The sequence below is a fragment of the Pongo abelii genome, chromosome 5 (assembly GCF_028885655.2).
Source record: "Pongo abelii isolate AG06213 chromosome 5, NHGRI_mPonAbe1-v2.0_pri, whole genome shotgun sequence".
NCBI lineage: Eukaryota > Metazoa > Chordata > Mammalia > Primates > Hominidae > Pongo > Pongo abelii.
In genome coordinates, this window is record NC_071990.2 from 11,078,220 (window position 1) to 11,222,398 (window position 144,179).

The 144,179-nt window shown below is 42.4% G+C and overlaps 1 protein-coding gene and 1 long non-coding RNA gene across 4 annotated transcripts; one reads left to right on the plus strand and one right to left on the minus strand.

Moving 5' to 3' along the window:
• Positions 1-32,237: 32,237 nt before the first annotated feature.
• On the minus strand, positions 32,238-81,645 carry NEDD9 (neural precursor cell expressed, developmentally down-regulated 9). The gene is made up of 7 exons (XM_002816424.6): positions 81,442-81,645; positions 62,204-62,650; positions 42,548-42,649; positions 41,305-41,406; positions 38,921-40,162; positions 37,159-37,248; positions 32,238-34,636 (listed from the first exon to the last, which is right to left on the minus strand). Exons 1-7 carry the CDS (start codon positions 81,451-81,453, stop codon positions 34,127-34,129), a joined length of 2,505 nt encoding a protein of 834 aa, XP_002816470.4. The 5' UTR covers positions 81,454-81,645; the 3' UTR covers positions 32,238-34,126.
• Positions 41,815-43,750, plus strand: LOC129059877 (uncharacterized). Of its 3 annotated transcripts, none has more exons than XR_010140574.1 (5): positions 41,815-42,119; positions 42,487-42,539; positions 42,757-42,807; positions 43,002-43,117; positions 43,637-43,750. It is a non-coding gene; the product is annotated as an uncharacterized LOC129059877 (long non-coding RNA). The 3 variants fall into 3 exon arrangements; XR_010140573.1 differs by having other exon boundaries at positions 42,722-42,807; positions 43,637-43,741; XR_008525989.2 differs by having other exon boundaries at positions 42,487-42,807; positions 43,637-43,741.
• Positions 81,646-144,179: the final 62,534 nt, after the last annotated feature.

Sequence of the window (144,179 nt, forward strand, 5' to 3'; positions counted from 1 at the left end):
AAGGTAGTTTAGACACATCTGGAAATCTTTCAAATATTAAAAAATATGATTTTAAAAAGTCTATTTGCTTTCTTTTTTCTCTTTATTGGTTTTAAAAGTTGTTGTCTCCATATAGGAGTTTAATTTTTGGCAATGGAGGACTAGGTAATTTGGATCAGATCTCTTGTTCATGATAACTAATAAAAGCTAGATGCAACAGATAATTAAGTTTTAAAATCATGAAGAGCTAAAGGGTCATAAGGATTTATTGGCCAAGATCTGGGAGAAGACACAAATCAGGAGAGTGAGCCTCATATTTAAGGCTCCTTTTGTCCTGGGGAACATTTGCAGATCTTCAAAGGGCAACTGAAAGACAGAGTTGCAGTTTAAAAAACCCCTTGAGCCAGAGAGAAAAAGCTGTGGTCTGGAGCCTGCCAGGGGCAGAAGTCTTGGGAGGTACCCTATACCTTGGGAGTAGAGCCCTGAAGAGCTGGCCCAAGAAGGAAGGGTGAAGATAACTAAATGAGTCTTTATAAGGCTCATAGCCTCTCTTCAGGTGATACTGCAGGCCTAGAAAATCTCAAACTCTAAAATTAGAATAGGGCAAATCCAGATTGCTAATAGTGCCCCCGGGATTACGGAATAAGCAACAAGAATCCTCTCTGGGGCAAGATATATCATTCTAGGCCTCAAATTATTTCTGCAAATACTTTTTCAAAACCAAATGTCTAGCACACAATTTAAAAAATAGCACAGCCCTACTTCTTTAACATAATAAAATGTGTGTGTGTATGTGCGTGCGCATAGCAATCCAAAAGCCAGCCTCATACTTAATCTTCAAATGTCAAACACTTTAGGGAAGATTCTCCTAAAGTCAGGAATAAGACAAGGATGTCCACTATCTCTACAATTGTTGAACATTGCACTGACATGTTAGCTAATGCAATTAAACAGGAGAAAACAATTAGAAGCATAGAATTGGAAAGGAAGAGACAAACTGTCTTTGTTCACAGAATGTAACTGTATAGTTGGAAAACCCAAAAGAATCAATGGAAAAGTACTAAAACCATAACATAATAAAGTAGCAGCATATAAAATAAGCATACAGAAATCAATAGCTTTCATATATATAAACTAAGCAGTTTGACAAGAATACCCTATGTATAATAACAAAAATTTAAATACCTTGACATAAACTTAATAAGATAGGCAAAACAATAGGAAAACTGTAATACATTCTTGAAGGACTTAAAAATTTTGGACAAATTGAAAAACATACTATATTTTTGAAGGAAAAATTCAACGTGATAAAGACAATACTTCTTCCTAAAAGAGTTATAAATTTAGTGCAACCTTAATAAAAATCTCCTCAGATACTTTTTTCCTGGAACTAGACAAGTTGATTAAAAAGTTTATATGAAAGAATAAACAAGTGAGAATAACCAAGAAATACTTGGAAAGAACTGTAATGTAGTGCGTGGCTAATCTGGCTAATCCTATTAGAATGTAGTAAAACATTTTAAATCCTCTAAATTAAAGAAGTGGGATACTGGCTCAGGAAAAGACTTATAGACCAGTGGATCAGAATAGAATATACGAAATACATGTATAAGGATAATTTAGCATATGACAAAGCAAGCATTGAAGTCAGAGGGAAACATTAACTTTAAACAATGTTTGGGCAGCTGGATAGCTATAAAGAAAAAGATAAAATTGTATCTTTTTCTTAAAATATACTACAGGATAACTTACAAATGTGTTAGAGGTCTAAGTGAAAAACAACAACAACAACAACAGAATCCATATAAGAACTAGAAGAAAACATGTATTTTATTTTTATAATCCAAGAGTGGAGATTTCTAACTATGACTAAAATAAATCTAGAGATAAGAGAAGAGATTGATAAATTTGGCAACACTGAAAAAAAACAACATAAGGAAAGTCATAAGATAATTACAAATTGGGAAAAATTTGGCAACCTTTATCACCAAATATTAACATGCTTTAATATAGTAAGGATTTCCTAAAAATTGAGACGAAAAGGACTCCCTTCTACACACACACAAAGGGCAAAAGTATGAATAGAGGGTTCACAGAAAAACATGCTAATCACCCTCATGCACAGTAAACAATATGCATGTCAAAACTACTGAGATACTGTCTCATCTGTCAAATTGACAAACTTCCCTGTCTGACAATGTAAAATTTTTGGTGAAGCTGTGGTAAAACGGGCCTTTCATACACTGCAGGCGAGGACATAAAATGGTACAAATTTTGTGATGGGAAACTGGCAGATCAGTATATGCAAATTACATATGCACGTGCCCTTTGATCCACCAATCACGCTTCCAGGATTCGATCTCAAATATCCAATGGCGATATACGCAGACATGTGCCACTATACTCTATGGCCTTATCTGTTATAGCAAAAGGCTGCAAAACAACCCAAAGGTTTTTCAGCAGAGAATGGGTTGAATAAAAGCTACAGTATATCTAGAAAGTGAAACAAGGAGACACTTTCCATTTTCAGATATGATGGAGTGGTTAGTAGAAAACTGATGCTTCCAGTGAGAACAACAGAAAAAGAGAGATACAATCGAAAGGGATCTGTTTGAAGTCTTCAGAGAGTCACAGAGACACCCCAGAGATGAAGGGTCAAAATACTAGAGAGAAGGGAATCCCACTGAAGTGAGCCCAACATTCTGAATGTTGATTTTCCCCCTTGGCATTTGCTAATTCTTGGCATGAAGAGAGAGGTTGAGAGGCTTGGTAGAGACTTGGAAGGGGAGGAAAAGCAGCAGAGTTCTCACAGTCTTACAGGTCTGAGGTGATAAAACTTGGAGTGTGGAGTTTCCAAGCCGGCTGGGTTCAAGAAGTCTTGGCTCCAGAGAGAAGGGAGTTGCAGAGGAGTGAGCCTGACATCTGATGGTTTCTCTCTGACGTGCGTAGTGTTAGTCATGTAGGGTGACAGTCAAGCCGGGAAAAGCAACTGGGAAGGAAGGTGGAATTTTAGCAGTCGTGTGTTGTAACGGAGATAAAAATTAGAGTTTGGGAACTGACAAGGAAGTAGCATTTTATTTTATTTTTTTGAGACTGAGTCTCGCACTGTCGCCCGGGCTGGAGTGCAGTGGTGCGATCTCGGCTCACTGCAACCTCCGCCTCCCGGCTTCACGCGATTCAAGGAAGTAGCATTTAGCAAATGCGCCAGGCTTTCAGTTGAGACCACTGGAAAGGGAGTGCATGAGGGCTGATCACGCCTTACTGCAACGCAGCCTTCGTCATCTTAGTCCCTGATTGGATTGAGATAAACTGACCTTACTCCAGCAGCCTGTCAGACCACGGGGTAACCAACCCTTCTCCAGAGGAAAGTAACTCCATCCAGAGCCTATAGACCCTGTGATCAGCATTCAATTCAAAGTTAGTAGGATTCAAGAAAGACGGTCAAGAGAAAAAACATACTCACATGTGTCCTAGATTGTTGTAGCTATCAGATGCAGATTTTAATTGTAATTATTGTGATCGAGAAAATAAATTACAAAATGAAGAATTTTACTAGAAAACTGGAATGTATATTTTTCTAGAGAGAAGTGTAAAGCTTTTTTGAGAGAATTTAATAAGTCAAAATTTCAATATAACAACAGCATTTGTGGCCTCAGCTTGTCTTCTTTTTAACTTACAGCTGCCCATCCACCACCACCTTCTGGAATTCTAGCGCACTGTAGGTTAGGCAGAATCTTCCTTTTCACATTGAGGCCATCTCCATACTCACTCCCACTCTTTCCCAGACCCATTTCCTGGCAGTCACCTTCCAGTTCAGTTTCCTCCTCACCTTCAGCTACAGGTGCTCCTTCTTCTCTCTCTTGTCCAGCTTCAACATCCTGACTCTCAGCTGGTGGTTCCTCTTGTTGAGATTGCTAATCATGGCCTCTGGGCAGCCACAGATCCATCTGGCCTGGAAGAATCTTGACCACCTCCATTTCTGGCTCCTGATTTTACCCATGCACTCATATTTTACGCTGCAGCTAGAAAATCATGAACTAGGGGCTGGGCGCAGTGGCTCATGCCTGTAATCCCAGCACTTTGGGAGGCCAAGGCTGGCGGATCACTTGAGGTCAGGAGCTCAAGACCAGCCTGGCCTACATGGCGAAACCTCATCTCTACTAAAAATACAAAAATTAGCTGGGCATGGTGGCAGGGGCCGGTAATCCCAGCTACTCAAGAGGCTGAGGCGGGAGAATCACTTGAACCCGGGAGGCGGAGGTTGTAGTGAGCCAAGATCACACCATTGCATTCCAGCCTGGGCGACAAGAGTGAAACTCTGTCTCAAAAGAAAAAGAAAAGAAAAGAAAATTATGAACTAAAAACCCGCCTTGCTACCTAAACATGACCTCTGCAGTATCAACTGCACCAGCTAATCTGGAATCTATATTTTTTAAAAAGCAAGTAGAAATTCTGGCACTGAAGAAAAAAAATACAGTAATAAAAAGGAGAACTCCATAGATGTGGTTTAACAGCAAGTTGGTCACAGCCAAAGAAAGGACTGGTGAGCTGGAGATAGGTCAGTAGAAAATATCTTGTCAGAAGTACAGAAAGAAAAAAGGATGGAAAACACAAAAGTGTATAGGAGACATATGAGACATGGTCTATCATATGAAACTTTCTAACCTGGGTAATTGGAGTTCAAGGAGGGAGGAAGAAAAGAATGTGGCGCAGTAGCAATATTAGTAGAGATAATAAACAAGAATTTTCCAAAAGGGGTAAAAAATACTGAGTCTTAGAATCAAAAATTACTAAGAACCTAAAGCAAAATAAAGGCAACAAAAATAACACCTTGGCATACTATAATCAAATTAATAAAAATTAAAGACAAGAAAATCATAAAAGCAAGTAGAGAAAAAAGATGCATTACTTCAAGGAAGCAATGATAAGATTAATAGCTAACTTCTCCACGGAAGTGATGAAAACTAGATAATGGAATGACACCTTTAAAATGCTGAAGAGAGACAACAGCCAATCTAGAATTCTATATCTGGTGAAAATATCCTTCCAAAATAAAAGCAAAAGAAAGGTATTTCCAGAAAAACAAAAACTAATAGTAATATGAATCTATGTCACCAATAAACTTCTATTAGAAGAAATGTTAAATGGAGTTATTTGTGTTTTGCATCACAATTGTTGTAGGGCTTATACAAATTTACACATGCATTAAAATTCATAGAACTGTATGCCAAAAAGTCAGTACTTCTTTTTTTAAAGAGATGCTTTAGGCACAAGGAATGTGGTCCCAGGTGGAAATCCAGAGATGTAGGAAGGAATAAAGAGCAATAGAAAAAGTAAATACATCAGTAAATATAAGTGACTATTGACTATCCAACAATAATAATGTCTTTTGTGGTTTAAAATTAATGTTGAATTGAAATATACGACATCCATGAAACGAAAGACAGCATGGGGCAAATAAAGTGTGCTGAGGAAAGAACATTATCCAACAATAATGTTGGATATTGTGGTTTAAAATTAATGTTGAATTGAAATATATGACAGCCACAAAACAAAAGACAGCATGAGGCAAATAGAGAAAGGTATCCTAAGAAATGAACATATTTTGGGGAAGTGTAAGTACTAATTTGTATTTAACAGTAGTAAGTCAAGGATTCATATTATAATCTCTAATATAAACACTAAAATATAGTAAAATACTATAATTGAAAAGCTAATAGAGGGAGAGACTATTAATACTTAATTCAAAAGAAGGCAAGAAGGGAAGGAAAAACATAAAATGAGCTAAATATACAACAAATAACAAGTATAAATGAACCCAAATATATCAGTCATTACTTGATATTTTACTTGAGGTATTTATATATTTATATTACTGAGATAAATACATGAAATACCCCCATATAAATATATAAAATACACCAAGTAAAATATCAAGATTGTCAAACTAGTTTGAAGAACAAAACATAACTATATGCCATATTTTTGGATTTATTCCAAGAATAAAGCTTGATTAATACTTTAAAAACTAATCAGTTTAGCTCACCACATTAATGGAATGGGCAAGGAGGAAACACTTCTAAACTCTTTTTATGAAGCTAGCATAATATGTCAAGGAAATTACAAAAAAGGGCATTCCTGAGTTAGTCTCTCTCATGGACATGGATGCAAAAATTCTAGACAAAATATTGGCAAATTGAACCCAGTGGTATATAAAAAGGATAATATGATACAGCCAACTTGGGTTTAAATCAGAATGCAAGGTTGGCTTAATATTTGAAAATCAATCAATGTAATTCCCCACATTAAGGAAAAAAAGGGAAAAAAATCATACGATCATCTCAGATACAGAAGATATATTTGCTAAAAATTGACACCTATTTTTTATTTAAAAACTTTAAGCAAAAAAAAGAAACTTTCAGCAAACCAGGAATAAAATAGATTTTTCAAAATCTGATAAAGCACTACAAAAATTATTCAGAAAACATTATACATAATGCTGAAATACTGAAAGGTTTACCTTGAATATGGAAACAACTAAAGACTGTCAACTCTTGCCATTTCTATTATAGGTTGTCCTGGAGTACTTTTCAAAAAGAAAAAAGTTGACGGTTAAATAAAAACTAATAAATGGTTACTTATGGGGAGGGTAGAAGGGACATGAATGGGAGTGAACCTCTATGAAAATAGCTTCTTATAAAACCCTATAAATATTTAGTATAATTAAAATACAAAAATTAAGTTTTAAAGAAGTGAAAATAATCAATAAAAATGGTAAATGAATGGAAACAAATGAACCTGTCTATCAAGTTGGTGCAAGAGTCATAAAGAGGAAAATATTCCAAGTGAATTTAGGATATGGTAATTTGACTGTACATCTCAGATAATATATTCTAATGATGAGAATAACTACTAAAAAATCTCAAATGGCATTCAGTATCTAATTGTTAGCAGTAATATTGTCATTGTTGCTTGGAAACTGTTATATGAATATTCAAACTGTTACTTTGAGACTGTTATATGACAAATAAATAATTATATTACTCCTAAAAGGAATCAAGGTTTTCAGTGTACAAGAAATGAGATCAAAGGATAAAATAAAAGAAAATAAGTAAAACTTTATTTTTTTATTTAAGTTAAAAATATAACTATGAATTTGTGGCTTTTCCCTTTTATTAAATAACAACACCACCATCTTATTTCCTAGCCTTGTCAAATATAGGATCTAGATGCAATAATTACTCATAGCACTGGTCACTTCTAATATCCAGATTGTGGTCTCTCAGTACTGTTTCCAATGTAAAGGAAATGAGTTTCTGGGAAACTGAATGATCCTAGGTCTGGGGCAGGAAAACACTAGTTGGATCTGGGGCACACTATTGCACCAGAAGGTGAGGAAGCAATCAAATACTCGTGTGATTACATTAAAAGACCATAGGAATTAAGTAGAAGAAGCTCCCACTGGCTAAAAAATGGGAGAATTTGAGTTCACAAAGAGAATAATGACTGCGATTGATAGAAATATATCAAATATCTAAAAATCAGTAAGTTCAGAACAGGACAAGGATGTCACTCTTTCCATTTCCACATGGTACCATAGAACATTCCAGCTAGGGCAACTAGGCAAAAAAAAAAAAAAAAAAAAAAAAAAAGAAAGAAAGAAAAGAAAGGAAGATTCACATTGGTAAGTAAGAAGTAAAATTATTTATATTCACAAATGACATGATCTTGTATATTAAAAAGATCAAAGACTCTACTAAAAAACCATGAGAACTAACACACAAGTTCAACAGATCAATATAAAAAAGTCAATTATATTTCTATACAGTAGTAATAAATAGTCTGAAAATGAAATTAAGAAAACAAGTCTCTTTACATGAGTGTCAAAATGAATAAAATGCTTAGGAATAAATTTAACAAAGGAAGTACAAAACTCAAAACTTGTACACTGAAAACTACAAAATAGTATTGAAAAACATCAAAGAAGATTTAAATAAATGGAAAGGCATTCCATATTAACAGATTGAAAGACTTAATATTGTTGGGATGGCAGTATTCCAGTTCATCTACAGATTCAACACAACTTCTATCAAAATTCATATGGGCATGGAAGGAAACCAGAATGGTCCAAATAATCTTTAAAAAGAACAAAACTGGTTACTCATATTTCCTGATTTCAAAACTTATTACAAAGCTATAGAAATCAAGACTGTTTTTACTGTCATGAGGATAGACATATTGACCAATGAAATATAATTGAGAATCCAAAAATAAATTCATACGCTTATGGTCAATTGATTTTTGACAAAGCAGCCGAGACGATTTCATGGGAAAAGAATAGTCTTTTCAACAAATGCTGGAAGGACTGAATAACTGAATATCCACATGCAAAAAAATCAGTTTGTACCCTGAAATCCTACCATACACAATAAAGTGAATCATATATCTACATATAAAAGCTAAAATCATTAAATTCAGAAGAAAACACAGTAGTTTATGATCTTGAATTAGGCAATGATTTCTTAGTTATGGCAACAAAAGCACAAGGGATAAAAGAAAAGATTGATAAGTTGGACTTCATCAACATTAAAAAAATTTTGTGCTTCAAAGAATGCCATCAAGAAAGTGAAAAACAACACACAGAGAATATTCTCAAATCATGTATCTTTCGGGGCTCATATCCAGACTATCTAAAGAATTCTCACAATAATAAAAGACACATAAGCCAATTAAAAAATGGGCAAAGGATTTGAATAGAGATTTTTCCAAAGGAGATAATGAATGAATAATGAGCACATGAAAAGATGCTCAGCATCATTGGTCATTAGAGAACTACAGCTAAAAACCCCAAGGAAATACTACTGCACACCCACTGGAATAGCTGTAATAAAAAAAGACAGCCAGTAACAAGTGTTAGTGAGGATGTGGAGAAAACTGGAACTTCATACGTTGCCAGTGTGAATGTAAAAGGTGCAGTCCCTTTGGAAACGAGTTTGGCAGTTCCTCAAAACCTTAAACATAAAATTATCGTATAACCTAGCAATTCCACTCCTAGGAATCTACTCAAGAGAAATGAAAACATGTCCATGCAAAAATTTGTACATGAAGGTTCGTAACAGCATTACTCACAATAGCCAAAAAGTGGATACAATCCAATGTCTATCAACTGATGAACAAACAAAATGTAGCATATCCATGCAATAGGATATTACTCAGCAATAAAAGAACTGAAGTACTTATATATGCTACAATATGGGTGAGTCCCAAAAACATGAATAGTGTCCCAAAAGTCCACATATTGTGATACCATTTATATGAAATATCAGAAAAGGTAAATCTTTTTAATCTTTTTTTGCTAGACTTTTAAAAGCAAAAATCTTGGTTTTACTTATCAATTCTACTTTTTGTTTGTTTTTAAATCCCTTACTTTTGTTTTTATCTCTACTAGTATTTCTACTTCGTTTTGGTTAATTTTGTTGTTTTTTCTTACTTTTGAGTGAAAATGAATTAATTGGGTTTAGTTTCAAGTTTCTAAATTTCCAGTTGCTTTTTGGAGGGTGCTGTCTTAATTTAAAACATGAATATGAAGACAGATACCTTCTTGAGAGACCTGAAAATGTTATTTCCAAATTCCAAATATGACACTGTATTAATTATGTTGTTCTATTGAAAGAATCAATCTGAGATAATTCACATTAAAAAATGAAGCTGGATCTGCAGGAGAGAAGATTGTAGTTAGTCTTGTAAATTTAAAAGTTGTCTTTCCGTGAAAACATTAAGAAAAGCAGATGGCCATGTTTTCTTTCTATTATTCCTGCTTGAGCCTAGGATTATCCAAATTCCAATTTCCCAAAACTGCTAATACAAAAAAGGTATGCGCCTTCAAGGAACGTCTTTCCTTTAAAAACCTCATGCCACTCATCCAAAATCTTATTAAAGTCATTTGACAGCCTTCATTCTTTTTTGACCAATCAGTTCCCCAAGCTCAACCAACTTTGTTCAGAAACCTTTTACATTTCTTATTATGTGGGAAAATGATTCATTTCAATTGAAGAGAGCTTGTTCGGAATTTTCAAAATGAAATTTGAGCTCAGACAAAGAAAGCCTCAGACAGAAAGGGTAATTTTTCATCAACTACTGAAACCAGGGGACATAAAACGAATGTCTGTCTATGCCCTTAGCATTCATGGTTTCTGCCATGGAACTGAATGCCCATTCTTCATTGTTGATCTGTGACTCAGCCCTTGTGCATGAATACTTGCATAGAACAGAGACACACAGCAGGGCAATTCTTCACTAGTTTAAATTGTTTATGGTGCCTTTTGTACCTATAATTCACAACTTAAACATTCCTCTTAAGTGCATTTGTTTATATGCTACTCAGGCTTAACAATGGGCTTTTGAGAAGCTCTTATGTACTATTATACTACGAAATGTCTCCTTACCATAGAAAGAAGGTGGTGGGGGAGTGGGGATGGGAATATGACCTTCTGCCTTGAGGACTTGTGCAAAGAACGCAGATTGACTGCGGGAATCTGGGGAAAGAAATGATTCCTCCAACAACTGAAGGAGGAGTGTGAAACAGGTGCTCCAGTATTGAGGCTGTATAGGAGGAAAGAGCCTGGGCTCAGGAATGATACAGAGCATGAGGTGCTTCATGAATGACGTGGAAGAATTAGGCTGGTGAAGCACACGTAAATGTGTGCCAGGCAAGAGAAACAGCAGGAACGATTTAGGAAGGTATGGCAGGTCTTGTGTGTGTAGAGGGGTTTCATGCAAGACTGAAGCAGGTGTGGACAGGACGAGATGCAGGAGATGAGGTCCACTCAAGGAGGGTCTTGTAGGCCACGCCAAGAGAGGGCATTGGGGTGCCCTTAGGGGGTGGCAGGATCATATCAGAATCGGGGGATGGTCTCCCTGAAGCAGGGTGGAGATCAGATGGGAAAGAGCAGGGTGTGTGGAATCAGGGAGGTCAGTTAGGAGGCCTTTGCAGTTGCCCAGCTTGCAATGATGGCACCTGGCAGTAAGGAAACAGCCATGGGAATAGTGAAAGTGAGCAGATCCTGTGATGTTAGAGGCTCACTTCTATTACTCTTGGCCATTGGTTGGATATGGGGCCTGAAGGAATGGAATGATTTTCATTTCTGCCTTCACAAGCTGGGTGGATGGAAGTGCCTTTTGCTAGGCCAGACCACACAAGCAGAGGTTGTCTGCAAAATGCAGGCAGAGTGGTTATGCATGCTGGAAGGTATGGGAAAAGTGGACAAGGCTTGAGACAGATACGTAAAACAAGGCAAGCTGACTGAAAGCATGCTCAGCAGTCTTTGGCTCTCACTGAGTATGGAGACCATGACTGGCACGGCCTGCGTGGCTGTAGGATTTTTTTCCCAGCCCATGAGAGAGGTGGGTGCTGACTGATGCCCTGGCTTCGGCAGATGTCCCTCAGATCAGAGCGGGACATACTTAGATGCCAAAGTGTCTCATCCAACAATAGTCAAGAGATGTCCACCAATGTAGGAATAGATAAACAAAACATGGTATAAACATATAATGGAATATTATTCAGTCTTAAAAAGGAAGGAAATTCTGATCCATGCTACAACATGAAGGGACCTTGAGGACATTATGCTGCAATAGATAAGCTAGTCACAAAAAGACAAATACTGTTTGACTTCAAAATTCATAAAGACAAAAGGTGGAATGATGGTTGCCAAGGGCTGGGGCAGGGGAGATTGGGGAGCTGTCGGGCAGGGGAGATTGGGGAGCTGTCTAACAGGTTCAGAGTTTCAGCTTTGCAAGATGAAAGTGTTCTGGAGGTCTGTGGCATAACAATGTGAATACAGTTAACGCTACTGAACTGAACACTTTAAAATTTTTACCACAATTAAAAATAAAAAAAATTTTGGCTGGGCATGGTGGCTCATGCCTATATTCCCGGCACTTTGGGAGGCCAAGGCAGGTGGATCACTTGGGGTCAGGAGTTCAAGACTAGCCTAGCCAAGATGGTGAAACCCCGTCTCTACTAAAAATACAAAAATTAGCCGGGCATAGTGGCAGGTGCCTGTAATCCCAGCTACTCGGGAGGCTGAGGCAGAAGAATCACTTGAACCTGGGCGGCAGAGGTTGCAGTGAGCCGAGATTGTGCCACTGCACTCCAGCCTGAGCAAACAAGAGCGAAACGCCTTCTCAAAAAAAAATTTTTTTTTAAGAAAGACATGCTATAAGCAATAAAGAAGTTTAGCTTGACTTACAACTACCCAGGAAGCTGAGGCAAGAGGATCTTTTGAACCTGGGAGTCTGAGGCTGCAGTGAGCTATGATTGTGCCACTGCACTCCAGTCTGGTGACAGAAGGAGACTCATCTTTAAAATGAATGAATGGGTCAGGTGTGGTGGCTCACACCTGTAATCCCAGCACTTTGGGAGGCTGAGGCAGGTGGATCAACTGAGGTCAGGAGTTCGAGACCAGCCTGGCCAACAGGGCGAAACCCTGTCTCTACTAAAAATACAAAAATTAGCTGGGCGTGGTGGCATTCACCTGTAGTCCCAGCTACTCAGGAGGCTGAGGCAGGAGAATCGCTTGAACCCGGGAGGCGGAGGTTGCAGTGAGCAGAGATTACACCACTGCACTCTAGCCTGGGAGACAGAGTAAGAATCCATCTCAGAAAAAGTAAATAAATAAATAAATAAATACATAAATAAAATGAATAAATAAATAAGTAAAATTTAAAAAAATTTAAAAGAGTCCTACGGATGCCTCTGAGTGGATAGCCTGCTTCCCTCTCACCTTGTTTGCCTTCGCTGTGGTCCTGAGGCTGGCTCAGCCTGGTGTCTGCTCTCCTGTCACCTGTTGACCGACTTTACCTGTGACCTGGGAATTCACACCTGCCTCCTGCAGAGGACGGGATGTTTTCTGTGGCCACTGCAGCACTGATTCAAATAGGGAGAGCATCTGGGTTTGCTCTCCCCACTTGTGGTTGGTAAATGACACAGAGGACTGATTCCTCTTGTTCCCTGCAGAAATCTATCTTGTGCTATTTAGCAAAAGCCACCTGCCAATGTATTTACACACCACCACATTTTATTAAGGGCTGAGAAAAGCTCAATGATGCATTCGGCCTTTTATAAATATTTCTTAAGATGAGCAAATCGGTGCAAGAGGAACATAGGAGGGAAACATCAGGCCAGAGCTGCGATGGGTCCCTCCAATGCGCATCATAAGGTCTTGTGTAAGTAGGAGAAGTGAGCCTTGCCTTTGACCCTGAGTGTCCTAGGGATCATAGCAATGAGAAAATCACACATGGAAATTAAATCTACCATGCTCATAAGACTCATTCAATAAATGCTTGTTAACAGATATCCTATTCCAGGCACTTTTTGGCTGTGACAACACAGCAGTGGATAAGACAGGCAAGGTTTCTTCTCTCGTGAGATCACATTTTAGGTGGAAGAAGAAAGAGAGAAAAGGGCAAGCGATGAGCATTCAGAGAGACTCTGGAGACCACAGTGTGCTGGGAGGTGGCTGGAAGGGATTTTGGACTGGGAGGTGTAGGTGGCTGGGCTCTGGGTGACGATAAGGGGGTTCCTGAGTGTCCGGGAGGGGAGCTGCAGGGTGGCAGGGTGGCTGGTGCAAAGGTCTTGAGGGGAATGCCTTTGGCTTATCTGAGAGACCAAGAAGATGCTCCTGTGGCTGGAATGAGGGAGGCGAGGTTGAGCTGAGGTCAGAGGTCAGCGAGGCAAAGGGCAAAGAGGAGGATTGGCCGGCATTGAGCAGGTGAGGCGTGGGATGTGGTTCGTGTTTGTAAAGGCTGTCCTGGCTGCTGTGTGGGACTTGCAATGTGTCCGGCAAGTGGGGAAATAAGGAGGCCAGGTGAAAGGCCTTGGCTACTGTCGAGGACAGAGACGCCGGCAGTTTGGAGCAGGCTGGTGGACTAGGTAAGCTCCCTTAGGGAGAACCGAAGGGGCCACAGAAGCAAGCCTTGGGCCCTGCAGCAACCAACACAGCCAGCCATTCAGGAGAGCTTGGCTTTAATTTCTCAAGGGGGTCCTTAGAAAGAGACACTGGTGTGTAGTTAAATACTTAAAAGCATCACTCCCTCCTCCCTTCTTCCTACTGCACCTTCCTTGGCTTCTCCCATGCTTGTGGGGTGCAGACCTGGCATATCTTTTGTGGCGTGGCAACCAATGAGTCCTCAGCCCTCGCCACGGCAGATGCAAAACCCAAAGAGGGTCAAAACAGGAAATGACATCAAATTCATTTGAAGGAGGTAGGACAGGATCATTCTGTTGAAGAGGAGACACAGAGCACTAGTGACTAAATACAAACCTAGTGTGAAGGCCAGGATTTGTCACAGAGGCTGATCACATTCTAATTTGATGGGTGGATAATCAATGAAACAGACGCACCTGCACAGTTGGAAATGAAGGATGAAAATGCACATGATAGGCCAGGAGCGGTAGCTCATGCCTGTAATCCCAGCACTTTGGGACACTGAGGCAGGTGGATCATTTGCGGTCAGGAGTTCAAGACCAGCATGGCCAACATGGTGAAACCCCGTCTTTACTAAAAATACAAAAATTAGCCAGGTGTAGTGGAGTGCACCTGTTATCCCAGCTACTTGGGAGGCTGAGACAGGAGGATCGCTTGAGCCTGGTAGGCGGAGGTTGTGATGAGCCAATATTGTACCACTGCACTCCAGCCTGGGCGACAGAGTGAGACTCCGTCTCAAAAAAAGAAAGAAAAAAAAAGAAAATGCACATGAGGCACTCCCTTACACTAGAACCCACAGACACGAAAACACTCTCAGTTAGCAAATTACAGTTGGAGCCCAGCCCGTCCTGACTTGTACACATAATTCTCTCTATCCCGTCATTTGTTCTCTTCCTTCACTGTACATCAAGTAACTGACATATGTGACCAGATCTATTGTATAACATTATTATTATTTTTTAACTAAATGGCTAGTGATATAGTTGGATGACAATAAAAGGAAATGAGGTAGAGAAAAACCTTCTTATAAAAGAACCCGTTAGACCGGGCATGGTGGCTCATGCCAGTAATCCCAGCACTTTGGGAGGCCGAGGCGGGCAGATCACCTGAGGTCAGGAGTTTGAGACCAGCCCGGCCACCATGCTGAAACCCTGTCTCTACTAAAAATCCAAAAATTAGCCAGGCATGGTGGTATGCTCTTGTAATCCCAGCTTCTCAGGAGGCTGAGGCAGCAGAATCACTCGAACCCAGGACACAGAGGTTTCAGTGAGCTGAGATTGCACCACTGCACTCCAGCCTGGGCGACAGAGCAAGACTCTGTCTTGGAAAAAAAAAAAAAAAGAACGCGTTAGTGCTGTGCTTGTTCCACTTTTATTTTTGTTTCCCATTAAGTTTTTTACTTTCATCGTTTGACAAACAATAGCAATGACAACAACAGACTCCTCTGCATACTTATTTGATTATTTGATTACAGAATTCCAATATTTTTCAATTATCATTGTGAAATCAAGGAGAATCTTATGACTTTTTGTACATGGCTGTTACATATAGGGCAATCAGTTTTTAAGATGGGATAAATTTCTCTAAAACAAATGAATCCTAGGCAGCTTTCCTTTCAAGTCAAGTGTCTTGCTGTTTAAATCCATTTCTTGTTTAAAATAATAATATAAAAAAGTTCATCACTTCATCAACAGAACAGTGAAGCTATTTCTTATAACAGGAGCAGGGCTGTCATATCATGTCAGAGAGTAAGAGGAATTCTATGAGATTTAAGAGGCCAAGACAGTGTGGTCCAGGTGCAAACTCATGGGTGGATTGGCTTGATCAGGATAAAGCTTAGCATAGCTAGAGGGATGGATGAGTTGTAAATCTTTGCAGAAACCTCTGTGAACGTTCATCACACTTCTTCAATGCAGTCACCTTGACCTGTCATCCACCTGGATGCTTTAGGTAGTCATCTTCCTGGAACCTGGGGGATTAATCATGTGGCTTCCCAAAGATGCCTGAAGCTACCTGACCCTGGGAGGTTGGAAGACAGTGCTCACTCAGGCCCTGCCAACATGAAGACTTTCCCGGCCAAATGGCCAGAGACTTTAGGAGCTTTCAAAAGAGACTCTTAGTTGCCCCAACTCTGCTCTCCTCCAGGAAAAAATTATTGTAGAGGCCAAAGATAGGCAGTTTTTGCCTTTCCTTTTCCATGTGTTTGGTATGTAATAAGTCATTCTCCTGTGAAGTTTAATTACTTTGCATCCTATAACAAGGCTAGGCCATATAGGATATTATCATATTTTCCCCCTTGATTTCCTGAAAGCTCAGTATTATACTAAAGATGTGTTTGGAAGATTACTGAGTAGTTATTTTATCTGTGCTTATTTTAACTCAATATCTACTTAATATATCTCACGGCTTTTGCAAAAGTGAAATGCGTGAGTAGCTTAAGCTCGCCCACGTTTCCAACCCTGCTTGATCAACTGTACTTGATTCTGCTTGGTCACCCAAGAATTAACACACGCTTCATACTCGATCTATGAAAACATTGACTTAACATTATTTTAGTCAGTCAGCAGATCCCAAGAGGAAATTCTTAGATTTGGAAAATTTTTGTGTGCTTCGTTTTCAATTTCAGAATGAAATTTACTTATCAGAACGGAATATATTTGTTAAACATTTGTATGAAGCTGACTGTGTGCCAGACCCTGTTCTCAATGCTTTGTAAAGTTTAATTTGTAATTTTCAGTCTTCTAACAAGTCTATGATACAGTGACTATAATTATGCCCATTTTATTGGTGAGGAGATCAAGACCTGCAGAAAGTGAAGTAGCTCATTGAAGAGCCAGAGATGAGATTTAAACCCAGGTTCTATTACTGAGGCCAAACTCTTCTAGATGAGATTGAACTGTTGTTGTTGTTTTGACTTTTCATTTGGAAATAATTCCAAATTTTCAGAAAAGCTTTGAGAGTAAGAATAGCACGCACCCTTTACTGAGATCCACTTACTGTTAACACAGATAAAATTGCTTTTCTGAAATGCACATGCCTATATAGTCACCTTTACCCTAGAATACTTGAGTGCATCTTTGCTAAGAATAGGAATATTCTCTTACAGAACCACCGAGTATTTATCCACTTGAGTAAATTTAACATTGATTTAATTTATTCAACGGTAGTCTGTATTTCCATGATGACAGTTGACCCAATAATGCCCTTTCTTATTTCCTCTGGGATGGGATCCAGTTTAGTGCCCGACATTTGGATCTAGTTGTCATGTCTCTCTGGCCTCCTTTAATCAGAAACATTCCCACAGCCTTCCTTTATCTTTCATAACAATGACAGGCAGCAGAATAAGTTTCCCTGTGCCTTTTAAAGAGAGAACAAATGTTCTTCATTGTGTGTTTGTCTGACGTTTCCTCACGATAAGGCGAGAAAATGAAATACTGTGCAAGTGATCCTGCGTCCATCTCAAATGGTCTCATTTCTGGAGACACTGATGTCTTTCTCACCTCATTGGCGGTGTTGATTTTGATCATTCCTCCCCTCCAGGGCGTTGACTGATTTCTGCATGGTGTAAATTACTACCTTTCCCTTGCATCTAATAAGCAGTCTGTGGGGAGCCTGAAATATGTTTCTTGCCAGGTGGAGGCACCGTCATAAGGAGCAGTGTGTGTGTGTGTGAGGATGGAGAGAAGCCCTTCCCTTCTAGGGGAACGTGGGGAGAGTGGAGGGTGCACTTCCTCCACCTACAGCTGGAAAGTCTGTGCGCCTTTCAGTGATGAAGCTTACAGATGGACATCGCAGGGCTTTGGGTAGGGCCTAGACCAGGCACCAGGTAGAGTATTTGGGGCTTGGATGTTTTCAGGCACCAATAAGTCAAGCTTGCATTGATGATATTACAAAGTGGCAGAGGTGCCTTCTGAATGAAAAAGAAATGGAATCCTAACCCTGACTGCTGTCTTTGAGGGTCAAACATATAAAAACATGTCTGACGCCGGATTTCTGGGAAGGGCATTGGTTTCTGGAGGGGAGATTGATAATGGCAGAGATGGAAGTCTGGGCCGGTTTCACACCAGAGGCAGAGGGAAGTTGCAAGGAAAGATTGATTTAGGGTGTGAAATTGCCAACAGACGAAGTTGTTCCACCTGGCACCCTGGTGGTGGATGTATATGGAAGAAAACTTGCTATGAGCCCCTCCCTTTCTACTGTGGAACATCTTGGCTCAGCACACGGAGGAGCAGAGCCCATGCTTCTTTGTACATTCAGCGAGCATCAGAGCTCTCACATGTGGCTAATCACATGTGATCAAAGATAGCAGCTAAAGACTGGGTGCAGTGGCTCATGCCTGTAATCCCAGCCCTTTGGGAGGCTGAGGTGGGCAGATCACTTGAGGTCAGAAGTTTGAGACCAGCCTGGCCAACACAGTGAAACCCTGTCTCTACCAAAAATATTTTTTAAAAAATTAGCTGGGCGTGGTGGTGTGCACCTGTAGTCCCAGCTACTTGGGAAGCTGAGGCAAGAGAATCGCTTGAACCCTGGAGGCAGAGGTTGCAGTGAGGCAAGATCGTGCCACTGTACTCCAGTCTGGGCGACAGAGTGAGACTCCATCTCAGGAAAAAAAAAAAAAAAAAAAAGATAGTAGCTAAAAAAGAGAGGATGAGGAATAATTTTGAGGAATAATTTAGGTAGAAAAGATGGTATGGAGAGAAAATGTAAAACCCAGATGGACCCATAAGTTACTAGTTACTGATATTGGGCATCAAATTTGTCTCTGACCTTTACAGTAAAGGAAAACATGATCAGTTAATTGCAAAAATCTTGTTTCCATGAGAAAAAGCATATCAATTACTCAGGAGAAATGAAATATCCCCTGATGCTTAAATATGAATACGTTTGCCTATAATTTGCTCATTGATCATAAAACTTTTCTTTTGTTTCGCCTTCTGTCCATTTTCTCTGTAATTGTTTTGCTTGCTGGTGCAATGGTTGAAAGGCCTATAAATGCTGTAAGTGCTGAAGATCTGAGGATGAGGATGGGACATACTGAAAGTGTTGGGTCATGTTGACAGAGAGCATGGGGTGATTAACGTCACAGTCATCCCAAACCATGGATTCTAAATCTAGGGACAGGTTTTGGCCTGGTTACAGCAACTTTGCAAAGGAGTATATTGCAGCTGAGATCACCCGGGGAACTATGAAACAAGCAATAAAACAAAAGATCTTCAAGGAACACTGAGAAGGGGACTTGTAGGGATCTGTTGTGCAGCGCAAATCCAACCTCAGGAGCTTACAGCAGAGAAATCACATAGACATTCAACGAGAACAATCAAAGGCACTAAAGTAAATGATGGAAAACAGTTATATAAAGGGGAAACAATACAACAGTAACTCATGGGCACTACATCCTGCCTTTTGAAGGAATTTTATTTTTAGTTATTTTTAAGGATCCTGCAATGTTCTTTTTCCTTTAAAGGGCTCCTCCAAGCCAGGCGCGGTGGCTCATGCCTGTAATGCCAGCACTTTGGGAGGCCGAGGCGAGCGGATCACTTGAGGTCAGGAGTTCAAGACCAGCCTGGCCAACATGGTGAAACCCCGTCTCTACTAAAAATACAAAAATTAGGGGGACGTGGTGGCGGGAGCCTGTAATCGAAGCTACTTGGGAGGCTAAAGCAGTAAGGAGACGGAAGTTGCGGTGAGCCGAGATGGTGCTGAGAGGTGACAGCCTGCTGGCAGCCCTCACAGCCGTCGCTCACTCTCGGCACCTCCTCCGCCTTGGCGCCCACTTTGGTGGCACTTGAGGAGCCCTTCAGCCTGCCGCTGCACTGTGGGAGCCCCTTCCTGAGCTGGCCGAGGCGGGAGCCGGCTCTCTCAGCTTGCAGAGCGGTGTGGAGAGAGAGGCGCGGGCGGGAACCGGGGCTGCGCGCGGTGCTTGCGGGGCAGCGCGAGCTCCGGGTGGGTGTGGGCTCAGCGGGCCCCGCACTCGGAGCGGCCTGCCGGCCCTGCCGGCCTGGGGCAATGAGGGGCTTAACACCCGGGCCAGCGGCTGCGGAGAGTGTGCTGGGTCCCCCAGCGGTGCCGGCCCACCGGCGCTGCTCTGGATTTCTCGCCGGGCCTTAGCTGCCTCCCCGCAGGGCAGGGCTGGGAACCTGCAGCCCGCCATGCCTGAGCCTCTCCCCCAAGCCCGTGGGCTCCTGTGCGGCCCGAGCCTCCCCGACGAGCGCCGCCCCTGCTCCACGGCGCCCAGTCCCATGGACCACCCAAGGGCTGAGGAGTGCGCGCGCACCGCACGGGACTGGCAGGTAGCTCCACCTGCGTCCCCGTGCGGGATCCACTGGGTGACGCCAGCTAGGCTCCTGAGTCTGGGGGGGACTTGGAGAGCCTTTATGTCTAGCTAAGGGATTGTAAATACACCAATCGGCACTCTGTATCTAGCTACTCTTGTGGGGACTTGGAGAACCTTTGTGTCCACACTCTGTATCTAGCTAATCTAGTGGGGAGGTGGAGAACCTTTATGTCTAGCTCAGGGATTGTAAACGCACCAATCAGCTCCCTGTCAAAACAGACCACTCGGCTCTCTGTAAAATGGACCAATCAACAGGATGTGGGTGGGGCCAGATAAGAGAATAAAAGCAGGCTGCCCGAGCCAGCAGTAGTAACCCGCTCGGGTACTTTTCCATACGGGTGTGTTTCCACGCTGTGGAAGCTTTGTTGTTTCGCTCTTTGCAGTGAAGCTTGCTACTGCTCACTCTTTGGGTCCACACTGCTTTTATAAGCTATAACACTCACTGTGAAGGTCTGCAGCTTCACTCTTGAAACCAGCAAGACCACGAACTACTGGGAGGAATGAGCAACTCGAGACGGGCCGCCTTAAGAGCTGTAACACTCACTGCGAAGGTCTGCAGCTTCACTCCTGCACCAGTGAGACCACAAACCCCACCAGAAGGAAGAAGCTCCGAACACATCTGAACATCAGAAGGAACAAATTCCAGACACGCTGCCTTTAAGAACTGTAACACTCACCGCGAGGGTCCGCGGCTTCATTCTTGAAGTCAGTGAGACCAAGAACCCACCAATTCCGAACACAGCTCCACTGCAGTCCAGTCTGAGTGGACTGAGTGAGACTCCATCTCAAAGGAAAAAAAAAAAGAAAAGGGCTCCTCCAATGTGGGATGGGGGCAGAGGGGCCTGGAGGTGAATTCATTCCTTTGTTCAGTTAGTCAGTCAACAAACATGAATTGAACTCCTTGTGTGAGCCAGGCAGTGAGATGGGAAAGATGAACTCATGGTCTAAGATGCCGTATGTCTGAAATATACAACGGCTAGGGAGATGTGCAGCAAGGAAGTAATCGTACTGCTACGTGGTTGTGGAGTGCTTAAGAATTATTTTGAAAGCTTATTTTCACAACAGCGAATCAGGTCTGCACTAGCATTCCTATTTCCCAGGCACGTATCGAGATGAAATCGGTTGTAAAAACCAATTGTCCACCTTTTTATTGGCCAGCAGACCACAAGGGGGCGCTGTGCGAGGCGAACACAGCCTTAGATCTGCAAAATGCTGGGCGCTGAGTGAGGGGCTTCAAAACATCCTAGGTGGTGCCCAAAGACCTTGTTGCCTGAGCTGAATGGGTGCTAGCTATTTGCACTGTCAGCGCTCTAAAGGATTTCTGGGGGCCCCCTTTCAACGGGAAGCCACCTGGCACGTGTAAACACCCACAAGTTCACTCCCCTTTGCAAGCCGCAGAGGACCTAGTAACTTTTCTCTAGAACTCTTTCCTGCACACAGGTCCCTACACGTCCCGTTCTCAGTGCTTGCAGATCTTTTGTTTTCTTGCTTGTTGATTTTTCTTTTGCAAACAGGATTGGGGGACCCCTTCTTTTGTCAAATCGTAGGTCCTTTCCAGTGTAGATTGGATGTCTAGACAGAGAGGTAGAAATAATTGCCCAAGGGCAAGGACAACCTTCACTAAGTTGTCCATTTACATCTTTACATTCTTCTAAAAATACACCCACACCAGCTCTTTGTCTTGATATTTTAACATTGGGCAAGGCTGAAATAAGTTACTTCTCTGACCATTGTTTAAAATGTCTCATTCACAACCATTGTTCTTGGAGACTTCAACTTCTCTAATAGGAATTTAAGTCACAAAGGGCCCAGATGGTTCTGAAAAAAAAAAAAAACCCGTTAGGCTGCCTGGGTCATAAAGAAGGCTCATAAACTGCGCTTGGATGATGACTGGGTGAGGGGGTGTGTGGGGGATAGACAATGTCTGGTGTCTGGTGGTCTCCTGACTGCCAGGCAGGCCAGAGAAAATTAGGGGTATGTTTTCATTTAACATCATTCCCTGCTGACTCTTGTCTCTCTGGAAAATTGACAGTTAGGAGACAAAGTAAGGTGCCCTTTCTGTTAACTCAGTTTTCTTAATTATAGTTGTTGGGAGATGACTTAAATCATGCTGTGAGGTATGGTGGTGGTTCCTGCCCCTCAATGCCCCCTCCCAGGCTGCAGAGGAATTTGCTTTAGAGATTGGTAATAGTTGAGTCTGAGATGAAGGTCAGTCAGTGTGCTGAAGCTTTTCAGTTGCCCTTGTAGAGGTTTCTCCCCTTGCAGGCTGGCCTCTACTCATTAAAACCCTTTCTTTCTTTCTTTCTTCCTTTCTTTCCTTTTCTTTCTTTCTTTCTTTCTTTCTTTCTTTCTTTCTTTCTTTCTTTCTTTCTTTCTTTCTTTCTTTCTTTTTTCCTTCTTTCCTTCTTTCTTTCGTTCGTTCGTTTTTTTTTTGTTTTTGTTTTTTTCTGAGTCTCACTCTGTTGCCCAGGCTGGAGTGCAGTGGTGTGATCTTGGCTCACTGCAACCTTCGTCTCCCAGGTTCAAGCGATCCTCCTGCCTCAGTCTCCTGAATAGCTGGGACTACATCTCCCACCACCATGCCTGGCTAATTTTTGTATTTTTAGTAGAGACAGATTTCACTGTGTTAGCCAGGCTGGTCTCGAACTCCTGACCTCATGATCCCCCCGCCTTGGCCTCCCAAAGTGCTGGGATTATAGGTGTGAGCCACCGTGCCTGGCCTAGAACTATTTCAAGGCTGTTTTTCTCTTTTCCTTCTTTTTTTCCAACCATAAAATAAGCATGTGCCTACACATCCACACCCTAGGAGGAAGTAAAGTGGGCTTAACTTAGTCTCCTCCAGATAAGAGTCTGGAGGTTCTTGCCCAGTGTTGCTCCTCCCTCATGCGCTTTGCTCAGTGCCAGGGAGGGGGAGTGCAGTAAGTGTGGATTGCACCCCAGGCTGGTTCCATGGAGATGGGAATAGCGTTGCCACATCCTAGCTCATGAATGGATCCACATCCATCCAGATGCCCAGCCAAGAAGCCCTTCCCCTGGCTCCTCATCATCATGCCCCAGGTGCTGTTCATCACTTTTCCTACTGACTTGCCCTCCCACATCCCTGGAACCTATCTTCATCTCTCCATCTCCGCTCCTCCATTCGAATCCAACCTATCTTCATTGCTTCTCCTAGAACTGATTCAATGGCCTCCTAACTGAGCTGCCAGGATCCACATGGCCCCTCTTCACCACTCTCTACACTGCAGCCAGGGAGCTATTTTCAGAGCAAAAATATGATGATGTCATATAGCTGTTTAAAATTCTTCAATTAGGCCAGGTGCAGTGGCTCACACTTATAAGTCCAACATTTTGGGAGGCTGAGGGTGGAGGATCTCTCAAAGCTAGAAGTTTGAGACGAGCCTGGGCAACACAGATACCTGTCTCTCCAAAAAAAAAAAAAAAATTAGCTGGGCATAGTGTCATACACCTGTAATCCTAGCTACTTGGGAGGCTGAGATGGGAGGATTGCTTGATCCCAGGAGTTCAGGCGGCTGTGAACTAGGGTCTTGCCATTGCACTTCAGCCTGGGCAATAGAGCAAGACTTGTCTCTTAAAGAATAAAAATAGGGCCAGGTGTGCTGGCTCACGCCTGTAATCCCAGCACTTTGGGAGGCTGAGATGGCGGATCACAAGGTCAGGAGTTCAAGACCAGCCCGGCCAACATGGTGAAACCCCATCTCTACTAAAAATAGAAAAATTAGCCGGGTGTGGTGGTGCAGGCCTGTGGTCGCAGCTACTTGGGAGGCTGAGGCAGGAGAATCACTTGAGCCTGGGAGGTGGAGGTTGCAGTGAGCCAAGATCGGGCCACTGCACTCCAGCCTGGGTGACAGAGCTTTTGTCTCTAAATAAATAAATAAGTAAATATATAAATAATCTTTCAATCATTTAGTGTGGCCTTGAAGGCCTTGCATGGCCAGGTACCTGCCACTTCTTCAGCCTCATTTCTCACCATTTTCCCACTTCTCTGCTGTGCTCCAGGCACACTGGACTCTTCCTGGTCCTAGAACATAGCAGGATCCTGGGGTTCTTGGGGCCTTTGCCCTTACTCCTACTTCTGCTTGGAATGTCCTTTCCCAGCTTTGCTTAGATAAAGTCCATTCACTCATCAGATCTCACATCAAACATCTTTTCCAGAAGAAAGCCATCCCTGCTCCCCACACTATGTTAGGATGCTCCAATATTCCCTCTTACGGAGCTATGTATCTTGACTTCATAGTGTTTCATAGAGTTGTGCTTTTCTTTTATTTTTTGACAAAACCAACATTTTTTTTTTCACTCACCAGATTGGAAGTTTCATAAAGCAAGGAATGTATTAAATTTTTATTGCTTCCCTTTGTACCCTCAGTGCCAGGTACATAATAGGTGTTCAATAAATATTTGCAGAACAAATGAATGATTGAAGTTGTATTGATAATAGTGCAAACTTAGAGGAAAGGCTAATAAAGCCTGTCCAAAATATACCACCCACCAGGTGTGTATAACTTACTCTCTGCCTTTCCTGACTTGTATTTTGAATGTCAGAGATTAAGGTGAATAACAGTGAGCAAATAGGATGAAAGAAGAGAAAAATCAAAGATACTCAGGAAAGACTGAGTGGCCCAGAGAGGCTGTTCAGGAGAATTCATGAAAGGATATAGTCGGAAATGAGAGTGAAAGAGTCATTTGGGGTTAGATCATGGTGGGCCTTAAAAGCCACATCATGTACTTTAAAGTGTTAGACTTTAGAGAAAGAATAATAGCACATAAGTGATGCTGTACTAGAAACAAGCTGTGGTCTCACTATATTTACCATAAAGATGATATGGCGTGATGCTTTATGATTCACTGTGTTATAGTAACCCGTTATGAAGACCCTGGTGAGAAATCTCTCTGAGGTGTCAGTATGGGAAACAGTGGGCTTGATTTCATTTTGTGGATACTTATAAATCATATAACAGATTTTGTTTATTTTCTTTCTTTCCTTCCTTCCTTCCTTCCTTCTTTCTTTTTCTTTCTTTCTTTCTTTCTTTTCTTTCTTTCTTTCTTTCTTTTTCTTTCCTTCTTTCTTTCTTTCTTTCTTCCTTCCTTCCTTCCTTCCTTCCTTCCTTCCTTCCTTCCTTCCTTCCTTCCTTTCTCTCTCTCTCTCTCTCTTTCTTTCTTTCTTTCTTTTCTTTCTTTTTTTTTTTTTTTTTTTCTTTTTTGAGATGGAGCCTTGCTTAGTCACCCAGGCTGGAGTGCAGTGGCGTGATCTCGGCTCACTACAACCTCCACCTCCCAGGTTCAAGCAATTCTCCTGCCTCAGCCTCCCGAGAGTAGCTGGGATTACAGGCTTCCACTACCACACCCAGCTAATTTTTGTATTTTTTAGTAGAGATGGGGTTTCACCATGTTGGCCAGGCTGGTTGTGAACTCCTGACCTCAGGTGATCTGCCCACCTTGGCCTCCCAAAGTGTTGGGATTACAGGCGTGAGCCACCGCACCTGGCTGGATCTCATTTTCTTTATCTCATGGGCTGTCCAGAAAACTCAAGGCCAAAGTTCACAGGCCTTTGCAACATGCATTTTGTGTATGAACTACATTAACAGCTACGTGTTATTTTTTTACCTTTATTTTCTTTTTATTCAGTTGTCTTCTAAAATGAAAATATTGTATGCACCTTAGTCTTTGTGGGGAGAAAGAGACTAGTTATATGAATTAATAAATAATGTGAATATTTTTCTATTAGGAAAATTAATTACAAAGAGGACCATATTCAAAATCACATACAAATGTCATAATATTTAAAATTGCATGCGAATATCTTTTGTCCATGCCTCTTACCTGATTTGGGGTAAAACTACCAGCTAAACTCTGCTCAGGTCATGACTGTAATGCAATTACCCAGAAAATATCCTTTGTACACATTCCTACCTGCAGCTTCCGGAGTGCTTGTGTGGTATAGGGAAAGGGCTACTTCCATTTTCCAGCCTTGAAATTTGGGCCAAGTTGTTTAATTCCCTTCTAGCTTCAGCCTCCTCCTCTATAAAGTGAAAATAAGAACTATCTTTAAGAGGTTTGCTATGAGGGCAAAGATAATGTGCTTGATGTAGTGTCTGCTGACTCAAACTAGACACCAATAAATTGTGGAGATTGATGTCATTTATACAGTATCACGTCTATTGGTCTTATGCCTTGACATCGCCAGGGTTTAACCACTTAAACCATATTTTTTCAAAGTGTGTATTTGTCCGTATCATTCTTGCCACCTTCAAAAGCCTTTCCATGCATCAAGCACCTCTTCTTAGATTAAATTTCTAGATGGGCCAGACAACGTGTCTCTGACTGTATTTATCTTCCCATTTATATGTATTTTATTTTTCTTTCACTTTTTCGGTTCTCTTCTGAGAGATATTTTTATTTTAAAACTCTTCATATAAAATTGGGCTTTCCAAAGCATTTCTACAAAAAAATCCTGGTCCCAAGGAGTTGATGATTTGGGAAAGCTAATCCAAATAAATTATTGGTTTGTTTCCTCCGTGTTTATTCTAAGACAAATATTCAGATAATCAGAAATGAATGGAGGAAATAATAAAATATCTTCACATACTTATTTAGAAGCTTTGTACAGATTCAGGGTGAGTATGGGTGCTAAAGGTCAGAACAGGTGCTGCCCCATAGCCTATTGGTTCTAAAAGACTGTTAAAGACAGAGGACTTGATCTTGATAAATGTAGTCGAGAACAACAATGATTCTGTGAGCTGAGTCACACTGGCAGGCCTCACCCTTTTGTTGGGGGAGGAAAACAAAAACTATCTGAATATCCTAGACCAGGTTTTTATAAATGTTAAGAGAGAAAACAGCTCTTAGGGTCAAAATAATTTTGTGAAGTAGTAGACAAGGCAAGTTTTTATATTGCAAGACTTCTTGGAGCCCTTTTCTTTTTTTTTTTTTTTTTTTGAGACACAGTCTCACTCTGTTGCCCAGGCTAGAATGCAGTGGTGTGATCTCAGCTCACTGCAACTTCAGCCTCCTGGGTTCAAGTGATTCTCCTGTCTCAGCCTTCCGAGTAGCTGGAACTACAGGTGCCTGCCACCAAGCCTGGCTAATTTTTGTATTTTTAGTAGATATGAGGTTTTGCCATGTTGGCCAGGCTGGTCTTGAACTCCTGACCTCAGGTGATCCACCCACCTCAGCCTCCCAAAGTGCTGGGATTACAGGCGTGAGCCACCACATCCGGCCTAGAGCCTTTTACATGCTCACTAGTATTAAGTCTCTCCGAGAGACTGATATACGATGTTGTATTTTTCAAAATGACAATGCAGCCCTGTTTTCAAGTAATATCTACTGACTGTTTGTTTCTGACTATATCTTGAGAACCTAGAGAACCTAAGAACATAGCATTTTGCTTTAGCATATACTGTGTATCTCTTGCAGTCTGTTACTTGTTTCACTGACTCTTTTCTAATCACCCTGTGTCAGGGTCTTTCTTGCTTCTTCTCTCTGTCTCTCTCCTCTGCTATTTCCTCTCCTCTGCTCTCCATCCCCTCCCTTTTATCCTTTCATAGTCTTCACTATCTTTATCATCTTTGTCTCATCCAGGCTCCCCACCCTGCTTTCTCTCCTTTCTCTTCTTTGAAAGGATATGATGCCATCTAATGCCCAGTTTCATTAGGCCAATGAATATTTGGTATGTCTATTCTGAATGAATTCTCTGAAGGTACAAAATGCAAAGCCAAAGTCACTGCGGTGTGATTCTAGAGAGCCCTTCATCACCGAGCCTCTCCACTGCATCTCTGCAGCATGGCTTCCTGGCCACCAGCCTTTGCCAGGCTTTCCTCTGCCATCCAGTTAGCCTTTCTGGTATGGTCTGAATGTATCCCCCAAAAAGCATGTGTTGGAAACGTAATCCCCATTGCAACAGCGTTTGGAGGTGGGGCCTAATGGGAGGTATGGAGAGCTCCACCCTCATGCATGGTTAATGGGGATTATAAAATTTTGGGCTTAAGGCTGCCAGTTCAATCCCTTGCTCTTTCATGCTCTCTTGCCTTTCTACCTTCCATCAGGGGATGATGGAGCAAGAAGGCCCTCACTGGATATGAGCCCTCGACCTTGAACTTCTCAGGTTCCAGAACTGTGAGAAATACATTTCTGTTCTTTATACATTACCCAATCTTTGGTATTCTGTGATAGCAGCACAGTACAGATGAAGACACCTTTCTTTATGATCAACCTCTTCAGCCCCACCCTTGGCAAGAGGCTGTTTCTCACCAGCTAGATCACTTTGATTTTTCTCATTCTCTCTACTTTAAAGCCTTTGCCTGTAAATTACTTAAACATTTGTCTATAATCTGCCTTAAATTGTTTAAAGGACATGTTTACTTTTTATTTCAAACAAAGACAGGCAGAATCCACGTGTCCCCTTCTTCTCCTGTCCCTTTGGTCCACAGCATGTTACTGAGCACACAGAGACACTGGCTGTGAGGTGGGGCCGGTTCCTCTGGCAGAGACAGGTGGGGTCCTATTGATATGCAGGGCAGATTTGCCTGCTCTGGCCGGCCAGGCAGGAAATGTTCAATGAATAAGTGAATCCTTGTTGTTTTTTATGTTCTTTGGTGAATGACAATATTTCTTTTGTCATAATCCCTCAAAAAATATAAAGAATGTAGATGTGGTTTATGGGGAAGCATCTAAAACCCAGACAGGCTTTTACTGACTCAGGGTTAGGAAACCACATTTGTCTTCCTGGTGGGACATGAATGAGCTCAGTATCATTGACTCTAAAGCAGTAGCCTGCTATGGATTTAGAAGCTTGGCTTTCCAGTTTGTTCTCTTTCTATGGAATTGCCAATGTTTCTGTGAACTGATGATAATATTGACTTGAGAAATTGGAGCATTAGAGTTAGTTGGGAAATGCTTTGCCTCTTTTTAAAATCAACTTTATTCAGGTAAGGCTTATACACAATAAAATGCACCTATTTTTAGTGTATTTTATAATAAGTTTTGACAAATTTATCCATGCACACAATTACTGCAACAATCAAGATATAGATACTGTGCTGTCCAGTAGAGCCACTAACCACATGTGGCTATTTCAAGTCTAATGAGCTAAAATTAAAATGAAAAACTTCCTCAGTTGTACTAGGTGTGTTTCAAATCCTCAATAGCCATATGTGACTATTATTCAGCATATTGGACAGTGCAAATGGAAGACATTTTCACCATTGCAGAAAGTTCTGCAGTGTTGGACAGTGATGATATAAAACATATCCATCCTACCAAAAGGCTCCTTCGTGCTCTTTCCCAAATAATCACAAACCCCTACCCCTGGCCTTAGGAAATCACAGGTCTAATTTTTGTCACTACAGATTAGATTCCTGCCTTCTGGAGCTTCATACAGAATTCCTCTTTATTTGCCTGGCTTTCATTCAGCATGTTTCTGAGGTTGATCTGCTTATGTTGTTACATGTCTAATTTTTCACTCCTTTTCATTACTCAATAGTATTCCATTGTATAAATAGACCATAATTCACTATCTACTCACCTGACATTTTGATTGTTTCTAGTTGGCACAATTATGAGTAAATAAATTAGCTTTTTATATGGATATATGTTTTCATTTTTTTTGGGTAAATACCTATGATTGGGATTGCTGGGTTATGTTGAAAGCATATGTTTAACTTTATTAGAGGTTACCAAACCATTTTCTAAAATGATTGTACCATTTTACACTCCTACCAACAATGGAGGAGCGTTCCATTCTTACCAATTATTACGGGTTTTGTTTTGTTTGCTTGTTCTATTAATTGCTGAGAGATGAGTGTTGAAATCTCTACCTATCTTTATGGATGTTTTATTTGTCTTTTCAGTTATATCAGTTTCTGTTTCATGTATTTTGAGATTTCGTGATTGGTACCTACACATTTAGGAATGTTTTGTCTTTTTTATGAATTGATCCCTTTATCATGAAATGCCTCTCTTTGCCCTTGTTTTGAATTCTACTTTGCCTGTTAATAATAGAGCTGCTCCGGCTTTTTAAGAAAAAAATTAGAATGTGCATAGTACATCTCTTTCTATCCCGTTGTTTTTAATTTATCTGTGTATTTTTATTTCAAGTGAGCATCTTTTAAATAGCATATAGTTGGTCTTGCATTTTAAAATCCAGGCTGAGAATCTCTAACTTTTAATGGGAGTGCCTAGACCATTTACTTTGAAAAAATTAACAAAGAATAAACTGTACATATTTAAAGTGTACAATCTGAAGAGGTTTGGCATGCATACACCTCTGAAACCATCACCACAATCAAGACAATGGACATTGCTTTCATTCCCAAGTTTCCATGGACTTCTTCGGAATCCATTCCTTCCACCATTTCTCTCTAGGCAACCATTTATGTGCTTTCTCTCCCTATAGGTTAGTTTGAATTTTCTAAAATTTTGTATAAATGGAAACAAAGCATATGTATTCTTTTTGTCTTGCTTCTTTTTTGTGTCATAATGATTTTGAAGTTCATTCATGTCGGCTATTTGTTGCAATATTTTTCCTTTTGATTTCTGTGTAGTATTCCATTGTGTGGCTATACCACAGTGATTTTATTCATTTATATAAATGAACAAACATTTGGGTTCTTTCTAGCTTTTTCTATTACAAATAGAGCTGCTATAAATATTTTTATGTAAGTCTTTGTATGGACATATGCTTTTATTTCTTTTGGGTAAATACCTAGAAGAGAAATTGCTAGGTCATAGGGTAGACATAGGTTTAACTTTTTAGGAAATCGCCAATCTGTTTTCCATAGTGTTTGTACTGTTTAACGTTCTTACCAGTGATATACAAGAGCTATGTTTGCTCCCCTTTCTTGCACCAACACGGGGTATCATTTGTCTTTTTAATTTAGTGATTCTATTTGGTGTGGTGTTTATTTACTTTTTCCATTTACCTACATAAGTCTTCTTTTATGAAGTTTCTTCTCCAAATTTTTGCCAAGTTAAAAAAATTTAGTTTTTTGGTCTCCTAATTCTGATGTAAGTCCTTGGCTGATAGATGTGATGTATTTTCTCCCATTTTCTGGCTTGGCTTTTGGATTTTTAATGGTATCCTCAGAAGAATAAAAGTTTTTAATTTTGACAAAATCCAATATATCATTTTTTTTCTGAGTTGTTTTTAAAGTGTTTAAAATATGGAAATTTTATCTACCTAAGATAACAAAGATTTTCTTCTATGTTTTTTTCTAGGAGTTATAAGTTTTACATTTAGGTCTATGATCCATTTGGGTTAATCTTTGGGTAGAATGTAAGGTACGCATTCATTTTATTTCGTAGATCTAGTTGTTCCAGCACCACTTTTTTTTTCAGAAGAGTTTTCATTCCCTCATTGAAGTGCCTTGACATTTTGTCAAAAATAAATTAATGCTTATATGTGTGGGCAAAATGGTACATGATACATTTAAATAATTTTTCTGTAAATCTCAGTGGGATACCTGAATGAAAGAGTGGGCCAACCATTAAAAATGATAATTACATGATTATGAATCTCTTATTTTCATTAAATATAGTTTGCTTTAAATTATTTCTTTATGACTATTCCAAAACAAATAGAAAAATTTTCTTTGATTCTAAAAACCACATGACTGGTAACATCCATATTATGAAAACAAATCATCCTATACGTTACTGAATGTATGGGTTTTTTGGTGAACACAAGCCTAGTTTCAGATATTTGAATTTGATAATGTTCACAGATTCTAGAATTTTCTTTGAATGCAAATACACTTGGAAGTGACACATATACAAAAAAAAACCAAACCCTCAATTTTCCTAAAAAAATCCAGACCTATAGCATTGCTAAAATAGTAATAATTTAACTTTTTATATTAGGAGTACCAAAGTAAGCCAATATTTAATTCTGTGACAGAGGAGTATGAAAAAGAAGACCCAGTGGCTATGAAAACAGAGATCTAAAAATTTAATGATTTAAAAATAGCCTCTACATACAAGATGGCAAAGAGTAATACAGATTGAACATTTGGTTTTAAAAATGTGAAATGTCTCCACTTAGCATAAATCAATCAAGTCAGTCATCTCCTAAGAAATACACATTATACAATGAAATCTATAAAGACATACTTTTTAACTTCAAGTGTTGTTGATTTTCAGCAACCCTCTTCCCACATAAACATTTCCTTGTCATGTAATGTATGACTTTTAATCTTCTTTTGGCAGAGTAGGACTTTGAGAATTATAATAGCAGTTGTTTTGAAAAGCACCTTCTATGATCATTTATTTCCACTGATTTTTTTTTAACCACGCTGAGATCGTGCATTCTTGTTTTTTAAATCCTTTTCTGTTCCAATAATTTGGTTGTTTAAAACAAGCAAGCTTAATTCAGTCAGGCATATATTGCAAATAAAAACATGTTTCCAAGTAGGCTGGAATAAAAATGCTAAATAAGAACTGCGCCAAAAGATCATAGATAATGTGCTTCTTCTCTTGGTAATATGTGAATACATTTACCCATGGGGTAGAAGTATTTCACTTGCCCCATGAAGAACCTGATGGCTTGTGGTGTCTGTGCTGTGTCAGTACTAACAGATGTGAGGAGACAGACTGTGGAATGGATGCTGTGACTACCTGTGAGATAGTGGTAGGGGTTATATACATTGGCCACAGAAGTTGTAAAAATTAGATGGACTCTGTGTAGCTAGCCACTCTTGAGTGTCAGGTCTGCATATATGAGTTATAAGAAGGTGCAAGACAGCAATAAATTCCCTTAGAGAGCAGGATATGTCCTCGTAGCTCTATAGTTCCATGATCAAGGACCTGGCCAGCTTCCCTCAGGTAATGGGGGTAGTAGCACCAAAGTGAATATTAAGAGTCAGAAAGGCCTCTACTTGCAACTGGCGGATCAAATCATTCCCCTATTTTGGTGAACAATCATAGTCTGATACGCCTTTGTAAATCCTTGCTGCAAATATGGTTTTTACAACTCTAAAAACATCTTTTGGAAAACCTCATGACTGAATCACTCACAAATGCAGAAGATCGAACAGCCCCAGGGAGGCAATTGCTCTCCTTTTATTGTAGCTGTCTCTCAGTATGGAGAGCTCCTTTTATTGTAGCTGTCTCTCAGTATGGAAACAACCCAATCCTAACTGTGGTCCTGGCCTCTAAACACACAGGTCTCTCTTCCCTCCAGCACCTGAACTATCAGAGCTTGGATTCACATATATATTCTGAAATTTGCTTTTGGGCTTTTGGGCACTTGGCCATCATGTGTTTAAGATGGTCAATTTTGAAAAGAGTTTTCAAAACAAGAATAAGTCATGCTATGCCTCATGATTTGGAAGGTGAACACTTGCAAATATACTATGCTTCCCAAATTTGGGAGTGCCAGGCTCAGAATCATCACAAGGACATGGAGAACAATATTATAACGGGCTGGTATGTTTTTAACAACAACAAAAAAATGCAGCATTAGAAGGTGCTTACTAAGGTGCTTCTTAATTCATTTTTTCTTTTTAATGAAATGCATCAGACAAACATCTACAAACAAACATGAATACATAGGCATACAAAAGCACGTGGACAAGTTTCTGTACAGTTTATGTCTCAGATACTTCTATGTATACATAAGAACCACTCAGGGGGAAAAAAAAAGATTTCCCTCTCCAGCTCCCTGAATTTCTGAAAGTTGTCTAACCCATAAAATGTTAAAATATTTCATTTTCATATAGAATATCTACAAAAATAGATAACATTTACAAAAACCAGATAGTATTTCCAGTTTTCCTTAGTAACCATTAACGCAGTCCCCTTCCTCTTTTTTTTCTTCTCAGAACGTTGCCATCTCCAGCAAAGAGCGCTTGAACAGCTGGGCATTTCTAGAAAGGTCTGTCACTTGGTGCACCATTTCCTGCAGGGCCGTGGTGCTGGGGTAATGGAGGGCGGCCATCTTGGTCGCCGTGACTATAGTCTTGAGCTGCTCGCAGAGCTGGTTGCTGGAGTTCATCACTTTGTTACGAATGTCCTGGGCAGTCACCTGCCGTGTCAGCGTGTCTCCAATGAACACCAGTTTGTGTGCACTGAGGATGACAAACTTGCTGTGTGCCACGAAGATTCGCGGGGGCTGGGCTGAGCTGACACAACTGAAGAGTGCGTCAATGGCGTTGAGAAGGGAAATGAAATGGGTCTCACATTGGTCATAGTAGAAGCAAAGCAACTGCCGATCCTGCGCACTCACGCCGCTGTTTGTGGTGGGTAGGCTCTGAGAGGGCTTCCACTTCGAGATGTCATTCTCCACTGGCTTTGTAATCTCTTGTTCCAACAGCTGGAACTGGCTCAGCTGCAAGGAAGATGAAAGTAGATCTCATTAGAGCAAGGGAGTGTGTTGCAATGGAAATTAACCAGGGCTTGGAGTTAAAAGACAGGGATTTTTGTCCCTAGTAACTGTCAGATGCATGTGAGCTGTGCAGCCTGGGTCAAGCTGCCTTGCTTTCCTAAATTGTAAAATGTAGACGATGATCCTCAAGCTCAGACCTTCTATGATTGGACCACTGGTCTCTTGTACCCTCTGGCTAGAAGGCAGCGTAGTGTTTAAACCTCAGCCCTGTTACCTACACCTTTATGGAGGTTAAATGAGTTAACGTTTACAAAGTGCTTAGAATGGTTTGGTATGCAGTAGGCTCTATGTAAATGTTTATTAGTGTTGAGTGGTGTCAAGGGAAAACCAAAGGTAGTGACCTCCTTGTCAAGTAAGTCACTGACAGTTTGCTCCTTCTCAGAGAAAGCCTCGACTATCTCGGGATGCTCAGATGAAATGACCATTCATGACCCGTTTCTGTTTATCCTGCTCTTTCTCTCAAGATTGATAGACATGTTATGATCCAGCACTACAGGAAGGTTCATGCATGTAAATATATGAGCACTTAAGGAAAAAAAATTTCTAAGGCAGTCTGAATGGGAATTGTGCATCATAATATTTAGTCCCCCAGAGCTGTTAAAAGAAGGGGGTTTCACCCAGAGTCAGATGCATCAGGTGCTGGCTTTCTTCCTTCTTTCCTCATTGCTCCCAAATGATGTATTATTTAAATTGCAATTATAATAATTTCTAGGGATTCCACTAAGACTCAAGAGAGACCTCTCTTCTGCAGATAAGGACTATCTGTGACCTGAGCTTAGGACTCAGTTAATCTCCCACCTGGAGGTAGGGATGAGCTGGAGCAGTGATCACCTCACCCAGCTTCTCCAGCTTCTCTGAGAGATGCACAGCCAGCTTTACTTTACTTTTCTTTTTTTTTGAGACAGAGTCTTGCTCTGTCGCCCAGGCTGGAGTGCAGTGGCACAATCTCGGCTCACTGCAAGCTCCGCCTCCCAGGTTCACGCCATTCTCCTGCCTCAGCCTCCCGAGTAGCTGGGACTACAGGTGCCCGCCACCATGCCCGGCTAATTCTTTGTATTTTTAGTGAGACGGGGTTTCACTGTGTTAGCCAGGATGGTCTCGATTTCCTGACCTCGTGATCCACCCGCCTCGGCCTCCCAAAGTGCTGGGATTACAGGCGTGAGCCACCGTGCCCAGCCTTCAACAGCTTTACTTTTCTAAAATCTGTTTTCTTCTTAGGGATTGCTATGGTTTCAACAAGTTCCCCAAAGCCCTGCAGTCTCACCTTGCCAGATGCCAGGGCAAACATAAACAGGTAGAAGGTGATATTCCAAGATATTTAATCATAATGGATTATATTTTATATATCTTAGGCTTTATGCAAATATGTTCATCCATGTATCATGTCATTAGATGGGGCGGTACTTTCCCATTTTATAGGGAAGTAACTGAAGCTCGGGGAGGTTACCTGACTTGACATAGTTGGTTGGCCAGAAAGGATTAGAACTCAGATTTCCTAAATACAGCATGCCATTTCACTTCATTTCATCTTAAAAGGCTTGTAAATAAATCCTCAATCAATCTCTGTTTATTTTTATGCCCTTGTTCTAGCAATACTCATCATTGTCTGCCCTACTCATACCCAGCTTTTGAATGAACATGCCCTGCCCAAAGTCCTCAGTAGATGGGCCTGGATATACGTTGAAAACATTGAATTCTGCTCTCCTACCCTTAGATTGGACCAAGGCCAGGCAAACCATAGGTTTGTGTTGCTGGCGAAAGAGAGACAAATAGAGAGGTAGAGACAGAGACAGAGAGAGAGAGAGAGAGAGTGAAAGAGAAATGGCCCAATCAAAATGGCCCAATCAGACTCTTTCTTGGGAATCTGATGAACAAGAGAAGGGAGCTAACCATTGGAAGAGGAAGCCGAGATGAGAAGCCATCTATAGAAGTTCTGAGTGGCCATTTATGGATTCTGCAAAGTTACAGGGGAGCCAAATGAGTAGATAATTAGAGAAAACCAGAAAATAGGGGAGAGTGAAGTAGATTGATAGAAAGAAGCAAAGGAAGTACAAGAAGGAGAGATAATTTACAGTTCTAGTTCTCACCAGATATGGCTATATCTTCATTTTCTGTTACTGAATTCCCCTACTATGGCTTTACTATAAACCTGCTTGCTTAGGCTAGCTTGAATGGGTCTTGTTTCTTGAGACCAAATGCCTTAACCCAAATAGTCCTCATATGTTAGATATGCAGGTTTAGCCTATAAAAAAATTGCCGTTTAGATGGAACCCAGGTACACCCAGATGAATTAACAAGGTCATAAACCTTCTCTTTGCTTTTAAACCCCATTCAGTGCTTTGGAGCTGATTCCTGCCAGTGAGCTGGAAGAATCAAAATCATAATCTCTTGAAGTGATACCTTTCCTTAGTACTAGGTGGGAAATCTTTCCAATGCCAAGCAGTTTTTGCTCTGATTGAACTTACCTGATGATGTTCCAGCTGCATCTTGTTCTGTTTCATGATATTCTCTTTTTCCAATAGCTCTTTCTGTTGCCTCTCAAACTCCTCCTTACCCTGTTAATTTTCAACATAAAGAACATGTTACATCATCACTGTGATTCACTTATGCTAACAATTTCATTGACAGATAAGTAAATACTCTTTATTTTCCACTGCCTTGGCAACATCTCAAATGCCCAGTGAGGCACTGTGAACCCTAGACGACAGGGGTGGCAGAAAAATAAAGCCCATTGCCATATAGGGTGCCAGCTTTCTGGGGCACCTTAAAATTTTTGGAGAGCTACTCATGATTCCCTTCAAATCTCCTATATAAATATTCTTTATATAGTCTCTGGGTTCTTTTCTCATAGATTATATGTGAACCTGTAAACCCCCAAATGCAGGTCTAAATGTGATCCACCTCTCACTTCCAGTTCCCTCAAATCATCTATAGATTTCTGCTCCAAGGCAGTATTTCCCACTGTGCAGAGTCAGACAACCAGTAAGGTGAATGTTCAGTGCCTCCATCCTCTCTCTCTCCACTCCCTTCCTCAGCACCAGGTGAGGCTCAGTTCTCCTTGCCACAGTTTCTTGCGCTTGAGGGAATTTGGCATAATAGTTACGTAGTTCTCAGTATAATCTGTGACTCTCAGTCAAATTAAAAGAATGGCAGAACAAGATAGTAAGCCTAGTCCTAAACAATGGATCTTGGTAGATTTTTTTTTTTTTTCTGAGACAGAGTCTCGCTCTGTCACCCAGGCTGGAGTCCAGTGGCACGATCTTAGCTCACTGCAACCTCCACCTCCCATGTTCAAGCGATTCTTCTGCCTCAGCCTCCCAAGTAGCTGGGACTACAGGCGTGCACCACCATGCCTGGCTAATTTTTGTATTTTTAGTAGAGATGGGGTTTCACCATATTGGCCAAGCTGGTCTTGAACTCCTGACCTTGTGATCCACCTGCCTCAGCCTCCCAAAGTGCTGGGATTACAGGCGTGAGCCACTGCGCCCGGCCAGTAGAATGTTTTAATCCCTCAAAGTGGAAGGGAAAGCTGTCGGAATCCCAGGTCAACTTGGAGCTTGGTAGAATTCCCAATTGTAGGAGGCCAACTGTGACTGTCCAATGTCCCATACACAGATTAAGCTCCTAGGACAACTAGCTAATGCCCAGTGGTCCTCTAGGTAAGTCTGAGATGGGACTAAGTTTTAAAGCAATTATACACACACACACACTCACACGCACACACATACAGAGTAGGGCTAGCAGGGGCCTTAGAAATTCTCTGGTGCAAAGGTCTTCTATTCTTTTTCTTAATGATGAAAACTTTTTTCAAATAAAATATTATATGGAACTATACCTAAAACACAAATAGAAGTGGAGCTGGTATTATTATTAGAGGGCCTATTATCCTGCTTGGTGAGTCTCCTCTTACCTGAGGTATATCAATGGGATCTAATCCAATCCTTTACCCCATTCACTTTGCAAATGAGGAAATTAAGGCCCAAGGAGGTTGAATAAGTTGGTCACACAGTAAATGTCAGAGAAAGGGCTATAGCTGAGTGAGTACTCAGGACTCTCAGCCCAGCATTCTTACTACTCTACAGCACTCCCTCCACTTTGTGAACCATGTAGATTAACATTAATTATGTTCTCTCCTTTGGCAGTCCAACCCGACATCCTTATAGGCATCTGTCTCAGGCTCCCTGCATGTAAGTGAGAGTAGGTGTTTTATGAGTTCAGCTGTTTTACCTGTAGATGGACATAATCGTAGTCATCCATCCAGCTCCTCTCAGAACCATCACTGCTGCTACAGTCAGGGGCGTGCTCCTTGCTCAGGCCTGGGGGCAGTGTCTTGTTGTGGGCCTGGGCCTTGTGGTCACCAGGATGTAGCAGCTGCCCCTGGGAGCCACCGTGTGGGTACTCTGTTGAGTTCATGATGCTCTCCGGCCCGTTCTTCAGATGCAAGCTGCCAGGGCCGGGTCTGAAGAGGGCCTCTGCGTTGGTGTTGATGGTTGTGGTGAGCTGCTTGGCGTCATCGGGCACAGTCTTTGCTACCATCACAAACCGGTCCAGATCGTCACACTTGTTCTGGGGCTTGTTGATGGCCAAGATATTCAGGGACCAGCTGCACTCATTTAAGTCGTGGCTGGTTTGACTCAGGATCTGGTGGGAGTCTTCGACTCGTTGCAGCTCCCGCTTCATCTTGTTGTGGAGGACGAGTTCCGGGAGGCAGGCAGCATTTGCAACAGCTCCCTTGACAAAGTGGAGGTACTCCTTCAGGAACAGCTCCACCTTGTCCACCGCCGTGCGTATCTCATTGATGTGTCTTTCCATATATCCATAACACCGCCAGTCTGTGGTGACCAGTGCCATTAGGCTGGAGACACCCATCTCAAGGGCCTGCTGGAGCCGCTGAAGTCTCTCAATAGCTGTGTCTGGATCCAGTAAGAGCCTTTTGTCCTGAGCTGGGGGGGCTGACAGTGAGGACTCCTTGGAGGAGGTGGAAGACGTAGACATGTTACTCCGGGTGCTGCCTGTACTAGAGAAAGACAATCGGTTGATCCCATCCACCAAGTCCCGAGAGCCTTTAGCATCCGGTGGGTTATGCAGAGGGACATCATAAACACCGTCCCTTTCTTGGGGGTTTGCTTTCTCACTGGTTTCTGCTGGTGGCTCAAGAAACTGAACGCCTCGGGGGACATCATATGCGTCATTCTGAGAGCCCACTGACTGTCCGAGTTGCGGGGGTGGGTGATTTGGGGACAGGCTCTGGTGCCTTCGAGCCACCGGTTCTGCAGCTCCTGGAATGTCACAGTTGTATTTTACATGAAGGTCCTTCCCTGCTGGCTTGGTGCTGGTTGGGGGAATGTCATAAACCCCCTCCGGTCTGAGGTCCAGCCTTCCAGCTTGTCTCATGGGAGGGGGGAAGTCATAGTCTTTTTCCCTAAGCCCTGCTTCATCCCGGCAAGCAGAGGGCGGAATGGCATATACCTGAAAAGCAAGTAGAAAGCGAAACGCTATTTATTGAGTTGGCTCATGGGAACGTGTGGTCCTATGTACTCAGTCTTATTTGCTGGCACTTTTTCGGTCGCCCTCCCCCGCCGCCAATGTTAGGCACTTCCAAGGTTCCCTGCTATTCTGCTGTCACTTCCCTTGTCCTTTGACAAGTGTGTCCAACCCCACGTTCTTGGTGCAGACTCGTATATGCAACCCTCCTGGCTAAATTGCTCACCCCTGTGTTCCAGTCCTGTGTTTCTGACCACCTCCTGGGTATCCTTTCTCTGCTGATCTGTGTTGAGAGGCAGAGTAAGACCAGAGGTCTCCCCCAGTCTTTTCGGTTATCACACCAGCTGTGTGATGCTGAATGAGCTGCATAGGCGTCTGAAACACAGTCCCCTTGTCTGTAAAGTAGGGATTACCATGCTTCCTGTGCAGGCATACCCCAGAGGGTAACAGAGTGAGTCAAACGAGTTCACTCAAACATACACACTGAGAAAACTGTCAAACCCTCTACAGGCCAGGCGCGGCTCATGCCTGTAATCCCAGCACTTTGGGATGCCGAGGTAGTAGGATCATTTAAGCCCATGTGTTCAAAACAAGCCTGGGCAACATAGGGAGACGCCGTCTCTACAAAAAATAAAATTTATCCAGTCATGGTGGCGTGCACCTGTGGTCCCAGCTACTTGGGAGCCTGAGGTGGGAGGATTGCTTGAGCCTGGGAAGTCAAGGCTGCAATGAGCTGTGATTGCGCCACTGCACTCCAGCCTGAGTGACAGAGCGAGACCCTGTCTCAAACAAAACGTAACAAAACAAACCCTCTATAAATATATATTAGTACTTGCCAAACTGAACTAATTATCTTCCCTGGTAAACGGTTATCCTTATTGGCCACCTAGTGTTTTTTAGTTGGGGCTCCTCAATATGAAATCCCTAGAACAACCTTTAATTAGTGCCTTTCCTTTTTTGCTTCCTTCCTTTACTCTCACGAAGACTACATTTTCCCCTTTTGGGTTTGCCTTTCTTGTTTTATTCCAGTAAACTACTTACCCACCCTCCCAACCCTGCACCCCCCGACACACAGACACACACACACACTCATACTCCTTTTTGCTGCTTTGTAGTCACTCACTTACCCCTTTTGTAGGTGGGATGTCATACACCCCTTGAGGTTTTATCTCTCCCACTGGAACTGAAAACACAGGGCCTTTCGCTGATGAGGGAGGGATGTCGTATACCTGAAGAGAAACCCGTGAGTTACCCAGAATGGAAATGGCTTATACTTATCATTTTTTATGCTCCTAAGCACTTAATTATGGATTTATTTACCAGGTTATGTACAAGCTTGATCTTTGGCAGTGCTCCATATTATAACAGATTTATTGCCTTTTTTTCTTTATACGTTTTATGGTTTTTAACTTACACTTAATATAAAAATGATTTTGGCCAGGCACGGTGGCTTGCTCCTGTAATCTCAGCACTTTGGGAGGCTGAGGTGGGCAGATCACGAGGTCAAGAAATCGAGACCATCCTGGCCAACACGGTAAAACCCCATCTATACTAAAAATACAAAAATTAGCTGGGTGTGGTGGTGCACACCTGTAGTACCAGCTACTTGGGAGGCTGAGACAGAAGAATCACCTGAACCCGGGAGGCAGAGGTTGCAGTGAGCTGAGATCGTGCCACTGCACTCCCAGCCTGGTGACAGAAAAAGACTCTGTCTCAAAAAAAAAAAAAAAAAAAAAAGATGATCTTATGTAAAATATCTACGCTGTCTGTACTTTAAAGTGTACTTTAAATTTTCTACTTTCCGGCTAGGTGCGGTGGCTCACACCTGTAATCCCAGCACTTTGGAAGGCCGAGGTGGGCAGACCACTTGCAGTCAGGAGTTCAAAACCAGCCTGGCCACCATGGCAAATTCTGTCTCTACAAAAATACAAAAATTAGTCAGGTATGGTGGTGTGTGTGCCTGTAGTCCCAGCTACTTGGGAAGCTGAGGCAGGGGCAGGAGAGTTGCTTGAGCCTGGGAGGTGGAGGTTGCAGTGAGCTGAGATAGAGCCACTGCACTCCAGCCTGGGCAACAAAGTGAGATTCTGTCTTTAAAAAAAAAAAAAGAAAAAAGAAAAATCTACTTTCTGAAGCAAAATTGTAGAAGAACATAAGCTCTCTTGGGTGAAATACTAGGATTTCCTGATAAAGCAAATCCAGAAAACATAATTTAAATAGCATTGGCTAAAGTGGCTACTGGGTAGACAACCTAAATAAAGCTTCATATGACATATATTAATACATAATTTGTGAACTCCCTTTTTCTACAGCCCTGAAGGAACGCTACCCTTAGAAGCACTTCTCCTCTTGTGACCATGTTCTGGTACGCACCCCTTGAGTAGTATGAGAAGGAGGGATATCGTAGACGTCCTTTTGGTATCTGGATGGGTACTCGTATACGTAGCCATGGCCTGTCCTCACGGGGGTTATCACCTGTGGGAGAGAAGGCACAGAGGTGTAAATTTCCAAGCCTGAGTCCTTGAATCTCCTTGCCTCCTAACTAAGCACTCATCCCTCAACTCTCCCTCATAAAAAGATAGAAAGAAACCGAAGAAAGAAGACACAACAGGAAGGAGACAAGTAGACACCAGGTTAGTAAACTTTTTTTTTTTTTTTTTTGTGATGGAGTTTTGCTCTTGCTCCCCAGGCTGGAGTGCAGTGGCACAATCTCAGCTCACAGCAACCTCCACCTCCTGGGTTCAAGTGATTTTCCTGCCTCAGCCTCCTGAGTAGTTGAGATTACAGATGCACGCCACCACGCCCAGCTAATTTTTTGTATTTTTAGTAGAGACAGGGTTTCATCATGTTGGCTGGTCTCGAACTCCTGACCTCAGGTGATCCACGAACCTCAGCCTCCCAAAGTGCAGGGATTACAGGTGTGAGCCACTGCATCCGGCCCAGGTTAGTAAACTTTTAAATCCCTCTTGAATCCCAATGAGAAAAAAACCCCTAAAATATCTCTATCACCCTTACTTGTGATCATCTCAAAGTTCATCAGATAGAGTTGATGCACTGTAAGCATATTTCTAAAATATACTTTAAGGGATACTTGTGTGTAACTTATGAAAGTCCTAGAGGAGCATTTTGCATCTAAAGTACCGCATACTGAAATTTGCTTTAAGGCTCTGAAACAATTTGTAAAATGAATAATGCCAATAGAGTTTAGCCACTTAAAATTCCTCTCATGCCTTCCTCAGTATGCCTCTTCATTGGGCATTATTATGATGATTATAACTGTAATTCTACGGGTCACCAGAGTACTTTTACAAAGCCAATGCTCAAACTGTGCTATCCTTAGAAACCTCTGGGAGCTTTCATTCTAACTTATCAAACAAACAAAATACTGAGTCAGGGAGGCACCAGGAACAGAGTTCAGGTCTCCTGACCTCTGGTCTCTAATCATTTTCCCATTTCCACCAGGAAAGAAAACATCCCCAACAGTACCTACGTCAAGGGATATCAGAAGTCAAATAGCGTTCATCACGATGCTGGCATCTGGAACCAGTGCCAATAAAATGAATCTTTCCTAACAGCCTCCTGTTTTCATATCTACATACTTCATTGGTATGCTAAGCACCAGCAAAAAATTATTTGAACTTAACTCATTTTGAAATATATGTAATCCTCCAAGGGCTTCTAAATGCCCAGGGTCTTGTTTCTGCCTAACCCCCACCCTTTGAGTCATTGAGTGCCCATCTCAAGCATTGCCCATGACATCTTTAAGGAGAACAGACATTGCAAATTAGGAAGAGTTGGTTGTTCCCTAAGAAACCGTCAACTTTTATCTTTTCTCTGAAGTGAAAACTCTGGCGTCAGGCTGCCTACAAAACTATGTGAAAAATGCTCCACGTCCGTCTTATGCTGAAGTGGGTGGAACTCAGCCAAATGCACCAATGCCCTTCTCCCCAGGGGCTCTCAAAATGCCTGAGTTCAATTTGGCTTTAAATCCCTAGTGCTTACAACTGATTATTTCTTGCAATGAAGTAAAAGAGATTAGTATGCACTCAAAATTTCCATCAAGTCTCTCCACTGTCTTGGGTTTAAAAAAGGAACCTATTGCTTTGAGGTCTGTTGGCATGGAGCATACGGAAACACTTTATAGAGTGGCCACTGTATTGTGCATAGCAAACCTTCCTTTTTAAAGCAGGATGCCCTTTGCTAAAGAAAAACAATGTTCCTAATGCCCTTATATGATTTGTTTTTTTTTTTTACTCACTATTGTCCAGGAGAGAAATGAAGATCTCCCCTTAGTCTATTTCATCAGCCCCTCTACTTAGAGAGCTGTCTTGGCTTTATCATAGCACCTGCTCATAGTGCAGCTTTTGTTCAGCTTTAAAGTTTCCAAGAGTGGATTTTATCCAAGGTTGCCAACTTAGCAATAATGCTAATGGAAAACCAAGGCTAAGTCCAGCTTAACTGTTCATCTTTCGTTTAAAAAACAGAAGGGGACATGTCAGGCGCAGTGGCTCATGCCTGTAATCCCAGCACTTTGGGAGGCAGAGGCGGGAGAATCACCTAAGGTCAGGAGTTCGAGACCAGCCTGGCCAACATGGTGAAACTCCGTCTTTACTAAAAATATAAAATTAGCCGGGCGTGGTGGCATGTGCCTGTAATCCCAGCTACTCGGGAGGCTGAGGCAGGAGAATCACTTGAATCCGAGAGGCAGAGGTTGCAGTGAGCTGAGATCTCGCCACTGCACTCCAGCCTGGGCAAAAAGAGTGAAACTCCGTCTCAAAAAACAAACAAACAGTCAAACAGGCGGGGTGCAGTGGCTCACGCCTGTAATCCCAGCACTTTGGGAGGCCAAGGCGCGTGGATCACGAGGTCAGGAGATCGAGACCATCGTGGCTAACATGGTGAAACCCCATCTCTACTAAAAATACACAAAACTAGCCGGGCGTGGTGACGGGCGCCTGTAGTCCCAGCTACTCGGGAGGCTGAGGCAGGAGAATGGCGTGAACCCGGGAGGCGGAGCTTGCAGTGAGCCGAGATCGAGCCACTGCACTCCAGCCTGGGCGACAGAGAGAGTCTGTCTCAAAACAAAACAAAACAAACATACAAACAAAAAACCCAGAAGGGGGCTGGGAGCTAGAGTGGGTGGCGTTGGTGTCTGAAAATAGCACTAGGTGACATATAAACACATAGCACGACCTCAGAAAAGGAAGGCAGGATCACCGCTAAAGCGCTTCCTTGCCTTTGTGGATCTTCCCTGGCAAAGAGCGCTAATGCTTCCCGGTATTTAACATTTCACTTCCTGACAAATGTCACAGAACCCCAACTTGCTCTCTCTTTCTCATTTAGAGGATGCCTGTGGTCATCTGGTTTTTTAAAACTCTGCATTCCAAACCAGTCATTTTCCTTGTTTATGCATTCAAAGAAACAGATGGTGAAAACCACAGGGGGAAAAAGCCAACCAAATACAGCACCCCCCGCCCCCCGCCACCGATTCCAGCCTTCCTGACGTTACCGTCTAATTCACGTTGGTCCATAAATGGCATTTAAATGGGACCAGGATGCAAAATGCTGGTCCCATTTAAATGCCAAGTCCAGTGCAGCAATCTGCATTGTGACGTATGGAAGATCAGGGAGCTGGAAGTCTTCTACTTTTGGACATTCTCTGCCTCGACCTGTTGCTTGGGTCACTTTCGTGCCAATTGTGTGTTCTCTCCTCGGAGGAAAAGTGCTGACTGAGCTGTACCTTACGAAGTCTCCAGTTTTGTGGTTCATTAAGGCTTTTTCTTGCTGCTTGACATAAGTACACAAAAACCTTCCTACAATTTCTCCTCATTCCACCTCCCAGAACTGCTGAACTTCAGCCGAAGACGCACACCAAGGTCTGGTTAAGGGGACCTCAAATTTGGAAGAATTCTCCTAGGCATTTGTTCGGTGAGGCATTAAAGGAATTGCTACACAAAGGACATTTTTAAAGTCATTTTCTCAATGAAATCAAGTCAGGTTTTTCATTTCCTTTCCCCCTCTGTTTGCTTTTTTTTTTTCCCCCTACATTCCTTTCATTCTATGTATTTATTTATAGTTACAAAGGCTTAGCCTTTGGAATTACCAAACTGACCTCTTAATTCATTAGTGTTGCCAGGAAGGGGGCTGAATTGTGAGGTCTCCTGGGGCTCTATGACCCAATGCTACTGCAACTGCTTTCATGATTACCCGGCACAGGATTTGCACTTCCCATATGTGGATTTTCTGTCCCTAGGAGGAATCCAACCTTTCTCAGATGTTAGTATACCATTCTCAGTAACTAACAGGAGGGTCCAAGACAGAGACTTTAAGAAGAGCTATGAAGCCGAGAAGGGCAGATTGCAGACATTTAGAAAAGGAGGAATCCATTTAATACATCTCCAACTCTGGGTCCCCGCAGGATAGGATCAAAAGCCCAAAGACTGGCGTTATGTTAGTTCTCTAATTAATCTGCTTACATAAAAGCAAGAAAACAAACTCGAATTGCCCCACCCCACACTTTGATGGTGTTTGATCCACACTGTTTTAAGTCTCAGATCCTGGCGGCATGAGTTTTTGGAGATGCTTTTGACACTTTCATGCCTCATAATTTTGAAAGCCATGTATGCTGAAATTTTAAAGAAGAGGGTCTGTGTTTGGGTAGCAGAGAGAGATAGGGAGGTCTGAGAACCAACGTGATGACAGTCAGCAAGTTGGATGAGAGGCCCTTGGGATTCTTTCTGATGTTTCTGCATCTGTGTTCCCTGAGCTGGTACCTATAGCAGAGCAAGGGTACTATACTCAGATGCTCGAGGACCGAGCAAGTAGGGTGTAGGGAAGAAACAAGCCAGGCTTTGGTGACGGGGAGACAGAACTCCTCCTACCGAAAGGGGGAAGACATTGCACCCTGTGTTGCCAGATCTTTCACGTTTTCAGAAGCCAGAAATTTGGAATTTTATGTGAAACCTGGTTTTCAAAATTGGCTTAAATTTTAAAAACAGTGTCTTGGCCAAACTAAACACGTCTTTGGCCTCCGGGCTGCCAGTCTTTGCCTTCATCTGCGTATTTTTGCCCTCCTTCCTCTTGGAAATCTTCTGAAGGCAGGGCCCCCAGGCTCTGCACCAACTCACTCCCTCAGTGAGAACTGAGCTGTCCATTTCCACAGATGCCCTGCACGCCCACACCTCTGTGCCTTCATCCATGCTGTGTCCTTGTCTGAGATGCTCTTCTTTCTTTCCTCATATTCAAACTTTAATTGATTTTCAAGGCCAGGCTGAATGCCTTTCCCCCACCAAGCCTTTCCCAAACAGATAATATGTCTGTGTCCTAGGAACTCCCTCAGCCGGTGATCCACACATCTCTAACGGCACTTATCACTTGTGGTTTGACGGTCTCGATGCATCTCATCTCTTCTTCCAGCATTTTAAAGTCAGAGCTCATTCCCTCTTCATTTAAATATAAACCACAGGGCCTAATACAGTGCCTAGCAGAGTAGGTCTTGCATAAATCTAGTGAGTGATACATTAATCAACTAAAGGAAAAATGAAGGCTATTAAGCAAGATGGCATGAGGTCTGCCAGTATAGAATAAGCTTGGTTTGCAGGTAAGCCAGCTCTGGGTTAAGTAGAACTCATGGGATATGGGACAGAATGGTGCCCTATCAGCCATGCATGGTAGTTGTTGGGCAAGAGAGGGAGCCAAGAAGGCAAGGAAATGTTAGGTGAAGTTGAGAAATCAGAAACTGTAGAAGAATGCACCCCAAGTTGGGTGAAGCCACTATTGGAGGGCAAGGAGGGCTGCTGGATGGTTTCCTTTTCCCCAGTTGAGCTCGTATGTGACATGAACACCTGGGTTCTTCTTAACCACAAGCCAGAAACATGTGGGGGAGTGTTTTGGAAAAGGGAAACCAAAACAAACCCTTCTTTTTACCTCAACATCAGAAGGAACATACGCTTGCTTTCGTTCTGGGGATGTGTGATAGGGTCGTTCATGAGAAGCTGTGTGCCAGAGGCCATGGCCCCACTGGGTCTTTTTCTGTTGCTTATTGGAAGAATTAGTTCTGAAGAGGGAAGTAATTGACAAACAGAAGCTGGACTCAGGCAGAGCTGGATCTAAATCCCTGTTCTACCACTCACAAGCTATGAGAACCAAGGTTCCATTCTAAGCCTGTTTTCTCATAAGTAAAATAGAAATTATACTTCCCTTATAGGCTATAGGAGTATTAAGTAAGATCAAGTGCGTAAAGTACCTGGCATAAAGCCATAATAAGCCTTAGCTATTGTTATTGTTATTGTAAGTGTCACCTAGGCTATATAGATTTTACCTTTTGACTTTGACTTCCAGAAATCATGGACTAGGTAATTGAGATTAACCATCTTGCTGAAGACAACTTAAAAAAATGAAGAAAAGCTAGAAAAGATTTTTTTTTTTTTTTTTTTTTGAGACAGAGTCTCGCTCTGTCGCCCAGGCTGGAGTGCAGTGGAGAGATCTCGGCTCACCACAAGCTCCGCCTCCCGGGTTCAGGCCATTCTCCTGCCTCAGCCTCCTGAGTAGCGGGGACTACAGGCGTCCGCCACCGCGCCCAGCTAATTTTTTGTATTTTTAGTAGAGACGGGGTTTTACCGTGTTAGCCAGGACGGTCTCGATCTTCTGACCTCATGATCTGCCTGCCTCGGCCTCCCAAAGTGCTGGGATTACAGGAGTGAGCCACTGCGCCGGGCCGAAAAGATCTTCTTAATAGTGTCAAGAGTTAAAGGATAATAAAGAATTACTAGGTCAAACTTTGGGAGAAGAGTTGATAGAGGTGAGATTGCTTTTCAAGCCTGGGGGCATTTGCTATTTTTTGCTGATCTGAAACAGGTGCCTGGGAGGCTGTGCTGGATTTTCTACAGCTTCTTTGGGTAAGGGGGAACATTGGACCATAGGGCTCACCAAGGTAGGGACCCCAAACCACCCCCGACTTTGGGTTGGAACCCTAAGGACTGTATCCAAAATAAGGATTAACTGGAAGTAAACCCACCCTTGCACAGGCTGAAGACATCAGGGTTGCCAGAACATCTCAAAGCATGGAATCAGATGTATATGCTTGCCTATGAGGCTGGCAGAGGGAAACAAAATTCTCTCTGGAGGCAGAGAACATCTTTATAGGCTTCACATTATTTCTACAAATGTACTGAAAATACAATGTCCCACATACAATCAAAGATAAACAGGAATTCAGGGGACAAGACAACAGGAACAAGACAAGCAACAGTCTATTCTTGCTTTCTAATGTGATAAGAATGTTATGTATGTCTTAGTAATCACAGATCTCAAGGCTGTTTCCTTTCAAAATGTTTTAGGATCAAATCATGGGAGAAATGAAGATTTAATCATTCCTAAATTTAAGTCAGATAGAAAGAAATTAATCTTTAGGAATGTATAGTGCTCAAAATGAGATCTAAGAGGCAGTGAGAATTTCAAACCAAAGCAGCAAATGGTAAGAGACAGTGGCCCTTGATGATCATCTGTAGAGTTCTTGGGGTTACTGTTTTCTGCTGTTCATATCAGTATTGGCATTATTATGGTTATCATCAGAGCAGCTCAAGACATGCCAATGGGAAACCCCAGGAGAAAATGTGTTTTTCCAAGTCTAGGAGATAAAGATATTTATCCAAGAGAAAGATGGCAAGGCTCCAAACTCAGGACACTTTATTAAAATGCTCATCAGATGAGATCTTTTCAGTGGAGGTTCACAAGCTGGGTTTGTTTAGAGGCTCTCACCAAGAAATAGGACACTTGCCCATCTCTCTGGAATGCCTAGAAACAAAGCATTTTCTGTCAAGACAAGTTCTGCTCATATTGTGTCACTTGTTCAAGGTCTCGGCAAGTCTCCTTGGGGGCACTTCTTTCCTTGGGCATCCACTTCACCTCCTTAATGCAGAGCTGGCTAGGTGCCTGTGATAGGGGCAGAGTAGTGGCAGCAGAGGTCATGTGATCAGAACTTCAACTTCTCAGCTGCATGCTGCTAGCTCAATGGAGCACTAAGGGAAGCGGGAAGGGAGCAGACGGCTGCCACTCACAAAGGCCAATCCCTCTCCCCACAGCAATCCTCATATCCACCATGTTTTGCTATGTTTCCTTCTGATGCCAGCCATGGGGGTCACCCACCCACCTACTTATCATGACTTCTCATCTCTCCCCTCACAACACTGTCTTGTTTTGACTACTTCCCTCCTTCCATGTGCTTCCAGCAACTCTAGGTAAGAAAAAAGCAGTAAAAAAACGAAGCAGAAAAATCCTGCTCTTTGAAAGGAAGAGTTGGGTAGAGTGGATGAGAGACAGAGAGATGGGATGGAGAGGAGACTGGGTAACTTCACTGGTTAGTCATGCTCTAGTGACATTATTATTTATACTTCTACATTATCTATCTGTGTCTATCTTTGTATGCATCAAAATTTTAAAAATTACAAATATATATATATTTTGTCATTTTAACAAGATTTTAAAAAATAATAAGAAATATTACTTGAAAAGTTTTCTTCTAAGAGAATGATGGGACACAGACCTGTTCTAGATTCTATGTCACATGATTCCTCTGAGTCTAAGTCTCCACAATCCAAAGCAACATTACAAATAGCCTGAACTGTGCAATCCTTTGCCTCCAATATAGAGATAATGCCTTGATTATTGACCAGTGGAGTTTATCCATGAATTTAGTAGAGTAGTAATGTGTGGAGTCAGCTTCTTGTGTCCTTCCCTAAGGCCTAGTCAGGAGCTAGGTAACCCAGGAGGTGCTCAGGAAATAACAATGGGTAATTGATGAGACGTTAAAAAGTGTCCCTGTGCTGTAATGATTACAGATTTATAATCTCACCATTCATAGTACCTACGATTTTCTGAATTTAAAAGTATGTTTTACTGATTAGCAGCCATGTATTTGCACTTTTCTTGGCGTATGTGGGAAGTAAAATTTGACTGCTTCCTGTCTATCTCTAATTCCTCCCCAGCCCCTGATTTATTTATATTATCTCTCTTTGTGTTTCATGAATTAACAAGAGTGTTTAGCTTTCCAAAACTGCCTGTTGGAAAGGACTTCTTTCACTTAAATGCCCTTGAAAAGCATTAACAGAGCTACCACAGTATTTATTAGACTTTATAATAACCTCTTTGTCTTAAATGAACTATTTGATCCCTTCCCTTTAAAGAAAACCCTAGGAAAAGAAACATTACCATTATCACTGCCTGCCCGTTAGAACTGGGATCCAATTTTCAGAAACTGTAAAGCTACAGAGGTTTGCCTGTTTAAAATCCAAGAGTACTAGTTGCTTTTCTATGACCAGAAGAAAAGCCACATGTTGCCTACCATGGATTTATTAATTCTCTGTAAATTCGCTCTGCCCAGCTTGGGTGTAGCAGTGAGCTCATTTATTTACTTGCATAGCAACAATATAATGAAAACTGAGTCTGGCCTAAAAAGTACACCCTCATAAGCCATGTCCAAGGTTAACTCTTCCAAATGCTTCTCTGGTGCTCACGAAGTTTTTTCCCATGTATTTTGGGGAGGTGATTTACTTTCTTTCAAAGTCGTTCTGATGCCTGATTTTACGCCAGAACTAAGCCTTTTGCTAGCCACATGTAAATCACAGCCAGCTTCTTTCCCCAGTGAGGAAAAAGTCACAACTGGAAGCTCAGAAGTGGAGCAGTGGTGCTCCTGGGTCACTTTCATTTGACACAGCACTGGGCAGCAAACCCGCTCAATGGAAACAGTGCCCCGATTGTTAAGCCCCTAGCATGTCTCCCCTGCTGCTTTCAGGAAGCTCTTTGTGTAGCAAGTGCTAAAGCAATATTTAGTTATAGAGTGACCAAGCACCAGTGAGCAGCTAGAAGCATTTAACATGAAAGAACACGACGGGAAATGACGTCTGGGTTTCACAAGTGGTTGAGGTCTTTCTCAGAACAATGCCAAATACAAGCCTGTGACAAGTTGGATACAGCAAAGCCATTTTTTTTCTGTCTCGTGGACTGAAATGTTCTTTGAATGAAAACTATAAAAAAGCACAAGTATTTTGGCTCTTTTGATGTCCAAATAAATTCAACAGGACTCTGAGCACTACATCTAGACTGGGAAATGGATTTTAGAGAGATGCCCACAGACTGCCCTAAGGGGAATGGGACTGTGAAGAGGAGGTGAGAGATGGGAATTTTGGGACCCAAATGCCGATTGGTATCATTTCTTCCTAAAGAGGAGAATGCTCAGGTTTAGTTGGAAGAAAGGATGCAGTGGCTGATGGGGCAAACCACTCACGACGCAGAACTCGGTGCCAGCTCTGCAGGTGGTTGTCGTGTCCACAGACAACAGGTCTAAAACATCTTCTGCAAAATCCAAGAGGATTACATAGGGGAAAATGGGCAGAAAACAATGAGTTCCAGGATGAAGTGCTTTCTTAGCTCTTGGTAACAAAACAGGGATGAGAGTGCTCCTTAATGGGGAACTCTGGAAGTTTTTTTGGGTACAGGACCCAGGTCTGTCAAACACTGATTCTCACTGGCTCAGCACACTCCAACCCCTGCCTCCTTGTGTCCCTGCCTGCTCCTTCTGTCTTTTGGCATAGCTCTGTCTTCCAAAGGGCACTGTGGTTCTGGATGGGATGGTGGGCTGGATCCTAAAGGAAGAGTAGGAAAGGTTTGCAAAAACTTAAGGGCCAAGTTGAAATTTATAATCAATGCTTGAGTATCTCTTCTTTAAAAAAAAAAAACTTGATGTCAGGCTGTTTTTATTAAACTGTTAAAGTGATTCTGAGAAAGAATCAGATAAGGATATCTGGATCATAAAATTTTAGCAAAGATCATTAGAGATAATCTAGCGTCACTTGCCATTTCACAGTTGAGGGAACTAAAGTGGAGTTAGTTACTCAGGCTATTAATGACAAAGAAGTGAAGGAGACCCTTGGTTAGCTGGGCCAGCAGTGCAGCAGTATACGTTTCTCAATGCCCTGTGGCCTACACTAGCAATACATGTTAGACATTTTCCAGAAATTTACTACTTTTCTAATTTCACAAGTAAATACTCTCAAAGGAAGTTACTTCCTTATATGAGAGCCACAACTTGAAGTCTGGGTAACTTGTGTTTTGGGAGGTGCCCCCACCTGGTTAAATGAAGTTACCCATTTGAAGGAATTTGAAGTCATTTGGAAAGACAGTCTTAGGCCAGGCGTGGTGGCTCACGCCTATAATCCCAGCACTTTGGGAGGCCGAGGTGGGCAGATCACGAGGTCAGGAGTTCGAGATCAGCCTCGCCAACGTAGTGAAACTTTGTCTCTACTAATCATACAAAAATTAGCCAGGCATGGTAGCGCGCACCCATAGTCCCAGTTACTCGGGAGGCTAAGGCAGGAGAATCACTTGAACCCAGGAGGCGGAGGCTGTGGTGAGCTGAGATCGCACCACTGCACTCCAGCCTGGGCAACAGAGGGAGGGTCTGTCTCAAAACAAACAAACGGAAAAAAAGAAAAGACAGTCTTTCCGTGTGGCAGAGAAAGCCAACATAGCAACGTTCTCAGTGGTACTGGAGTCTAGACATCACCCTAGTGACCTGGTCAGGACTCCTGGATCAGCCCATTCTGAAACTGCCCACTACAGCTGGGTGGGGGGAACTTCCACGTTCCTTAATTCAGATTCCCTCAGTATTGAGGCTACTCCCTGGACCTGAGGTGGGAGCCCTGGGCAGCAACTTTAATTCATCCTGGCCAACAGGGTATGACTTAGTGCCCAAATTGCTAATGAGGTGTCCAAATATGCCTTCTTCTTTAAGGGCTTGGCAACATCATCCTTCAGCCGGGATGTAAAAATCATTAGCATTGGAGTCAGACAGACGTGGGCTCAAATATCAATCCTGCCTCTCACTGGAGGCAGCAAGTTAACTTCAGCAAGTGAATTTCCTTCTCAGACCTCAGTTCCCTCCTCTGAACAGCAAATGCTGTGAGGTGCACCTCACGAGGCTATGGAGAGGATCAGGTGGTTTTACCTCTATGGGATCCCTAACATGGAGCCAAGGCTCAAGGCGCCTTGGGGTCACCCCCACTTTAGTTCTAACACTATCTTGCAAAATGAGACGGAAGCATGGGGTAATGACACCAGTGAAGGCTGCACATTCAATTGGTGGTGACTTTGAAAACAAAAACTATTCCAATAAATAACTGGTTTAAGTGTGCCATGCTTTAAGAAAACCAAGTATTACAAAAATTAATCAAATAATCAGAGGCGATTGTGGCCTTGCTAAAGGCTTCTTTGCTTCAAAAAACTGATATACTGTGGGATCCCTTTAAAGAGAGGACTCCTTGGTACTCTTCAAATGTTACTGGAGTTACATCCTACTTTTTTTTTTTTTGGAGACAGAGTTTTGCTCTTGTTGCCCAGGCTGGAGTGCAATAGTGTGATCTCAACTCACTGCAACCTCTGCCTCCCAGGTACAAGCGATTCTCCTGTCTCAGCCTCCCAAGTAACTCGGATTAACAGGCATGCACCACCATGCCCGCCTAATTTTTTTGTATTTAGTGGAGACGGGGTTTCATGGTATTGGTCAGGCTGGTTGCAAACTCCCGACCTCAGGTGATCCACCCACTTCAGCCTTCCAAAGTGCTGGAATTACAGGCATGCGCCACCGCGCTGGACCTACATCCGACTTTTGAGGAACACACACTGTCCTGTGTGGGTGGCACTGACACACTTTAAACAGGAGCAGCACATCTCTCTAGAAGTTATCTTGACAACGTTTAAGGCACAGCTAGTTAGAATGAAGTGCTTTTGATTGCTGACAGTTTCTAGTTCTGCATTTTGCACAATGTATTCAAGCAAGTCTTTTTTTAAAGATTTGTACAACCAGGCCAGGCGCGGTGGCTCATGTCTGTAATCCCAGCACTTTGGGAGGCCGAGGTGGGCAGATCACCTGAGATCAGGAGTTCGAGACCAGCCTGACCAACATGATGAAACCCCGTCTCTACTAAAAATACAAAAATTAGCCAGGCGAGGTGGCGGGCACCTGTAATCCCAGCTACTTGGGAGGCTGAGGCACGAGAATCTCTTGAACCTGGGAGGCGGAGGTTGCAGTGAGCCAAGATTGCACCATTGCATTCCAGCCTGGACAAGAGTAAAACTCCATCTCAAAAAAAAAAAAAAAAAAAAAGATGTGTTCAACGAATATTGTTTGTTTTATCATGAAATTAAATAAATTTATCCTGTTCTCTCTCTCTCACAAATACAGTGTTCTCCTACTTAGCCAGACATCATATTAAAGCAGTCTCTTACCTCTTCGCACTGATAAGCACAGTCATTTAGCATGAAATCATTGAAGAAGGAGGGTTAACCTCTGTTTGCTTTGGTGTGGGTTTATAAGAAGTTACTAATGCACTCTTAGGAATATGCATTATCTATAAACTTTAGAATAAGTGCAACTGAGTTTGAAGGCTTTGGCACTGGCCAAACAAAAAGGACTTTTGTTAATTTTTAAGGAGGGGTGTTACAGTTTGCTCATTGCTTTGGCTTGGGTGACTTGTCTGAGAAAAGATACTTCTCATTTTCAAAGTGAGCTCATAAAGTCCTGCCCTTCAAGTGCTGAATGACCTCCAGTTTTGTGTAATATTAAAATGTATCTTGAAACTTCAGGGGTGGCATTTTAGATGGCAAGTTCAGTTCTCTGCATAGCCCCAAAAATCATGTATCGAGGCAAACAATTCATTTAAATTAGGATTATCTTTATGTAGAAATGTACAATTCTGTAACATAGTTGCACTTTATTGATTTATAAATGAGGAAACCGAAGTACCCTCTGCCCTAGGAGTATTTTTTGGGTGTGTACGTATTTTGTGTGTGTATAGGCAAGGAACAGGAGAAAGTGAGGTGAAGTCAGAGTTTAACTTTTCTGGAAGCTTTCATTTCCTCTAAACCTATTTTTGGCTTGTTGTTAGACAAGTCATGCTGCTAATATATAGCATTTAGTTGGCTAGTATCTGAGTGTCGCTCTGGGCAACCAAGATTGCACAGTGCCTCAAATTCCAATAAGGGAAGTCCTTGTTCCTTAGCCAACAGCTTATGGGTGTCTGTGTGTGTGTATGTGTATGTGTATGTACGTGTATGTGTGTAGTTTGTGATGACTCAGTGTCTAGGAAGGTACAAACATTGTAGCTAATCTATTTCTGTTTCTTTCATTACCTTTCAGGAATGGGCCTGGAAGACCTGGCTAAAACCTTTGAATCATTTCCTGCCAACATTTGGCCGTGACCCATTTTGGAAGGTAGAAAATGGTCCTTAAAGATGATGTCATAGGATCTTGGTAAATCTGAATATTACTTGAGTTTTCCAAGTGCCACCTCAAAGCAATACTTACCCCAGTCTAGACCATCACACACATTGCAATGGCAGACCATTCCATTTTTAAGGAGCCCTTGAGATCAATGAAATATACAACATATTCTGGGACCATAGAAAAGGGAGAAACTGCTGGGTTGCAGAGAGGAAGCTTCATGAAGCGGATGAACCTTGGAGTGGGTTCTAAAGAATGGATAGGAGTTCACAGGGAAAACAGAAGGGAAAGGCATTCTAGGTAAATCATAACATATGCAAAGGAAGTTCTGCCCCTTAGTAGAAAAAGTTAGGCCAGGCGCAGTGGCTCATGCCTATTATCCCCGCACTTTGGGAACCTGAAGCAGGCATATCACCTGAGGCCAGGAGTTCAAGACCAGCCTGGCCAACATGGCAAAACCCCGTCTCTACTAAAAGCACAAAAAGTAGCCAGGCTTGGTAGTGCATGCCTGTAGTCCCAGCTACTGGGCAGGCTGAGGCATGAGAATCGCTTGAACCCGGGAGCCGGAAGTTGCAGTGAGCCGAGATGGCGCCACTGCACTTCAGCCTGGGTGACAGAGTGAGACCCTGACTCAAAAAAAAAAAAAGGCTAGTTTTCCTCCTTAGGTGACCACAGAGGAGTTAACTAATCTTGTCTAAATTGGGCAAAATGCACAGAAGTTAAACTCTCAGATAAGCCCTTCTTTACATCACTCATGCTTTGCATCAAGGTGCTCATTGATTGTGTATGAATAGTTACCCTTACAGGACACAGGCAGTGACATTCTCAAAGGTCTTTCAGCGAGGGAAGTGACTGTATATAATCTGACACCTCTCATACCAGATGGTAATGAGCTGGACCATGGGATTCGAGCAGCAGCGTGTGAGGGTGGATGTGTGATAAGATCAGAACCACCTTTCAGTTAATTAAAGGTTAACTCTAATTTAACACTTTGATTCTTGCTTCCACCTTGTTCATTGGTTCACTGGGCTGCTATCTGTGGGCTGATGCTCTACCAAGTGCTCAGCCTATAGCAGTCAGGAGGCAGCCATGGCCCCTGCGTTGATGGAGCTTGTAATTTAGCCCCAAACTGATCTTCAGAAAGAGGTACAACAAATAGTTCCAGCAGTTAGAATAAAAGCGACGCATCCAAAGAAAAATCAGAGAAGCACATATATTTTCCCATGCAGATCAACTGTGAAATGGATGAACTCAGGTAGCAATTTCACTGATCTTTGAAGCAGAGAAATGAGACTATTTTAGATCTTTTTAGGCTTTTGGTTTTGAACATTTGTAGATTTCATTTACCCCAAACCGTAATCCCATATTAAGTAGAATTTTTGCTGTTAAAAATTGAAAACTTTTTTTCTTCTTTTATAATTCAGCTTTTCAAATTATTCGACTATGAGTAACTTATTTAATTTAGGATTGCCTGTAGGTTCTTGGCAATCACGATGCATATTTAGAAATCTTTGCAAAGTGAGAAAAATATAACCTACATATTGTTTTCTAATATGATGAGATAGTTATGAGCCCTAAATAAAACAATTAATGGGGCCAACATGATATGGTTTCCTAGACATTGACCTAAATGTTTATTAATTTCTATTTTGCAGTTTTTGTGTTTCATATTTTGGAGCCAAAAGATCTTTTATTCAGCTCCCAAACATTCTTATAGGCACTGGGCATGTTGCCTACTACGCCTAATGGATAAAACGGCCCTGTGCACAAAACACAGAGTGAAAAAGACCAATGAAATTAAGTAAAGGTGTCAGCGTATATGGTTTTCAGATAACTTGGAGAGTTTTTTTCCACCCTTTGCAGAATTCTTGCAGAACCAAAGAGAAAGCCACACACTCAAAAAACACAGCATATGTGTTAGCAAGAAAGCACTTGTACTTTCGGTGTGTAGTAAGAAACACAACAGGGCTGATGTAGTAGAAAATAAACTCTGAGAAAGGAAACGCAAGGTGAGGGGGATGCATTCTTTTAAGCCCCTGCCATGCTAAGCACTGAGCCAGGGACTTTCTATGTATGCTTCCATTTAATTCTCATGACAGCCCTATGAAGTAGTTAGTATCGTTCCCATTAAATAGATGAAGAAACCAAGGCGTAGAGATGGTCAGTAACTTACCAAAGGATATACAGCTATGGAGAAACAATCCAGCACCAGCTGAACCCTGAAGGCCTTACTCTTTCCACAATTCTCACACTGTCTGCTTGTTTCCTAAAAGGGTGGGGATTTTATGACTATATTTCTTTCTCTAAATGCTGATTTAATATGTGATGAATGTCAGTTAGTGTGGAGCGGATGCAAGAGGGTGGGTAGAGACTGGAGTTTCCAAGAGAGCAAAGCTGAAGTGATAGAAGGCAGAATTCACTGTCTTTTTTTTTTTTCTTAAGTGATTCATTAGTAGAAAAAAGCAGTGCTGGGTAAAACTTCCGAAGCCCACAGTCTGTGGCAATATCAAGGGAATTTTGAACTATGGAAAGTCCCAAATCATAATCAGATTGGAACATGTCCCAGCCCCTTCATGTTCCCTTTACAATGTTTCTCAAAGTCTAGTCCTAGGCCACCACCCACAAAACTATGCAAGGAGCTCAATAAGATGCAGATTCCTGGGCCCCCAACCAGACCTACTGGATTAATTTCTCCAAGGGAAAGATCTGGGAATCTGCATTTAAACTCACTGTCCCTACCTTTATGGGTGATTCTATGCCCATTAACATTTTTAAACCCCACCCCAGTGGCTCAGAATAAGATTCCATTGCCTCCTCATTTTCTTATTCAAGAGCTTTTAAAGACCATAGCTTAAACTATCAGGCATATCTAGTTCTGGGCTCATATTATCTTACAGATGAAAAATTTAAAGAGAAAATGAGCAAATTGCTTTATTAAGGCAGTTAGTAAAACTACTAAAATGCAAACTCAGAAAAATGAAAAAGCCACGCCTGATCCCCAGTGCGCTGGGATTATCTCTTAGGGCCTAGGCTTAAGTCATTAGAATGATTCCCACCCACTGAGAATATCCTATACCCAGGAGGATGTTGACAGATTTTTTTTAAAGCAGTTGCAATTGCCTGGAAGGCTAAAATCACCTCCTAGCAGCTAAGCCATCTCCACTGTGAAAGAAAGGAAGGAAGGGAGGAAGGGAGGGAGAGGGAAGGAGGGAGGGACAGGGAGAGAGAGAGAGACAGAGAGAGAGAGAGAAAGAGATAGAAAAGAGAAGTGAGGAAGGGAGTGAAAAGAAAGGAAGAGGCAACCACACTCCCATGGGTGTGAACCAGGGTACATGGAGAGAGGCAGCCTAGAGACCCAGGATCAGGATACTGTGGAGAAGCCCTTGGTATTTGGCAGGGAAGGTGCCAGGGCCACCCTCTTGCCCTTCCCATCCTGGCCATGTCACTACCCCAGACCCTGACTGTGCGATGCTTTAGGCATGACCTACTCTTCAGCCCTGGCTGCAACTCCTGGAAGGGCTGGCACAGATCATTTTCAGAAGTTGATTTCCTCCTGCAGGACTCATCTACCTTTGCTAAACAGAAAATGTTCTACTGAGTGTAGACTTAAAAAAAAGCAAAACAAAACATGGAATGTGAGTGCCCGAGGGTCACCCCAGCACCTCAGCCCTTTGACATCAATCCAAGGGAAGATGAGTCAATATCTCTGCCCTCTGGAAGGATGGGGAGCCATGGGGAAAGCCTGCAGGGCAGTCCCAGCAGATACAAGGGGAAGAAGTCTGAAGGCTTAGGCTTCTCCGACTTGGAGCTGAAAAGGTTGGGTCTAAAAAGGAAAACACGCTACCTTCCTGCCAAAGTCAACTGTGATGAAAGTTTAGAGCCCACCACCTCCCAGCCAAGCATTTCCTGTTCTGCCCTCCCCTTCTGCCTCACACTGGCTCAGATGTGGGAGAGCTATTTTTAAGGTGCAAACAACCAGGACTAAGAATGAGAGAAGTTACTTATTTATAGTTACACCTTTCAACTGTTATTTTTCCCCTCTGGAGATGGAGGCCAGGTTTCGTTTTCCCTTTGAATGTACAATTCCTAGGACAAGGAAGACTGAAAAGCCACAAGTCAGTTTATCACCTCTAGGCAGGCATCGTTGTCGTGGGCAGTACAAGTCTAAAAGCTGTGCATCACCCTTGAGGAATCCCTCTTAAGGAACATACGCTCAGTTCATGCCACACACGTGCTCTTGAGAAGTATTTTATAAAACACACTTTTTATATCAAAGGTGATTTTAAAATGCATTAGTGCTTTTGTTGTTTAAAGGAATCTACCCGCACAGGGTCAGGGTCTGGGGTGGTGACATGGCCAGGGTGGGGAGGGCAGGAGGGTGGCCCTGGCACCTCCTCTGCCAAACACTAAGGGCTCTCTGCAGTATCCTGATCTTGGATCTCTAGGCTGCCTCTTTCCATGTACCCAAAAATGCATTAGTGCTTTCATTGTTTAAAGAAATCCTTTGTTTTTTCAACAGAGGATTCTAATAGCATCAAATAGATATTCCCTAATTTACAGATGTTTGTAAAATCAGACTTCGTATTAGATTTACTTGGGGCAGGACACATCTATAGTTAGTGTTCTAAGGGTCAACAAGCTCTTTCTGGTATGTAATTGCATCTTTCCTCTTGTAATTCAGGGATATCTTCTTATCCAGTTAAATTTGTTCATTCCTAATACCAAACCTTGTAGGACCCATTGGAATTTGCCAGCAAATGAAAGAGAAAATCCCTCCCTTGTGATGTTCACATAAGCATCACCTTGGTTGTGAGTATTACCCCCGATCAGTCCACTGACATTATTTTCCTGATAACACGTGTCCCTACCTAGCATTCTCTTGGTTGCTTCTGTCTCCCCTACGGCAATGTAAGCATCACCAGGGCTTTGTTTATCTTTAATTAATCACTGTATCACAAGCATCAAAAATATATTAGATGCTCAACATTCATTGTTCCATTAGTGAATTTCTATTGACCTCAAATTGCTAAAGTATTTGGGATTATACAGGGTGTTGCAGAGCTCCCCACACTGTATTTTTAAATTAATTCCTTCCTAAATATCCAAGCTCCACTGTTTTCACCCACTGCCTCAGGCATTATTATAAGAATGACTTGAAGGACAGAAGGATGGCTTCATCCCAATTCCACTAGTATCTATGCGTTTTTAAATGAGTCAAACTAAGCTGACAACTCTATAGAACAAGTTGGTCGGCATGACCTACTCCCAGCTTCCTTACTCTCGCTACTTTGGGTGGGTTCCTTGTCCAGCCAGGCCACTGAGGTCATGATTCAGCTTTTGGCCAAGGGAGGATCCTTGTTGCATCATCAGGCTTGTACGAGATTTGGTGTCTGTTCCACTCAATGAAGAAACAGAAAAGACAGGAAACGATTTGAGCACAGAATGAAGGCTTAGAAGCTGATGTATGAGAAAGATGGAGAGAAACAGTTTAATAACCCATGTAACCCAGGGTGACACAGGAACTTAGGAGGGCTGGAAATCAACTGTACTCAGCACGTGGTAGTTCAAAGAAGTTTTGCTGAATGATGGATGAATGGCAAAATCATGTAAACATGATGCCTGAGCTAAGGTATTGGTTATATCTACTTATTGGCAGCTTCAAGTTATTAATTTGGGAACATTTCCAAATGCTCCAAGTGCAATGGGGGAAAAAAAATAAGTAGGAACAAAAATTTAGTTAGTCATTTACTCACCTTTTTACCCACGTGGGGCCCACTAGTTCCCCCAATGCTTCTCTGCACTGATGGTGGCACCTGATATACCTCTTGTTCTTGGGTGCCGTGGCCAGTGGGGACTTGGTAAATTCCCTGATTTTGGTAGGAAGGTGGCACTTGGTAGATGGTGTCTCGGGGAGCAGCCTGTGGGTTTGGCACTTGATAGAGCTTCTGTTGGCCAAAGGTCTGCTGCATCAGTCCAGAGGCAGGCTGGTCGTGACTGGAGGCAGTCTCCTGCATTGGACCAATCAGAAGCTTCACCCGGTTGCCTGGGACAATGCCTTGCCGACCGTGTAAGGAGCACAGCCACCATCCTTCCAGTCCCCCTGTGTTCTGCTCTATGACGGTCAGGATGTCTCCCTTGCGAAAGGCCAGTTCCTCAGCACACTCTGGGACATTGTCATATAAGGCCCTTGCCATAAGATTCTAGGAAGGAAGGAAGAGAAGGAAACAGTGTTAGAATATTGGGTCGGTCCCTTTAGCATCTAAGGCCCGTGCTCTTATGGAAAGGCACACTTCCTGGAAAGAGAGAAGCATAAATCTGAACAATAGACTGTAAGAAGAAAAACAGATGGTGCAGACAAAAGACAGATACATATACACTGCGTCTGCCACCAGTGACATCAGACTGCCTCCTTGGAAAAGCTCAAAACACCAGAAGAGTTCTTTCCTCTAGCAGGATATGCCGTGCCAAGGAATTATGAGTAGCAGTGTTACAGAGTTAGAGCATGGTTCACTATACAAAACATTTTTCTTCCTTTTTCAAAGTGAGCTTAAGGAAAAAAAAATCCCGAGATATTCAGATGTTCGACAATGAACACCTCAGTATATTGTTCTATACTGGAGGTGAAAAGAGTAAAAGAAAATCCCAAATAACACACAGTACAAATAGCATTTCTATTTGGAGTTGAAAAGCTAATAGAAGTACACATATATATACCTTAGCAGGGCTTAGAAATTCTTGTTCTCAGATGACAGGAGCCTTGGATCCAGAGAGAATCCACAAGCAAGGCATGTAGACATGCCATCGAGCATGGAGCATAGGCTGGCAGCCATCTACATCTCCAGCTTTGACAACGAATTTATTAACACATAGGTGGATGCCAACTCTTCTCTTTCAGTCTTTTATGCATACCTTTCCTTAGGGCCCCTCCTCGACCTCCCCTTTCATCACTACTTTTTGCATCTCGCCATTCACATCGGAAAAGCTGTGTCTTCCCCTTTCATGGGCCCAACGCACTCTCCGTCTTTGTATGAAGGCCTGTCTGGCACATTCAGTACTAAGCAGACAGCCAAAGTAGGCATTCAGCAGAGAGTGGGCAGGCAGTACGTGCTGACTTTCTTGGAGGCCTTTCAAAGGCTCGGAAGATTTCATTTCTTGGCGTTAGTAAAGTTTCCCAGCACGCGGGCAGCCATTCCCGCATGCCTGCCCCCTTCCCAGAGCACAGCGAAGTCGGGGACGTTGTTGATTCAGCACAAGCCCTCGGAACACTAAAAGTGAACTCTAATGCTTTGTTAAGATGTTTGGATGCACTTAATGCCATTGAGGTGGGGCTCATTTATGGAAGAAAGGATTGCGGATTGGATGGGGCAGGTTCATGACTTTATTTTATACCATGACATATTCGTGGGATTTTCGGCTGTCATTGTCTGAACTTTTGCTATTTTCTTCCCTAGCAACGCGGACTTGATCATTCAGCCTCGTGCTTTCCATTTCTTTGCAGCTGACTTGCACTACTCGCGTCCCTTTGTGCTAGCCCCATTGCCACGGGTCCTGCACGTTTTCCACTCTGGAGGGCTGTGCAATGGAAGGGATCTGCCCTCTTTTCAGTAGTTGGGAAGGGTCCAGTTCTGCTGCTGTGAGCCAGGTTCCTCTTAGCCAGGGCAATTAAAGGAGATAAAGCCATAGAGGACAGTCCTCAGGAAGCTTTGTGATACTCTTCAAGAATAAGGTTGAAGTCCTTTTTCTTGACAGTTATGAGATCCAGGAAGTGTGGGACACAGAGAGGTGAGCGGCCAGGGAAGCTAAAGGGAAACTGAGGAGTGCATATTTCAGGGGAAGGTTTCACTGGGTAGTTAATATTCCAGGAGGCGCTGGGTTTCATCTAACAATTAAAAGTTCACATGCATAAGGATAAAATCAGGCAGCAGTTTACCCTGTTCATGGAACCATTTAAGGATGGTGTCATAATCCTAAAATAGTCTCTGTTTCTCTTCTCCCATCTTTTCGGTATTCTGTATTTTACAAGAGAAGTCATAGAGTTACAGAGAACAAGATTCTGGTCTTTTTACTAAAATGACCTCCAGGAAATGACTCCACCAGAGCTGTACTGAGATTATTAAGTGAGGAGATAGCTGACCACTCTGGCCTCTGTCCCTTTCTTCTGGGCCCATTCAGCAATTGGGAAGCCCCTACATGAAATCAGAAGCAACAGAGTCGGGCCAGTTGTATGGGAACTGAGGGTTGGTAGCTGTGCAATTATACTGGCTACAAAGAAGGGAAAGAAGAGAAACAGAAAACAGTAGAAAGGCAAAGGGCTACAGATCTAATCAGCATAAATCAGCTCAAGGCATTCGGAATTGGGCCACTTCCAACTCCAAGAGCACCATGAGGCACTGAAGTGGAGCACTGGAGCATGCCTGATCAGAGGCGGATAGAAATCCCCGTGCGAGAGTCGTCCTGGGCGTTCTTTGTCTCCTGCCCCAGTAACCTTCTTACCACCTGGTGAGCAGCCGGCTAATGTTTCTACACCGGCCCCGTGAGCTGCTTCTCGGGGGAAACTCTCAGAGCCCCACAGTCTGGGCTAATGTGGGCACCGCAGGTGAGTCCTCCTGACGGGTTGTCAGGACTTCCCAGCGGTCCTCCTCAGTGCCCACAGAGATTAGGTTTCAGGCACAGCTTGACACTGCTGTTAGTAGCCAGGACCCCGGCACCAGCCTATTCACACACCGATACGTATTCTCAGCCTTGGCTGAACAGGAGTATGAGTTATTTAATATCTGTGCAAGCTACAGAGAGCCAATGTCTACATCCAGCCACTCTCCTAAACCGAAGCTTACAGCTCCAGAGACCTTTAGAGATCACCCGGACACAATGCCCTTGTGTCACAGATGAGGAAACAGATTTGAAGTTTATCATTTGCCCAAGGCCACACTGTTGGCAGTGATGGAAAGAGAATTGCATTCTTTCAGTTTAATCCTCTTTCCAGAACTTTAAGCTACCTTAGCTCAGCCACGCGGCAGCCTTGTTACTGGGCTCAGTTCCATTATATGATAAAGTTCTGAAGAGGACCGGTTCTTCTTTTCATGTCTATGGAATAAATTGGATATCTGGGGTCTTGGGTTCTAGCTGTGTTACTTTGCCAGGCAACAGCATCCTTTTGGGCCTTAGTTTCCTGGTCTTTGGTAAGCTATGGTGATGTTTTATTTAATTTGCTAGATGGCCCTTGGACTTCAGGCTCCCTCCCCAACTTGCCTCCTTTCCATTTGCAGTCCAGGCTTGGTCCTATTCCAATGATGCTATTACATATGTTTTGTACCTATCTGATATTTATCTTGCTCATGATTACATTTCAGAAGAACTGTTATCTTAAAGCAGTATATTTCTGAATTATGAATGAGTTCTTGTCACTGCAACCTCTTGTTGAGTATCTGCCTACAAACAGCAATAGTGAAACCATTGGTTGCATTCAAGGGAACTTCTGAGACAACGTATTAATAATGATACTACTTGATAAATTATGGATAAATCTCATCAGATTCTAACACAGATAATACATCAGCAAGTAGGGAAAGGCATGAGGCAGGAGTTGGGCTTTCGAAAAGATTTGGTGTTGGCACAAGGTTTCAGTAAGACCATAACAGCCAAATGAATTTCAGCTGGACCATAAACCATCTCATTCAAAAGCGCACATCACTTGTAAGTAGGAAAATCAAGAATGAATTCTTCTGGCAAGGAGGTGGAGGGACCCTCTCCTTCAGTGCAAAGGTGTGATTCCTTGAGCCACAAAGTCAGAAGCTGATGATCTGCTATCTTAGAAAAACTCCAGAGAGGCAGTTTCATCTACTCAAGATGTACTCTTTCTCCTGCCTGCCTCACCCCCTTGGATATTTATCTCCAGGGTAGGGAAGGTCAACACAGAAACAAATCAAGGAGAGATAAGAGAGCTATGTAACTCTATATCCAGTTGGATGGTTAGTCTCCAAAGGCTGGCAGTTAGCAGTGCAGCTAGAGCTTGGCAAAACACCAAAACAGTTAGGGCACAGAACTTGAAAGCCAGAAGGAACTTTAAACAATTACCGTCCAACCCTTTCACTTTACAAAAGAAAAAAATGAGCCTCAAGAAGTTAATGATTTGCCAACTCACCTGGCAAGAAAGTCTTAGAGCTGAGACAGGAATTCAGGCCTCTTGTCTTCAGGTCCAGAATTAGGACAGAATTTAGTCAAGTGAAATACAGGTGCAACACAAGCTGTGGCTCTAATCAGGATTGCAAATCAGCATTTAGGATCATGAGCCCTATCTGAGGGAACCCTGATTGCAGCAGCCTCTAGCCTTGATCCCCAGCCCAAGCTTCCTTGAAACTGTCTTCTTCTGGCCTCCACGATACCACTTTTTAGTTTTCCCTCTTTTCTTGACCACTCTCATCCTTATTCTCCATTGGAGACTAAATCTTTTTCCCATCCCTAAAGTGATCATGTTCCAAAGAGATTTATCCTTTGCACTTTCCTCTTCTCAGCTATGTGCTTACTCTCTACAGGAAATCCCATCTATGGGATGGCATCTGAACACACAGATAATTCCTAAAGCCATAGTCTTCGCTGGATATTTCAGTCCCTTATATCCAGTCCCTTATATCCAGTCTAATGGGCATCTTCCTCTCTAAAAGCAAGTGCAAACGCCTTTTTCTCCTGCTTTGCTTTGCTTGGTTAACAGCATGCACACAGCTGCGCAGTAGGAGCCACAGAGGTTTGCTGTGTCTCTTCATGACCTGCAACCCATCAGTGGGGCCCTGCTTTCCACCTCACTGCCACCCTTCATTCAGGTCTTCAGCAACTTTTTTTTTTTTTTTTTTTCTGTAGCACAGAAATTGCTTCCCAATTGGCTTTCCTGCATTAAACTCCTTCCTCCCTCAAAACCCATCTTCCATTTAACCAGAACGGGTATCTAACCAAAGGCTATTTCCCTTCCCAGTTCTCGATCATACTATTTCTTTACAGTACAACTTGGATTGCCCTGTTCAAGACTGTGAACTCCTTAAGTTCAGAGATGCAAATTCCTTTTGCATTTCTGGAACTTTACCCCAGTATCCGAAACAAAATATAGACTCATTTAATGTTTGCTAAGTTGAAATGGATTCTGGACTCTGATTTCCTCATTGTCTGCAGGGAGGGTGAAATTGTTTTACTTAGAGAATTCAGCAAGACGTTTGGTTAGAATTTTCAGATGGAAGTGGGGAAAATGAATAAACCAGAAAGAGAAATGTCATGTCCAAGTCACTCAAGCCTCACAGCTAGAGACTGTGGGAGACAGACAGCAGGAAAGTGCCTGCCTCTCCCTATTTAAACAGGATAATGACGCAGATCGGGAGCCTGACCCCCCTGAAACTAGTGTTCGCAACTACGGAGCAAACAGGAAGGCCAAGAGGAACTGACCATCCCAGTGAGATTAAACACAATGGTCTCTTTTAAGAGCCTTTCTCCCTTCAGTGTAGCAATCTGCTTTTGGCACTAGGTGGCAGAGCACCATTCAAACACTTTGCCAGACCACTTGGGTTCTGCTGTTCCTGGTTCCCAAGCTATGCCTGAGGAGTGGGAAGAAAATACTGTACAGTTCGGGTACAGAGAGCTCTAGGTCACATGACGACTTCTACCCCTCACCCCACCTCCAACTCCTCCCTGCTTTTTTTTCCTTCCCTCACTGCTATCAAAATGTCAAGAAAGCTTATTACTCCTACGTCAGAGAAAGGATCTGCTTTTCCAAATACAGAGAGGTGTGACTTGTAGTTTCCATGACCACTCATGTGGTCCGTTGAAGAGAAATGAGACACAATGTCTGGTGTATCACCCGACTAAGACCGATAGCATCATCAGTGGCCCGGCTTCCTCTCATTATTTTTACTTCATTCTGTATTTGTCATGTAGGAGATCCTGCCATGGCCTCAGGGTTGTCCCATTCTCAATGACATGATTTTCCTGTACCCAATCCCCCAAAACTTTAGCCTGGACTCTTGTGGGTTTGCGGGCATGCAGAGGACAGACCCTGAGAAACAGACACATTCAAGGAAATGGCCATCATCAAGGAAGTCAGTCCTAAGGCAGGCGGCTGAGGGATGAACATTGTCAAGGTCAGTCTCAGGGCACAACGGGGAAGAGAAAGAAAGGCTCACGTGCTTTTGTGCATACTGACGAAAACCGGCTTTGGTCTGAGAACTGCAAACCATTTTGGCTACATTTCTCCTTTCCTTCCCACCATCACCTTTGGGATAGAGGGGGATGTGGGCTTTCTCCAAAGAAGGAAACAGCCATAGTCAGAAAACATGGATATCTGTAAGTGTCAGGATTTTAATTCTCAGAATACTTGGTTTACACTTAGGTTCTTGCATCTGAAGATCTGGAATGTTGAATTTTTTGAGTTGGTTCCTCTTGAGATTATGAAGTTACAGGCATGAAGCTTTCAATACAGGAGACAGAAGATGTGATAAGTTATGATACAATATAAGATATGCTAATTTTTTCCCAATACTATTTGTCTACTGTGTTCTGACACACTTTTCACTAGGTGAGCTGAATGGAGCTCACAGAAAGGCAAAAGCAGGACCCCACTTTGTCCCACTAATCCCTGGCATCCTTCTGCCCACTGGTGAGGGGTGTTCAACATTTCCCACAAGGCCTCCTCTGGCACCCAGACTGCATTTCAGGCAGTAATTTTTATTTTCTGGAAAGTGCTTCTTCTAGACCCCTATGACAGTTACAAAGCTTATAGGAGTATCTTGGACCCCCCCCGAATCTTGACATCATTCACTTTGCCCCGAGTCCTCAAGTTTTCTTAGATTTTCCAGCTTTGTGAACTTTAGCTATAGCATTCTCTTTTGAGCATGTCTGAGTGGAAGAAGGTTTGAGAAATGTGACATTAAATACTTGCCTCCTGAAGGTACTCTTTGACATGGCAAGAGAAGCTGTTAATACTCCCTGGATGTGCTGTGGGGCAGTGCCCTGTGTGTGGTTGTAGATCCAGGGCTTGGGAATCTTAACATCTCTTCCACACTGGCCAATCCCATCTGATGAAGGATCATTTGGAACCCAGCACTATTTTGATGGCTCATATACCAAAGTGAAGTTACTTTTTGAGGACTGGTGAAAAGATCTGATGCTCATTGCAAATTTGGATATTTGGATCTCAGAAAGAAATCTCTATCTGACCAGATTTGGTAACATGATATGGACAGCATAGCTGTGCAATTAAAAAGGGTTTCCTCAAAAGCTGGGTTCCTCTCCTTCCCCATAATTGAATGAATGCCATCTATTCTTGCTTGATTTAGGGTTCATGCTGGACAGACACATTCATATGCTAGGATTTGTTTACTATGTAACAAACAAAATGTTAGGGCAAAAAGTTAGTAGGCAGATTTGCATATATGTGTGTATACGTGCAATGTCACAGTCAACTTCTATTATTTCCTGGCCCATGGTGGAAGATGAATTTGACTGCTGAGTTCTATTTTTCACTCATCTGTGGTCTTTGGGTTTACCGAAGCAACTCCTGAGAGTCTTAAAGAAGGTGGAGGCCGGGCACGGTGGCTCACACCTGTTATCCCTGCACTTTGGGAGGCTGAGGTGGGCAGATTGCCTGAGCTCAGGAGTTTGCGACCAGCCTGGGCAACATGGTGAAACCTCGTCTCTACTAAAATACAAAAAATTAGCCAGGCATGGTGGTGTGCACCTGTAGTTTCAGTTACTCGGGAGGCTGAGGCAGGAGAATTGCTTGAACCTGGGAGGCGGAGGTTGCAGTGAGCTGAGATCGCGCCATTGCACTCCAGCCTGGGTGACAGAGTGAGACTGTCATAAAAAAAAGAAAAAGAAAAAGAAAAAAAGAAGGTGGAAGAACACCTAGGTTTTTTATAGGTATTAGAACCAGAAGTCACCCATACCTTGACCAGAGTTGATTAGAGTAGAATTTCAGAGTAAGAAGGAACCATTTTAACCCAATCTCCTTATTTTACAGCCCAGAGGGTCTCTTATTAGATTAGCAGCAGAGCCAGAGCTATCATTTCGTTCACCTCTTAATCTAGAATTTTTTCCCACCAGACAAGGATGCCCTTCCTGAGAATCTTCTCCATCTTAGAAGTCAGCACTGTTGCTATTAAGCCTTGGAATCTCGAAGCATTTGTCCCAGGTTGCCTGATTTTGATAGATTTCAGTGCAGTATCTTGGCAAGGGGTCAAAAATGCGGGGCAGGCACAAGCTCTTTTCAGGGTTCTGTCCATAGATAAATCTGACAGGCACCATATAATGATGAAGGCCTGACACCCACCCACCCACAAGATAGACTTTATTAACAATAAAACCACCATCTGGATTTCAGCCAGCATTACAGTGTTGGCACTGGATCATATCTGTCTGCCTGTCTAGACAAATCCCTCTAACATCCAGGTACTCAGGGAAGAGAAATAAGAATTAAGTTTTAATGGAGTAGGAGACTCCAATCTACTATATTACAATATACTTCCAAAAATGATGTCATTTCTCAAAGTCAAAATGCACAAGTTATAACATCTGATAAGCTGTTTGAAAGAAGAAAAAGAGGTTCCTATTTTTACATTCCTGTCTATCTTATCTTCCTTCACCAAGCTATGCAGCCCAAGGTTATATCTAAACCCACCAATACAAATGCATACACATCCTGGCAACTGTTGTCCGTCTCCCGGCCAGAACCGAGTTGATGTAAATGGGATGCCACCCTCCCTGGAACTCTTTTAGATGTCACCTGACCTGGATTTGGTGCCTGATTGGTATTATCTACTTCACTTGTGAGGTCCTCAGAGAGTTTTAGAAAACAGATTCACACACTTGGCTGAGAGGTGTTTACATTCATAAACTGTCAGCAATGCAGCCACTAAGCTGTCTCAAGGAAGAGTTTTTGAAGCTGCAGCTTCTCAGTTAGAAGACAGGGGAAAGGTGGCAGGAGCAAAGGGAACAAAAAACCCTCATTGTGAAATTGTTTAGTGCCGAGGTGGAGAGACAAGCTCTTACACGCACATGTTATACACCAGTTTATGGGAATAAAATAGCTTTCTTAAAGACCCAGCTCTAAATGCATGTTCCATGATGAGGTACATATTGTAGAGAGAGAAGCCAGAGAAATACTTTTAAGTTGCCTTAGAGATGGTTTGATGGGTTTTACATTTGACTTGAATGAAACTCTGTGCTTCTTAGTATTTTGTGGTATTCACTGAAACAAACTGGGGCTAGGTCTGTAAGAGGAAGTTGCTTTTTGGTTAGGACCTGTTACATTAAGCTCAACATCAGTAATGATAAAATTATGGCAATCAGTTCTATGGGGGTATTTTTGAGTAGGGCAGCTATTTTTAAGCAGAAGGAGTAGAAGAGATTAGACCACTGCTTCTCAACTAGGAGGATTTTTGTCCCCTGTGGGTACAGGCAATGTTTAGTGGCATTTTTTGGTTGTCACAATGTGTATGTGTGTGCATCTGCATGCACATGTGTGTTACTGGCATCTAGTGGGCAGAATGGCCAGGGATGTTGCTAAACATCCTACAGTGTACAGGACAGCCCCCACCACAAAGAATGACCTGGCCCTAAATGTCAACAGTGCCAAGGTTGAGAAACCCTGGATAGAGGAATGGACACCAGACTGAATGAGGAGGGTCTAGCTTCAGACTTCACATTTTAAGACTAATGACCATCAAATCTCTGCCTTTTGTGCCTCTGTTTCCCTGTCTGCAAAATAAATATTAATAGACATGTTCTTCTTTATAAAAATATGAGGAATCATGAGATTATTTACTCCAAATGCTCTGATTTCTTCAGAAAAAAGGGTCTCTATAAAATCAAAGCACAGTTATTATTACTGCGCCAAGATGAGCTCATGAAATTGTGTCTTAAGAACTGTATTCCTCCACTTGGAAAAAAAAAACTTCCTCTAGGAAAACAAAAAAAACAAAAAACAAAAAACCCAGAAATGATCTCATCATGATTACACCTGCCACACCAAAAAACAGACACACTTCAGAGAAATGAAATTCTTTCCCTTCAGCAATGAACTAAGCTGAGTCTGTAATTAAGATCTTAATAAGGGAGGCAGAAGGCTTGATTCAGGTGCCGCAGGCTATGAGGCGAGAGTGCCCATGCCAGGTTTAAAGCAAGAACAATTGGATGCAAATCCCCCGCACTGCTTAACACTCTCAGGTGTTCCAAACAAGTTCTTTTTTCAAAATGGGCATGCCTTTATTTCTAAAGATACCTATTTCTGCAAAGAAAAGGAAAGGGAGCACCTTGTTATTTACAAGTCAATGAAAAAAAAACACACAACATCTTAGATAGTTTCCTGCAAAAGGCTGCTGTAAGGGAGATGGGATAATGCCTTCGACAGTGGATTAATCTCAGGAGCAGCCCTTGATGACAGTCTCTAGAGTGACCATGTGTTTCCGGACTCTCCCAGGCAGTCCCCAGGTTCAAATATCCTTCCCTTTGTTAGACCATATGTCCCATTTTTTGGTTTGTAAAACATGGATACATATTCACAAAAAAGAAATATTTTCGAAACCAACAACAAAGGATGGGAACGCAAGTACATTTCTTGATTATGGATCTACCATGGTTAAATTTCGGATTTGGGAGAAAAATAGCTAGGCACTGATAAGAATCTCAGATTCAATCAACAAATTTGTCCTCTAATTGACAAGGTGATGTCTGTAAGGAAATGAGATCTATTCCAGTGCCTCTGGGCCTCTGTGAGATAGCCTAGAAGTCCAGCTCCACAGTGACAGGGGTTGTTAAGAGAAAGGAGGCTGTCAGGCTGCGTGCATTTTTGCTATTCCCTTCCCTGAGCCCATTTAAAGGTGTGCTTGTCATGCTGGGCTCTGAGTAGAGAGGGTCAGGGAAGTGGAGATAGCACTGAACTTCTGCCCCAGGGGAGCACGCAAGGGAAAGAGTGCTCAACATTTTGCTAGGCCCATGCTGCTGTGCTGGTGCGACTGTACTGCGGGTCCATGAACTCATTTCCTGCCAAACTCTCAGTCATGCCACAGTGACTAGTAACAAGAACGAAAGAATAAAAGGAAAAGAAAAAAAAATCTCATCGACAGATGACTGATGTGTCCTGACACTAAAGACTCAGAAGTAGCTGGAGTGTCTAGAAGTCCACTTTACTGCCATTTTCTGTGTGCTGGCTTTGCCTGTTATGGTTATTTTGGGAGGTGGAGGGTGTTGGAGGGCAGATAAGCCCAGCTCATTCTTAAAGAGTCCTCTAGATGAGTCCTCAGTTAGCCTCATCTCCTGTGGGAGTGAGGTATTAAATTAAGGAAAACAAGTGGTCTGTCATGTATCACTGAGATTAAGGCTAACTCATAGTTACCAAGAGATAGCACAGTGTTTCTGCCTAACCAATAAAACCTAGGAAAAACATTAATGACACATCATACTATCTAAATGCATAATGCCTTAATAAGTAGACAGGAGATCTGGCTCAAATCTGAACTTTACATGTGTTTTGGTTACTGCAACTTTCTATTGGGTTTCACAGATAATTAATCCATCCACTGCCCCCCCCGCCCCCCAACCACACATACACACAGTAAAAAAGGAATTAAAATTAATTTCAAAAGAGCTATCAAATATTTTTGTTGCTTGAAATGGTTTCACTTTTACATATTCATGGTTGCTCAATCTTTGTTTCCTGTGGGCATAAACATAACATTTCACGTGAGGGACATTTTTAGTAACATCATATAACTATTACCTTGACATGTTAGACATATCAGGGGGAATTCTAATTCGCAAGACTGAGATTTGCAAAGAAACATGACACTTACAAATCACTGGATCCAGCCTTTGAATAAGGACCATTAACTATCTACTTAGACACCGTGTAAGCACCAGAAGCACCAGTAGTGGTTAGTGAGGGGATTAGGGAGAAAGAGACTAGCTGTTTTGTTTGTTTGTTTGTTTTTTGTTTTGTTTTGTTTTTGAGACAGATCTCACTCTGTCGCCCAGGCTGGAGTGCAGTGGTGCAATCTCGGCTCACTGCAAGCTCCGCCTCCCGGGTTCAAGCCATTCTCCTGCCTCAGCCTCCCAAGTAGCTGGGATTACAGGTGACTGCCACCATGCCCAGCTAATTTTTTGTATTTTTAGTAGAGAAGGGGTTTCACCGTCTTAGCCATGATGGTCTCGATCTCCTGACCTCATGATCTACCCACCTCGGCCTCCCAAAGTGCTGGGATTACAGGCGTGAGCCACCGCGCCCGGCCTTTTTTTTTTTTTTGAAGAATAACTGGGATTTAGTAGTCCATTGTGGGGCCCAGGCATATGTATTGGAAAACATTCCACTGGCAACTTTAATATCTCCATGAGAGCTGCCTCCACTCCCTACCTCAACCATGAAAAACTGCTGTCAGCTCCACCACTATCCATATTTCTGGAGTGCCCGTTCTATCTTCCTCAAATTCACCTAGATCTCATTGTTTAGTCAAACTGTCTTCAAAGAGAGTCACCCTTTCCAGTGAAAGGTAGAAAAGGTTACCAACAAGGTTACTTATTTTAAAATGCAGATTGTTCAGGAAAATAATCCTTTGCAGGCTGTCATGTTCCCTAGCTGTGTGGAATCCTCATTAGCCAGCAGGAATTACTGCAGAGAGATGGCTGGAATGTTCAAAGTAAATAAGATGGAGGGGGGTGTTTTTGGCAAAGTATAAACAGGGTTTTTTTGTGTGTGTGTCCCTTTTCATGCCCGTACTCTTTGTAATCATCTATCACCTAGGAAACCGTCAGTTACTCTCTGGCATTTCAAGTTAGAAATACAATATTTCTTCCCAATGGCCCTGTTTCATTTGTCTTGGCGAGAAGTCCTGGTAATTCAGCCTATATGTTCTTGCAGAGTATTGCCTTGGTCCTAGTGGTTGGCATTTCAAACCAATTTGTTTCTATTTCTTTCTGACCCTAAAATGATCTAAACATAGACAATCAAGACCTCTTACTTTACATTTATGTCATTCTCATTGACTGCAGTTGGATAAGAGGGTTCACCCTGAACTTCCCATGTACTCCCAGCTTACATTCTTTGGATTTTACCTTTGGTTTTTTGAATTGACGACTTTCTCTTCCTCACTGATATTTCTGTTATGAGGTAAACAATTCTAGTGAATGTTTCCTCTTAAACACTTTTATCTATGTAAAACTTCCATATCTATATATCTGTATATCTTTGTGTGTATGTGTATATAACATCATATAATAGCTGCCATTTATTAAATGCCTAATATCTGCTGGAAAGGACAATTGTCATATATTATATCCTATAACTATCTGATAAGACAGGTATTATTCTCATTTTATAAATGAGGAAAAGAAGGTTTAAAGTAGCTTGTATAATAAAATTATACTGTTAGAAAGTAACAAAAGTGGGATTTGAAACAAAGCCCTTTTTTTTTTTTTTTTTTTTTTAACTATGCTATATAGTGTTAAGATCCTCTTAAATGGCTATTTGTGTATACATTTTGTCTTCTATGAGCAAAGTCTTGTAATTTCAGGAATATTGAGTCCGATGAACAATAATGAAGGAACCAAGTCATTAGTATATTAGCAAGTGGGGCCATATGCTGTTAGGGCCCTATGCTTACAATACACATCCAGGCCCACAGAATACTCAACAATATTCAACCATCTCAACCTAGTAACTGGGATTTTGACATAATTCTGTCACCAAGTCTTGAGTACATACCATCCTTTCAACATCTATTGAGCATCTACCATACAAAGAGAGCTGGAGCCAGCTTGCACTGTCTACTCACTATATGCCAAGAGCCATAGTAAGTACTTCATTCATATATTATCCCAGGTCTTCCAACAATAGTATGAGGCAGTTATTCTTATCCCTATTTTACAGATAATGCTGTAAAATGAGGCTTAGAGAGCTTAACTTGCCTAAGGTCACAGAGCTATAAGCCATAAGGAACAGAAATGCCTTTCTTCAAAGCCCATGCTCTATCATGTCTCTAACACAAGAGCATAAAACACCAAGTCTCGGCCCCCTCAACACTTCACAGACCCTAGATCATGCTTTGTATTCAAGGACTTTTCGATCAATCTGCCTCTACATACAAATAAAGGGTGGGTCTCTCATATTTAGTGGGGTTTACTTAAAACTAAACAGGCCCAGTAGGCAACCTATCTGAGTTACAGGTATCCTTTAGATAATGATTTGATTGAAAGAGGTTAATAAGTAAGGTAGTGCTAACAGAGTAGGGCAGAGATGAAAAGCATAACAGCCTTTTTTAGGGATTATAGGATAGTCCAGGAGACAAAGGTTTCAGAGTTTGATTGTTTAAACACAGTGGATGGGTGAGGAGACTTTACTAGCAGGACTGACGGGCCGCTCAAGTCATGCAAGCGCAAAGAGACAGGCAGATGAATGGGGGCGGTGAGGGACCAAGATTTCCCATAGCAGAGTCTAAGGAGAAGGAAAAATGAGGGCTACAGGATGTGCATTTACAGGAAGCAAAAAGGAGGGCTACAGGATGAGGGCTACAGGATGTCACATCCGTGTGTCGGGGGCGTGGGGGCGGCGGTAGATAGGTGCGGGTGGGGTGCCTGGGGGGTAGGGGGTTGGAAGTAAGACCTACCGAAGTCAGTATTAAAGAGCATAAGGAAAGCCTGAAAAGAAGAAGAAGAAGAAGAAAAAAGGAGAACGAATGAGGTCATAAAAGCACGAAAGTGGGAGGGAATTTGCAAAAAGGCCGGGCACAGTGGCTCACGCCTGTAATCCCAGCACTTTGGGAGGCTGAGACAGGTGATCACCTGAGGTCAAGAGTTCGAAACCAGCCTGACCAACACAGTGAAACCCATCTCTACTAAAAATACAAAACTTATCCAGGCATGGTGGTGGGCACCTGTAATCCCAGCTACTCAGGAGGCCGAGACAGGAGAATCACTTGAACCCAGGAGGCAGAGGCTGCAGTGAGCTGAGATGGCGCCACTGCACTCCAGCCTGGGCGACAGAGTGAGACTTGATCTCAAAAAAAGAAAAAAAGAAAAGTGGAGAAGACTTTTCAGAAGACTGGAGTGAAGGGAGAGACAGGGAACCACTGAATTCTGAGAACAGGACTGAAGTGTATCCTAGCAAGGAAAGGATGCTAAAGGAATCCTTGGTATGTTATGCACTGTGCAACTTGCTAAATTTGGTATTATCAGGCACCTTCAGTTCTCTAATGGCTTTTATCTCTGTGTAGGTAAGCCATTTAGCTCTTCAAATGCGTTCGCTAAATAAATAAATAAATGCATAAATACATAAATAACCAAGTTGATATTTTTCAAAGCATGTTTTAGTGCTTTTAAATCCATAGATCTCATACAAGGTTTAAAAAAGAAAAGGGCAGGAGTCCTACATTTGGACTGATTGCAAAAATCATATAGAGAAAAATAAAGCATTTTAAACCAAAATATCAAAGCAAGGAAATAATTGAGAATTTTATAGGTTATACATGACCACATTGACTAAATCAAAGACCCTCTGTCATTATTTTCCTCAGTCTTGCTTGAGAAAATACGAATACTTTCAAAGTCCCTTCCAAAGCGTTTCACAGCACACAGGTTCTCCTTTCCCTGACCCACTCCATTCAACCAGAACACAAGGCTCTGACTTTCAGAATGCAGTTTTCTTAATGGCATTGTAAGTTCCGTCTGTAATTGTTCTTCAGTCAAAACGTTAAAGAATGAATTTGTTGTATGGTAGACGAGATAAATAATTTAGAATTTTAATGTAGGCACGTAAGGGCTCAGAAATTTGGCAAAGCCACAAAAGCGTCGCTGCTCAGCCATTAGCGGCCAGGCCAAGTGGCCGCTGAGCCACCGCCAGGGCTGGGCCTGAGGTGGGCGGGGCCTCGGGCCTGGCAGGCACAAACGGGGCGGGGTCTCGGGGCTTCTGCTCAAACACACCTGCGCAGAGACCCTTCCATCACCCTCCTGGCAAACAGCACAACCATGCACCTCCAGACCCTCAGGAGGGAGCCTTCACTGGGTAAGCAAACCAATGCCATCGAGGCAATCACCTAACCCCGCCAACCCCCGCCCAATTAGGAACATGTTCTGTATATGAAGGGGATTTTGTAAAAAATTCTTAATAAATGAAGCCCCCGTAATTTACTATCACATAACCACAGACTGAATCCCTTCTAAGAGAAATGGAAAATTAAGTACGTATGACAGTGACTGCAACCTTCATGTGGACAAATAAAAAACATGCAGGGAAATAAAGACAGATTAGATACGTGCTAACCAGAAATGTCTGTCCGGAGTAATAGCTTACATTCCACAGTTCTCAGGATTACTGCAAGTACGTTGCTGCCTGGCCTGAAGCTATGTATATTAAGTGCAAAATAAGTGAAGGTTTGTTGTTCCGTAGTTGTGATCCCTGGGGCAGCCAAACCAGATAATCAGGTTAACAACGACAATCTTATAGGGCCTGATTCATAAGTCTTTCAGTAAACATTTTAAGGTTTGTGCTAAATTTACAGTGCATAGAGCAACGTAGTATTTTAGAGATAATTCCTGTCTCTGAGATTTTACCATCTAATAATTATCTGGTTTGGCTACCTAAGTGGCTCAAATTAAACAAATAACTGCCAAACGTGCATTTCATTTTGCTTTGTAGAGTTACTGTCTTAAAAAGAAATTATCCTGCCGGAATACTTGGGATGAAATCGTCTTAAACTTTCTGGGAGAAGAAAACACTGGCCATATTTTAGAGAGGTCAGCGATAGTTCTTTCTCTTTCTCTTAATAGTGGTTAAAGTCATGAGTTCTGGAGCCAGATCGCCTTAGTTCTAATCCCAGCTCACCACTTTCTAGCTGTGTGGCATTAGATAAATTACTTAGCCTCTCTGTGTCATTTGAAATTGAGTACAAAAATAATACCCACCTTGTAGAGCTATTGGGAGAGTTGAATATGACAATCTTGTATTGTCACAGTAAGTCTCAATTAATGTTACTTCATTACTTTTGTGTCTCTCCTCTACTTACAACAACAAAATCCTTCCCTGAAGTAAAGTTGTTCATTATTAACTAGAGAGAAAGAAAACTTTATAAAAAAGGAAAGTGGATTTCTTCAGCTATTGGTTGATTTAATAGTCATCATAGGGCATAAGTCATTTGTTCGGTCGGAGAAGTTAGCTTTTTTGCTGGTGAAGGTGCCTACAAGGTAATAAAAATCATGTATTTACATCATTTGGCAAGGTGTTCAACACCAGTAAGGCCCAGTGGAGGAGCAGGTTTCTCCATGAATGCCAATCGCAGTTTACGCTGTCAGTCATTTTATCAGTTGCCTTTAGATTTTCTTTCCGTAAAGAGTAAAGCTAAACACGATGAGATCATTGAATAAAAGTGACTTGAGACTTTGTCACTTTCGTCACTTTCTAGATTACAGCACTCAATGTTAATTTCAGCCATTTATACTTTCCAATAATAGACATATGAACATACTTTCTCTTTTTTCTGCAAGCCAATTCTTATTCAACAACAGGGAAATGAGGAGCAAAAAAGTCACTCCAGGCTGAGTAATATCTGATCCTATCATTGTTCTAAATAAGGAAATATTGGGTGAGCCACTTTAAGAAAGATAACTTTCCTGCCAGGTAGAGGGATTTGTTTCTGGTTGCATCCTAAAGTCAAATATTAATAGTCTTCAGGATGACCCTTTCCTCTGATCTTCCCTACTGATGAAGATAATAGAAAGCTGATAAAACAGAAATAGCTGATACCTGTGTCTTCAGACAGTGGTAACGTAGGCATTACAGTAAAGACTTTTGACATTTAGACTTAAAGCTTTTGAATAAGATTCACAGTTTTTGAACGAAAGCTTTATTACTGAGGCTAGTCAGTGGCTATCAGCTAGACCAAGTATTTACAACCTTACATCAAAAAAAGATGGACCAGAAAAATTTAGAAAAAAAGCGAAGTAGCTTCCAGCTAGTGTACAGTTAATATAAATTGTCAATCCACAAGCCTAGCACCCTTGCCCAAATCCATCTTAATAATAACACTTTTGTTTAAAATAGCATAAAATAAAATAGTAGCACTAGCACTCATGTCTATTCATCATTCAAGAAAAATTCATGCCCAATTCATGGCAGTCTGCTTTCTTTGTGTCCCCTGGAAGCTGCTTGCCTCCTTAGATGGGAGTGACTTAAAAGAAAAAGGGGAGGGGGAATATACGGAGCAAGTCAAAAATCCTTTTGGCAAGAAAAATACACAAACAGTGGTGTAAAATGCATTGGAAAATAACGCTGCTGAAGTACTATGACTATGACACTCTGTAAGCTTTCAGGCACAATGAGCCAGCCTGAGCCTTCGCACTCTCACCCCATTCAAACTCCAATAAAAATGTTTTCAAGAAATGGCTCATACTTATTTATTCCTACATCCAATATAACATAAGGATGTCAAAATTTTCCATCCTCAGCTTTGTAATCTGGGCTTTTAATTTCTCCCACCAAAAGTGCATATGGCACACTCCTTCCGAGACCAAACGATTAAAGCAAAGGCTGGAAAACTTCGCACTAAGAGCCAGTCTGAGACAGACTATGCAGTCCTCATTCCTCTCTTATTACAGCTCCCCAGGGCAGTGGAAGCCAGGCCTGGGGAAGCCAAGGAGACTTGAGCCAATGCTTGCCGCGATTCAAGTCAGACACCCTCTGATCTCCAGTGGCTGCTGTGAAGCGGCTCCAAGTCTTAACTTCTCACCGAGGTATTTCCCCGGCAACTTTCAGAGCAGATGGACTCGGGTGTACTGTGAACCCCTGGAGTGTGTCTCAAAGACCGGGTCTCTGCTTGCTTGCCTGCTTGCATGCCAACCTCAGTGACCGAGACTCATCTTAGAACTCTCCGGGACACACAAGGGACTGTCACAGTAAGGAACACGCATACACAAGCACACACCCGCAAGCACAGCTTTCAGCTTGCAAGGAAACCTGTAAAAGGCACTGTCTTACCTTATACTTCATTTCGGCAGCGGTGGGTTGAGCCGTTTTCCTACACTAGTTAGACAGCATTAAGCACTGCGGTGCCCGCCCCTCCATTGAGTGCAACGCTAGATGAAAGCGAGAAGGTCCCGGGCAGAGCCGCTTGTCAGTCGCAGCGCCTCCCTAAAGTCTCTGAGCTCACTGTTGTGACTGAGGCAGGCTGATCGCGGACCTCATTTGCATGCCACCCCGCCATTGGCTAGTGGGACAAGGTAATGCTCAGGCCCTGCCCACCCCTAATTCTGAAAAACTGACAAAGAACTTGTAATGTGATCGTTTCTTTTTGCTTTATCAGAGGGTGGAAAATAAAACAAAGTGGGGAACCGTCTTGAACCTTACTCTGTCCTCCGCCCCCGCCAAAAAAGAAGACAGAGAAAGAACAGGAAAAGGAGATACATTCTTTTTAAGATTAACCCAAATTTTAAAGAAACTGAATTCACAAAAGCAGTCTGACAGTCGCGCTTCCTGTGACCTAGCAACTCCTTCATAAACCCATTTCGTTTCAAAGCCATTCACCTCACAATCTCTACATGAAACGAACTCCGGGAACAAAAGGTTTTCTGTCTCCGGACCCCTTTTTACTAACCACCCCTGCTGATACCTCTCTCTCTCTCTCTGTCCCTTTTTCTTTCCCCCTCCTCCCGCCTCCTTTTTGTGTGTGTGTGACTGTTTGCTTTTTTTGTTCTTTTCAACGTTCAAAGAACTTTGCGATGTCAGTCTGCAAGGAGCTGGAAGACAATTCTCCCTTAGTGAAAAGGAACCCTCTAGCATACGCACCAGCGTTTTCCTGGACAGCTTCTCACCAGGGCCTCAGAGTTGTGGGTTACACATATTGAGCGACCTTCAGTGGCTTTGCTGAGGATAAAGGTTAGATGTGACCTCTCAGATGGGGTTGGCCAGTGAACGCCCTATACATCATCACCGTCCACTGAGTTCTGTGTTCTTTGACGGCTGGCATTTCTAGCTCCAGCTTTGAACACTGCAGTGTTTTTCCTTCTGACCTCTGTCCTGAGGATGACCCATTAACCCACCAACACTTATTATCCAGGAGAACGAAAATGCCCACTGTTTGATGAGCCTGGTTAAAAAGATCAGTCTCTCTCCAGTGAAGCACAGAACATAATTTCTATAAAGGTTCCATTTTAGGATTTCTATAGAGAAAGAGAATCATCCAGAAAACAGAAATGGTCACCTTCTGCAACTCTTCTCAAGGATAGAGCAGTGAGGTGAAAAATTCCTTTTTCCCGGGCAAGACTGAGACTTGGTGAATCCAGACAATAGCTGTCCCCGAGTGGGATGTACTCTAACCAGACTACATGACTTGGATGGAAAAATCAGCCCTTATTTTTTTTTCCTGACCAAGTTGGATCAGAATCTGATTCCCTTCGCCTCTAACACACAAATTCCCAATGGATGAAAACTCTACTTTAATGATCTAAGCAAAAGGAATGAGAGAGCAGCTGTCCTACAAAAGTGGTTTCCAGATACAGAGTTGGCAGGTTAGTTTGCAGTTCAAAGTGGCACCGATTCCAGAGACATGACCCCCCAGGCCATCCTAATGAGGTTGACATACCTGTTCCAGCCTGTATTAGGCCTTGCTTTTCCTCATTTGTCCTTAGAGCAAAAATAAGCCTGAGTGATTGTGCAAGCCCTTTCTGAACACAAATTAAGCACGCAGCATATTGCATTGTAACGATCTCCTTAAGAATCCTGCAGACTGACCGGAGAGTCGTTAGTTTGCAGGAAATTGTTTTTGGTGTCTACCTGGATAAAGGAGGACAATGATTCAAAGCCCTTCCCATCTGTAAGATGAGTCTTGCGGCCTCCGAGAGATCTAGATAACATTCCTTTGGCTTCCTAAGTGATCAAGCTGAATCCTTTTTCTGTTTTGTTTGATGAATATCATTGAGTAAGTGAGTGCTGTCCCATCCTATTTTAATGTTTTCAAACAGTTTCCTAAAGTTTGTGCTGGGGTTTTTTGTAATTTCATTCTCTAGCTAGAAGGCTTGGTTCCCAACAAGTGGCCTTCCTGCTTTCCTGTTTCTGTCCTGTAAGGTGAGTAAGACACATGTAATCTACCTGAAGTTCATTTCAAGAAGGCTTGGGTCAGTATATAGTTGGCTGCCTAAAGGAAAGCACAGGGGTGTTGGAATCAGGTAAACCTGTGCTGGAACCTCAAAACGTTTTTAATTTTTTTTTTTTTTTTTGAGACAAAGTTTCGTTCTTGTTGCCCAGGCTGGAGTGCAATGGCACAATATTGGCTCACTACAACCTCCGCGTCTCAGGTTCAAGCAATTCTCCTGCTTCAGCCTCCTGAGTAGCTGGGATTACATGTGTCCACCACCATGCCTGGCTAATTTTTTGTGTTTTTAGTAGAGACGGGGTTTCACCAGTTTGGCCAGGCTGGTCTCGAACTCCTGACCTCAGGTGATCCACCCGCTTCAGTCTCCCAAAGTGCTGGGATTACAAGCGTGGGCCACTGTGCCTGGCCAGTTGAACTTCTTAATTTTGATGTCCTTCAGTATGAAATAGAGAAAATAATAATACCTGCTAGCCTCATGATGAGGATTAAATAAGATAATGTGGATAGAATTTAATAGTACTTGTTACATTGTAAGACCTTAAATGGTTTCTTGTTCTTATTACTGTTGTTATTAGTTATTATTTTAATTAATATCAGATTTATGATATATTATTTTGTTAATATTTTATATGACATTATTGCTATATTCTATAGATTATTATTTAATTATTGTATTAATTACAACTAGTATTAATATTAGACTACTGTTGATAAGTGTGGTACGCATTCAGAAGAAGTTGGAGGAACCCCTCCTCTGTGTGCCATTCTTTCATAAGGCAGCTTTCTCACTGAACTGTTATCACTAGAGCACCTAGCATGTGCCAGGTACCTTTCTAGGAGGGGAGGATACAGCAGTAGCCCAGACAAAGTTCCCATCTTCATGGAGCTTACAGTCTAGTGAGAGTTGAGGAAAATAATTAAATGAATGTATAATATGATTTGCAGTGATAAATGCTATGAAGAAAAATTAAGCAGGGAAAATTGCTGGAGGAAAACAGACCAGGGTGGGACAGGAGGTGTATTATTTTAGATAAAGTGGTCAGGGAAGCTCCTCTGAAGAGATGATATTTAAGCAGAAATCTGAATAGTTTGAGGGATCCAGCCACTCAGAGATCTGGGGGATGAGCATTCCGGACAGAAGTGACCCAGGGGAAGGACCCGCAGTAAGCATGAGCTTAGTGTATCTAAGAACAGCAAGCTGTCCAGCGTGCTTAGCTTGGGGTACACAGGGCTGGATGGAGAGGATGAGCTCAGAGAGGTAGGTAGTAGGGAGCTTGGATTTTTTTCCTGAGTGTGACATGAATCCTCTGCAGTGTTTTGACCAGGGAGTAATCTATTTCTCTCTGGTTTGTTAGACACTCAAGGACAGCAGGCTACTAGTTAAAATATTGAGCTCTGGTCTTAATGCAGCTTAAATAATGCAGATAGTTTTTACTTTATTAGTGTCATTTAGTATGTTTCCCTCAAAACTGTTCAGGGAAACACAAATTGTCTCAGTGAATACAGAAACAATTCCCTTCCTCATTTATTACTATCAGATGCAAAAATGATGTTTAAACTGGGCTATGTAATTGATTTATGCAGCAGCCCTAGTATTCCATAGAGACCCTCCTAAAATTGGCTAGAACTCTGGGGCTCCGGCTCCACCTCCTGCACTTGCCAGCACTCTGGTGGGCATCCCCGCCTGTCATCCTTGCTGACAAGGATGCTTCAACCAAGCACTCTTCCTTCCAGATGCTCGTGCAGGCAGGAGTGAGGGAAATGGCACCGGATGCCATTCTAATGATTTTCCAGCTGCAACTGGGCACTGGCATAAATACAGCAAAAAATCAAGAGGAGGCTAGAAGGAAGAAATACTTCTGTTGACAACTTGGAAGGAACCCATGTGACTGCTCTCTAAGAGTGAAGGGCAAAGAGTGAAGAGCATGTGAGGGCAGGAAACGACTTTGGAAATCACCTAATCCAGCCACTCATAGACAGGGCAGAGCTGTCTGTCGCTCAGAGAGGTTGAGTGCCTCACACAGGGCCCCACCAGTTTGAGTTATAGCAGCAATTGGTGGTGAGGTAAGGCCCCTGAATGTGTTGGTCTGGTCTATTCTAATGATTTCTTTTTAGTTTCTTTGCCTAACTCTCTCCCTGCTGTCATCTATCTTCCACATTGCTCACTACGTGTTTAATTCCTAGAATACAGAGCCGATCACATTACTACCATGTTTAAAAACCTCTAGTGACACTTCAATGGCTTAACAAGCAAAATCTGGACAGTCTGGCATGGACCACCATCTGAACCCACCCTTTCTTTCTCCCTCCACCCCTGACCCCCATCCCACACTCTAGCCATACTTGGGAGTATGGGGTTGCCGGGAACTTGCTGATTCCAAGACGGACTTGCACCTTCCTGACTTGCACAGGCAGGACCCTTTGCAGAGAATGACCCCCCTTCACTCTTCTGCTGTCAAATTTGGCCTCAACACTAACCCTTTTGTATATCCTTGTCTACAACCCCCACCCTGCCCACCTCGCCGTTTCAGAACTAATTCCTCCCTCCCTTCACTATGCCCTCATTGTACTGGAACACGGCCCTATTATGAGGGCTTTCCACGTTGTCTCATAATGATTTGTTGATGTCTGTTTCCCCAGCTCCGATGTGTGTTCTTGGGGAACAGGGTGGTATCTTGTTCATCTGTGTCGCCTGTCCTGTTGTATACCTTACAGGTGCATAAACGCTTGCAGCATGAAGATAAATGTAACTTCAAAGAACGTATGTTTATCATGAGGTTCTGTTTGGTGCCCAGGAAGGGAACAGGGAAGACATGTTCCCCCGTGTGTTTGAGTTTAGCAGTGAGTTTTCCATTTATTTAAAATGGTGTTAGGATGCACCTTTTCAGAACCAACTCAAGGCCTGTTGCTAGTTGTGCATCTATGAGCCAAGAATAGCTTTTACATTTTTAAGTGGTTGGGAAAAAAACCAAAGATGAGACATGAAAATGATGTGAAATTCAAATTTCGATGTCTATAAATAAAGCTTTATTGGAACACAGCCATCCCTATTCATGTAGGGATGTCTTTTGAGCTGTAATGGCAGACTCTGAGCAGATGCCACAGAGATGGCAAAGCCCCTAAAGCCAAAGAAAAAGTATTATTTGGTTGTCTCTAGAAGTTTGCCGACCCACACTCTAGATTAGTTCAAGGTACATCTATGCCTGAGTTCAGAATAAAGTATAGATCTTTCCACATCTACAGAGGAACAATCTGGAAGCTGAGTGAGTGCTAGACCAGAGGAACAAGCCAGTCCTAAAAAGGAACCATTCTAGGGCCATGTTTTATCATTTCTAGTTTGACATTAGTTTTTAAAAACAATCTACATATTCCAAACTTATTTCAAAAATAATTAGAGGCAGCAACTTTTCCAGTCTTTTGCAAGTCTCCAGAAACCTCCCCAAAGACCAGCCATCGAGAGTTTTCTCCTTCAATCCACCTGACCCTTGGTTCATTCAGCCTTCACTGAAACCCTCCCAGGTGCCAGGCCCTGTGCCAGAGGTTTACAAGCAAGAGTCCATTTAATATTCATCTCACGTAACAGCCCTGTGAGGTAGCTTGTATTGTTCTTACTTTGCACTTCACAAAACCAAGACTGGAGAAGTTCTACAGCATGTGCCAGCTTGCAGGGTGATGGCCCGTCTGGTTTATGAACCCAGGCTTTCTGGTTTCTGAGTCTGCGTGGCACTGACCATGGAGCTGTACTGCTGCCATTCTCTTCATATGAATGAATGAATTAATGCACTTCGTTATCTGAGCACATGTTTGTCTGCTCAGTAAGATCGAGTCTCCACCCTAGTGGGACTAAGCTCAACTGAGAAACAGGTATTGTTCTTGAGTTGTGAGGAGGGCTGATGCAGCAGTGTAAATACAAACGCACACATCCCTTTCTCATGTGCACGTTGGCACCTGTGCGTATGTAGTTCTTCTTTCATCACTCTGCCCCACTTCGTGGCTCTGCTTACCTGCATCCTATCGTGCCTCCCGCTTGTACTCCATCTTCTTTATAAAAGCTTTCCTAGAAAAATCTCTCCTTTGTTGCTCTCCTCCCTCCAATCTTCCTCTGTATCTCTGGACTACTATCACCTGTGGCCTAAGTCAATGCTTCCCAAATCCGATTTCCCTTAAGAAACAATTAGGAATGCTTAGGCCTCTCGCCTTTAAGTATGAGCCTCAGTAGGCTTAGTATGAGGCCGTGGAATCTACCCATTTAAAGTGATCTTTGTGGCTGGGTGCGGTAGCTCACACTTGTAATCCTAGCAATTTGGGTGGCCAAGACAGGAGGATTGCTTGAGCCCAGGAGTTTGAGACCAGCCTGGGCAATATAGCAAGACCCCATCTCTACAAAAATAAAAATAAAAATAAATTAACCAGGTGTGGTGGTGCACGCCTATAGTCTCAGTTACTTAGGAGGCTGAGTGGGGAGGATCACTTGAGCCCAGGAGGTCAAGGCTGCAGTGTGCCGTATTTGTGCCACCGCACTGCAGCCTGGGAGACAGAGTGAGACCCTGTCTCTAAAAAAATAAAAATAAAAAAAACTGCATATGATCTCTGGTCAGTTTTATGTATATAACACACCATTTAGTGCTTGGTATTGCCTTACATGGTTTCCTTTGTGAGAGTTTCTTTTCCACAATGAGATTTTGAGCAATCTATAGAAGATGGTTCTGTCTTTTCTTTTGTTGTATCCTGTTTTGCACCTATGTAGGTGACTGAATCCCATCTTTTGTCCTCTCAAAGCCCTGTGACTTGTCTGTGCACACTGCCTTCACTGAATTCAACAGGGGGAGAAAATAAGCCACTTTCTCAGAAGGCAAGGGAATGAGCTCCTCTCACTTCAAGGCAATAAACCTCTTTTATCTGTTGAACTGGTCAAGCTCTTGGAATGAATGAAAGTCTGTTATTAGAGAAAAGCCCAAGAAGAGTTTTAATGCTTGATTCTTTATATACTGTGAAATGGGGCTTTCATTCACTTTCCCTCCACTAATATTTTGGCACAAGAGACCTCATGAAGGCTACCCGAACTTACGCCCCACTACCTCGTTAGCAACAGTGTCCTAGGAATACATTCGATTTTCTGAAAGACTTGTTAAGTTCATATTAAAAAAAATAATAGGCCGGGCACGGTGGCTCACGCCTGTAATCCCAGTACTTTGGGAGGCTGAGGCAGGTGGATCATGAGGTAAGGAGATTGAGACCATCCTGGCCAACATGGTGAAACCCCATCTCTACTAAAAATACAAAAATTAGCTGAGCATGGTGGTGCACACCTGTAGTCCCAGCTACTTGGGAAGATGAGACAGGAGAATCTCTTGAAACTAGGAGGTGGAGATTTCAGTGAGCCAAGTTGGAGCCACTGCACTCCAGCCTGGGGACAGAGCGAGACTCTGTCTCAAAAAAAAAAAAAAAAAAAAAAAAAAAAAAAAAAAAAAATTTGTTTCTGCAGATGGAGGGTAGCGTTTTCTAAAAAGGCTCCTTGACTCGTGATCCCTGAATTTCTTCTCATTTGGTTCCCTCCTAACTCATTTTGCTCTCAAGGACAAGCTGCCTGGGGTGGGTGGGGCGCTAGGCAGCAGAGAATGGAAGCGGTTTCTCTAGATCTTCTAGGTTACAGCGACGCGGTGGGTCTCCACACTGTGAAGACTTGACGAGGGCCTAGTGCCTCTTACCACTCAGCTGAGCTTGAGCAGGCTGTCACTGTACAGCCCCTTACAACCACCGCTCCTACTGAGCCCTCTTCCTGCTGCTGTCTTCCTTCGCTTTGAGGTGGCTTTTAATCCCCCCAAAGGTGAAGTGCTAAAATGGGATGTCTTAAGCCCCTCTTAGTTCTTGATAAACCATGAAATAGAACATGTAAAACCGTGTCGCTACGATGCTACTAAAAACCTAGCCAGACCACCTTAAGTGGAGTGACTATGGGTAATATCTTGACTTGATGCTTAAAAAGCTATGCGATTGTGAAGTTTTGATGTTTAGTGTTATTATAACTTTGGAATACTTAATTACTACCTTTTTTTCTTCAAAGAATTGAAAAACGTTGACAGATTAAATTAGGTGTTAAATAAATTCACTCAACTCTAGTGAAATGTGACAAGCAATTGTGAAGCTCCATTTTAGCATTTTCTTTATATGAAGGACTTGGAGGAATTAATTTAAACGCATAAAGATTTAGGCTTATTTATCTCCATAAATGTGCAAAGTTCACATTTCTACTATTTACGTGTCCCCAGCTAGGTAAAGGCATAGAGTTCAGTGGAACAAAAGGAGTTTAATAGTAAAATTGTGCAGACTGCCTGGCAAAGCCTCTCTCCTGTTTTCTCTAGCCGTGAGGTGTTCTGTTATCACATGCTTTAGTTTGTCCAAATAAACAACTTCTTATATGAAACTGTCATGGAAATCTTTTCTGCTGATAGAAACTTCACACTGTGGATTTTTACAAAGGTTGAAGTGATCTGCCAACATCAAATAAACAGGAATTCCATGGCTGAAATGAGAGTGGCCGTCTCCTCTTTCCGGAGGCACTGCCCAACACAATCATCTTGGTGCATAATACCTATTAAATGAAGGGGAGCAAAGGCATCAGGTCTTCTTCTTGCTAACCTTTGTGCTTCCTCTATATGTTCTTACATTTGAAAAGTCTTCCTGACTTCTCTGGCATACATATTAGCACTTTCTATGTGATGTCATGTGGTATAAGACATGATCTTTCCTACTTGCCGTGGCGTGACATCATGCGATATGACGGGACTTTGTAGCCCTCTTCCCCTCTCCACGTCTTGCTGTTGTCTAGTTGGACTAAGCAGAAAAGGCTTATGGATTGTGTGCCCTAGCTTCCTAGATGGGCTGGATTTTCTGTTTCCAATCTACTTCCGAGCTTTGCCATTCTCCAGTGCACACTGGCCTCCGGAAGCCATCTTCCACACCAGGCATCCAGCATAGCTCCAGGGGCGGAGGTAGGGACAGTATAGAATGTGGGAGAAGGGAGTGTTTTAAACACCAAATGGCCACTAGTAATGCCCAGGGTACCTCATTTCTTCAGGGACTGGAGATGCATTTTCTCCCCTTCATGCCCTAAAAAAGCCCGGCTGACCCAGCCGTCCAAGAAGGCCTCCCTCCCGTGCCCCGCTGCCCTCATCGGCTGAGGCTGGCCAATGTCCAGCGGGCCCCAGGCCCAGAGCCTCTGGCCTGTCTGGCCAGCCCAAGCAGCCGCCAGCTGGCGCTCATGAGCGCATAAAAGGAATCTGGATAATGCAAGGCCTGGTGGAGAGGCGGGTGAGAGGAATGTGGCGGGGAACACAGCACACCCTGCACGGTTCAAGCCAAGCTTTTGAAGAGTTTGACTCATTTTAGAAAGCAAACAAAGTGCTCCAGCTATCAGCAATCTTTTATTTTGTCTGCTAGAGGAATGCCTTGCCAGCGTGGGCCGAGGACTGGGTGGTGGTAAAGACACCAGTGTCTACCCTTGACTTGCCGAACGGAGTATGGACGGAGCATTCCTTTCTGCCCACTGAGCCCGGAAATAAAGAGCAGCTCTCTTCTTTATACAAAAAGCCAAAGGGGGTCCGGCAATGAGCATGCACAAGACTTGAAGTCTTGCTCACTGGTACCCCTGAGCTTTACAGGCACTAAGTATAAGTTCTCTTAACTTGCTGAAGGCCTGGCACCCTGTGATTTCAGACTTGAGGATGTAGACAAGGGAGTGTTGCAAGAGTGTTCTTGAACCCAGGGCATGCAGTTCTCCTGATTCATGCTCTAACCTGCTTTTGGAGCTTCTGGTCTTAGGAGGGGTAGAGAGTAGTGACAAGAAGCAAGGCTGTGCCCTCCTGGCCCTAGCTGATAGAGGCCATGTCTTTCCCCAGTTTTCATTTTGCCATCTTAAAATCACTCTACATTTTCAAAAGTCATCACCTGGGCAGTTCTGGTCACCAGGCAAAAAAAAAAAAAAAAAAAAAAAGTCTTTCCTTTTTATCCAGACAGCTCTGTGCATTTTTTTCTCTCCTCTCAAGTCCACTCTGGGACTCAGCTCCCTAACCATCCCCTCTCTCGTGTGCCCCCTAATCTTTCCCACCCTACTCTCTGCAAGTAAGTTCAGGTCTTCCTCACCCTAAAAACAGATTCACAGTTCCTTGTTCAAAAACCTGGAGGCCAGACGAGCTTGTGGAATTCAGAATATTTCAGATTTTAGAAAGAGATTTAGAGCATATACCACATATTACAAGACACTCCCAGTGAAATCCATGGCTGTGTCCCATAAGCAAAGGCATGCATATTTCAGCAATTGAATCTACAAAGAGTCATGCCAAGTGGGTAAAAGAACACATATCACCTCGGGCCAACTCCAGTCAGGTTGTGTTGCTGAGTGAGCTATCAAAATACTCCAGATTTTTACATTTTGTTATTGTGGATGAGCGAATATGAGCCACAAACAACATTCTCTGGGTCTTCAGGATCTTCCCTTTGCCACCTCTCCTTCCCCAACACTGACCAAGTGCCCTCTATCTTTCACTTGCCATGACCAGAGAGTGGGTGGTTCAGCATCCTGGCCTCCTGCTCAGTCCTCCAGGCATCTGCTTCTGACTCCTGTTCCATCAATAACCATCAAAGCCATTGATGCACAGAATAGGAGTAGTGTTGAAATTACTAGAAAAAAGAAATGAAAAAGACTTGCAAAATACAAGCCTTGATGATGATGATGATGATCATGATCATGATGATAATTGAATTCAGCTGATAAAAAATCACTCTTGTCTAATGGCTGTCAGAGCTTCTAAGCACTAGCTCTCAATTTCTGCACCTACCTGTTGGTGGACCTGTCCAGTGTGTGGCCTGGTGCAGGTCTGCAGATCACATTTTGAGGAGTCCTGCTCCAGGGGAAACCCCAGCCTCCATTGTCCAAGCTGGGGACTCTTCTCTGCCTGCCAACTCTTTGATCTCTCCTCAACTCCTGAAACTCCCTGTTATTTTCCCTGTTATGAAATCAACTCCTTCAGTTTCCAAAGCAGTGGGCTCTTCTGATTCCTCTACTTCTCTTGCCAATGTGTTTCAGTCTTCTTTTCAGGAGCCTTTCTTCAAGGTTCCATTCTCAGCCCCTTTTCCTTGTGTATTTCCTCCCTTATCTATCTCATGCTCTCCAATGATGTCTACTCTGATGACAATCACATCTCTGAACCTGTATTCTGAGTTCCAAACCCTCATTTTCTACTGCACCCAAATATTCCAGAGGCGTCTCATAAGCTCCTTATAGTCAAATATTGGGATGATTAATTTTATGTGTCAACCTGGATAGGCCATGCATACTACCCAGATATTTGATCAAACACTAGTCTAGACATTGCTGTGAAGGTATTTTAAAGAGGAGATAACATTTAAATCAGTAGACTTTGAGTAAAGTAGATACCCTCCACCATGTGGGTGGGCCTCATCTAATCAGATGAAGGCCTTCAGGGAAAAGAGACTGAGGTCCCCTGAGGAAGAGGGAATTCTGTTCCACCAGCCTTCAGACTCAAGCTGCAACATCAGTTCTTCCCAGGGTCCACATGCTGTGGGTCTACCCTGCAGATTTTGGATTTGGAGCCAATTCCTTGAAAACAAACCAATCTTTTACTCTCTTTCTCTTTACACACACACACACACACACACACACATGCATGTGTGCACGCACACACACATGCGCACACACAGATACACACATGTCCTGGAGAACCCTGATTAATACACATATGAATGGTAAATTCCCTTTGAAACAGTGTCTGTTTTAAACCATTCTCTTTCTATTTATGACCCTATCAGTCACCTAGAATCAAAACCTCAGACTGATCTTTTATTTCTTTCTCCCACCTACTTCCCACATCCAATCAGCTGCCAAGCCACATCAATATTTAAATATCAATATTTAAGACATAAATCACCTCCTTTTCATTCATCCACAAAGGGAGAGTCCCAACCATCACTCAGGCCTGATTGGTCATAGAATACATCCTATTTTCTACAGTAATTAATCTGAGAACTTGACATGTAACTCAGAGTCAATCCAAGATCTTCTTTGAGATTTGTATATGAAGCCTGGGAGAGAGACAACTTCTCTGTCTTTGGATCATAGACTGTAAATGTTTGCTTGGTGGTGAATATGTTTTTCCCCTTGTAGAGAGAGTCAATAGCAAGAGAGAATAAGTCCATGTCCAAAAAGAAGCAAAAACATTTAGAGTGGAGAGATGGAGAGAACCCTAATCCTGTTGTCTGTGCCTCTGGATCCAGCCATGCCTGAAGTCTACTCTTAGACAACTCAATTCAGAAGGCCATAAATACACCTTCCTGACTAACCTAGTATAAGTTAGATTTCTTTTATATGCAATGACAGCGTGCTGACTAACCCTCTACTGGAAAGTATTTTCCTAGAAGGCAAAGACTATATGTTACTCGTTTGCACCCCCCGTGGCAGCACATACAGGGTCTTGGAGATTATAGGCACTCAGTCAGTATGCTGCGTTGAACTCCCAGCTTGTCTTTAAGGTATTAGCTACATTGTGAACTTGTGTGTGGGAGGAGAGGGAGACATGACCAAAAGGAGCATTTTCTGTGGCTGCTATGATGGCAGAAATAGAAATGAGACTTATGTATTAGGAACATTCCAGGGTGATGGTGGTTTGGAGCATGGCGACCCAAAGGCGAAGCAGATCCACCCTTTTATTTCAGGTTCATTGATTTTAATCCACAGCTTTAACAATGAAAGGAAAAGCAACACATATTTTCACTATTATGTGTGGGACAGCAGCAGTGTTTTGTCTACCTGTAGATCTGTAAAAATATTTATATTACATTTCCTTGCCAGTTAACTAGTACTTGTTAATCCCTGCTGAGATTTCATTCACTCATCCACCAATACTTACTAATTGCCCAACATAATGCTAGGCACCTTGGGAGCTACAAAGATGAATAATACCTAGAGGCTGCCCTACTTCTTAAATACCTATTACAGTAGCAGCCAACGCGGCTGCAGGAAGATAAACTTGCGTTGGGGGAAAAAAAAATCACACCGTAAAGTTATGTAAGTTTCTATTTTAAAATCATCTGGTTCTAATTTACTAAATTTAATGCTTTAGAGCCAATGCCAAAGTGCTACATTTGATTTGTGGAAATACTTTAGCACATTTTTCCATCGTGCTCTTGTACAATATATTTACCACCCTTTTGTTATGGTTAGAAAGATTATGGACCTTAAAAAAAGCCCTCTTTATGAGCTTGCTGATATTTTGTCATAAAATGCCATAAGATGGAATAAGTCTAGTAAACAATAATATTCACTTAGGAGCATTCCACATGGTTTAGTTTTTTTTTTTTTCTTTTTAAATTTAACAAGGATATCCATCTGGAAAATGGATGTTTAAAAACTTTCACTATGCCAAACCACTTCTTTTCAGTGCAGACAGTATTTTTTTTGAGTGGGGGAGCGGGCAGCGATGGGGATGGATATTTAAATAGCAGTCATACTGAGCTATACTGCTAACACAATAATAATGTTAATATCAAAGGATAAAAGAATGTCATGGACCCAGACTTCCAAGAGAGAGCTTACAGAACATTCCAGCAAAATGAACTGAATGTAAGATATCAACCTAAGTGCCATTTCTGTACTGGCTTGGGGCCTGGCACAGGGCAGCAGGGAAGAGGCACAACTTGCCTCAGGTTGAGAGAGTTCCTGGGCTGCTTCCATCTCTCTCGTCCTCCCTGACAGGCTCAGTCCACTGCTATCATGAGTTCCAGTGACAGGCAAAGGCAGATGGATCCCAGGTCCCAGGAATGAACCATCATGATGTGGTCCCCCAGGCCCCGGGCCCCACCGGTTACCTGGCAGGGCAGTACTGCCACTATCCTGTGGCCTATTATAGAAGAATCAAGATCTCATGCCAGCATTTTTGCTGAAGCCTCCCTGACAGGCTGCGGTTTAGCCAATGAAGCCTGCCTTGAATTTTCACAGTGGCATTTAAAGCTCAAGTGTGGACTGATTTTGCTCCTGCTTTTGGGTTTTGCTCAGCTTACCAAAAATGAGAGGTTTTTCACTTCACACCCACAGAAAACAAGATGGCAGCCCGGGAAACTCCCCCTCTGCCTTGCAGTATTCTATTTCTTTAAAACGAAGAAACCTCATTTCTTTCAAACAGAGCTTAGACATCTCTTACAAAGGAAAGGCTGAAAAGGCTAGGCCAGTCAACATGTTTCCTATCCAACAGGCTCTCTTTGTCTCCAGTTACATGACTTAGGATGCAGGAGTTCAGATGCATCAGAATGAATGACATGTGACTGTTCATGGCTCCAGGGCTTCAGATGACTGTCCTGCAACCTCCCACATCAAGATAAGGGCTGCTTGTGAAGGGACACTCTAGTGTGGCTCTTCCCTGCCCAGCCAAACAAGATTTGTGCTCCCAACTCCCTTGCCTAGGAGTCCAATCTTCCCATCTCCCCTTGAAAACACTCCCATATGAAATGAAAGTTTAAAACAGTAACCAAGTAAAGAGAGCATAATGATCTCTCCCTCCTACTGAATTCCTCTTTGGAATGTCTTTTACTTTGCTCTTCCAGTCCATTCATTCCTCCCTGCATACTCAGCTCAAGTCTGTCCTTCTAAAATTGACTCCAGCCTCTCTAGATGAGTTCTTTGTCCTGAATTTGTACTATGCTCAAAGTCGGTTCTACTAGTTCAACACTGGGGTCATGGTGCCATTGTCTGCCATGTATGAATCCCTAATGCTGTCCCGCCTTTCATAACACTTGACCTTAGAAGTAGGCAATCCACTATTTGACCCAAGCAATAGAAATTTGTTTTTATTGGGATATAATTCACCTACATAAAATTCACAATTTTAAAGTGTACTCTTCAGTGTTTTATAGGATAGTCACAGAGCTATAGCAACATCATCACTATCTAATTCCAGAACTTTTTCATCACTCCAGAAAGAAACACCATGCCCATCAGCCATCACTCCCTATTTCCCCGCAGGCCCCAGACCTCTGGCAAATACTCATCTCATTTCTCTCTGGCAATAGCAATTTATAACTGACTTCATGCATTTTTATTTTCAGCCTGATTTCAAAGGCTAACACAAACACGAGATTGGCTATTTACATTTTTGTATGTATTTCAAAAGATGACTTCAGTTGCATGAACACATGTGTACATTCAACACATGCAAGGGAACATGGAGTGATAACAGCCAAAAAGTGGTAATAAAATAGAAAAGAAAAGCAAAGTTTGGGGTGTGTTGGTGATGCTTTAGAAGGCTTTTAGAAAGAAAGGAGAAAGAAGGTCCCATGAAGATGGGAGATTATTCCTTTGTAGGCTTTCCACTGGGACACATCTATTTTTCAGATTATTTTGATTTAGGCCAGGTATATTATCTTCATTTTGAAGAGTTTTTTGACTCATAAAGAGTTAAAAAAAAACTCTTCATTTTAAAGAGTTTTTTAACTCTTGAAAGACAATTTTTGGGATATAGAGCTGAAAGTTTCAGGGTGCCATTTTTCTATAAGATCTTCCCAAAAGAAACATTTAAAAAGATGACATATATACCACTGCTTACTTAAAAAAAATAAAAACAATAGATTTGAGAAGGAAAAAGAAAAGAAAGAAAGAAAGGAAAGCCTTTACCATGTAGAAGTCATGTGCCAGATACAGCTAAGTGCGCCATCTCTTCTCCATAATGGTGGATCAGGGAGGGGCTAGTAATCCTACATATGGAACCTGATGCTCAGGGAGTGACTGCCTTGCTCAGGATCACAGCAAGGATCTAACCAAGGCCCACCTGGCTTCAAACCTCATGCTTATAACCTTGTTACTGCCTTTGAACAAAATTGCAGTTCTATATATTCTCAAACTGATTCCCCAAAAGTATCCTAATAAGAAAATTGATGTTGTACAGAAAACGGCAATAGGCATTACATCTTCTGGTCTTGGAGAACAGCTGGACAGGGAAGGGGCTTGGCTGTTCTGCTGGCTGCTCAGGGTCCTGGCTTCTGTGGCCCTGCATTCTTCATCGTAGAAGCCGTCGGAGCCTTTGGCCTGACACGTCCCCAAGGCCAGGCCCATCCAGAATGGTCAAGCACTGATTGGCACTAAGCTCCCAGCACACCAGTGCTACCCTGATCTCACTTGGTTCTGGAAACTTGCTCGATGGGAGACTTGCTCGATGGGAAACTTGCTCAAGGGAGAGAGACCTTGGCCCTGGGATGGCTCTGCTACCTGCACATGGCTCTCCCTACAGTACTGGTATCTGAGGACTTGATGAAGTGTCAGCTGTCTCCTTTGCCAGCTACCTGCCCTCTCCTCCATCTGATCATTGAATAGTGATGTTCCTTAGGCCCTGCCTTCTCCTTCTCTTCTCTCTCCCCAGAGTCCACAGTCATGCCAGCTATTCATATGCCAGTGACTCACCAGTTTTCATCCCTATGATGGGTAATTTTGTATGTCAACATGACTGGGCTGCAATGCCCACGTATTTGGTCAGACATTATTTTGGATGTTTCTGCGAGGGTTTTTTGGGATGAGACTTAACATTTAAACCAATGGACTTTGAGTAAAGCAGATTGCCCTTCATAATGTTGGTGGGCCCTCATCCAATCAGTTGAAGGCCTAAATAAAACAAATATATATTGAGTCCTATAGGGTTAAGTTTGACTGTGAGTAACAGAAAAACCCTAGAAGAATGAGTTTAAAAAGACAGAAGTTAATTTTCTTCTTACTTATTAGAATTCCTGGGTTGGTTCAGGGCTCTATAAAGTCTGTAGAGACCCAGGTTTCTCCTCCCTTGTGGTTTGAAATCCTCAGTACAAGGTCCAAGGAAGCTCAAATTCTAGACATCCCTTCTAAATAACATCTTCTAGCCAGCAGGAAGAAGGAGGTGAAAAAAAGTGCCTCCTCCCTGAAAGGTGCTCCTAGAACCTCCATTCTCATCCCATTAGCCAGATCTTGGTCACATGGTCACAGCTAGCTGCAAGGGATGCTGGGAGGTGTAGTCTATATTCTAGGTGGTCATTTCATGACTAAGGAAGAGGAGAATGGGTACTAGAGGATGACTGCTAGTGTTGGCCACAAGTACCTACTGGGTAAATATGTACAGTAGATGCTCCATAACTGTTTGATAAATGTACATGTGCCAGGTTTTGTCTGCCTGTTTGGATAGACCTCTGCTCATGGTAGGTAGTCATGCTAGTGCACTGGGTAATAGAGTGCATTTCCCTCTTCCTGCCCAGAGGTTATGTTCTGTCGGCTCGCGTGGGCTTCCTTCTGGCTCCTGTGTCTGGATCTGCCCTCCTGGTACACACATGGTGAGTGTGGAGATCACGGTGAAGGGGCCCAGAGATTCCTGCCACAGGCAGGTCCTTTCCAGGTTTCTTCAGCCCACAGCAGTGCCTGGACCATGGCTGTCTGGGTGCTGAAGTGGGCGGTGAGATCCCCCACTGCCTGTCACTCCACAGGAACAGATGTGCAAATGGCTGGCTGTGGCCAAAGACACAGTCAGACATCCACCTCAGGAGCACAAGTTCCAGAAAGAGGGAGGGAAAGAGACGTTGAGACTAGAGGAAGAATGAGCCTCTGCCGATCTTTCTCCCCACTGGCCCTTGTCCTTGGAGGTCAAAGTCAGTGTAAAGTCATAAAATTTTGTGAGATGCTGGCCCTGGGTGAGAGTTAGAGCCCCCATGACAAGCACAGTAGCCAAAACCTAAATCTAGTTTGACATACCATGAAAATGAGGCAATTGTATGTTGGCTTTGCTGGAATCCCCATGTCACTCTCCATTAATTTCTTTGTCAAGGTAGTTTCCAAAATCTCTTTTCCTCAGCATCATAAATGCTAAGGGAAAACATCCTCAAGTGTTCTTAACACACAGCAGGGGAGAGAGGCTGCTAACTGCCCAGAATCATGTGCTGAATCTACTGAAGCAGTTTTGCTGCGGGTCCTACGACCAGAGAGTTCTCTGGTGTCCCTTTGCCGGCATGCCATTCTCTGCTGGCATTCACCCAGTGGGAATTGCTCCTCCCCAGGTCCCCAGGAGACACCTGTAAGCTGAGTCCAGACCTGGCTTTTGAGCTTGACAATGACTGTTCCTTTGGGATAAAGGAGCTGGAAATGCACTGTGGCTTAGGCGCAGCGCCCCGCATCCCATCTCTCATTCCTTTACACTTTGCCACTCCAGGATGTTTCAAAGTTCCCATTTGCAAATCAATTTAACAAGGTCCCAGGCCGAACCACTGAGTAACAACATTAAAATGATTCTTTTTACTGACTGGGGGATAAAACTACACACCTGCAAATTCCTTACTACCTTTAATTATGAACTTTGAGCCAATGTTCCATATTTTAATTTCTCTAGGTACTGGGCCTGGATTTTCCACCTTTGAAAATGTCTCCAGAATTTTTCTGCTGTAAAGAGACTTAAGGAGATGATGGGGTATAGGATAAGTGGCTGTTTAATTTGAGCTTTAAAGAAATATAACCTACAATGGAAAGAATACAAAAATGTTGTTGTATAAAAACTGGCTGGCTATTATTTCATTCTTTTGACCTTAATTCTCTCAACATGGAAAACTCAATTCAAATGTAACCAATAGGGTCAACCCCATACTAACATTTCAGGAAAGACAGTGGTTCCAGGAATCAGTAAAGGTGTTTTGCTGTCGGGGTGGTGGCTGTTTTGATTAAATCACCTTTATCTCTTGTCCTCTACTAATGAGATACCTATGGTGGAGACATTTCAGAGAGCTTAATATTAAACACATAGGGATACTGGAGTCCAGGCTGGTTAGGTGAAGAGCATAAATCCATACTGCGGAGGAAATTGACAACCTTCTCTGTGCGGAAGTTATGTCCTGAGGCATCTTCCTTGGTCACGGTCATGGTTTTCTCTCTCCTCTCTAAGGTGAGCAGGACTCACATCAGGATCTCAGTTTTGGATGTGAGAAAGCTGAGGCCCACTCATTACCTGTAGGAGTGATTTGCCAAGGCGGCAGGGCAGTTCAGACCCGATTCCAGCTTTCCACGTTCCAGTCCAGTTCCTCCCCTTCACTAGTCTCTTTTCTAGTGACCCACGAAAGCTTCTGGCCTCAGACACAGTGCTCAACCACTTCAGGGATTTAGAAACAGTGCTACAAGAGGAAAACAAAGCAAAACAAGGAGCAGGCAAGGTTTAGCTGGAGAATATGATCCTTTTTCTGGTGTTTCTAAAAAGAAATGACCCTTTGTGCTCTAGCTGCCCTCAGAGTCTTTGACTAATTTCTCTGTGGCTGAGTGCCAGGGGTGGCTGAATGCTGGGGGCTCTGTGCTGCTTCATGCTTTGGCATGACTCTATGTATGTGTGTGTGGGGGGGGATGGTGAGTGATGGGCAAAATTCTCCCCTCACCTCCTGCTTGCACTTCCCATCAATGCAAAGGCATATCTGGGTGCTTTTGCTCCACCTCAGGGTTGAAGGCTGTGTCGATTCCTGTCACACACACATTATATTTTGCTGTCCCATGTGAATCAGAGCTTGTGTTAATATCTTCTAGCTGGGCGCTGTAGTGCTCTCTCAGCCAGATCTTCATTTCACGTCTGTCCTAGGGCTCTCAGCTATGCCAGCAGAGCCCTCTGGAGAGCTGACTGGTATTCTCATTTTCTACCAGCCTCGGCATGTCATGAACTTTCTGGCTCACTGGGAGCTGAGAATACAGATGAACATAAAAATTGAGAAGAGTTATTGGAGGCTCTAAGAGGATGCCAGTCAAGCAAAAGAATAGTAGGTTCCTGTTGCAATATCGGAACCAGCTCTCACTTCCCAATTTCACAGTAACTCATGGATTATCTCTGCTTATTTTGAATGCTTCAGCAAGATCTATGTTAATAGAATTCTCTATGGATCTGAGTAGGCTCTCCATCCTTTAAACAAATTAACACTGCCACAGCTACCTCCCATGCCTCCTGGGAGCACCCCCTTACATGGTCAAAGAAACCCTATAGAAAGCAGAAAGGAGCTGGTAGGAAATAGACATCTTAGGTCCATGTCACTTACACTATTTAGTTATATAGAGCCTTCTGCACAAGCAAAGCATTATTATCCTAATCAAAGTTGAAAATGACAAATAGAGGACAGAAATGAATTCCTAGCCTGTAGTTTCATTTTCCCAGAAAACAACAACAACAACTCTGTCCCTTAAATATAGGGTTTGTTTGTGAGTAAATTGGTTGTATGCCCCAGGGCCTAACTATTCTAAGAAAATATATACTTTACATATTCTAAAAATAAATAAATAAAAATTAGACACAGAGAAATGGAAGTGATAGGAATGTATTTTTTTTTTTTTCTCCTAAACTTCAAACAAGAAATCATTCTTTTGGGAAAACTGGGCTAGAGCTAGATGTTTTTAATGCTTTCCTGGCAGTTGCCTAAGAACAAAACATTATCTTGTGGCAGAAGAGTAGGGGCACGACAATGTTTAAATATGTCTTAATGATCTAGAGGTCTTGCAAACATCTGAGTCATAAAAAAGTCAGGTCATAGTTTTTAAAGAACCTCTAGACAAGGATCAGGGTATGGTCAAAAAAAAAAAAGCTTGGATTTTAGTCCTAACAGGTTCCCATCTCTTTGGCACTTTCATGAATGTGCGCAGTCGTTGAACTTACAACCCATGTTGATAAAAAAGAGAAAGTATCACTTTGCAGGATTGCAAAGGAGGAAACGATATAATGAAATCAGACAAAGCCTCCCCGCTTGTAGGAATCTGGCCTCCTCCATTGAGGTTGCGGGGAGTAAGTGTACTGTAGCAGTTAATATTTCTGAAGGTAAAATTTGGTCGGGGATATGTCTCATTCTTCACTTTTATTTCCTCTTGCTTGAAAAGTCATACATCTCCAGGAAAATTGCTGGAGAATATATGCCTTTTCTTTCCCTGCACAACCCCGTGCTCCGGGACAAACTCACACTGCATGGGAATGAAAAACTAGACTTTTATGTTAACTTATTTCAAATGTTCAAAACTGGTTTCCACGTTTAAATTTTACAGTGTTTCTTGAAATGTAAAATTTTAAGTGTGGGAAACTATGGTATCATTTGGGAATTTAAATCTTCTGTGGGAACATTATAAAAACTATTACCAAAGTCCATTCCTTCTTCTGGACATCACAGGCAGCAAGGCAAATATGCTTTAAGTGCCTATGTGAATGCAACATCAGGATTCTATAAAAAGAATAAAATAGATTCAGCACCCACCCTCTAAGACAATAATGACTCAGGCAGTGATATTAGAGACAGGCAGACAAACAAGGATACAGTGAGAAGGAATTACACACATCTGGTCATTTTGTACTGGTATTTTTTTTTTAATGAATTTTCATTTGGAGCCACCAATTAATATCATGGCATCTTCAAGCTTATGCTAAAAGCATGAAATTACAGATAAAATACATGATGGCCAATTACATTTGAATTTCAGATAAACTATGAATAACTTTTTAGTAGAAGTACATGCCATGAAATATTTGGGTTATATTTGTGCAAAAATGTATTTGTTGTTTATCTGAAACTTTTCTTTCTTTTTTTTTTTTTCTGAGATGGAGTCTCACTCTGTCACCCAGGCTGGAGTACAGTGGCATGATCTCAGCTCACTGCAATCTCCGCCTCCTGGGCTCAAGCAATTCTTCTGCCTCAAACTCCCAAGTAGCTGGGATTACAGGTGCGTGCCACCATGCCCGGCTAATTTTTGTATTTTTAGTAGAGATGAGGTTTCACCATATTGGCCAGGCTGGTCTTGAACTCCCAACCTCATGATCTGCCCACCTTGGCCTCCCGGGATTACAAGTGTGAGCCACCAAGCCTGGCTGTTTTTCTGAAGCTGAAGCTTAAATATAACTGGGAGCCCTGTATTTTTTAAAATTAAATATTTATATTTTAAAAATTTTATTTCAATAATTTTTGGGGAACAGATAGTTTTTGGTTACATAGATACATTCTTTGGTGGTGATTTCTGAGATTTTGCTGCACCTGTCACCCAAGCAGTGTAAACTGTACCTAAAACCCTATATTTTTATTTGCTAAATCTGACCATCTTACATGCAGAGAAATAGTTACTGCCATGACAGCCATCTGGAGCAAGAGGAGAAATCCCACTGGGCCCCAGAGGTGGTGGTAACTTACTGCTAATTAGAAAACTCTCACAGCATTTCTAGCTGCTCTCTCCCCATGGAGAGAGACCCTCTTCCCAGCTACATTCTACATCCTCTCTTAGAAGTCGGAGTGGGTGGAATGAAAGCGGCATTGGTGTTTTGGTGTGATCTTAAAGTTGCCACCTGAGATTATTCCTATCACCTGAGCTTTCACAAGTGGTATTTCAGTTCAACAAATATTTATTAAGCACATGCTCCTTTGCAGAACAATATGTTGGGTTGAGTCTCTTTTCTCAAGGAGTTCAGAGCCCCAAAGGGAAGACTAGCATGTCTGCAGCTGATGCTATTCAAGGCAAAGTGTGGAAAAATAGAGAAAATGCAACAGGATTCATAGAGTGAGACAAATAAGTTCTGTGAGGAGTAGGAGATGAGAGAAGGGTTCATGGAGAAACGAGTGGATGAATGGGATTGGCCAGAAAGGGAGAATCTTACGGGCAGAGATACAAATCAACAGCTCACCATGCTGAGAGGACAGAACCACCAGAGATGCAAGTAAGAATGTGTGGTCGGAGGGATTCTCTGTTCCACCCCAGAAAGGGGTGATTCATTCATTCATTTGTTTATTCAGTAGACATTTATTGAATTCCAATGCATAAATTAATGTAAAACTGCAATTTTGTAAAGAACTACGTAAAAGAAATTCGCGTTGCCGTGATAGGTGGTGTATGAGGCATGATCTGGTGAGGGAGGTTGGCCAAGGCCTTGTGAGAGAGGTAAGGACTGAGGAGAATAGAATTAGTCTGGTGACAAGAGGTGGTGAGGGCCTGGGAGGAGGAGAACTAAGGCAGCTGAAACAGCATGTGTGAAGGCCCTGTGGCAGAAGGAAGCTTGGGGCATCCAAGGAAATGAAAGCAAGCTTGGCTCATGGTGGGATGTTAGGCTTGAGAGGCAGAAAATTCCTTAACAGATCCCAAAAGGCCTTGCATGAATCCATATAGCCGCTGGAGCCATGCAAGGCCTTTTGAGATCTGTTAAGGATTTTTCTCTTAATCCCTGAGCACTATGGAATCATTTTATGTATTTAAGCAGGAATGTAACAAATTAGCTTTCAGTGTGAAGGAATCCCTCTGGCTGCATAGGAGGGGAGAGATTGGAAGGGAACCAGAGAGCTATAAGGAGACTGGTTAGGAGGCTACTGCAGAAATTTGGGCAGAAGTTGAAGGGACCCTGTATTCTCCTGATCTCCCTGTATCTCTCCTAATACTATTTTTTTGCGACGGAGGAATACAGGAGTAACACCACTAGGCCCCCCATCAGCATGCCCACAGAACATCTGGGTCTTGGCCCAGCAAAGTGAAAAGAATTTCCCAAGTCACTATGTATGGTTTTTGCTAGAGGCTGGTAGGGCATGGGGTATCATAACTGAACAAAAGCAACTCTCTGGAGCCTTGAGGGGATATTTCAAGCCTCAGAGAGTTAGGGGAATGTAGGCAGATTCACGAGCCACCTGCCTTGGCGCTTCAGAACCACTTTTCCCATGCCAAGCACCTGGCAAGGCAGAGCCCCCATCTGGCTGGAATCTTCCTGGAGAGACCTTCTCCCATTGGTTCCTCTCCTGCCAGGTGTATGTGCAGCAGGAGGGCAGGATAGTTCTGTAATACCTGGAAACTTGTGGAAACGCTCCGGCCCACTCTAACACCACGGAGGCACCTCTGCTCTTGTTGGCTGTATTCACCAAACAATTACCAAGAAGTGTAGGTGGTATCTCTTTCACAGTATTTATTAGTATTTAATTTTTTTTTTTTTTTTTGAGACAGGTCTCACTCTGTCACCCAGGCTAGAGTATGGACCTTCCGGCTCAAGTGATCCTCCCACCTCAGCCTCCTGAGTAGCTGGGACTACAGGTGCGTGCCACCATGCTTGGCTAATTCTTATATTTGCTTTTGTAGAGACAGGGTTTCACCATGTTGCCCAGGTTGGTCTCAAACTCTTGGCCTCAAGTGATTCTCCTGCTTTGACCTCCCAAAGTGCTAGGATTACAGGCATGAGCCACCCTGCCTGGTCGAATTCTGATATACTTATTACAAACCCTGGATTCAATAAAGCCTTTGCAGTAGGCTGTTTGTATCGATAGATGTGAATTGATTTAGATGACATTCTGTCCTTTGTGCAAACTCAGAGCAGCCCCATGTGGATGGCATATTTGCAGGCTGACCCACTGTCACTCACTTTTCAACTTGACTGCAGGCCATGCCTCTCTTAGAGAAGCATTTTTCAACCTCCAGTGCTCATGAATGCCAGAAAACAGGGTAACATTTATAAGGATCGTAGGTCACTCTGGCACTCAGGCCCTGGAAAAATGTAAAGTATGGCCATTGGACTCTTGGTCCCAGACTGATACTCTTCTGGGGGACCATCAATCACCTGCATCAGATCCTTCAAATGGTGGAGCCAGGGTTCCTCAACTTTGGCATGATTGACATTCTGGGCTGGATAATTCTTTGTTGTTGGAGAGTATCCTGTGCATTTCAGGATGTTTTGCCACAGCCGTGGCCTGTACACATTAGATGCCAATAGCACCCACCTCCTTCAGTTTTGACAGCCAAAAATATCTCTACACATTGGCAAATAACCCCTGGGAGGCAAAATTGCCCCTAGTTGGGTGTGCCTGGTGTAATCTTCCATCCTCTTTGATCTAATGGGAAGACTAGGATCTGGAGAGGGAAGAGAGGGAAGAGTGCCTTCTGAGGGCTGATGAGTACATGGAGGCAACCCTGGAATTAGCCTAGTCCAGATCTGTCTAACAGCCCCCCAAATAGACCATTTGTTCTGACTTTGCTTCTTTTTGTCAATGTTCCCATTCTAGACACTGCTCCTTACTTGTTCCTTTTTGTTCTAATTTTTTCTGGGGTCCCCTTTCTCCCGAGGTCAACCTGGAAACACTGAGATTTGCAAAGTTGAATTCCAATGCAGCAGAACAGCCTGGCCCAGGCAAAACTCTAAACAAGATGAGGGCTGAGGCTTCTCATTTCTGCCTTCTCATTTCAGCCCCGCAGAGTGACAGAAACAATGTAGATTCTTTGTGTGTGTGTGTGTGTGTGTGTGTGTGTGTGTGTAGTGTGGCATCAAAGGTTATCTTGTCTCTTTTTATTTCTTGTCTCTAGTTATTTGTCCCCTACTCATAAGCACATGTCCTTATGTCCATCTCTTGTTTTTTGAAACTGACTCTGAAGTTTTCATTTACAGCCAATATAAATAACTGATCATAATCGCAAATGATCACCTTCCACAGAGTTGGAATATCCCCAAAGAGGCAAAGGCCAGAAGAAAGAGGACTCTATTCTGTTACAGCCATGGAATTGCACTCTTGAAGCACACAATTATGGACTCTTTTCTAAATGAACCAAAGTGCAAACTGAAGGTAGAGAAACTCAAATTTTATCACAGCATCCCATAGCATACTTAAGAGTTGATTTCCCATTGTAACTGCATTTTTACAGGGCTCAGACCATTCAGCTATGGATGTTCTGAACCTGCCATGCACCTACCAGGGAGGCTCAGGGGCTGAACCAGGCCACCAAGGCTTTTTACATCAGTATTTTTCTCAAGAGCTGAGCCCCGGCACCCTGGCTGGCTGGCTTTTCTATCAAAGGTGTGAATGCTCTTCTCTGAATTTTGCTTAGATTAAGGTTCACTTAATGCTGTAACATGTTTGGTATCAAGAATTTTAAAGGAAGTGGTTTTGTGGGTTTTAATGCATTTTTTGCATTTAAATTTCAGGTCACTCAGCTATTGGTCTGAAGAAGGCTTTGTTTTTTTTTTTTTTTTTTTTTTTTTCTATTTGGCCTTCTTTGGAAGCCAGTTTATCGTCTGAGTTCTCCTGTAATCTGAACTACAGGTTGCAGGTTCTGAACTACCTGAAGCCATGCAAGTCATAACACATCATTACTGACTTCTGGCTCTTTCCTTCAAGTGAGTGTGAAGCTGAGAGGGGTCATTAAACTCCCCCAGAGGGTAATGTCCATTGGGTTGAAGGACACAAAGCCATAAACTTGTCAGAACTAATTGCACCTCAAAGCAAGGTAATGCTTGTCAAGAGCTGGGGGAAAGGTTGTTTATTACTTCACAGGTCTCTGGCATTGCAGATGTTATTTGTGTCCTAAGAAGAGCAAGAGGAGCTGCAATATGAAACCAGAAAACAGACACACTTCATTTCTCTCTGCTGTTGGTGTTTTCTGGGGAGACCAGTGGAGTCACTCTGGGCAGGACTGAGGGGGACCCGGGTATATGACCAAGCCCTGGACAGTTCATGTGAAGGAGCAGGACCCAGCTTCCAGGTCAGGAGGGAAACGTGCCTGACCTTTGTGCTGCTCTGCCAGGTGAGGTGTCCTTTCCTCTCCTCACCCAATGGCTGCAGGCAGGCTGAGAAGCCTTGCAAAACAAGACCTTCTGGCAGCAGGAGGCTCTTTCTACTGCCTTTTTGCTGATAACCTTGCAGGGAGTGTTATTTTGGCAAGTGAAGGTATCTTGGAGTGTACCCTCCACCTGGAGCCTGCTTACTCAGAAATATTCTCCAGCTCACTTAAGCTTAAAGACCTTTCGCTTCCAAAGGCCAACCTGGAAGGGGGCAGCAATGGCTAATCTCAAGTTTTTAAAACATCAAATGATTTCGGATTCCTGTAAATTAAGCATTGGATTGTATCCTTGGAAACAGCAGGACCCTGCAAAGTCTTGAAGTAATAGGATTGACTTTGAAGATGGGTTCTATCCTGTTCCCTAATACCAGCATGACCAAGGAGTACCACTGTGAATAATTTTATTAGTATGTGTAATAATTTAATCTGAGTGCTCTAGGCATGTGTTATTATTAGCAAAATTGACTGCTTATACAGTGGAATTTTGTTCGTATGCTCTCAATTTGAAGCAAAAGAAAAAACCACCTTACAAAAACAAATAATACACAGGCATGTATGGTCTGAAACATATTCATTCACTTCCCTTGGGGTTAGAGAAACAAATTGTATCTTTAGGAACAATTGATATAATTTCTAATTTTCCTAATAACAGAGGTAGGTATTGTTTTAAGATAGAGTGACCAAATACTAATATTAATTAGCAATTTTAACATGTAGGATGAGGACATTGAGAATGATGCCAATACCGTCAAACCTTTTGAGAGATCAGATTAGATGGTCGTCTGCATGGTATGGTACGAGTAGTGCAGTGCTTGACTGCGCCCTTAACACACACACACACACACACACACACACACACTCCCCACCACAGAAACAAAGATCTTTCTCCATCTGCTAGTCTCAGTGTCAGAAATTGTACGATTAGGGATTCATTCACTTGGCTTATAGCATATAGCCTTTCTTTTAAAATACAAATAACCCTAGAAAAAGGAAATTAAATAACTGGTACTCACTTACATTATAGAAATAATTGTTTTTAATATTCTTCCAGGCCTAGCATCATTGGCCATATATAAAAAAGGGTTGAAAAATGTACGTTGGTATATAGACAAAAATAAACAGAGTAGAGAATGTACATTGAGAAGCTCCCAGAAGGCCTTGCAAACCTCTGTCCTAGCACACCAAAGATTTCCTGTGATAAAAACACTCAGCATTACAGTGAGGTGGTTAAAAACATGGTCTTTAGAATTGGTTTCAAATCCAGTCTGTCACATTAGGGTGTGTGCCTTTGGGAAAATTAATCATTCTGAGTCTCAACTTGCCCATCTGTAAAATGGGGTTAATAGTATATATTTCATAAGGTGTTGTCACAATAGACAGAGATGATGAATGTAAAGCTACGGAGTAAATGTTCATGAAATGACGAAGATCACAAAGATGGTGATGAAGAAGATGATGACTTCTCATCCCGCCCATTGTCACTCCAGTTCTGGGCATTGAGTGAATGGGCTTGAATTAAATGACTTACAGAAGTGGTAGAAGTTTAGCAACATGTATGCTGGGTCCGAAGTAACTTGAAGATCCTGGACATCTGGGGTAAGGATGGTATTGAAGAGGAAGATGATATAAAAAGTGTGTTAGTCACAGAAATAGTCACACACTATTTCTCAGTTTTCTGTGGGTGAGTCTTCACACCTACTATTAACCATTCTCAGTGCTGAAAGGATGTGTGATATTGTGTGTGAGCATGTGTGTGTGAGCACGTGTGTGAGCATGTGTGTGTGTGTATTGTAAAAGAATTCTTCCTGGGATTCATGCTCCATAATTCTCCACATTTGATCATGTCCTGGTTGGCTCACTAGGGACAAAGAATGACAGGTTTTGAGTTATTTTTTAATGACTATAAAAACGAAGCCATTTTGGAAAGTAAGTTCACATGTGGCACGAGATGTTTTGTGGCTCCCAGCAGTTTTCTTTTTGCAAGATTTGAGATGGCTGAGCATCCCTGAGTACCAAAGCAGTGATGATTGGTAATAATCATGATAATGATGAAAATGTACATTGGTACGCATCTTTTCAGATTACCAAGTGTTTTCACATTCGTGTGGTTTACATAACCACTCCATAACATAAGCTAAGTCAGGGAAGTTATTAACTCCATTTTCTATATGGCAAAACTGAGTCTTTGGAGGATAAGTAATTTTCTCCTGGGTATTCTGCAGAAGCACAATTAGAACCTATGTCTTTGCATTCTTAGTGTATGTTAAAATCAGTCATAGAGGTAAAACAATAATGCTTAATACAATAACTATCCTCCCATATTTCTGTTGATTTTCGTTAGCATATTTATGTTTCAATTCATTCATTCAACATAAGTTGAGCTCTTTGTCATGTGCAAGTCATTAGAAACACAAAGATAAATATGGCACAATCATTGCTGTCAAAGAACAATAAAGTTGTGTCTTACCTGTTATAAACTATACCAAGTTTATGCTTTTAACTTTTCTAATTCTGGAGAGTATGACTACCTTTATGAGAGCAATCAGAGAGATTATATGGGTGTGGATCATGGAAAATCCAGAATATATGGCTGTTGTGACAACTTGAACTTTGTTTTTACCTTATTTTCTCTCTTCCCCTTGTTTTTGCTCTGCTAAAATTCCCAAACAACTAAAGTCTGTGTGCAGTGAAAGACCACTTCGGCCCAGTGGAGAAGCTTGCAGACCACCAGACAGTCATTTTTGCTATGATGTGTTAGATTCTTGTCTTACCCTGAGGATGTCAAATTTGGAACTCAGCTCCTTGGAATAATTATTCCTAGTGGAAACCTCCACCTTAAATACCTTTCAAATTCCTTAACTTTATCTGACTTTGGAGAATTTCTTTTAAAGAAACAGAAAAATGGAAAGCCTTATGTATTTTGGAATATGCCCCAGTGTAGAAAATTGGTGCCAAACATGTGCCCAGACCTGACTTGCAAAGGGCTGTGGTTTAATGAGACCCTTTGCTTTGCAGCCTGCTGGCCCAGCTTCTATTTGCTGAGAGTTGATGGTACAAGAGCTCTAGCTCTCAGATCGCCAGGGAAGCAGAGGAGGAAATTAGCAAGAAACTTCCAAAAAGAAGGCACAAAGAGCCTTTGCTTTAAAGACTTGCTTTCTCGGCAACATGAAAATTTTGGCAGCTGAGTTGGTGACAGATTGGTGGCAACATTCTACTGGCCTAGCTGAACATTTGCTCTCCTTACCACCCCATACCCTCCAAGACTGTGCAATCCAGAGCATGTGGTTTAAATTCCCTTCCTGTCCTAAGGTGCCAACACACAACCCACACTTTGGAGAGTAGAAGAGGGAAAACATAGGCTTTGTTCACTTCCCAGATTCTCTGTGTGAAGCAAGTTTAGGAATTTATGTGTGGTTGGAATGGGGAAATATGACTATTCTGGAAGCTGTATACCAGTGTGGCTCCACATTTCCAATTTGGCTTCCCTATCCCATAATAGAGTTCTTAGAGAAAAGCATTTCCATCCTCACATCTCAGAAAGCTAAAATAGAAAAGTCTGAGTTAAACACAGTATACATTCATTAAAAGAATAAAATAAGTGAAAGCCCAGTTAAATACATGGAAAATGGGTATGTGGATGAACAGAGCTATTCATGGAATTCAGGTAAATTATGACATCCGCTTAATGTGAAAGTCACAAATAAAATCAGATGACATTTAAAATGCAAAATCATACATTAAAGTGTAAATTCTGGGCCAGATTCTCACCCAATACAATTTGATGGAAATTGTCTTATAGAAAATGAGTTATTCAATTTTTTTCCAATTTCCTGGTGGTGAAAATCTGGGGTAACCAGTGTTTTAACAGGAAATCTAAAGGAAATGAACAATATGACCTTGGCTAATTTTTAATTCTGATGATTTCATGATATGCATAGTAATTGCATTTTGGGTTTTGTTTGACTTTATTTCAAAGCTATTAAATATATGTTCAATGCAGGGGACATGTTCCAGATAAACCATTGTTTGAATGTTAAAATTCATTTAAATCAGACAACCAGGCAGGATTTGGTAGCTTTTTTGTGTGTGTAAGGGGGAGGATTCTGATTAAATGTGAAACAACTCAAAGAGGTTCAAGAGTCTGGCCTTCATGATTAATAGTCTGCAGTAGATATTAGAAATCCAGACAGACTGAAGGCAAAATGCCTTCTCTCGGTAGACAGACTGTATTCTAACCTCCAAGGACTCTGCATATTTAGCCACTCTCAATTCAACTGCCTTTGCCAGCCCAGGCTTCATTGGATTAGAAAGTAGTGGAAAAAAACCCTCCCAGGAGTGATCGTCTCGAATTCCTTTAGTGTTTAATCTGTCTGGCGCATGGATGGCCCTCTTGAACTGCAGGGAGCACATGGCAGAGAGAAACGTCTTGGGCTGGCTGGCTTGTGCTTGGAAAGTGAAAGCAAGCTGTTATTTTCGCCTTCCCAATTCACATTCCTGGCCTTTGACATCATGAGGTCATTGTTTGGTTGGCTGGAAGGGTGTCACACGTGGATAGGTGCCATTAGGTCACGTGTGCATAGGTGCCATTTTTGTCTGGGACATTTACACAGGGTACTTATAACCTCTTTTGGTAGACTGAGCCCTGTTGCTCTCAAGAAAGGAAGTTTGTTCTTAGTCCTAACCCAAATTTTAATGTATGCTTCTGTAAGCCTACATCCTTGCAAATCTTAGTCAAGATAGAGACCATTTCTCTCAAAATAATCCATGTAGATATCAGAGCATCTCTTAGTCTTCTTAGGTTCAAGTCTAGACTTGAGCTTATTAGCTATCTGAACATGGGCATATTCCTTAATTCCTCTATGTCTCAGTGTCCTCATCTTTAAAATAGGGACAGCAGTAGAACCTCCTTCACGGAAGAAGGGAAACGGCAGCCATCAGAGTTCCCCAGATGTGGAAGGCAGGTCTGGGGCAAGGAAGGAGGGTCAGCCTCTGCTGCCATTCTTGTAGATGGAGAAGGGGCTTTGCAACTGGCTACCTCCCCCCTGGAAATGCAGATTGAGCCCAGGGGCTGGGCAGTGGTGAGAGGGGGCCCAACAAGAGCTGGACCCCCATCACCTCCTCGAGGTGACAGGAGCATGCCCAGGCTGCGGTCTGAGTGAGATGGCGCCCCCAGAGGATGAATCAGGGCTCTGTGAGGAACCACACGCCCCAGCATCCCGCGCTCATAGGTCACTGCTGGGGGAACCACCAGGGATAGTGGAGTGGTGTCTCTAAAGATTGAGCGAGAGAAAGGGTCACCAAGAATTCAACCTCTAGCCCAGTTGTTCCTTGAGTAAGAAAGCAGGAGGCAGATATTTAGGAACGAATCAAACTTCAAGAAATACAGCATCCATGGGTTCTTTTTGCAAATAAAAAGTGTGTCTTGAAAACCAATCCAGCCAAATAAAAAATGAATCAAAATAAAGAACTCAGAAACTGAGAGGCTGTGGATTCGTTTAAAATAGAACTGAGACCAAGCAATTTGGGGAGTAAGGCTGAAAAAAAGAATTTAAAGGTCACAAGTAAGTATTTTAATATAACTAATCATATTGGTAAGAGAAGAAAAGAGGTTGAAAAAAATATGTTAACTGACTTCCTCATCTTTCCTGTCAAGGAGTCAACAGTGAAAAGCACAGTTTAAAAATAACAATAACTTCAGCTCTTTTAAGTTTTTCTGTTTGTTTGTTTGTTTCTTTTTTAAGAGATGGGGGTCTTACTATATTGCCCAGGCTGGTCTCAAACTCCTAGGCTCAAGTGATCTTCTAGCCTTGGCTTCCCAGAGTGCTGGGGTTACAGGTGTAGGCCACTGCTCCCAGCCAGCTCTATAGGTTTTGCACATTTTCTTAAATTATAGGGAACTTTTAAGAACTAATATCTCTAGCAGTGAAGAAATGTCCGAAGTTCATCAGATTCTTCAGTTTTCAGTTTTTTTAATCTGTTAATTCAAGGAAAATTAAATCAAATACTTCAAGTTTAAAATTGCATGAGTATCCTCTTATTATTCTAAATGTCATATGAAACTATGGGATAATGAATCCTGGGTTATTTCATAGAAGACCTTCTGTGTATCTACCAGGCTTTATATCTGTTATATGGACAAGGAGAGATAAGTGGAAAAACGCTCACCAAATATCAGCAATGGTTATTTCTGTGTGGTTTCAGGTGAAGATTTCAGATGAGTTTTAAATTTTCATTTTTTTCTGGTTTTCTCGATGACTTGAATATTGCTACAGTATTTTCTGGACTTTAACTTATTTTGTTCTTTCAATAAATCTATGCTTAAAGTTTTCTAGCATGTATGGATGGAAGCACTTTTCTCTATCCTGAAAGAACAATTGGATCAATTAATGTATTGTCCTTATGACTAGTAATATTGGCGGAAAAGTTGTTCAGACTAAGACTGGTCACCTTTTTACAGAAGAAAAGGCAATTCTTTTGGAAGGAAGTACTTTTGGAGAGCAAGGAATCAGGGGAGAGGTGTCATTGGTACAGATGAAATGTGTTTATTAAATAATGCCCCAAAGACAGCTGTACTTACATGTTTATCACAGCACTATTCACAATAAGAAGGATATGTGATAAACAAGTGTCTATCAGTGGAGGATTAGATAAAGAAAATGTGGTATATAAATGCAATGGAATACTCTTCAGCCATAAACAAGAATAAAATCATGTCTTTTGCAGCAACATGGATGGAACTGAGGCCATTATCTTAAATGAAACAAGCCAGACACAGAGAGTCAAATACCACATGCTCTCACTCATAAGTGGGAGCTAAAAAACCATGTATGCGTGGACAGAAAGACAGAATGATTGACAATGGAGACTTGGAAGGGAGAGGGAGTGGGAAGGGAGGGGACCAAGAGAAATTACTTAATGGGTACAATGTACATTATTCAAGTGATGGATAGGCTAAAGCCCTGACTTGACCTCAATGCAATCTATGCATGTAACAAATTTGCTCTTGGACCCCATACATTTATACAATTAATTAATAAATAATGCCCTAAAGCAGTGGTTCTCACCTGTGGGTGATTTTGCACCCCCCTCACTTATTCCAGGGAACATTTTTCCATATCTGGAGACATTTTGGATTGTCAAACTTGGGTGGATTCAGGGGAGTGGGGGATATAGTGCTATTGGCATCTAGTAGCATCTTGGGATGCTGCCAAACTTATTACAATGCACAGAGCAACTCCACAACAAATAATTATTTGGCCCCAAATGTTAATAGTGCTGATGCTGAGAAACCCTGCCCTAAACTCTTGAAAAAGAAGCCATTATATACACAATTCCCTTACAAGAGTGAGCCTGGAAGCAGATCCTATTTTAGCAACGAAAGCTAAGATGCTAAATTTATTCTTTCTGGCCACTAGAATTTTTACCCAGGTGTATTTATTATTATAAAAAAAACTTTTCTGCTTTTTATTGGTCCTTAGTCTTCAACTACTGTATGGGTTTATATTTGCCACCTAGGAATGGGAAGTTGTAACCAGTGGTCTAAGTCTAAGCCAGGATAGTTGTAGTTTCCAATGGTACCTTCAGTGACCTTGATGTAGGGGTCTCTGATCTCAACCCTACTGGCTGAACAAGCCAAGTCAGGCTATTTGAAGTCTCTGGAAAACCAGCCAATGGTCCGGATCAATTGCATTCAGCAAGAAGTTAATGCAAGAAGACTGGGCTCATCTTGGTGTGTGTGTAGGGAATGAATTGCCCTCTTCTCATTCACTTTAAGGACCATTTATTGCTGTGAATCAGGAGCAAAGTATCAATAGATGGGAGTGAGGATTGCTTCTGTCAGGTAGAGATTTTGCTTTTAGCCCAACAGTTTTTATAGCACCATGTCAAAGAGAATCTGCACATGCTGGAATTACCTGCTGGCTTATGATTACAAACAGCCCTCATATGAAAATCTCAGCACTTCTGGCTGCTGCCTTCAATCGCTTTTTCTGAAATCGGTATCCCTTGATGTCAACTATTTGATTTCAGCCAGTCGTTTCTCTCTGGCAGTGCTCCCTGCAAATGTGTCCTTTCAAGAAAACTAAACCTGCAAGTGGCTTGTAATGTACCATGACCTTATCATGTGAAGGACAAATGGCTCTTGTGCTTATTAGATAGCAGATGAATGGATGAACTGAATTCTTGGTCTGAAGCTTTGATAAGGTCAGATGTCTTTGGAAAAAAAAAACCACCACTTCCTTGGCTGCAGGGATGTCACTCCCAAGTATCTTTTCATAATGCCTTAAGATTTATACTTAGACTTTATTTTTTATGGCTTAAGAAATGGCTTATTAGTAAAATAGAATACTTTGATATTAGAAGAGAAAGCTGGGCTTTTAAGGCTGTTGGAGACATTGGTTTTCAACTAAGTACATATACTGATTGCTGCATATATTTTCAACAACGATCCTAGAGAACAAGGGTATGGGCAATTCATTAGACATAGCACTAATCAGCTAGTCAGAAAAAAAATTAGGAAGCTATTGTCAATACCTGTGGAGATACGGGTCTTGTCTGGGGCAGAAAATTGGCCTTTCTCCAGTTCTCCAATAAACTAATTACCTTTGAATATTATATCTAAGGCTTATAACAGAAAGTTTATTTCTAAGTATTATGCTGTAAGAATAGATTGAATTTAAGTAGAGAAAAGTAAAAGCGGGCACCAAATTGACCCTCAGGCTTCACCCTACAACAGATTTAAACCGTAGCAGAGTTGGGCCTCAGCTTTGCTGGCTCTGAAACTGGATGTCAGTGAGTCAAGGTAAAAACGGCATCTATAATATACTTTTATTTTGTTTCAGACAGGGCCCCACTCTGTCACCCAGGCTGGAGTGCAGTGGCGCGATCTCGGCTTGCTGCAGCCTCAACTTCCCAGGCTCAGGCGATTCTCCCTCCTTACTCTCCCTAGTAGCTGGGACTACAGGCATGTGCCACCAAGACCTCGTAACTTTTGTATTGCTTTTTAATAGAGTCGGGGTTTCGCCATGTTACCTAGGCTGGTCTCAAATTCCTGGGCTCAAGTGATCTTCTTGTCTTGGCCTCCCAAAGTGCTGGAGTTACAGGAGGGAGCCACCACTCCTGGCTGAAATCAGTACACTTATAGAAGCATTCATTGAAACACAAGAAGAATGAAAGAACAGATATATAGAATAAGACTGAGTCAAAATTGTTGGCTTTTAATGATAATAAAGAATTTACTGGCTGGGTGCGGTGGCTCGTGCCTGTAATCCCAGCACTTTGGGAGGCCGAAGCGGGCAGATCACCTGAGGTCGGGAGTTTGAGACTAGCCTGGCCACAATGGTGAAACCCTATCTCTACTAAAAATACAAAAATTAGCCTGGTGTAGTGGCAGGCACCTGTAATCCCTGCTACTTGGGAGGCTGAGGCAGGAGAATCACTTGAACCCAGGTGGCGGAGGTTGCAGTGAGCCGAGATTGGGCCACTGCACTCCAGCCTGGGCAACAAGAACGAAACTCCGTCACACACACACACACACACACACACAACCAATATTTGGGGAAAAAGGGCTAAATTTATATTTATTTCAACTGGCCCAAATGGGAGAACTATATCATATCAAAGGTTTTAACCTAGTTTCAGAGGTATTTAAATCTGCTTGAAATTAGGAAGAGGGATTTTACTTCTCTGTAAGAAATTTCAGTAAAGATGAAAATTAAAATGGGAATTTGTGAACTTAGAAAGAGAGGTAAAGTATCTGAAATTTCTTATTACATAAAAATGCTATTTTCCTCTCGTCTTAAAACATTTAACAAAAAACCCAAAAGTCTGAGGTTAACTGCAATTCAGTGAAGTTAAGTCATTCACTACAAACAAAGTATCTGTTAAAGGTTTTGGGCTGGAAGTGAGTGATGGCAGTGCAGGGTAAACCTTCTAAGAACTTCTGCTTCTTCAATTCTGCTCTGGACTTTGTCTGGTTAGGTGACAGGTCATTCTAGCTGCTGTGACAATAAATTTCTGACTTTCTCTCATGTCTTAGGCTATTTAGGGAGCTGCAGAGAATTCGGGGATGAGGATTGAGAGAATTATAGCTATGCTACTTGTTTTGGTCTTTTTTTGTAGAGCATGGAAAACCTTTATTTTATGACATTATTACCAGATTTATAGTCAATCTAGTTTACGGACTATTTCATTCACTAAACACTAATATCTAAGTTGAGATTGGCAGAGGGGATATCACAGACCTCCTTGGGTATCTGAATAAAGTATGACTTTTCTTTCCAGAAAATGCATACACAAAATTGCACACAAACTTAAATACAGGTTTCCAATTGCCCTTATGGGAACATGCACTCAATTAACTCTTTTTTTTTTCTTTCTGGTGATTTCTTTCCTTTTTAATTCATACATAATAGATATATGTAGTTTCTGGGTTGTTTTGGTCTGTCATTATTTCCAAAGATAAATTTAGTTTGTGATAGTAAAATGGATCACTTATTAATTGAGCTGTGCCAGGTTAAATACCCAAGGGTGTTCTGAAGAATAATCTCTTTACTTCCTCTGAATTAAACATAGAGTAAACCATTTAAAAAAAACAAAAAACAAAAAACAAAAATCACTCTCGGGCGGATGCGGTGGCTCATGCCTGTAATCCCAGCACTTTGGAAGGCCAAGGCGGGTGGATCACCTGAGGTCAGGAGTTGTAGACCAGCCTGGCCAACATGGTGAAACCCTGACTCTGCTAAAAGTACAAACATTAGCCAGGTGTGGTGGCGTGTGCCTGTAATCTCTCAGCTACTCTGGAGGCTGAGGCATAAGAATCCCTTGAACCCAGGAGGCAGAGGTTGCAGTGAGCCGAGATCACATCACTGCACTCCAGCCTGGGCAACAGAGTGTGACTCCTTAAAATAAACAAACAAAAAATCCACTCTCTTGTTGATAAACAAAGATAAAACACTCTCCTGATGAAAGGGGTTTGCCATAGGGTGCTTTCTCGCATTCTGTCAACTTCAATTAGCAAGCAAAGCTACAGTGTTCATTACCTTAGATTACAAAATAGTAAGTAGTGATTAACTGTAATTAAAGGGAGCTAGAATTACAGTATCACCAAATGCAGACTATGTGGTTTCTCTCTCTCCCCCCCACCTTTTTTTTTTTTTTTTTTTTTAATGTTCCAGGGATCTCAATATATCTTCACAGAGTGATTTCTTGCCCCCGGCTTTTCCTACCATCCCAGGAATAATAGCAATACTTATCTACCTAAAATAAACAAGCAGACACTTTTATGACAGCTGGAGACCTTGAACACACTTGGCCATGGCTTATCGGCCTCCAATGACGTAGTCGTGAAGCAAAGAACCTCTTGGGCCCTTAACTTTATCACTAATAGCAACATCCCCAGCAGCCTCACGTCCGCATACAGGAGCTGGCAGAACCCTAGAGAGCAGCTGCTCTAATGCTGTCATCTGGTTCAGTGAAGTTACTTAACACAGCACTTAGGAAGGGTCCGTTTCTTTCCATGCAGATACGATCATTAATTATTTACATTCAGTCTAGCAGGACAGACAAACCCAAAGAGACAGTTGAGGCTCCAAAGAGGGAAGTCAAAGAAAGAGAACTGCTTGAAGATTTCAGGGAAGGCTTCTTGGAGGAGCTAATGCCTTAGCTGAGTATTGGAGGAAGCAGAGGAGTTAGATTACTGGAGAAGGGAATTGGGGGTGGGAAATGGAGCATTCCAATCCCAGGTGACGGCACAGGCAAAGAGGAACTCTTTTTTGGCCCATTCTTCAAGTTCAGATTCCTTTATTTACTTTTTTTGAGACAGGGTCTCACTCTATCTTCCAGGCTGGAATGCAGTGGTGCTATCATAGCTCACTCCAGCCTCCAACTCCTGGGCTCAAGCGATCCTCCTGATTTAGCGTCTCAAGAGTTGGCACCATAGTTGCCACCACACCTGATTAATTTTTTTAAATCTTATTTTTTGTAGAAATGGGGTCTCATTTTGTTGCCCAGGCTGGTCTTGAACTCCTGGCCTCAAGTGATCCTCCCACCTTGGCCTCTCAAAGTGCTGAGGTTAGAGAAGTGAGCCACTGCGCCTGGCCCAGATCCCTTTGCTGATCTGTTTTCCCTGCTTCAGCTGCCTTTGGCAGAACAGAAAGGTCTGCTCAGGCAGTGTGAAGCTGGCCTTGTTGCAGAGTGATTTGGTAGCATGGCTGAGTCTGGTCTTAACAGTTAGCAGGTGCAATGTGAGCTCCTGCACTTCTTGGAGGGCAACTTTCCAGCAAGAGAAGGGCCAGTAGGTTCAGTCTAAGCAGCTACAAGGGCCCAGTGTGGGGAGGGGGTAAACATATCCAAGGAATCGAAGAAATCAAGATAAAGTCTTGGGCCTCAATGGCTTCATCTTCATAGTCCTGCTTTAAGTTTACCCCATACTTCTGTGTTTGGAAGGAAAAATGCAGTCTTGACATGGCTACATCAACTACATGTGGCTGAATCTGCAGCTTCATTCATCGGGGAAGTGGTACGTCATCCATTCCAAAGTTTTGACTTCCTCTCTACCTCTGCTCCCTCCTCTCCAATCTCAGCCATTTTCTCCAGCTGTTGTTGGTAAAGAAATGATAAACACGCACATAGCTGAAGTATGACAATATTATACAGAGCTGCATTTGGGCCTCTGCTATGTAAACTAGGCTCATGTATTGAAAAACCACAATAAGCAACAAGACGCATCCCTTCTCTGAAAGCATGTTTCCGTCTAGTTCTCCTATCAAGATATTTTCCCAAGCACTTCTTAGGTGGCCCCACCACAGAAGAGAGCTGTCATATCAAAGGACAGCCCGGTGCAGAACTGGTGTGCCAAATCAGAGGACTCTCTCCCTCTGCTTCTTTCCATGGGTGCTGAGCCTGGGGACTTGATTTACCTTTTCTCTCAGTGCCGCAGATGAGGATCTCTGTGTCTGAAGGAGTACTCATTATGTGCAGAAAACAAATCAGGTCTTGTCACTCCCTCCACCTGCAAATCTGTCTTCGTCTATCACAAATGGTAGTTCCTCTTGCTTGCTAATGTTCCATAAAAGAGAGGGGCGACTGGGTACAAGATGTAGTATTCAGTCAGTACCTGACAGATGTTATACTTTAAAAAAAATTCAAACAAAACAAAATGATCACCTTCTACTTTTAAGGTTTCTGGCTACATGCACATTTGAATGCAGCTTGGTCTAGATTTGCTTTTTACATTTCTCTTTCATTGCAATGTTTCAAATTAAGGTAGGATGTGTGAGCAAAAGAAGGGGCAAAAGAAGAAGGAGAACGCTATCATCTGATGAATTTATTTCAAGTTCGGTAACTGGGAAAATTCTCGTTTTGCACTAATAGTAGAAGGTGTGTTTCCTTTCCCCCACCTAACCTTAGATTGCTCAGTTCCTTGCCTCCCCTTCCACTGGCCTTGGTGTGCACAGACCCTGGAGGTGTGGGATGAGAATGGAGCTGCAAAGGAGTCTCCAAGGTGCAGAAAGAAAAGCCATGCCTGGGAGCCGCAGTTGGAAGCATCATTTCTTTGTTTTCGGCTTCATCCTGGTCACACTTCATTGCATTCTCCAGTGTGCAAAGGGAGCATTGTTTACCCATGCAGATATTGGGTGGTTGTTATTTTTATATGTTCTTCATAACTGTTTGCTGGATTTTCCTCTGTCTTCTTCCCAGTTTGATTAATCACTTCCCTCTTGACCCTGAAATCATCAGCCTGTCTATGCCAAAACACCACCTCCCACAGAGATAGAGCCTGGTGAATATATCTGTCATGTAGCTCTGCTTGTTTTCCAGTCTTCATGATTAACAGGGACAAGTGGCTCTGTGCTGGCATCTGAAAAAAGACACTCCTATTGCTTAACCGTTGCCCAATTTAACTCACTTGAGGAAGTGATTTCTTGGGAATTGGCTGGGTGAAGGTTTATTGAAAGGAGTGTCCAAGATTATGATATTGGGAATTAAATAGCCAGGAAATTAACCATCTACTTTTCCTTATGTGAGTGTACTTTACCTAATAGATACATTCTTGAAAATGTGTATCCAAGTTGAGATTTAAAAAATTATAACTAGCACAGGGGTGTCAGTTGCTTAAGACTCTGGTTAAAATGAACAATTCATTTGTAAATGAATAATCCCTCTCTAATTTAGTTTCTATAAAAACAAGTGTGCAAAAGGGTTGAATTTGCGAAAAGCAAGGGCAACCTGAATCATGACAAGTGCCACACAGTGCCACTGATGCTGAGGTGCGAACGGCCGGGGACTGTGCCTATCTGTGTGCGTTCACCTGTATTGCCCTCCAACACAGTCCCTGCCTGTGGTCTAGCCTTCTACTCCCTTTCCGGCCAGCAGATTCCATCTTGCCAGTGGCTTGATGTGACTTCATTTATTTGAGGTTGTGAGTCAATATTATCAAGATCCAAATTACCCTGGTCATTGTTCATACAACGGAAGGCCGAAATGGACACCCATGACATGTAGGGCAACCGTGAGTAGAGCCTCACTCAATATGAGATTGTTCCCTGGAAAATTCCTGTGTTCACCCAGACAGCAAGTGATTCAGATGTCAAGATTAAGGAAAACGACTATGGGGGTGGACAGGTACTTTGACGTACTCTGACCTCTTTTTATAGGATTGGTTTCTTCTTCATTAGCATTTTCCCAAGTCGAGCAAAGAAATGCTGCCTGCCTGAATGTCACGTCAACATCCAAATGTGCTTTTCCTCTTTCTAATGAAAGAATTCAGCCAAAGGCTGCAATGAACATGCTACGAGATACTGTTTCCAGGCAAAATCCAAAAGTTGTTTTGAGACCAAATCCTTTTTCCGCTCTCTCTCCCTCTCTATGTCAAGCCCAAGAACCAGATTAGAATTGGAGTTAGTATTTGTTAGGAGCTTTTTGGAACATACCCTCATTTGCACATATCTCAATTTCCAAGTTTTAAGGAAGTAATAATAGAGTATTTTGTTATAAAGGGGTATGGGATAGGGCTAAATGACCTGGTCTGTCCCTGTGTTCAGGAAGTGTCCATGTCTTATGTTCTGAAGGGTGATGTGGGCCCCACTCTTCAGATTCTTCCCTGGACCTGGAAGGGGTACCCAGTCACATCTCACTCACCTGGCCCTCAGTGCAGACAGGGCTACAGCTGGTGCCACACTCTGGGCCCCTTTCACCAGGCTGTGAATGCTGTAGATCAACCTTGGTTTCTCACAAGCACCCCTACGTCTATCCTTGCTCTCTAGGAGTATTAATGCCTTCCTTATTTCCCACTAATCAGTTATTCAGTCAACTCATTAATCCACTTCTGGGCCTGCTGGGCACAGAGCACTGTACTCTCCGTTGGGAACACCAAGCTGAATAATACCTACTGCATCACAATAATATATGACCTCAGACCTGTTAGAATGGCTATTACCAAAAAATAAAGCATGAAAAAACCAACGATGTGTGTTGGTGAAGATGTGAATAAAAGAACCCTTACACATGGCTGGGGAAAATGTACACTAGTACAGTCCTTATGGAAAACAGTAGGGAAATTCCTCAAAAAATTAAAAATAGGACTACCATATGACCCAGCAATTCCACTCTGGTCTAGATATATACCCACTTCTAGGTACAAATCTAAAGAAATGAAATCAGTGTGTCAAAGAGCTCTCTGCACCCCCATGTTCATTGTAGCAGCATTGACAAGAGCCAAGTTGTGGAATCAACCTAAGTGTCCAATGGATAAATGAATGAATGTAGATGAATAAAGAAAACGCAGGACATATAGATAGTAGAATACTATTCATCCTCAAAAAAGGCCATCTTGGCATTTGTGACAACATGGGTGAACATGGAGGACATTTTGCTCAGTGGAATAAACCAGACACAGAAAGACAAATACAACACGATCTCACTTACTTGCAGGCTGTAAAAAAGTGGAACTCATCGAAGTAGAGAGTAGAATGGTGGTTATGAGAGGCTAAGGTTGGGGAGAGGAGGTATAGGGATTGAGGAGATGTTAGTAAAGGGATACAAAATTTCAGTTAGACAGGAGGAGTAAGTTCAGAGAATCTATTGTGTGTCATGGTGACTATAGTTAATAGTAAAGTATTGCATATTCGAAAATTGCTAAGAGAGTGGATTTTAAATATTTTTACCCTAAAAAATGATATATGTGAGCTAATGCATATGTTAATTAGCTTGATTTAGCCATTGCACAAACATTCAAAAGATCATGCTGTACATCATAAAATACATGCAATTCTTGTTTTTCAATTAAAATACACACACACACACACACACACACACACATATATATACAAAAATTTTTTTAAAAGACCCCCTGCATGTTCTTAGCTAGTGAATGGTCTAGCAAGGAGGCCGACATGCCCACAGGCAGCAAGCTCAGCACTTTGTCAAGGGTGCTAGGATAGAAACAAGCACAGAGCAAACAGAGCAGGTGTGACTGATGAGTTAATGATTTACTTGTATTAATGCTCGTCAGTATAAGCTGCAAGCTTGGGAATCACTCAGCATTGGACTTTTGCTTTTCTAGTGGCACATCTACTCAAACTGGGGGAGGACGTTCTTGTAGTTATTGGCTTTGCTAAAGCAGCACCCACATTTAAAAAAATGAGAACCGAAGATAGGAAGCACATGTTTCAACCTCCCCAAACGGGAAGTTAGATTCTACTTTAGATAATCACTACTTCAGAGTGTTTTAATCATAAGAAATCATCTCAAGACATCATTAGATACTGATGGATCAATCTATAGTAAATTTGTGGAGATGTCATAAATTCAAAATTTCAAACAATATGCTAGATTTGGAAGTGGGAGACATCTTTCAGTTGCGCAAATAGAAACAGAGATAGATTAAGAAATCTAATTAAAACCTCCACCAATACCAATGAAAATGGAAATTACCTGGGAGAAAATGAGTCTTGATGAAGAGAAATGCCCGTGTTACAGATTTTTAAATGCAAGTGAATTATTATTATTTAGCTACTACTTAATTCGCATTCATTCTATGCTAGCCTGCATTATTGGCTCTGTGTGTGTATGTGCATGTATGTGTGCATGCGTGTGTGTACGCATGTGCATGTGTGTGCATCCATGTGTGTGCGTTCATGTGTGTGTGCGCATGCACACACATGCTGAGTCTTCTCTCCTTATCTAAAATGTAAGTTCCTTGAGGGTAGGGATTGACGGAATTCCTAGGGCCTAGAACAGGGGTTTGCAGGGAGTGGGTACACAGACGGTGCTGCTGTTGCTGCTACTCATGCTTTTGGCCCACCTGAACCCAAATCAGTGCTTAAAATCCTGCCAAGTCAAATCTCATTAGGATTTTTTTTAACTTCAACCCCAGCTCTTTCTGGAGGTCCTGGTTCCCTGATTCTGATGCTTTTGCAGAAGGGCATCCGAGTACTAGAGGGGAACAGGATTGGTTCCACCTTCTCTCTTTACTCAAGAGAGCACAGTAGTAACATGTGCCAGGCTTCCAAGGGAAAACAGAGCCAAATAGTGGCCATTGTTATAGCATAATGCATATGTGATGGGAAAGAGGGATTCAAAGGAATTTGGAAGGAACATAATGGAGTAACAAGGATGAATAGTTCAATTAGATCCTGGTAAAGGAATATCTCTTTGGTTATAGGATCTGGAAAAACAAACAAAAAAAACTAGTGATGCAAATGAAAATAGAGTCACTGCAGAGTTTCCAAGGCAGCAAAGCAAGTGTACCAGCACAGTACGAGAGGGCTCTGACGCCCAGGGGGGTGCATCTGGAAGTGACTAATTTTCTCTTGTAATATGGTGCAGTGGCAAAGCATGGGGCGGAACTATCACGCTGCATAGACATCCACTGGGAAAGCCACCAGCCACTCTGAGCAATGTCTCTTGTCCCTACACTTAAAATGGAAGCTGCTGGAAGAAAAGGGTTTCTGCCTCTACTTACACCACTGAGTACTTGATAGGAAATGAGACTACGGTTTTGGAGAGCAAATGTAAACACAGCCAAGAATGGCTACTTAAGTCAATAGTGGGAGGTTGGAAGAATGAAGCTTTTATTAGACAAAAGGTCAACATTCATGAGTGAGAAGAGAGAGGTGGCGTTTGGGGGTGGGGAAGTGGTGGAGGAAGAAATTCCAAAGCATGCTACAAATGGGGCACAGGAATGTGTTTCAATTAGCAAAGGAAGTGAGCTAGGAGGTCTGAGTTCTGACAGGCATGGGCAGGGGATGGAAAAGAGACAGAGGCGAGCTGGTGAGAAAAGGCTCAGAGAGCAGCGCGAACTAGCCCACAGGGATGAGGCACGTTGCCCTCAGCCCTGAGATTCTCAAGGAGGCTAGGACATCTTAAAAAATTGGACTTTTGCCCATAGCAGTGCTGAACCATCTCAGTTTGGTGCTAAAGGTCTGTGGTGGAGGCACATTTCTTCCAGCATGTGGGAGCTTGAGGGGCAATTCTCTTTCTGATTCTACAGCGGATGTTGTGTAGCGTTCACCCACTCTAGGGCAATAGGGACTTTCTTTGGTGACTTCCCAGCTACGGAATGATTAGTAATAGCTAACTCGGCTGGTTCTTCTCCATTTGCCTGCCTCCCACCCACCCAGATTCATTGTCTTTCTTCCTTTGCTTTGCCTTGCCTCTTGAGAAGCTGAGCCTGAGGGCCACTTCTTTTCTACTCCCTGGCTTCTCACTGGATCCAGCCAGCGGGAGGGAGGCTCCTGCAAGAGAGGTCGGAGGCTGGAGGGAGAATGGGAGTCGGGTGCTTCCTCTCTGCTCCCTCCCTGCTTCTCTCCACAGCCTTAGCTTTCCCTGGGATCTCATAACACATCTTCCCCTCCTGCTTCCTGCCCAGGCTAGTCAAGCTTCTCACTGTCACCGGTCTCTGGGGACCACAATAGCCTTGAACTGCGCTCTTTTCCCTGTCCACACCTCTGCCTCTCCTTCTTGTTCATCTGAAGTGAATTCTGTACCCTGCCAGACCCTGCCTGTAACGCTGACTGTGCTGAGTGTTGTGACGCGCCAGACCCTGTCCCCAGCCCTCTCTGTGCAGACTCACTGAGTCCTTCCAACACTTATAGATGAGGCTGGGGTTCAAAAAGATTAAGATACTTGCCCGAGGCCACAGAGTTGAGGTTTGAACCTAGGTAATTGAGCTCTAGACCCCAAGCACTTAACCACTCACTGGTCCATTCTACGTCTCTCCTAGCTTGACGTCACATTGCTGAGGTACAGCTAAGAATGAGAAAGTTGCAGATTCGAAAAGCTCAAAATACGTACCAAAGGTTTATACACTAAAGCTTATTTGTAGGAAAATCTCTCAGATCATATTAACCCTTATTTTGTGCACAATTCTAACAGGTAAGATACTGGATTTCCCATCTCAGTGGTTCTCAGCCTTGGCTACTCAACACAGTCACCTGGGGAGTTGCAAACTGTCCTCATGCCCAGGCCAGTGAAATCACAATTCTGGAGATGGGACCTAGGAGATTTCAGCATGCTGCCAACATTCAGAACCACTGTCCTAGCCCACAGCAGCAATTACTAGAAGGCAGGGATTACAGATGGACAGGTCGGGAGATGTAAGTAAAGAGTAACAGCTGACAGCTACACAAAGGGAGGACAAAGAGTTAAAAAAAAAAAAAAAGCAGGGGGAAAAAGGTTCTCATCTGGGTTAATTTAATGTCTGGGCAAACTGCCTCTAGGTCTGCAGACATCTTATTATTTTTATTATTACATTATACTCATTATTCTGAGCCAGTTAAAAAATAGAGATATTGTCAATATACTTGATTGAAGTAAAGGCAATAGATACCTTTTGGAAAGTTGTCTTTACCCTAAAAGGCTACATCATTAAGGATATTCTTTAATAGGGTAAACTTCAGCTATCTGGAAGATTCACTTAAAATATGATATTTCCAGCTGATCTGTTGATGCCAAATAAATGAGGAATTGCTGCAGGACTGCAGATGTTTGTCAGAATACTCACACCTGCTAACTTTCAGCAGATGAGAAGTTCACTTGCTCCTGATTCATGCTCACAGATGACATTTTCATATTTCTTGGCCCTATTGCGGGTGCTTGGACAAACATGAGAGCTCCCCAGGCCATGGCAAAAACAGAGGACCATGCCAGCGGCGCGTTCTCCTGGAAACGGTCCGCGGCACCGGGAAAAGCGAAGGCTTCGTGTGTCTCAGAGTGGGCTGCGGTCTCCCGGTTGTTATTGTTGGTTGTTCTTTTTGGACTGGGGTTGGAATATTCCAACAATCTGTTCCTGACAGCAGACCAAACAATTTTTATTTCTTTCTTATGTTTCTCGTGGCTGGTCTTCTTGTTTACATGCTTGCCTGCGAAAGCTCATGTTGTGATGTGAGGATGGCTTGCAGGATATCAAGGGTGGCTCAGGGCTCCCCCTTGCATTAGTTGAGAAGCCGGGGACAGGCAAGGGGAAATTCAACAATCGCCATTCCCACTGCAAACAAATAGCTCTCGTTCTCCTCCCGCTCCCCGCACCCCTGAAACTCCATTGCTGCTTATTCCTTCCCTCCAGTTCTTCAAGGACTCTAGCACCGTTTTGCATTAGCTCACCTTGAAAACAAAGATTTCAGCATTAGCTCACCTTGAAAACAAAGATGTCCCAGAGGAACATCGTGGATGGCTCCCGGGAAAGGTCTTGCAGCTACAGCCTTGTCCAGGCTCTGCTCCTGCCTGGGCAGGATTCTCATCCTTGGCCTATTGACATTTGGGGCCAGATCATTCTTCGTGGTGGGGGCTGCCCTGGGCATTATAGGATGTTTTGCGTCATCCCTGGTCTCTACCCTCTAGATGTCAGCTGCATGCCTTCCCCCATTTTTGACAATGAAAAATGTCTCTATTCATTGCCAATGTCTCATGGGGGATGCAATTACCTCCAGTTGAGAAACAACATGCCAAGGGGAAGATGTATGGAGACCTTAGCTTTCCAATTCCATCAGACACTGGGTACCCTGGGGCCAAGGAACTAAACTAACATCTAAAGGATGTTCACTCCACCACTTGGCTGTGAGGTGTGTGGGCTGTTGTCCTCTATCTAAAGTATTTTCATATAAGTGAAGAGTTAGACCTGTTTTGCATGGACCCTGGATTGACTGGGAACTGGCCAGGGGAAATGAGCAGCCTGAGGAGTGGCTGGCCCCCACCATGGGGAGGACTGGGTGTCTTCCATTTGCTTCTCCAGTGCCATCTCCACCCTCTTCTCCCCTGCTCTGCACCCCAGAGTCTGACCTGCAGGTATTCCATTGGGCGGCTCCTCTGCCCTTTGGCTTCCAGTTGAGTGGAGAAGGAAGTAAAGTCTGGACATTTTCCCCTGCCTCTCCTATCCCTACAAGGCCACTCTGGCTTGGCTATGTCCCTCAACCAATGGTCTTGACTCCTGTTGGGGGCCCCACGCTTACAGCCCTCTTCTGCCTCCTAGGCATGTTGAGGGAGGTTTCCCTGATACTAGCCCTGGCCACTGCATTGCCCTTTGTGTTTGCCACGCCCTGGCCTCGCTTGTAGCTAGTCCTGGCATCAAATCCTCTGAGTTCCTGTTACATTAGGATAACTTGAGTGTGTCCTATATGTCTTGCTGGGATCTTTTCTAATACACGAAGTCATGGGGATTTTATATTGAGGATACATGGACCTTCAAGGCCTCTTTGAACCCACAGATTCTACTACATGCGTAAGTGTTCAATGGTTGCTCAAACACTAGCCTGAAAAGAAAAACCTTGTCCTCTTGGCTGAGAGATAATGAATATTTATTCATAACTTCCTATATTTGTATCATTGCTGTGGAAGAAAGACAGGCATGTTTAGAATGCCAAATGCTTGTGTTGCAGATGGTATCAGTTGTTGAACCAAGAACTACCCTTTTAAGTCTTCTTTCTTGCTTACAGAACCCTGACTTCTTCCACCTTCCTCAGAGCAGCCATGTCCTTTGAGAGGCTCTGGGCTCTTCCCCAGCCCTAAAGTGTGATATCGATTTCTATCATTCTCCCTTCCAGGATTGTCATAGACATGGGTGCATGGTACAGTTCAGGGTTCGTTGAAAAGATAATTATGCAGGAGGTTGCTGGTAGGGTTTCTTCACTCTTAGAAAGAGACACAATGAAAGGCTATTCCCTTTATTCCACTTCTGGACATTGGTGTGAGAAGATGTGATATCTGGAGCTACAGCAGTCCCCCCTTTTTTTCTTTTGCTTTTATCTTTTTAGAGACAGGGTCTCCCTGTGTTGCCCAGGCTGGTCTCAAACTCCTGCGCTCAAGGGATCCCCTGCCTTGGCTTCCCAAAGTGCTAGGATTACAGGCATGAGCCACCACACCTGGCCAACATGGTGGCAGAGTCCAAAGATGAAGAAATCTTGGTCCTTGATATGTTTGAGCCAATGAGATAACCAACCTCAGGATTACTCTTTTTTTTATATTTTTATTTTTATTTTTATTTTGCGACAGAGTCTCGCTCTGTCACCCAGGCTGGAGTGCAGTGGCGTGATCTCGGCTGACTGCAAACTCCTGGGTTCAAACAATTCTTGTGCCTCAGCATCCTGGGTAGCTGGGATTACAGGTGCACACCACCCCACGCAGCTAATTTTTGTAGAGATAGGGTTTCGCCATATTGGCCAGGCTTGTCTAGATCTCCTGGCCTCAAGTGATCCACCTGCCTCGGCCTCCTAAAGTGCTGGGATTACAGGGATGAGCCACTGTGCCCGGCCCTCAGAATTACTCTTCTCAGAGAATTATATTATGTGACATCATGAATGCTTTTATTGCTTAAGCTATTTTTAGTCAAGATTTCTGGTACTTGACCTGTAGCACAAGGTACTTTAATACATGGTTTCAGATGTTCATCTCCTTTAATTCAGTAATAAATAGTAGAGATTAAAAACGTCATCTGAACCTCTCAGTGACTTTTACTCACTCCCTTCTTGGAGCATTTTTACTGTTTGGCTTACATGTTACCATGCTTTCCAGATACTCCCTCGACATCCCTGGCTGTTCCCTTTCACTGTGTTTTCTTGGATGCTCCTCTTCTCTTTTCTAGCAAGTCACCACATGGTGCCAGTGCCATGGCTTTAATGGCCATGCAGACAGTGATGACCACAAATGGAAGTCTCTCTAACCTTGACTCTTCCCCTGAAGCCCAGCCGTGTGTATACAACTGCCCGCTCAACATGAACCCTGGATATCTCATAGACAATGCCAACTTCACATGTCCAGAACAGACTTGCTGTCCCTCCTCCAACCTTCTCCATGATTCTACATCTCAGTAAATGGCATTCTGCTTTGCTATAACCAATTTTAGAGTCATGTTTTACTCTTTTCATGGCATGGAACCTAAACCCTACATCCCATCCTTCAACATATATCACATATCTGTTTCTTGCCTCTTTCACTACTACCTTCCTTGTTCATCTAAGCCACCAATATCTCTCTCCTGAGCTATGGCAACAGCTCCTCACTGACTGTCCTGCTTTGCCTCTGGCTCCCTGGTGATCTGTTCTAGGTATATCGGCCCAAATGATTTTTCTAAATAAGGTCAGATCTTGTCATTTTCCTTCTGGAACTCTCCAATGGTTTCATATGTCACTTGGAATATACAGAAAAGTCGTTATGATCACCTACAATGCCCTATATGGTTTGGCCTTTGGATGCCTCTCCAACGATCTCTTTATTGCAACCACACAGGCTTCTTTTATTTTCCTCAAACACTTTGAGCAAACTTCTACCTTATGACCTTGGCATTTGCCACTCCCGTACCTGGAATGTGCTACTAGCTGGCCAGCTGTCGCCTCACTCACTGTTTTCAAGTCTCTATTCAACCATTGCAGCCTCAGAAAGAACATCCTTAAATACGCTATCTAAACTAGCATTCCCTGGCATTCTCCATCTCTTTACCATATTTTATTTTTATTCTTGAAATCCCTTACTCCTTGACAACCTATTACAACCTTTGTGTTTATTTGCTGATTACCTGTCTCTTTGGCTTGGATATAAGCTCTGTGGGAGTAGGGATTTTGTTTTGTTCACTGCTGTGTCCCCTGCTCTTAAAACAATACATGACCATGGTGAGAGGGTGGTCAGGATTTGCTGAATGAATGAGTGAATGGCTCAAATGCCATCCTGTTATTGTAGATCAGGGAACTTGAGTAGAATCTTGGTTACAGAGGAGGGAAAAAGGCATTTGAGATTATTACATTCCAGAGTTTTCCTCTCTAGCAATAGTCACCACATGGATGACCTCACCCAGTGCTATGGCTTTAATGACTATGGCAACCTTCTCTTGCAAGAGAGGAAAGATTTGGGATCTAATAATCTTGAATGCCTCTTTCTTGAATCTTGAATGCTTTTCTTTTTCTATTACTTTAATACTGTCTCCTCCACACAAAGGTTAATGATTGCTTTTCCTTCAAAGATAATTCATATTTTTATAGGGAACAAAGTCATCAAGCACAGAAATGGATTTCCAATTAGACAGATTGTGTCAGCAAGCCAGGAGGGAGAGTTCACATGCGTGTGTGCAAGGGTGGATGATAGTAGTGGTGAGTGATGAGAGGCACACAGAGCCTTCCTGGGTTTGGAAATCATATCACAACATAAAACCAGTCTAGTATGTATGAAAGGTGATCTGGTCACTTCTTTACTCTAGAGCAAGGGCCAGAGTTAGTGTAGATGCATCCTTATGAAAATGTCAGCTTTCTAAGGATTACAGGAGCAATGAGAAAATATGATTCATACAATCTCCTCCAGGGTTTTAGACCTCAAGATACGCCAGAGAGAGATTAAGGAAGCCAGTAGTAAAGCTAATTGTGGTGGAGATTTGCCTATCATGGTGAGATCCTGCATAAAGATATCTGACATAGCATCTTAAATACAGCATCCAAAGAATGGAATGTTCCCGTTCAGGGTCAGGCCTTTTAAGAGCAAACCTACTGGCCGGGCGCAGTGGCAGTGGCTCACGCCTGTAATCCCAGCACTTTGGGAGGCTGAGGCAGGCAGATCACAAGGTCAGGAGATCGAGACCATCCTGGATAACGTGGTGAAACCCCATCTCTACTAAAAAATTTTTAAAAAAGTAGCTGGGTGTAGTGGTGGGCACCTGTAGTCCCAGTTACTAGGGAGGTTGAGGCAGGAGAATGGCGTGAACCCGGGAGGTGGATGTTGCAATGAGATAAGATCGTGCCACTGCACTCCAGCCTGAGCGACAGAGCAAGACTCTGTCTCAAACAAATAAAAAATAAAAAATAAAAAACAAACAGACCTACTTCTAGCAAATTCAGTTCAGCTTCGGTTATTCAAAACAGTTGAGAAGCATACCTGAAAGTGTTAACCAGGTGGTCTAGTTTGCTACATAAGCCAATAATATCTACCATTTATTGGATACTCATTATGTTCCAAATACTATGTTAAGTGCTACTAATAATAAAATCAACAATGATTGCTAATATTTATATATTAATATAATAAATATAATATGAAAACTTGCTAAGATTTATATATTAATATAACTAATATTTGTTAGTTATTATATGATAAGAATAATTCTAAGTCTTTAGTGAGCTTATTTTATTCTTATGAAGACTGTTATGAGGGAGGTGCTAGTATTTTCTGCATTAAGCTGATCAGAAAACTGAGTTCTAGAGAGACTGTGAATTTCCCAAGGTGATTCAGTTGTAAGTGGTGCAGCTGGGATTTGAACCCAGGCAGTTTACCTTCACAACTGGTGCTATGTTAAACTGCATAAATGTTAAACTCACTTAACATTCATGACTTTAGGAAATAGGTGCTATCGTTTCCTTTTTTATAGTCACTGCATTGTGTTGCTGTTAAGAAGCCTAAGCCTCTGGTGCCTTTGTCAGTCTTGAAGGGGAAATTGATCATTTTCCTGACAGTCTGATACTGAGAAGTGGTGTACTTTGAATACTTTGATACTGAGAAATGATACTTTGGTGTACAGTTCTCTCTACATCAAAAACCATAAAACAATTGTTAAGAAAAATTAAAGAAGATATAAATAAATGGAGAGATAAAATGTGTTCATGAATCCAAAGACTTATATTGGTAAGATGTCAGTTCTTCCTAAATTGGTTTATAGATTTGATATCACCCCAATCAAAAGCCCAGTAGGCTTTTTTTTGTAGAAATGAACAAATTGATTCTGAGCTTCATATAGAAACCCAAAGGAACTGGAACAGCAAAAACAAAAAGCAAAACAAAAATCCTCAGAAACAAAAATCTTTATAAAAGAAGAACAAACTTGGAGGATTAATACTGCCAGATTTCAAGAATTGCAAAACTACACTAATCAAGACAATGTGATATTGGCTTAAAGATTGACAAATAGATAAGTGGAATAGAAAGAGGCCTACACATCTATATGGACAACTGACTTTCGACAAAGGTGCAAAGAAACTTTAGTGGAGAAACATCGTTCTTCCAACAAATGGTGCTAGTACACTTGGATATCAGTATACAAAATAGTGCACTTCAGTTCATACCTTTCATTATATGAATTAATTCAAAGTGGATCAGAAATAAATATAAAACCTAAAACTATAAAAATATAAGAGAAAATGTTTGTGACTTTGGGTAGGCAAGGATTTCTTAGTTACCACACCAAAAGCACAATCCATAAAAGAACAAATTAATAAATAGGACTTCATAAAAATTAAAAACACCTGCTCTCCTAAAGACATTGTTATTAGAATGAGAAGACAAGCCAGACACTGGAGGAAAATGTTCACAATATATAAATCTGACAAAGTAATTGTAGCCAGAATAGATAAGAAACTCTCAATACTGAATAATAAGAAAACAAACAAACCAAATAGAAAATGGACAAAATATTTGACCAGATATTTTATTAATGAGGACACACACAGATGACAAATAAGCACATGAAAAGATGCTCAACATCATTAGTCATGAGAGAAATGCAAATTAAGGCCACTAGAAGGTACCACTACATACCTATTAGGATAGCAAGAATTAGAAGGAAAATCTGACCATAAAATGTGTTTGCAAGGATGAGGAGGAACTGGAACTCTCAAACACAGGTGATGGGAACATAGTTAGGCAGTTTCTTAGGAAGTTAGGAATACACTGATCATATAATCTAGTCATCGATTCCTAGATTTTTATCCAAGAGAAAAGAAAGCCTATGCCATGCACACCCTTTTACATAAATGTTTTTAGAATTTTATTTCTAATTGCCCCCAACTGAGAACAAACCAAATATCTATCAAAGGTGAATGGATAAACACACTGTGGTCCATCCGTACAAAGAATAACACTCAGCCATAATGAAAATAAATGAACTATTGATACGTATTACAACATAGATACAAATCAAAGTAACTATTCTGAGTATAAGAAGCCAGAAAAAGGGTATATAAGATATGTATCATTTATATAATTTTCTGGAATATCCAAACTGATGTATAATGACAGAAAGCAGATTAATGGTTGCCTAGGAATGGAGCTGGGGGTAGGAAGCAGCAGAGGTGGGATTACAAAGGGGCATGAGAAAACTTCTGGAGGTGATAGATGTGTTTGTTATCTTGGTTTTGGCGATGGTTTCACCAGTGCATATATATATGTCAATATTATCAAAATTTACTTTAAGTGGAGGCTTCTCTACTTAGTACAATCATCATTAATATGGAAATTTTCATGGTTATCTGGTTGGGCTCACACAATTTTTTAAAAAATAAAGGTGTAATTACAGATTAAAATAATTTATATTTTCAATATGTGTAGTTTATTGTATGTCAGTTATGCCTCAACAAAGCTGTTTAAAGAAGCCAAGTAGGCTGGGCGTGGTGGCTCACGCTTTTAGTCTCAGCACTTTGGGAGGCCCAGGCAGGCAGATCCACTTAATATCAGGAGTTCAAGACCAGCCTGGCCAACATGGCAAAACCCCGTCTCTACTAAAAATACAAAAATCAGCCAGGCATGGTGGCAGGTGCCTGTAATCCCAGCCACTCAGGAGGCTGAGGCAGGAGAATTGCTTGAACCTGGTACATGGAGGTTGGAGTGAGCTGAAATGGTGCCACTGTACTCCAGTCTGGGTGACAGAGCGAGACTCCATCTCAAAACAAAACAAAACAAAAACCAAGTAGTTAATGTCTGTGGACATAGGTTTATACGTGTGTGACAAGCTGGTATGAAGGCACAGTAGTGCACAAATCCACACGCACACACACAAAACACATAAATAAAAAGTGTTATAGGGGCTACAGATAATGGTCTTGAGTTTTTAGGCAATATTCTTCATCCCCTTCATCCATTCTCCTCTACGTACTTTTCCTACACATTCCTACTTAACGTTCTGTTGTAAAGCCTTCTGACTTGGTTTCATGTGAAATCTACTGCCTCAAGTGCACAAGCTTCCAGACGGGGTTGGAGTTGGCGGCAGAGAGTAGGAAAGGGATAAGGTTAAGACGCTAACCCATCACCCAGCAGGTAAGAGGCGTCACTTAACCTTCCAGCTTCTGGAAGCTGAATTTTGTAATGAGCTGTCACTGTCTTTATCACCTAACAATTACTGCAACTGAGTAGGGTGGGATAAAACCTGGAAAACATTACTCTGTCAACAGCATTGATATCTTTGATGAAGCTGTCTGTGGCAGGGTCCTGGGTACAATTGAAAATTGGCACATGGCCTGTTAAAATGGTTTAGGTTCTTTCCATTCCTCCACTCTGCAGATTGCTCCTGGCTTGTGATATGGCAATTGTTTGGTCAGATCACTAGAGGTGGTCATGTTGTTAGAACATCCTGATCTTGACTTTATATGTGGCTCAGTCAAAATTACACAGGCTGGTTCAGCTGCAGTTCAAGAGGCGTATGGCGTGTGGCCTGGGGTGTTGCTGGGCAACATTACTGCCTGTCCAGCTGCATGCCGAGGGTGGTGTTTACCTTAAAGAGTACACCCTGGTCTAAGGTCTGTTAGGCTCATAAAAGTGATTTTGTTGGCATGCTTAGGGTGGAGTCAGCACACCACGTCAGATATAATTAAATTAGTCTATACAACTGACAAGTAGACCAGAATGCGTTGAGGCAGAGCTGCCAATAGTCTCACTATGTGAGGAGCCAAATTATCACAAGATTGCTTGGTGTCCACAGGATCAGAACAAGTGCTCTTAATGGATCTTAGAATGCTGCTGTCAATGGCTTGAGGCACTCTTGCTCACAACAGGGAACGTCTCATAAAGGGAACCATAATACTTTTGGTCAATACTGCCAAGACTATGTTTTTCTTAGATGCTTCCATGTCCAAGGGCTTTGCCATCTAGAGGGGCTTTCTGACCCTCTGATTCTCCCTCTTTCTTGCTTCTTTGGCTGACCAATCCCTTCTGTTCACATACCTTTCATCCAATCAGGCACAATGCAGCCACTTGGCATTCTGCTCACTGACTTACAACCATATACTCATCTTCCTCATTACTATACCCCAGATCAGTAGGACTGAAGTTTAAGAAGTTCCCACACTCTTCTGTTTTACAGACAGATGGATGTTTTCTTGGCTTACTTCCATTATTGACTAATTGCAGCCATTTTGTTTTACTAGTGTGTATGTATTGAATGTATGCATTTTGCTAATTTAACTCTGAAATCTTCCTTATGTTCAAGTCCTTTGGAGGTATCTAACTAGCTTGCCTCTCCTCTCCTGCCATTGATTTGAGTTCAGACTTTGCCATAAACTAACCTATACTCAGCAAACCCATTCATCTTATTGGCTTCAAACAGGCTGTTAATAAAATGGGTGCAATATTTCTGACTCATAAGAACAAACATTTTTGAAGAGGTGGAACAGCTAGCATTAAAAGAAGAGCTTGAGATGAAAAACTGAACAATGAAGGCACATGTCATTGAATTCTTCCGTTGTACTCTTTTATATCTGACCTGTAAAATCTAGGAAGTGTGATTATATTTTGGGAAAAGGCAGCTAAATTAAGTAATATAATTCTGGTACTGCTATAAACCTATTTTCTATTATTACTGTTATTTGATTTTATGTGGTAATATTCAGGTTAAATCAGCACCATACTTTGCAGCCAAATGGCAGATATTATTTTATTTTATTTATTTATTTATTTTTGAGATGGAGTCTCTTTCTGTCGCCCATGCTGGAGTGCAGTGGCGTGATCTCAGCTCACCTCAACCTCCACCTCCCGGGTTCACGCCATTCTCCTGCCTCAGCCTCCCGAGTAGCTGGGACTACAAGCACCTGCCACCATGCCTGGCTAATTTTTTGTATTTTTAGTAGAGACGGGGTTTCACCATGTTAGCCAGGATGGTCTCGATCTCCTGACCTCGTGATCCACCTGCCTCGGCTTCTCAAAGTGCTCGGATTACAGGCGTGAGCCCCCGCGCCTGGCTGGCAGATATTATTTGTATTTATTTTCTTTCCCTAGCTGTTATAGGTCAGGGGTGGGGAGGGTAAGGAAGGAGAGAAGGAGATCTCAGACTATTAAATAATTTGTGCAAGATCCTTAAGAATAAGAGGAACAATATGAAGCATTTAATTATTCAATGCCAGATCTCCAGGTGAAAATCTAAAACTTCAGGCAAAAAATCCTATAGATATATAACTTCTGTAATGGTAAAGTCAGAGTTTAAAAAAATAGGTATGTAACTAACTGCTCTATTAGCACTTGTGTAGACGGTTCCATGGGGGCAAAGATGCATGCAGATTTTCACACAGGAGTTCTTTCCACTTGTATTACCTCCTCCAGACAGCCTTAAGATTCCACTAAGGAGACTCCATTTGCCTATTTGCCTGTATCCATTTCCTCATTCTTTAGCAGGTATTTGTTTGAAGCCTCTGTTGTTTCTCACATTTGCTCGGAACTATGAGCAGGACAACCTTTCAAGACATATATTTTCATGAGCCACAGCGACGCTTGCAAGCCAGGCTGATACCAGCCAGACCTTCATTCCCCCCAAAGGCTGTCTCCACCTTTTAAGCTATCTTGACAGAATCAAACACAAAACACAAGCCTTAGTAGGTGACTTCTGGCCTCCAAATAAAGCATTATGGGGTATTCTGTTTCTATTTTCCTTGACTTTCCCCAAAGTAATTTTATATCCCTTAGGAGCCAAGAAGCATTTCCCGTAATTAGGGTTGGCTACTGGCACTTGCTCCTTGAGGTATTCATCTGTGCAGCTCCCAGACCAAGAGGCATTGCCCTGGAACTGCGGGTTTTGCAGCAGAGTGGTCATCTTCCTCCTCACCGTGGAGTCCTGGATAGAAGAGCAGGAAACAAAGCTCCAACTGTACCTCGAGACCAAATGAGCCCTTTTATCCATTAATTGGAATTAATAGGGGTGGGCAAGAGGCCCCTGGGTGAACACTGAGCTGGGCTGTCACTGACTAGCTGTGGGTAATATGTCTTCCGGGTCTCAGTTGCCTCAACTGCAAAACCTTAAAAAGGGGTTGAAAGAAACGGGCAGCTAACATCTCTCCGAGGCAGGCACTATCAGCAGCTGTGCTCATCTCTATATCTCCCTGCTTTCTTCGAATTTAGGTTGATGATGTGATTGAGTGCTGGACGGTAGAGTGCCAGTGGAAGTGAAGTACTCTGCTTTCTAGCCTGCTCCCTAAAATGTCCCACACCCTCCCTCTTGAAGAGGACGGAGTGTTTCACATGCTGGAAGTGAAAGGCCCTGAGATACTGGAGCCCCGTGATGGAAGAGACCCAGATCCCCGAGGACAGCTGTCCAGGAGAGTCCCTGACTGGACCACGAGTGAGAACAGTGTGTTGTGCTGAGCCTCTGAGCTTGTACGATTTCCTTGATGCTGTGGTTCACTGCAGCGCTATCCTCATGGAGGTGCTCTACTGGGTCCAAAATTCTGTGTATCTAGGGAATGGCAGAGCACAGGGCAGAAATAGAATGAGTTTTTTGTTTTTGTTTTGTTTTTGAGCCGGAGTTTCGCTCTGTCGCCCAGGCTGGAGTGCAGTGGCGCCATCTCGGCTCACTGCAAGCTCCGCCTCCCGGGTTCACGCCGTTCTCCTGCCTCAGCCTCCAGAGTAGCTGGAACTATAGGCGCCCGCCACCACGCCCGGCTAATTTTTTGTATTTTTAGTAGAGACGGGGTTTCACCGTAGTAGCCAGGATGGTCTTGATCTCCTGACCTCGTGATCCACCCGCCTTGGCCTCCCAAAGTGCTGGGATTACAGGCGTGAGCCACCGTGCCCGGCCAGAATGAGATTTTTAACACGAGCAGGAAGCACTCCATGTAAACCTACTGTTTAATTGGATATTGTACTCAAAGGTGCTTCTCTAAATGAGCCAGTGAAAACCCAAGTGGGCGTTGGATAATGCTTAAGGGATAAGGATGCGTAGTGTCAGTATAACGGTGCCTCTGTGGGTTATAGCACCCTGGTCAAACCTGGAAAAATAGTTTCTTAGAAACGAATAAAGGCAAACTATGGGAAAATGGTCACGGAAGGCTCTCTCACTAATAAGAAGAGAACTCAGAATGTCTTGTTATTAGCAACATAGATCTTCGACTAAAAGTCTTACCCATCCCTGCACTTGTGATGTTTGCATGGAGATGGTGAGTACAGGGTCACCTTTGAGTTCTCTGTCATTGTCATATTTTTGCTGTGCTGCTTCCAGAATCTTTTTCGTCACGTAAAACGTGATTAGGTCTGGGTGGCTACTGATCATTTGGGGAAAATAGACTTACTTTAATCCTTCTTCAGAATGGATTCACACAGATAAGATTTTCATTTGGACTTATTTTTGCTGAGTGAAAGTGCCATTTTCAAGAAACCCCCAAAGCTTTATATTTTAGAATAAGTAAGGCCTGTCTATGGGAAAAGAAAGCTGCAGAAGACACTGAAAAACCACATGACCCGGTGTTAAATCAAGAAAAGCGTCTGGTAGGCATGGGAAAGCCTGTTTAAGCTTCAAGGTCACTTTCTGCATCTCAGCTCCTGTTTATTTTCTGGACCTTGGTCAGCGTCTTCTTGACAGTGTAATTTCTGCAATGCAGCTGGACTTTGTGACCCGTAATCAAACCCAGAAAGCTTTCAGCAATCCCATCTGGGTGGGGGGCTCCATTTTATTTGCTTGAAATGAAAAAGTTAAATCTCCATCCAGACATGCCTCTTTGCAGGCCCAATGACTCTTCCACCAGCAGGACACTTCGTCTTTGAATATGCTTCTCATTTTCCAGACAAGCTCAGGGGATCTGCATCCTCCAATAAAATTTCTGTCTGCACAAAATTGCCTTTTAGTGGTGATTTATAACTCAATAAAATGACATCTCAAAAAGGAGAATTGGTTTGAGTCTATAACTGATGTGATTTATGCATGTTTTAGTTTTGGAATACACAGTATTTATGCAATGGAGAGAGGTCTCTGTGATGTGATGTGGAGATGTACATCCACAGAACTCATGACAAGGAGGGAGGTGCAAATGTCCTCAGGCATCCTCTAAGCACAGACCTCCCTGAGTTCTAATATAAAGAATATTCTTACTGAGCTCAGCCTCAAGCAGAGGGCTTCATGATTTTCTGGGTATCAGAAACATCCATGGAACTTGCTAAAATTATACATTCCTGGGCTCCACCCTAGAACCCATGAACTAGATTCACTAAGAATGGGGTGGGGTCCAGGGATCTGTAGTTTAACAATCTCTACAGGTGGTTCCAGTCACATACTTGAGAAACCACTCCAAGTTAAGAAACACTTCTAGTTTGTAATCAGTCACCGCCAATGAACTATTTGCTGCAAAAAGGGGAAGGGAACAAATGCTTTTTAAATGCCTTCTTTGTGTCAAGCATTGTTGCTAGACAATCTAAGTCTATGTTTTTTTGTTTAAATCTTGCAACAGTCCAATAAGATTGGTATTATTATATTCATTTTGCACAGGAGAAATTGGAGGTTCAGAGAGGTTAAGAAATATTAGCAAACAGCAAGATAGAGATTTGAACCCAGACCTTTCTGGCTCCACAGTGCACTTTTCCACTAACCCATGTTAGCAGCCCAGGGTTGGGCCAAATATTTTCGAGTTTATAATATGTTACCCTTAGATCTATGGAGAGACATTGTGAGAAATTTCTTTGTTTTCTATCCCCCCTACTCAGCTTTATCGAAGCATATATGACAAATAAAAATTGTATATAGTTAAAGTGTACAACATGATGCTTTGATATACATACACATTGTGAAATAATTACCACAATCAAGCTAATTGACAAATTTGTCACCTCACACCATAACCGTCCGTGTGTGTGTGTGTTGAGAATATTTAAGATCTACTGTAGTAGCAAGTTTCAAGTATATATTAAATACAGTATTTTTAACCATGTCACCATGTTATTTATTAGATTCCCAAAACTTGTTCATCTTGTAACTGAAAGCGTGTACTCTTTGACCAACATCTTTCCAATCTTCCCAGTCCCCCAACCCCTGGTAAGCACAATTCTACTTTCTGCTTCTATGAGTCTGTCTTTTTTAGATGCCATATATAAAGTGAGATCATGCAGTATTTGTCTTTCTGTGCCTAGCTTATTTCACTCAGTGTAATGTCCTCCAGGTTCATCCACGTTGTCACAAATGACAGGACTTCCTTCTTCTTCAAGGCTGAATAGAATTCCATTGTGTATGTGTGTGTGTGTGTGTGTGTGTGTGTGTGTGTCACATTTTCTTTATCCGTTCATGTATTAATAGAATCAACACTTAGGTTGATTCTATATCCTGGCTATTGTGAATAATGTTGCAATGAACATGGAGGTGCATAGAACTCTTTGAGGTACTGATTTCATTTCCTTTGGATATATACCCAGAAGTGGAGTTACTGCTTCACATGATAATTGTATTTTTAAATTTTGAGGAACCTTCATGCTGTGTTCCGTAACGACTATACCAGCTGATATGGTTTGGCTCTATGTCTCCACCCAAATCTCATGTTGAATTGTGATCTTCAGTGTTGGGGGAGGGGTCTGGTGGGAAGTGTTGGATCATGGGAGTGGATTTCCCTTTTGCTGTTCTCGTGATAGTAAGTTCTCATGAGATCTGGTTGTTTGAGAGTGTGTAGCACTTCCCCATTTGCTCTCTCCCTCTCCTGTTCCAGTCATATAGGATGTGCTGGCTTCCCTTTTGTCTTCTGCCATGATTCTAAGTTTCCTGAGGCCTCTGCAGCCATGTTTCCTGTACCTCCTGCAGAACTGTGAGCCAATCAAACCTCTTTTCTTTATAAATTACCCAGTCTTAGGTAGTTCTTTATAGCAATGTGAGAATGAACTAATATATCAGTTTACATTCCTACCAACATTATACATGGGTTCCCTTTTCCCATATCCTCACAACACTTGTTAGTGTTTTTGATGATAGCCAACTGGGGTAAGATGATATCTCATTATGGTTTTGATCTGTATATCCCTGATGATTAGTGATATGGTTTGGCTGTGTCCCCACCCAAACCTCATCTTGAATTTTATCTCCCATAATTCCCACATGTTGTGAGAGGAACCCGGTGGGAGGTAATTGAATCATGGGGGTGGGTCTTTCCCGTGCTGTTCTTGTGGCAGTGAATAAGTCTCACAAGATCTGATGGTTTTGTAAATGGCAGTTCCCCTACACAAGCTCTCTTGCCTGCTGCCATGAAAGATGTGCCTTTGCTCCTCCTTTGCCTTCTGCATTGATTCTGAGGCCTCCCCAGCCATGTGGAATGGTGAGTCCATTAAACCTCTTTTTCTATATAAATTACCCAGTCTTGGGTAGGTCTTTATTAGCAGTGTGAGAACAGACTAATACAATTAGTGATATTGCACACCTTTGTATGTACCTCTTGGCCATTTGTATGTCTTCTTTTGACAAATGTCTATTCAGGTTCTCTGCCCATTTATTTAGCCAGTTTGTGTTTTATTGCTATTATTGTATGAGTGCGTTATATTTTTCTGGCTATTAACCCATTATCAGATGGATGGTTTGCAAATATTTTCTCCCATTCTGTAGGGTGCGAGAAATTTCTTAAGAAGATAATGGTAAGTCCTTCC

Bases quoted from the DNA above. Each gene is read 5' to 3' on its own strand.
- NEDD9 (XM_002816424.6), bottom strand. The intron at 41,407-42,547 runs GTGCGTACCAGA...GTTTCTCTTCAG, and splicing joins CTTCTCATACTACTCAAGGG to GTATACGACATCCCTCCCTC. The intron at 34,637-37,158 runs GTAAGTTCAATC...TCTTCCTTGCAG, and splicing joins TGCAGCTGGAACATCATCAG to CTGAGCCAGTTCCAGCTGTT.